Source organism: Lactuca sativa, chromosome 4 (assembly GCF_002870075.4).
Source record: "Lactuca sativa cultivar Salinas chromosome 4, Lsat_Salinas_v11, whole genome shotgun sequence".
NCBI lineage: Eukaryota > Viridiplantae > Streptophyta > Magnoliopsida > Asterales > Asteraceae > Lactuca > Lactuca sativa.
The window spans coordinates 24,798,364-24,942,542 of record NC_056626.2 but is presented as its reverse complement, the minus strand read 5'-3'; the positions used below and the strand labels follow the sequence as shown (position 1 = coordinate 24,942,542).

Below are 144,179 nucleotides of genomic sequence, written 5' to 3'. Positions count from 1 at the left end.
CCTAAGGTGATGTTTAAGGATTTTCACGCTATTAATTAGTTGGATTGGAGTCTGATACAAAAATTATTTGTATCTAGTTAAAATGTTAGCTAATAGATTGACAGTGTTGGTACGGAGGATTGTGAGTGTAGACGAGTCGGTATTTATAAAAGGGAGGGAAAATTATGATGACACTTTATTGATCAATGAAGTGGTTGATTGGTATAAAAAGGAAGATAAATCTTTCTGCATTGCAAAGTTGGTTTTGAAAAGGCTTATGATTATATTAGTTCCAAGTACTTTGATCATATTATATGTCTCTTGGGGTTTGGTCAAAATTGGAGGGGTGGATAAAAACTGAAGGGTTTTGAGCATTCTAATACTCCTATGGTGTACATGCAACCCTAGATGCTTTGGATCTATGTTTTATCTAATATACATGCAAACTTTGTTTTTCCAAAGCAGCGTCCTAACTAGCATACAATAGAGTATCTTTACTGCAAAATTCTAGTTAGATGACATACCTTTTGTTGTAGTTGGAAACCTTGGACCTTTAAGAACTTAGTGCCCGAAGTGTTGCACCTCAAATGGAATCACACAACACCAACAACAATGGAGGAACTTGAGAGGAGGTTGTCTTGCTTCACTAAATCGGCTAGCACTCTTCTAAGCTTACTTAAGTGTCGATTTCATGAGCTAGAGGGGTTCTTTTATAGTATGGCTTAATTAGGGTTACACCATGCAAACCCTAATGTGCATGACCTTCCATATTCCTCATGCTCCATGGGTTTAAACCTCCATGGATCATCCATGGGTTTAGCCCAACATAAAGAACTATGGATCATAAGCCCACATTATAAGAACGAATGATTTACATAATCAATCCCCATATATTTAATTAGTCTCTTTTGATCACAAAATTAATTCCAAAATTAATTCCAAATTAATTCTTGATCAATACTAATTAAATAATATGATTTCATATTAATATATTAGAACTTATAATATATTAATAAACCATAAATAACCTCTTCTTAATTATCCATCCTTCAGATTGTTCCGGTGCCATGTAACCCAAATGGACCATGCTATTCTCGGGTCAAGTATATACCAATTATAGTTATGGACTTAGACACTAATCCACAGTCTCCCACTTGGATAAATCTAATAACTATTATTGCAAGTACGACTACACAACCCGACTAGCAATCGTAGCTCTTAAAAGCCGCAGTCGAACTTTGACCTAGTCAATGACGCGTCCATTAGATAAGGGATCATATATTCCTTCATTCTAGATATCACATGGACTGTGAAAGACCCCAAACTTTCATATCATTGAGAGGGCCGCTTTCAATAAAGCTTAAAACTACATCATATTACTCCAAAACATGCTACACGTATATTTATAAACAATATTTACATTGATAGTTTGATTACAAAAGACTGGATACAAACCGACTAAGTTTTAGTAGATTACATAACTACTCAGGATATTATAGTTTTATACATAAACGAACACTAATTACAAAAGTAATAGTATTATCTATTCAAAATCTTTTAACCGTACATGTCTATAATGGATGCTTGTAACCTGCAATTATTAAACACTGAGAGGGGTAAGCGGTGAAGCTTAGTGAGTTCAATAATAGATATAATATAACGTTATGCCATATATATACTTCAATATGACAGAAGCAAAGGGAACAAGGAACAACAAAAGGCATATGTGAATCATGTGACAAGCTTTCCATATCATTCAATGATTTGATTCAAAGATATACAATCAATGAGACATAACAATTTCAATACTTGATATACATCAATAAGACTTCTGCCCAAGTGGCACACAAAATACAGGCTTTCAGCCCTACATAGCCCTATGCCAATACCAGAAGTTATACGAGTCATGCTCTACATGGCCAAAGGTACAAAGCCAATACCAGAAGTTATACGAGTCATGCTCTACATGGCCAAAGACATAAATCCGATACTAGAATAATACGAGACATGCTCTACATGGCCAAATGCTCAAAGCCAATACCAGAAGTTATACGAGTCATGCTCTACATAGCCAAAGGTATAAAACCAGAATAATAACACGGAAAAGCACATAGCACATATAACATATAACATACAATTGTTCCTATATATTGAACTCACCGTGAAATAACCGAATGAATAAATGATAATTTGGGCATCACTTCGGCTCTAAATATGACTTTCTATGACGAAACCGGGGATTTTAGTTGAAAATCAGGCCTTACTCCGGCAGAGTTTCGACTTCAAAATATGATTTTCTCGGGAATTTTGGAGCGTCGGGACTTGGTTCGTGTGTCGGGGATGATACCGGGATTTCCCGGGGGGGGGGGGGGTTAAAAGTAGGCTAAAAGAGAGAGGAATGAAAAGTATCAACCATTTCCAGAGGGCTTTGCTTTCTATTTATAGGCTGAATTTCGAGGTTCACGACGTCAATCATGCTTGTTCACGTCATGAGTTTGATCCCGGTCATCCCCTAGGATTGTTGTGTGTCTTCTAGGATTGATAGGTGTCATTCAAGTAGTTCACGTCGTGAATTTCTATGATTCACGTCGTGAATGCAGTCAAATCTCGAAGTTTGTGCTCCGAACTTCAAAAATCCATATTTTTCGCATACGAGCTTCAATTTTGATGTTATTTATATCCACGCGTAGGTGAAATTATGCTCTACAACTTTCGTTTAGACTCCGTCGGCTAATTTTGATATTATTTTTTATATTATATTTTTAACGTGCCGAGACAGGAAAAGTCCGTTAAAAATTCATAACTTCTTCATACGACGTCCGTTTTCGTCTGTCTTTTTACCGTTGTACTACTATTAACGAGACCTTCGATTCTCGTTTAGGTTGTGTCGCCTAAAAATCACTCGATCTTTATTTCGAGTTTTTAGTTGTCTACTGCTATACCGAAACTTAGAAAAATCATAACTTCCTCATACAAAGTCAAATTTTAACGTTCTTTTTATGAAAATTCTCGGTTTAAAGACTACTAAAATTTTCATTTAGATCATAAGGGCTAAAAAGTAGTTTATCGAAAATTCACTTTTTACGTCATACGACGTCGTGCCGGTTCTGTCGCGAAACTTCAGTAAACCATAACTTCCTCGTTATAACTTGGATTTCGATGAGGTTTTCACCTAAATGTTTATAACGAGATTCTTTACAACTTTAAATAATATAATTTTACTTATTTTCAATTTTATATTTTTGTTAATTTCAATAGTTAACTTTTGATTGGAATCTCATAAGACTTCCAATACATTATGAATGATTCTAAACATAGTTTTACTTCAATTCTAGTAAAAACTATCTGTTAGAACTCAACGCTCAAATTTATATAATATTTCATTATGTTATTCAGTTTTAAAATTTCATAACATGATAACCGAACGTGTATGTTACAGACTGAGACATGGATTATAATCATTCTCTCTGTCCATCTGCTGTTTCCAGATTTCCGATTTATGACGACCGACTAATTGAATAAATCAAATCAATCCAGGCTTGGCCAAGCACTTAGGGGTGTCATCACTAAATCATTGAAGGGCCCACATATATCGCTTTTATCCACATGGGGTAAAAGGAACGGATAAACTTCGATCCAAATGCTTGCTTGTACTTACTCATCAAATTACACACAATATGTTTTATAACATCCAAGTTACTGGTGCGTTTACATATGTCAATGTGCAACCGACTAGCAAATACAACTCACATGTCTCTGTTTCAAGAATATAAGATATTATCGTCTTAGAATCACCCGTGATAAAATCCATGAAGTGATTTAGATGAGTGTGGGTTGAATCCAATACTTGAATCTTATTCCATGAGTACTCATGAACATTGTAGCAAACTTGTGCTATGACTAAAACACCTATACAGACCCATTCATGACAGTCTTGCCTCAATACCTACTTCTAAAGTATGATCGACCGTGGATGGTTTGAATAACCCAGTTATTCGGGAAGTCAAAACATGCAAAGTGAAACACAAGAATAATACTAATCCTATATGACCCTAAAACTTTTGAATGCCATATTGATTACTCATTATTCATTGTATAATGTTTCGATTTATCAACTTAATACTTGAATAAAAATAATAGTTATGCCATGCTCCAAGCATGCACACTATGTTTGTCTATGGTCCTAACTTTGTGAAATAGATCAATTGAAAAACATTTCAATGGTGCTCATTTCATAATTCCAAATCTTTATTGAAAGTGTAAGAATTCCAAATTCTTGTCACTGCTAAACTATCATGTAATGCAGCATTTGTAATGTCATGGTACCAAAAGTCACAAAGACTTGACCAACTATATTACAAAACTTTCCACTAGAGATTGTTAACATAACAATTACAAGGAAGCGAAGTATCAAATTTAAAGTACATGCCTTTGAACATCCTTCTTGCATTAAGTTTCCTAATCTTACACATATTTAAAAAATAACTTCCACTTATGGAAACATTTCCATATTCCTATTTTGACTATCACTTCTGAACAAGAGCTGCCTCTTTTCAGAATATGTCAATATGGTCCATCCATTTTATACTTCCAACTATAAGCGAACAATCCTTGGCGAACCTTAGATTGTCCTTAATAGTTGTTAACCACTTTAGTCATATCCGGTTTTAGTCATTTTTCCCTTTAAATGCCCTAGGCATTTGGAAAATTTAGAACACGAGAATATTATAGCATATGCAATCGATCCTATACCCGAAGCATATGGTATGTGATTCATAATGTCTAACATAAAAACATGATACTTGATTAGCTTTTTGCTATAATATTTCTATTTACCATGTTCTCACAATTCAAATTATCAAGAGGGATGCCGTAATCATAATTGAATTTTGAGAACGCAATTAACCTTTCCATATATAGAATTTAACATTCATATATATTTGACTAAATTTGATTAAAAACTCAATCTAAGCTTTTAGATTTTGAAATGAAGTATAATTTCCCCTCCCTTAATTATAGCAAAACAACTCTTCAAACCCACAACTTTGCGAATTGAAACTTTTGTTTTCTATAATTAGCATTGCTAACTTGCAACACTTACCATAATAATTATGCTCCCACTAGCATAATAATTATTAACTTACTAGCATAACACTTATGCTCCCACTAGCTTTGACATGTACCTAGAAACAGTTGGACTTCTAGAAATCAATACTTATTGACTTTCATTACCAAAATTCAGATTTCTGATACGAGATGCTTCGATAAGACTTTATCTAGGCTTCTCAAACTCATACACCTTTCCTTAGATAGTTCACAATCACATGTGGGTCTAAACAATTTTAGAAATTACATCAATAAGTCTCAAATGTTTAGACCCTTTACCATTTCTCACAATTTCAAATTATGAAGAGTGATGTCGTAATCATAATTGAATTTGAGAATGCAAATATCATAATTCTATCTCCTTAAAATCTACTTAGTGAAAGCGTTTCCTCACAATTATTTTCATGAATTGGAGAGAAACCTTATGACACTTAGATTTTATGGTGTATGTGTTCCTATCCATGTGAGTTTGTCATAACCATAATCACAAGATAAGGTTAGTAACAGATCCAAACCATATGGATTGAACTTGTTTAATCTTAATTTCTTGCCTCCTGGCAGCAAAAGGGACTGGCATTGCTTCCGAGTTGTTATGAAAAGAACTGAGAACTCATAGAACTCACATGCATAGTCAACTTTAACTGGAATAGGCACATAAACAAGAATATGTCAACACGATAGGTTAAAAACCTCAAGTCGTGTGCTAACGATAAATAATAGGTTTTATTCTTGATTAGTTCTTGAAACTTGTCAAGATCCTTAAGACTCCCACTGACCTCTTGACATATAAGATTCTCTTGTCAAGAACCATTCCTTGACAAACAAATATTCAAGAGTAAGTGCGATTTCTTATCAACACAAACACTTCACATAATTGGTCTTAGTTTGTCTTTGTTTTATCCAAAACATCACAACTTACCGATTTCAAATGTACAAGAGTAAGAAACATTTTACTCCACATCTGATGAGTGTTATATACCTTTCTTAAGACCATGTCACTCAAGTTACAATCTTGGAGTATGACTCTAAGACCAGATTTTGGAACGAAGTATGATTTATCTTCTTGATTCAACCATTTCAACAATTCACGATTCCTCTTCTTAGCCATACAATTGCACTAAGATGTCCTTAGAGAAACATTTGTGATATGGTTTCATAATCACTAAGATAATCATAAAACCACGATACTCAAGTACTCTCCCACCTTTTCAGATTGGAGAAACTTCTATCTTTCTGCCTAATTTGATTCTTCTCATTCGTTCTGCCATACATTGAACTTTTCCAATGATTCAGAATTATACTTAAACTTATAAGCATAACCGTATTTACTATACTTTAGTAAATCATGACGAATAGTTTTATCGTTCTTTGTGGTGGACCTGACCAACGCACACCCAATGTACCCGATCCCCTAGTCCTTCACTTGACTCACATATACAGGTGAACAAGGAATTAGTCTTAATTTCCTAAAGATGAAGTTCTCATTCATCACACAATACAAGTTGCATGATTCCAAGTTTCTATCCAACTGAAACTTAGGTGATGAGAATCTTTCCTTATTTGGTAAATTTTGACACTGCCACAAATGAAAGAATCAAATTCATATTGCTAACATAGAAACATAGAAACATCAATTTTCACAAATGTCATTGCAAGGAGATATAACAAAATAAAACCAAATTTTATTTATTTATAAAATGCGAAAAAGTTTTCCTTACAATGCAATTATAAATGAAAACTATGTTACTACATATTTCTAAGCAATCTATCATAACTCTTTAAGAACCAGCTTAAAAATCCGATCATCGAACCATGCGATTGAAATCCATCTTCGCGACCACATTCAACATACTCTTTCTTTAAGCTTCCTTCCTTTTGCATGATCCTACAAAACATAAAAATACAATCTTGTCACATCATGTATTAATAATCAACAATTAGGAACTTAATAGAATCAGACAGTAGACTTACCTGAAGCAGAGTCAAACTTTTTGATTCTACCTTCTTTCAGATCATTCAGGTAGTCAGGGCAGCTTCGATTCCAATGTCCCTTCAAATGGCAGTAGAAACAAATGGATTCTTTTGCATTGTCACATGAGACAATCATAGACTTAGCCTTTATCTTTACCATTTGGTCAACCGGGTTGACTATGGCCGATCCCTTTCCATTGGGAAGAGAAATATTTTCTGGACTTCCAATGTCACCATTTTCAATGTCCATGGAAGTTTGAGAAGTAGATCTTCCTATCAAATTTTCTTTTCTAGTGCGCCAAATCATTGTTGATTCAGCAACAACAAGCAAATAGGTAAGATCAATAAGGGTCATGACGTGGTCTGTCACATAGTAGTCCTTAATGAACTCACTATATGACTAGGGAAGTGATTGAAGATCCAAGTCAACAACCAGTTTCCTCGAGACTTCGACACCCAATACTCTCAGCCTGTCAATATGTGACTTCATCCCCAAGACATGAGTACACACAGGTCTTCCATCTTGATGTTTCATTGCAAGTAGGGATTGAGTGACCTTGAACTTTTCAAGTCTTTGAACTTGTGGGTTAGGGAGAATAACTGGAAGAGGTGGAAGAAGTGAAGTACAATATTGTGGAACATCATCTTCAAGAGGAAAGCTTGTTCCAAGAGATTTGGGAAGACCATAGTTGTCTGAACTAGACATCTACAATGGGAGAAATTCAAGTTTAGTTGATTTTAGTCCTTACTATAACACCCAACATGAAATATTAAGGCTATGACCCAACACAATATTTTACAATTCAGAAGAGGGATGTCATAATCCAAATTGCAAAATATTTGAAGGTACGTAAATGACGATTTACCAATTTCCACCACGAAAAACGAAAAAGAATTTTAGGTTTTAAGTGAATTGAAAATCCTAGATTCTTTGAGAGTCATTGAACTTTTCAATGGCATGTTTAAATCTCGATTGTGCCCTTCAAGTTTGTGACTGGGATGCCAAGAATCACAAACAAGGTGTGAATAACCATGCAAATTAGCTTGGTACACTCAATGCTACAACCACCTAATCAATGTGTCGGTTAACCACACACGCTCTATTGATCTATAATTAACATCAAGCTACCCTTTGCCACGCACTGTTAGTCCCAAATTAATGTGTCGGTTAACCACACACGCTCCACTAACGACTTAACAAGGTGCAAAGTGCAATTTCATGGGTTAGCACCAAATTCACATTTTCCTAAGTAACTAAGATTGGGAATGTATAAGTGTTTAGTTACTTAGTATTTCATTATACTTTAAATGAGAATTTAAATGTCCTATCAAACCCATTTGGCTAACGACCCTCCACCAGTCAAGGAAGCGGTGGGTGAGAGTGGATACCCATTAAAGTGCCATTTTATAGGCAGTAACCTTATATCCCCCTTATAGACCGACTTCGTGAATGAGACCTACTAATTGTAAGACTGACTTTATTCTTATACATATATATATATATATATATATATATATATATATATATATTAAATCTATAATATTATAATAGTATAAAGGTTCAATTTTAAACTTTTAAAATTCTAGGGTTTGGAACTAAATGTTTCAAAGTAAGACTTTGCATTTACAAATTCCAAAACTTGAGGGCAAGTTTTGAACTATTCAAAAACTTTTGGAATCCATAACTTATGAGTTTAATATATGTTTTAACGAAAAGACTCTTCCATAACGTGAGGGCAAGTTATGGAGTTCATAAAACATTTATGAAAAGGACTCTTCATGTTCCATAACTTGAGGACAAGTTATGGATGACATAAAACCATTTAAGATGACATTTAAAAAATGAGACTCTTCACTTTCCATAACTTGAGGACAAGTTATGAAATTCATCAAAAAACATTTAGATCAACTATTGTAACTTACAAAATCAAACAATTTGTCTATGATCTAAATTAAACTCATAAGAACAAGACAATTCATATCAACCAAATTTCATGTAATTAGCCTAACCATATAAACTAATACAAAACATGAATCTTTGACAATTATCTTTTAAATTGGATAAGCATGATGATTACCACATCAAAAACAGGTTTATGGGTTCAAAAACATTTTAGGGTAATGATCCTAGTCCAATTCCAGTCTTAGAACTCGAAAATATGCATTCTGGAGCACCAACTCGTCGAGTGCATGAACTGACTCAGCGAGTTGGTCAGTTTTGTGAGGGGACTCGGCGAGTTCCCTAATGGACTCGGCGAGTCCACTGTCCAGAAAGCAGAAAATCGATTTTTTTAGCTTTTGAAAGCAAGTAACATCAAGTATATTGGAAAACAACCCTAAGCTCTGATATCACTGAAGGGTTTTGAGCATTCTAACTCTCCTATGGTGTACATGTTGGAGATGTTTAGAACCGTTGCAAATAAAAGAATTCACAAATAAAGTTTACCAGTCAACTCTCAGGAGTTGCACGTGCAATTATTTAGTCGTCAATTATTTCCTTAGCTTTAGCTTTTTTCCTATTTTCTTGCTTTTTAGTTGTTTCCCTTTCTGTATTTAATAGCCTCTTGGCTCATTGAATAAAGCATCTAATTCGTGAGCCATATACCACTATCTGAGCATTTTATTGTGGTATCAGAGTGAAAGATCCATTGTGTGAGTTTGAGAGCAAACACGAGAGTCAGTGAGGCTATCAAAGAGTAAGAGAAAACACGAGCGTGAGTGAAGTTTCTCAAAGTCTGAATCATGAATGACGAAAATATGGTTGTGCCAATCTTCGACGGTCACTACGAACATTGGAGTGAAATGATGGAGAATTTCTTGTAAGAAAAGCAGGTGTGGAACCTAATTGATCTTGGAATCAAAGAACCGACGATGGGAATCGCTTAGAGTGAAGCAGAAAAGAAACGATTGGAGGAGCTACGCATGAAAGATTTGCAGGTCAAACATTATCTCTATTAAACTATAGATAGAGTAACGTTTGATCAAATCATGGACAGACGAACATCCAAGGCTGTGTGGGACTCGATGAAGCAACGATTTGCTGGAAATGACAGGGTGAAACGATCCATGTTGCAGAAGATCAGGAGAGATTTCGAGGTACTGGTGATGAAATACAGTGAAACAATTCCTGAATACTTTGGAAGGGTTCTCACAATCTCGAATCAAATTAGAAGCAACGGTGAAAAGATGGAGGATGTCAAAATTATCAAGATGATCCTCAGAACTCTAACAGAGAAATTCACGTATGTGGTGGTGTCGATTGAGGAGTCAAAGAACGTTGATGAGATGTCAATTGAAGAGTTGCAAAGCACCTTGATTGTGCACGAATAGAAGTTCAAAAGGGTTGAAAAAGATGACGAATAAGCACTAAAGGTGGAGACAGGGTTCAGTCCATTTGGTAGAGGACGTGGAAAAGGTCGTTTCACTGGCAGAGGAAGGGGCCGGGTCCGTGGACAACTATCATTCAATAAAGAGACTATAGAATGTTACAACTGCCACAAGCTAGGGCACTATTCCTACGAATGCCCTCAGTCAAAGGAAGCGAACTATGTTGGCTTTGATGAAGACGAAGAATTCATGCTAATGGCTGAGGTAAACGAAGAAAAGCATGGGCTCCTGAAAGAATCAAGCATGGCGATGCTTTGGTTTTTGGATTCAGGCTGCTCCAACCATATGTGCGGAAATAGGGACAAGTTTCTCAATTTTGATTATGGTTTCTCAAATTCTGTTAAATTGGGAAACAATAATCATGTGATGGTTGATGGAAAAGGAAGTGTGAAGCTGCATTTAAACGGAGCAACATATGTACTCAATGATGTCTACTATGTCCCTGACCTAAAAAACAATCTCTTGAGCATAGGCCAGCTGCAACAAAAGGGAATTTCTTTTCTGTTTCAACTGGATGTTTGCAAGGTCTACCATCAAGAAAAGGGGTTGAATTTTCAGAGTATGATGAGTGCAAATTGCATGTTCCCAATTAGTGAAGATTCAGATGACATCATTGAACACAAGACTGAAGGTTGCATGTACACTAGTGAAGAAGACAATGCCAAGTTGTGGCGTGAAAGAATAGGACACTTAAGTGATACAGTCATGGAGCAACTTCAAACAAAGGACATGTTTCGTGATCTTCCTAAGTTCTCCACCAACAAAACGGTGTGTGGGGAATGCATGATAGGAAAACAAATAAAGAATCCAATTCCAAAGATGAGTACCTGGAGGGCAATTGAAATCCTGTAACTTATTCACTCAAATATTTGTGGACCAAGAACTCCTGCATCACACACTGGGAATAGGTACTTTCTAAGCTTCATTGATGATTACAGCCGCAAAGGCTGGGTGTACCTGTTGACTGAAAAATCCCAAGCACTTGAAAGTTTCAAGCAATTTAAGAGAAAAGTTGAGGTCGAAACTGGAAAGGTCATCAAAGCTCTTTACACAGATAGAGGAGGGGAGTACCTGTCTGATGCCTTCAAGACCTATTGCAGTGAGTAGGGAGTCAAAAGGCAACTCACAACTAGCTTCTCACCACATTAGAACAGAGTTGTTGAGCGAAAGAACAGAACAATCATAAACATGGTGGTGTCCATGTTAGCTGCTAAGAAGATGCCAAAGAAATTTTGGGGATAAGCCACTATATGGAGCTTTTATGTATTAAACAGGTGTACAACTAAAGCTCTCTCATATACAACATCTCAAGAGGCTTGGAGTGGATTTAAGCCAACATTTCAGCACTTTCGAGTTGGGGTTGTCTAGCACATGTCCACATCCCAAAACAGAAGTGAACTAAGCTAGATGATAATAGTGTGGTGTGCATCTTGACAGGTGTTAGTGAAGAATACAAGGCATACAGACTTGTCAATCCTCAGACATTAAAGGTAGTTATCAGCAAATATATTCTTTTTAAAGAGCATAAGTGCTGGACATGGGAACAATCAAATGAAATAGAAGAAGAAGTCTATGTGCAACAACCACAGGGGTATGTGGTGGAAAACAGTGAACATAAGGTGTACAAACTCCAAAAGGCCCTATATGGACTTAAGCAAGCCCCTAGAGCTTGGTTCAGCCGAATATAAACATGCTTTGTAAAAGAAGGTTTCAAAAGGAGTTATTCTGAACATACTCTGTTCATCAAAACAACACCAGAAGGCAAGTGCTTATTTGTTAATATATATATATATATATATATATATATATATATATATATATATATATATATATATATATATATATATGGATGATCTTCTATACACCGGGAATGATCTGAGAATGCTGAACTAGTTCAAGAACTCTATGATGGGAGAGTTTGAAATGTCAGACTTGGGTAAGATGAGATACTTCTTGGGAATAGAAGTATTTTAATCCAAGGCTAGAATTCACATATCCCAACAAAAATATGCAATAGAACTTCTTTATCTCTTCAACGTGGTGAATTGCAATGTTGTGATGAATCCAATTGTTCCAGGATACAAGTTAAAGATGGGAGAAGGTGAGCCTATAGATGAAACATTGTTCAAAAGCCTAGTTGGAAGCTTGATGTACATCACCATAACAAGGCCTGATATCCAGTTCATAGTAAGCTACATTAGCATATTTATGTCTAATCTGACTGATATTCACTTTGCTGCTACAAAAAGGGTTCTGAGGTATCTACAAGGAACTCTAGATCATGGTGTATGGTAGAAGACAGGAGGAAGTGGCAAGATAGAGTTTTTCACTAATAGTGGCTTTGTAGGAGACCAAAGTGATAGGAAGAGCACATTAGGAAATGTAGTTCTATGGGATGGAGCTGTAATCACCAGGTCTTCAAAGAAAAAAGCATGGTTGCCTTGTCATCCACAGAGGCTGGATATGTGGCGGCTGCTACATGTGTTTGTCAAGCTTTATGGATAAGAAGTGTTCTTAACGATTTGGGAATAAAAAAGGAAGGAAACAGTTTCATCAAGTGTGACAACACATCAACAATCAAGCTCACAAAGAATCCAGTATTCCATGGGAGATGCAAGCATATCGAAGTAAAATTTCATTTTCTTAGAGATTTAGTTGGAAAGGCAATCATAGATCTGCAACATATTGGAACGAAGGAGCATGTTGCAGACATCCTCACTAAGCCTGCATCGTGAGGCATATGTGAAGTTGAGAGAAAGGCTTGGAGTTTGCTCATTTAAGGACAAACAAGACAACGAAAATATTGTCTAGTTTAGGGGAAGATTTGTTGGAGATGTTTAGAACCGTTGCAAATAAAAGAATTCAAAAATAAAGTTGACCAGTCAAGTCTCAGGAGTTTCACATGCAATTACTTAGTCGTTAACTATTTCCTTAGCTTTAGCTATTTTCCTGTTTTCTTGCTTTTCAGTTGTTTCCTTTTCTGTATTTAAAAGCCTCTTGGATCATTGAATAAAGCATCTGATTCATGAGCAATATACCACTATCTGAGCATTTCAGTACATGCAAGCCTAGATGCTTTGGATCTATGTTTTCTCTAATATACATGCAAACTTTGTTTTTCCAAAGCATTATCCTAACTAGCATACAATGGAGTATCTTTACTACAAAATTCTAGTTCGATGACATACCTTTTGTTGTAGTTGGAAACCTTGGACCTTTAAGAACTTTGTACCCCAAGTGTTTCACCTCAAATGGAATCACACAACACCACCAACAATGGAGGAACTTGAGAGGAGGTTGTCTTGCTTCACTAAATCGGCTAACACTCTTATAAGCTTACTTAAGTGTCGATTTCATGAGTTAGAGGGGTTCTTATATTGTGTGGCTTAATTAGGGTTACACCATGCAAGCGCTAATGTGCATGACCTTCCATATTCCTCATGCTCCATGGGTTTAAACCTCCATGGATCATCCGCGGGTCACCACATGGGTTTAGCCCAACATAAAGAACTATGGATCATAAGCCCACATTATAAGAATGAATGATTTACATAATCAATCCCCATATATTTAATTAGTCTCTTTTAATCCCAAAATTAATTCCAAATTAATTCTTGATCAATACTAATTAAATAATATGATTTCATATTAATATATTAGAGTTTATAATGTATTAATAAACCATAAATAACCTCTTCTCAATTATCCATCCTTCAGATTGTTCCAGTGTCATGCAACCCAAATGGACCATGCTACTCTCGGGTCAAGTACATACCAATTATAGTTATGAACTTAGACACTAATCTAACAAAAACATGGTTATCTTCTTTACGGACCGTTGGCAAATTATCTGAGTTAGATATGGCAAGTTGGCATGTTATGGTCCAGATCATACATTACTTGGAGTATTGCCCAAGGATTCCTAGTATTTCCATGAGCAATAAGGAATGTGTTAAAAGGAAAGTTTTAGGTGTTTACAACTTTGTTTCCTAGTTAAATGCAAATGAGTCTAGATTAGATTGTGTCTCTCTCTCTCTATGTCTCTCTCTCTCTCTCTCTCTCTCTCTATATATATATATATATATATATATATATATAATGCAACATATTGTTCTCTATTTTCCTGTTAAATTTCATTGCTTAAAATTGGTATCAGAGCTTGTGATAGAAGAGAGAACTCGCGATAGAAGGAAAACTTATAACAGAAGCAAGAGTTCTCCTGTTCGAGATCAGAGAGAGTATTTGTGTGGAGAACCTGAACAAAAAACTAAATCAGAACAATGAACTTGTTCGTGTGGTGGGTTTCGTTGATCAATTAATAGCAGCAGGATAATTTGCCCTAAGCAAGGTTAAGGCCTTGTTGAGATTTCTCGATTAACAGAATCCAATTAGAGATGTCGAAAGGAGAATCATCGCAACCATCGGTGAAGGAATCAACTTCACCAACGTTTCAGTGCCCAACCCTTGCGACTACAAATTACACCATCTGGAGTATGTGCATGGAGGCGTTACCCAGGATTCATGGCATCCGGTATGTGATTGATCCTAGACTAGATGATGTGAAGAAAAACAACATAGTGAAATGATTGTTGTTTCAATCGATTCCGAAAGGAAGCCATGCTCCAAACGTTGACTACTGAGTTCGAGAACACGAAGATGAATGACACCGAATCAATAGACAATTTTGCTACAAAACTATCGGGAATTGCTTCAAAATCAGTATGTTGACGGATCCTTATGCACCTCAATAATGAAATTATTGAACGAAGAAATCAGACTCTACTTGAGATGAAACGGTGCCTAATGAAAGAAAAATATATTCTTATCCAATTTTGGGTGAAGTGACTCATCATGCAACTTACATTATAAATCGAACACCAACTCGAGCATTGATAGGTGTTACGCCATTTGCGATATTTTATGGTGAAAAACCAAACCTTGAAGATTTGAAAGTATTTGATTATGTTGCATATGAAAGAATAGTCTCAAAACATTTGAAGAAACTTGATGATAGGTCACATCTGTTGGTATACTTTGGAAAGGAATCCAATTCGAGAGGATTTCGGTTATACAATCCACGGGAAAATAAAATTATTGTAAGTGCCTATGCAATTTTTGATGAAAATAAGATATGGTGGTGGAGTAACGTACCCGAAAATCAAGCTGGAAATGGAACGGCTACATTCATGGTCTTGTGGAGTATTGATCGAACCAGTGCAGGAGCCCAATTTAATGGTGGTTCGAGCCCAACTTCAACAAAAACCGAACAACCCATCTATCAGGCCAAATCGACCAAACCGATGACACATATCACATTGAAAACAACCCATCACAACCTATTAATGATCGTAATATCGATGCAAGTTCTGTACCACTTCGACGGTCCACCCGAACTTCAATGTTGCCAAGAAGATTAAATGAGTACGAGCTAAATGTGAATCATTTAATGTTGACATTCGATGAAGAACCTAATAATTTTAATGAAGCCAAATTGAACAAGGATTGGATTAAATCTATGAAGGCCAAAATTGACTCCATTGAAAAGAACAACACTCAGAAATTAGTTCCTCCACCTAAAGATGCTAAGTCTATCGAGTTAAGATTGTTGTAAAAAATTAAAAGAAATATGAGTGGATCAATTACAAGGTACAAAGCACTTATGGTGCTAAAGGCTATGTACAAGAGCATGGTATTGATTTTGGTAAATTATTCGTCCTGGTAGCTCGTCTCGAGACAATAAGACTATTAACTGATCTTGCAGTCGGGAATGGATGGAAGATTCATCACTTGGACGTAAAAAAAGCATTCTTGTATGGTGAATTAAAGGATGAAATGTATGTTAGTGTTGTGATATGTGCTTCGAACTTAACGTTGTTTGGGGATAGCTTCGTCTGAGTTAAGCCTGAGAATCATAAAAAAAATAACCGGCGTCAGTCGTCGTCCAGGAGATAGTCTCGGAACGAAGCTCCGACGGTCTAGTCAGTAATTGGATGAGAAAATGAGAGAATTAGGGTTTACTTTAGGGTATAGAATGAGGCGATCCCTTCTTCTGGAGAAAAAAGGTTTCTTTTATACCTGTTGTTGTGGGAGCATGTCCTCGCCACTACCTTTTGTCTTTCTGGACCAACAAGATGTGGATGCGTCCCATTGGCGGATCATGCACCACTAACGGTTATCTTTTATTGGTGCAGAACTACCGAAGGGCAGTGCTCTAAGCGCTACACTTGCTGCTCTAGGGATTGGTTGGTACTATCTTGGCTCGTTATAGACCGAAGTATCTCATTCTGAGTTAGACCTTGCCGCTAAAGCGTCGGGGTCTAAGTGTGAGGCCGCAAGGGCGTGGGCTTGGGCTTAGCACTTATCTTGGGTAGCGACCGTTAGCTAGGTCGTCCTTTAGATAACCATCTCATTATCTTTAACGTATTCCTAGCGGTATACGTTAACAAGTCCCCTAGGCTAGTAAACATCAACGTTAGCTTGGGGTAGCCGAGTTGTTCTAGCTTAGACCAAGGAACGTGTTCATTGGGTAATAATTCATGATTTTGTTATTTCCATATCTATGTGGCAAATTAGGTTAGTGAGTGGCTCTCCTGGGTGGATTATGTGAAGGAAATGCGATATAAAGGTATTGTGTAGAAGTGGTGTGTTTCATTATGTTTATGTGATATTGAGATCCAAGAACTCAATGCTTTTTGATACTCAAAAGCAACATAAGGATTCTACTTTTAATAGGATTGTTAGTTTTTTTTTCATTAGATAGGTCATAGAAACTCTAAATTTTGAATAAATTTTTTTGTTCGTTTCTAACATCTGGACTTTCATAATATTATGTCGTTCAAAAAAATAGTACTTATTGCCATGTCATCATGTTGGTCATATAGATTTGCCAACTTAACATCAAAATTGAACACGAAGTGGTTACAAACGAACTACGATCAAACATTTTGGATGTTCACTTGAATTGGTACATGCTCGTTTGACAAGTTTACTTGAACACATTGAATTCACAACATGATCTGAGTCTTCACAAGGATGATGAAAATTTGGTTATGACTTGACAAACAAAAATTGACGTCACAAAACAAAGTAGGATTTCTAAACAACCATAAAGTTCACCAAGTAGTGAAAAAATTGGCATCAAGATGCTTCTTAAGTATCATCTACATGCACAAAGAAGTGAACCAACACAATAATATCTCATAAGATCCAACCGTGGGCATAACAAATCCCAACCATCTTGTAATATGAACCAAATCACCGTAGTTGTGGGGAAAGAAAAGAATAGATGACTGAGAGACTCCATTCCCACATCACAAATTGGGCACAATCAAGAATGTTATTCCCCCATGAGTAACCTTAATAACTCTCATCAAATTTTCATTAGGAGCAGTACGAAATTGTACTACCCATTTTCCAGAACAGATCAGTTGAAGACTCTCGAGGGACAAAGGTTATATTTTCTGGAAAAATATAGTGCCACGATGTGGTGAATGGTGCTCCACAACGTGGCATGTCAAATGCATGAAACGCGTTTTTGGATGGCCGCCATGACGTGACAGTTGTTGCAGCCCAAGCCTACACCCATGATTTTTGGGCTTCCTCCGTATTTCAGCCTCCACGTGTGGCAGTTGTTGCAACCCTATCCCCCATGCATGATTAAAGGCTTGATTTCTTGATTTAGAGCTTAATATTTGGATTTTGGTGAAGATTTAGGAAAGTAGAGGTTTATCTTGGTGCAAGGGAACACAAAGTAATCTTGGATCCAACATTCCCTTTAGATTTCTGAGTTGTTGGAGGCAAAAAGTCCATACCTTGGCACTTCTTCTAGATTTAATTTCAAGGACATGTTTGGGTGATTTTGGTCTCTTCCAGGGACACTCTTGGAGTTTGAGGAACTCCAGGGCTTGGTAGGACTCTTTTAATTATGGTCAGAATGTTCTGTAAAATGAGAAAAATGAGCCATGTTGGAGTCACCTTGTGTCCATGCACAAGTTTTTGCCCCATTAAGGACATAATGGACTTAGGGTTGTAGATCTAGCCTTAGAATGAATTCCTAATGGATAAAGTTGAAAACTTTACCCATTAAGTCATTGAAAAGAAGTAGATTTGAAGTTATGGCCTTTGATTTTGACATTCTGCCAGATACCACGACGTCGCCAAGGGTTTTCCATGACGTTGTGGTACTTAGATACTCTACTATTTTGTCTTAGTATTCCCATGACGTGGCCAAGAGGTCTCCACGTCATGGTGAACATTGACTTGGTTGACTGTTGACTTTTGTTGACCGGTGACCATTGATTTTTGACCGGTTTGACTTTGGGTCAAACTTGAAGGACTTGGTTATTTATTAAGGATCTATCTTTTTTTTGGTATTAGTCGGTTCGTGGGGGCGATTGGTGCAGGAAGTGAGGGCATTGCAGTGTTTCCTTGGGTCTTCGATTCAGGTGAGTTTCCTCATATACTACATGTTATATTATATATCCTTGTATGTAACGATATATGAGTAGTGGTATGATGGTTAGAGTACCAAGAGTCGGTGATTGTCTAGTTGAGTGTTCTAGGGGTTGTATGTAGTTACATAGGATAACGTGAGAACTCTTTATCTAGGCTTTCTTGCCTATACCTTGTTTGGTTGTGGCTGTAAAGTGGGATCACCTGTTCGAATGTCTATCTCACCTCTGATTGCATATAGCTATGCATTCATTAGTGATCTGCCAGTGGTGACATAGAGTAATGTATGATACCCTATATTCAATACATGGTTGTTATACAGATAGTCTAGTGTAGATAGTTGCATATGCTTATGTGTTTCTCTGATTGTTTGTTTAATCTATATGTCGGCATATTGTGTGGTGGGTTAAGGCGGTCCGGCTTTGTGTTGTAGGCCAAGATACCCAAGTGGGCCAACGGTGTGTTGTTGGCCACGTATGGATCAACTATATGCTGAGAAAGATCGGTCCAGGTGTATTGTAGGCCTTGCAAGGCGGTCCAGTCAGTTTGTACTACTGTAGGCTTAGGAGAGTGGTCCTAGCATGTTGTAAGCCTTGTGAGGCAGGGTAGACAGACTGAAGGCTCATCTGTGCATGCATTATATGTGTATTGTGGTGTGTGCTATTTTAGGGGAACTCACTAAGCTTTGGCTTACAGTTGTGGATTAAATATTTTTCAGATACCATTGGTGATCGTGGGAAGGCGAATGTGTGACTATACACTCATTAGTAGCAATGAAGTTTCCATATTATTTATATTACTGTGATTTTCAAACAACTGTATTTTGGAACAAATGTGTTTTCATAACTTAGGTTTTATGTAAATGGTGATTTTACATTATTTAAAAATGAAAAATTTGCTTTTGAAAATGGGGCGTTTCATAAACCGTCAAATCCATTTGAAAAGAAGAGCCCAGTTAATCGCAAAGAAGCTACCAACACCAAGACCACTTAATTGTTTTTGCGTCGTAGCTTTTTGACCAAGAAACTCACGTCATTTTACTGTCTTCCAATTAAATTCCTAAAAAGAATTTATGTAGAATAGATTTAAGATACTCGAAAACAGCTTATGGAGCCTTGAATAAAGACATAAAATATGTTGGAAGTGATACCAACCCAAATTTAAGCAACATCCAAACACAAAAACTGCTATTGAAACAATTTATGTTGACTTACAAGAATATTAGCTTTACAAGGCGACTGTAACACCTGTGCTCCAGATATCTTTCATTTTTGACTCTAAGTATAAAATCTTTGTAAAACCAGTCCTTACGCGGGGCGTACCTCCTGGTATGCCGAGTGTAGTTCATTAATGGGTGGCAGGATTTCTTTTGCATATGTTGGGCGTATATAAGAGTATGCAGGGCATACTCACAAAGATTCCAAACCCTAATTTTTGTAACATCCTGGAATATCAAGAGTAAAGTTGAAGGGCTAAAAGTGTATTTTGGGAAAGGGCAACTCGGCGAGTCCACGAGTGGACTCGGCGAGTAGGGTCGCGACTTTGGTCACGTGTTAAGTGGACAACTCGGCGAGTCGGCGGCTGGACTCGGCGAGTTGGTGCTGAGTGGAGAAAACCCTAATTTCGGGGGATGAGCCCTATATAAAGGACATTATACCCTCTCCCCAGCCTCCTTACCCTCCCTTGAAGTCCAGAAAACCCTAGAAACGCGATTGTGAAGGATTTGAGTGCATTTGAGCCTTGGAGAAGAGATTTTGGAGGAGATCTTGGAAAGTTAGGAGGCTTGGAGTAAGGGGCTTTGCTAAGATTCAGATTTCCTTGCTGTTGGGGCTTCCTTTTGAGGTATTATCTCGTTCTTGGGCTGCTATTCATCTAGATTCATCATTTTTGGGATGTGTAGGAGGTTTAGCTTGTGGTATTTTGAGTTTGAAGGATAGATCTGAGGTTGCTACCTCAGATCTGGAATGGAGAAGGTCTTGAGTGCATTAAAGTCCCTGTTTTTGAGTGTTTGGTGAAGCCATCTTGTCTCAAACCCTAGCCCTAGAGTGTAAAATGCCTAGATCTCTTTGGATTCGCGTAAAGTTTGCCACTTTACGTGATGGATGGGTTGTAGGAGGGTAGATCTACGTTTTGGATCAATTGCATGGCCTGGAAAGCTTCTGTATGGGATGAGATCTAGAGGCACTCGGCGAGTCACAAAGGTGTACTCGGCGAGTTGCTTGAAGATGGACTGGAACTCGGCGAGTTGGAAGAACAACTCGGCGAGTAGGTTGAAGATAACCTTAGACTCGGCAAGTCTGTTCTTGGACTCGGCGAGTCTGGTCGTGAGGTCCTAATCCTTCTTCAGGGTGAGTTGTGTATCAGTGAGTCAAGGGATGACTCGGTGAGTCGAGTGAGGAAGGACTCAGAGTTGTTGGACTCGGCGAGTCTCGGGGTGACTCAGCGAGTTGAGTCACGGATTGGGGGAAGATCTGATTATGGGGACTCGGCGAGTCATCGGGTTGACTCGGTGAGTAGAGTCAGTTAGGGGTTGACTTTGACTTGTCTTTGACCAAGGGTGGTCCGGTTATCTTCCAGGGGCATTTTGATAATTGTTGGATATTGTTTTGAGTTCAGTGTTTTGGCGATTGGCCAGTGGTGAGATCATATCAGTGGTCGGAGTAGCTCAGGTTTATCTGTTCAGTCAGCGGTTGCGAGGTGAGTTATCCTCACCATATCAACAGGGTCTAAGGCACCAAGGCCGGCCCTTTATCGGATTGAGATCCGGGTATTTGTTGTTATGTTATGGCTTTGTTATGCTTGCATCCTGGTAGCTAGGATGGTATATGTTAGAGACCTGCTTAAGGTCGGTATCCTGTTATGTAGGGTGATGCTATGCTAGTGACCGGTTAGGTTGATATCCTCGTTAGGATGATGATATGTTATGTGATCTGTTAGATCAACTTGTCGTCTGTGAATTGTTATATGATTGTATGTTTATGTGCATGGTTGTTGGACTGGGGTTGGGTTGAGGCGGGTCCTGCTTTGTGCTGTAGGCCAAGATACCCAGGGCGAACCGGTTGTCCCGAAGGCCCAGCGAGCGGTCCGGATAGGCTGTAGGCCCCAAGAGGGCGGACCAAACGCGCCGAGGCTCGGAGAGTGGACCAGGCCGACTGAAGGCCCGGTGCGGGCGGACCAGTCATACTGTAGACTCAGAGAGTGGACCAGGTGGATTGAAGGCCCGGTGCGGGCGGACCAATCACACTGTAGACTCGATGTATATGGCTAGACTCGGAGGGTGGACCAGGTGGACTGTTGGTCGGTGCGGCGGACCAGTCACACAGTAGACCCGAAGTGCATGGCTGTTCTGTGTTCTGATATGATATGGCATGTTATGCGAGTATGGTATATGTGGTTGGTATTTTGGGGGTATCTCACTACGCTTTCGGGCTTACAGTTGTGGTTTAATGTTTTTCAGGTTCTTCAGGAGACCGTGGCAAGGCAAAGGCGTGATCGTACCGCTCCTCATGATTATGTGTTATGATGTGATTCTGGGAAGACTCTGATAATAATTGTATTGAAAACCTTTTTGTAATAACATTAAGAAAATGGGTTGTTTTTGAAAAGTTAAAATTGGTTGAAATTTTATGGTCGTTACAATTTTTTTGTACCCTATTTAAATAACTTTATGACCTCAAACCTTTCTTACCTCCAGCCTCAATCCCTCTTAGCCCTCATCTAGAAACCCTAATTCTTGTGTGCAGGTTTTGAAGCTTTTTAGTGATATTTTGGTGTTCTTGGTGGTGAAGGAAAACCTTTGAAGTTTTGGTGTTTCTCTCAAGCTTTTGGATCCAGATTCTTCTCATCCTTGTGTATCTTCATGAGGTATAAAGTTTAAATCTTGATGCTTACCTTGCTAGATCTTTTTAGGTTGCAATTTATGACCTTTTGTTGCAAAAATCTTGGTCTCTTAAGTATTGTCTACTCCAGACCATTTAAGATGTTTTTTCAAGCATTTTAGAGTGTTTAGTGTCATAAAAATGCAAGTTTGGTCCTTCGTTTTCATCCATGCAAGAGTTATGGAGTTTTAAATGGTTATATGAGTTAGGGCTTTGCTTTTGGTCTCCTTGTAGCCATGTAAAGGCATAAAAATAGCAACTTGATGATTTTAGATGTTTATTAGGGTTAGATTTGAAGCTTGGACGTTAAGTCTTAAAGCATTAAGACATTAAAAGAGAGTTTGGACTTCAGGGGATTACGTGGGGCGTACTCCTGAGTACACTAAGCGTAATAGGTTGTGGCCCCGTAACCCTTTCGAGATCGAGCTGTACGATGGGTGTAGTAAGGAGCACATCATGCGTACTCTTAGAAACCCTTTTGGGCCATCTTTGGGCCTTAGGCCTTTATGGATTTTGGGCTTTATCTAGTTGGGTCATGTATGGGAAAGGAAAAATGGTCTTTTTCCCTTAGTAAGTTAAAGGATAAATTGGACCTTCATTTATGGGGTTAAAATCCCAATTATTAATTGTAACGCCCGCAGATTCAGACTAGTCAATTTAGAGACAATAAGCGTTAAAAATGACTTTTTAATAGGAGATTATTTGGAGTAAATAATCTTATGCAAAGTATAGTATATGTCACAAGGATTCCGTACGTATAAAGAACGCTGAAATCCGACTTATTAACGAAGAAGTTATGGCCCGTTGAAGTTTCACGATTAAACTTGCACGGCTCTGCATAACGTAAAAAGTGAATTTTTGACGGAATAATTTTTAGCCTTAGCAATCTAAACGAAAGTCATAATATATGTTAAACCGAGAGCGTGCAAATTTAGAACGTCCAAATATGACTTCGTTTGAAAAAGTTATGATTTTTCTAAGATTTCACATAACATTACACAGTCCGAAAATTGAATTTTAGATCAATCGATTATTAGCCGACACAACCTAAATGAGAATTGAAGATCTCGTTAATAGGAACTCAACTATATAAAGACAGACGAAAACGGACGTCAGTTGACAAAGTTACGAATTTTTAACAGACTTTAACTGTCTAAGCCTGTTAAAATATAACTTTAAAAATAATGTCAAAATTAGTCGACCGAGTCTAAACGAAAGTTGTAGATCACGTAGCTACCTATGCGTGGATATAAATAACATCACAAATGAAGCTCGTTTGCAAAAGATACGGGTTTTAGAAAATAATTAATTTTCCTATTAAGTTCCGGAGGTGACACGTGGCACCATCTTAACCACACCTTATTCCTTACGGCTTCGCATGCGATGCTGACACGTAGAGCTGGTACGCCCAGTGTAGGGCTTGGTATGCCCCACGTATCGAGTACGCCCAAGGTACAGGGTTATTACGCCCCGCGTACGCCCAAGCTCCAACCTATAAATAGAGGCGCAAATCACTTGTTTTTCTCAGATCTTTCTCACACTTCTCTCCCAAATACCCCCATACCCTCTTATCCTTTCCCTAGCACTTCTTAAGTGTTTTAAGAGAGTCTAGTAGCGCTAGAATGCCCCGAGAAGAAGAACTTTCGGCTCAGAAGTTCTGCTCGCGCAGAGCCCGGTTCCTCGCTAAACTCCCTTGTAAGTGAGTTATGCTTACCCTACTTTAAATATAACTTATGTTTAAGTTCATTATCGTTATTATGAACCTATAAAAAAGATTTATTAATAATTCCAAGTCATTATACTGATTGATCTACTTATGGGGATGATGTCTAGGTTGTGATTTAGTGAGGTGTTTAAAGTGAGATTTCCAAATAGAACACTTCGTATACCAAACGGACCCTACCTTCGACATGATCCTACCTGGTTGTTCCTTACTTGATAGATCTTGAATTAGACTTGGATTTAATGATAAATCTAGACTAATAATTAGTCACAATAAATATTAGACTAAAACTTAGTGATAATAATACTAGGTTTCATCAAAGGAAAGACAATTGTTAGAAGCAATGTGCTGCCCGAATTACAAGTCGTCACTTTAACAAGTAAGTGAATAGTTACTTTCATCTTACGCATATATATAAAGTATTTAATATTAATACATGCTATATGTGCTTATTATCTGTGTTCTTGATATCTATACTAGAAGAACGATTTATACATGTTTTATGTGATTTAAATTGTATATGTATTTTTATACTTATAAATATATTGGGTAAAGATGGGTAGATGAATGATGAGAGATGAAAGATGATATAGATGATGAGAGGTGAAAGATGATGAGAAGCCTTGACTTTAACGATGATCCAGTCATCTAGCGGAGTATAGATGACGACCACAGAATATTCTAGACAGTCCAGTGGAACGCTAGCAGGCTCGTAACCTCTAGGTGTTTGTGAACGTCGTGTTCACCAGATGTATTATAAAAACCCTGGAAGCTATGGACTTAGTGACTTATAAGTGAACGTTGACAGCTATGGATTTAGTGCCCTATAGATAAACATTGGCAGCTATGGACTTAGTGCCTAATAGATAACATTGACAACTATGGACTTAGTGTTTGTTGGATAATTAGGTGATTATGCTCATGTAATGTGTATTAGTAGTTATGCTCATATGTATGCCGAGCGGGGCCCGATGCCAGATGCAGTTTGATGCCGGGCAATGCCCGATGTAGCAGGGCGGGGCCCAATGTATGTTATATGTGTTTATGTGTATGGTATGTGGTAGTTTGGGGAGACTCACTAAGCTTCGTGCTTACAGTTTTCAGTTTTGGTTTCAGGTACTTCCGCTAGTAAGGGGAAGAGCTCGGGATGACTGCATTGCACACACCACAACTTTTAGCCTGGGAGGATTTACTCTGATATTTATACATGTGATTTTGATACAATATTCTAATATGATGTTTTGAGATACTACTACTTATGTTTTTATAAGATGTTTTGGTTTACCATGGTATTATTTATAAATTAAAAATGAAAATTTTGAACCGTATTTTTGGGATGTTTCTGTTGATATGGATATTTGATGGTTTTGATTGACTTAAAAATGAAAATTTTTTACTTACGAATTTTGGGACGTTATAATGACATACTATTACAATGTGCCGTCATCAAAAGAAAACATATTATGAGGTCATGAGGCTAATAGTTTTTATCTAGAAATGCTTATGTCTTTGTAATCTGTACAAACTCAAATTTAGTTATACATGTTTTTGAATCAAACCTGAAACTGGAAGTGGTTAACAATTTATCGACTAATCACTTTCTTTGCAAATAATCGATCGAGAATTTCTTTTCAAACCATTAACCTTAGCTAATTAAAGTATTTAAGGTTACTTTTGTATCCTATCAACGTCCGAGATAAAAAAAAACATTTGGTTTTGGATTTTCGTTTAATAAATTTCATCATCTTCTCGTTTAGATAAAAAAACGTTTGGTTGTGGTTTTGGATTTTTGTTTAAGGGTGTTGGTGATTTATATTATCAATGTTATTTAAACGTAATGGATTAATTTGTTGACCAAATACAATCTTGAAAAACATTGAACAAGTAAGGGTGGGGCGGAGTGTACACTTGTTTGAATTTGTTCAAGATTCAAAGTACACTGTCATTTAGGGGCGAAGCCCCTAAACCTATGGGGGATTGGGGGCAATGCCCCTGATAGCGGGGTCCAAGGGGTGGCAACCCCTGACGGGGTCCAAAGGGAAGATCCCCTGGGGTTGAAATTGAGGAAATTGACCCGATTTGACCCTTATCCTGAAACCTGTTTTTGTGACAGTTTAGTGTCGGTTAATTGATGGTTGTAAAACTATTTTGGGATGGTTTTATGACAGTTTTGAAGTCAGATTTTAGACAAGGTATTATGTCTGATTTTGGTTCTAATTCTGATACATTTCAAGAACATAACTTCACAATTCTCTTTGTTCGAAAACCATTGAATTTTATCCAATTGAACTTTTGATTTATACCATCGAAATACTTCAATTTGATAGTGTTTTACGACTTTTAGTGGATTCCAAGAAATTTGTTAACCTGGATTTCTAACAAAGGGTCATGTGAGACTTGTCTAACGTTATAATATGAGTCCCAACAATTACTTTTTATGACTATACGTATACATTAAAAAGTAATAATTTTCAAATGTCTCGAGTAAGTAAACAATTTTTATGATCATATATATACATATATATATATATATATATATATATATATATATATATATATATATATATATATATATATATATATATAGAGAGAGAGAGAGAGAGAGAGTTAGGTTCAAATGTTTTCACTATCTATTGTGTGCATGTATGACTGATTCTGGACCAATCATTTTAGTTATTTTAAGAAAGTAATTAATGCATATTAAATACTGAAGATGTAATTAATATTCATTATATCTTCAACATGTAATATGTATTAATTACTTTCTTAAAATAACTAAAATAATTGGTCCTGAATGAGTCATACATGCACACAATAGATAGTGAAAACAAAATAACCTAACCCTATATATATATATATATATATATATATATATAATAATAAAATAAGGCCGATTCATGCTTTCATCTTTCGTCCTTAAAAGATATTATAATGATAATTCATAAGAGTCATACTTATTGCACCAAAAAAGGGAGGTTTATTTTATCTTTTGGTTGCATTAAAGGCTCATAAACAAACCACACACAATTATATATATATATATATATATATATATATATATATATATATATATATATATATATATATATATATATATATATATATAGATCCTTCAATATGTTGACCAAAAGAAAACAAAAAATTTAATATCCTTCTATAATTTCTTTCTACGATGACATGTAGAAAGAAATATAAAATGATATTTAATTTATCAAAGAAAACATAGTAGAATGTGGCCGTATAATAATTACCTATTAGGAATAATAATTACAATAGGTGTGAAACTCGTGTATTACACGAATTTATTAAAAAAAATAAAAGTTTTATATCAAGGTGTATACATTAAATATTTTTAAAATCTATTTCATCTTAAAGTTTAACAAAATATATTTTATTATATCTCAATTTGACAATATTCTTTTATAATATTTCATTATTTTAATTTATGTAACAAAAAAAAACCATAATAAATGTTTTAGTGGTAGAACAAATAAACTATTTATTATTATATTCATTTTATGGAGAAAAATATATTATAGTGTTGATCTACACATTTAAATATAATAATAGAGGTGCTAATTAATATAATTGATTAATTTTTTATTAACAAAAAAGTAAAAATACCACATAATGACATGTGAAATTTAAGTAATTCAAAAATCTCACATAATGACATGTGACAAAAATCTTGAGAAAATGACAAGTGACAAAAACATTTTCATTTAGGGATGAGCATATGGACCGGGGAACCGGCCGGAATCGGTACAGAAACCGAAACTGGAACTCGATGGAACTGGTCGGGCCGGGATCTGGATCATATTTTTGTAGATTTTTGGAACTGGGAACCGACAAAAACTGGAACCGTTTGTTGCTATTTATCAATAATCGTTTCCAACATTAAAGACACGGTAAGAACCGGTGGAACCAAAACCGACGGTCCGGTTCGGTTCTTAATTTCAGCCGACTTCGGTTCCCGGTCCGGGTCAGTTCCTTTTGCTCATCCCTATTTTCATTTATTCATTTGTTCATCCCTATTTTCATTTATTATAATAGATATTTATTATGATAGATTTATTATAATAGATACTAAGTGTGAGACCCATGTATTACATGGTTTAATTAAAAAAAATTAAATATGAAATTTTAACAATTTGAAAATTTTGAATTTATAACAAAAATGAGAAAAAATTTGAATTATTATAATTAATGAGGCTTTAATGTATTGAATACACTACATATATAAATCTTTTCTAAAAAATACCTTACATATATATTATCTTACATATTAAATATGGAATTTTAATTTAATAAAATGAAAATACAATAAAATGACATGTGGAAAATAGAAAATTAAAAAATTCTAGAAAATGTCATGTGCCCAAATGAAAGAGAAGAGGACATGTGGCAAAAAAAACCTTGTAGATTTATTTAAAAACTAGTTTATAACCCGTGGGAACCACGGTTATAAAATTAATTAAACTTTTATAGTAAAAATTCAAAATTATTAATCAATTATTTAAAATAAATTATTAATTTAAGAGATATTTTTTTAGTTATGTGAAATTATAATCGTTGATTGAAATAAATATATAAAATTCATTTTTAATATATATTAAACATTTTTTATTTGTGAATTAATGAAAACATTAATATAAAATTTAAAATTTAAATTTTAAAATAGAGAATAAATACATTGACAAATAGCATCACATTAATGAGGATGTCTAAAAAATTTAAAATGGAGAACTAATATATTGACAAGTGACAACACATTAATTAAGAGGTCTAATATGATGACACATAGCAAAAGAACTACTCTTTTATTAGTATAGGGATTGTAGAAAATGTCATGTGTCCAAATAAAAGAGAAGAGAACATGTGGCAAAAAAACCTTGCAGATAGATACGAGGAAGAAGTAGTTAACATATGACAATTTTGTGCAGAAAACATTAAGAATATATATATTGTTTACTAATTTACATGATAAGTTTGCTTTTTGTTTTCAATGTTACGTGCATTCATTTATATATAGAAGTAATTAAGTAGCCAACGGAATATAACACTATTAATGTTTCAAAATTAAAAAAAATCCGACCTGCCGGATTCGAACCAGCGACCTAAGGATAGCTATGAACACACTACAGTCCTCCGCTCTACCAACTGAGCTAAGGTCGGGATATGGTTCTACTTGACCTCAATATTATATATATCTATAATACAATATTTGGAACGTACGTTTATAACATACAGAATCGTTTAATCAGTATATAGGTGCCGTAGCGTTAACGTTATATTACTGTTTTTACACGTTTTTTATAATTTGATGTTTTGACCACAAAATCTACAAAAATTTCATATTTGTAACTGTTTTACTATGAACACTTGAAATTATTTAAACATATTTTCTCCAACGTAAAAAATCCAATTATGGTATCGAACACATCACTGCTTCTATTAACGGCATCAGTAATTCACTGAACTTTTGGAGAATTCAATGGAGTGTCAAGTAGGATAGATAATCATTCAAGTCTTGTGTATTATATTCAATTTGATTCTATTGAATCCCCATTAAACCTTCATTGTGGATACCGTCATTGACAATGTAACCAAAGCTACCTTCATTCTCTATCATTGAATTTAGTTTTACAAAAGCTTGTCCAAACCACCCTTGCAACAAACGTAACCATAATGCATTGAAACAGCACAACACAACTTCTCCTCATGTTTCTTAAATAACCTACGAAGCATACACAAAATATGCCACATAACATGATAAAACAAAACTTGGAATCCATGAGTAACTTAGTTGAAAGAACTAGTAACGACTATGTGCCAAAAAAGCAACCATTACAAGTTACAACATCTTTTTTCTTCTTTACATCCATCTAGAAATTATTCTTATTCTAGGCTCTGCTACCACACGCTGGAGGTGCATGCTGATGTTGCTTTGATTTATTTATTTATTTATTTATTTATTTTTCCACCATGCATCCTCTAGATGGAACCACCTGTATAATTATCAATCAAAACCAAAGAAACAAAATAGTCCAATATACCCCAACCAAACCACAATCAAAAACCATCGAGGTCAAACAGATTAAGTTGGGTTGCACCTTGGTCAACTGTTGGCGTTTCAAGTATCTCAAAAGATTGCCCCGGTGACTGTGACTGTGACTCATCACTCTCCACCACCTCTAACCGCGGCTCCCTCTGCTCCTCCTCCTCATCAACCGCCACTGGTGGTGGTGGTGGCGGCGGTTCGAGGCGTTGGTATTTGGGTTTGTTTTTCTCTAGCAAAAGGTAAGTGGTGAAGTACCAAAACAACACTATTCGACTCTGAGCCATCATTGTCTCAGATATTGTCCTACCCCCAAAAGAAAGCTTCTCCAGTGCCTACACCAAACAACTCAATTTAGGCAATCTACTTTCATTTCTAAGCATGCAGATGTCATTTCATTCAAATTCACATTCACCTGTTCTCCAGTTTGTATATCAAATGATTTTTCATGATCAAACTCAAGCCCTCTAAACTCATTAATGCAAAGACCTTGAAACGCCCTGATGCAATCAAATAATCTTTTGAATAAAAAACAAATTCATTTTATAATAAAAAGTGATGTATAATATAAGAATGTAGTCAAACCATCTTATGAGAGAAACACGAGGAATCCATCGAAAAATGATAGGGGTATTATCGGCATTCACATAATAGCCACCAAATACAATGAACACTGTCATGAGAGACGGACCCAGAGCCAAAGCGGCTTCAGTGGTTGGAGCCATGGAACCCACGGTCAAACCCATGGCAGATGCAGCAAACGATTCCACAGTCACAATCCCACTAAACTTCCCAAATCTGAAAATTTTCAAACTCTTTTTTTACAAATTAATTTTATAAATTTTTTTTAAAAGTTTATTAATAAGGTTACCTAGATAGAGATGGATGAAGGCGGGCCATGGGGTAAAGAACAGTGCCAAATAATAACGGAAATGCAGCTCCAATAGGGACTTCAGCTATTAACTTGGATAATAAATAAGGGCCTAGGAGATAAGAACCTTTTGCACGCTCTCTATCTACTATTGCACGTTCTTTTGGGAAAACACCAACGGTTTTTGTAAGTGCAGCCATTGCAGTATTTATAGCAGCAACCTAAGTGAAAAAAATGTATATATTAACAACATAAAAAGATCCTGTTTTTTTTTTTTTATAAATTCAAGAAAGTGTATATACCTGAAGCAATCCCATTCTATCTTGTATTGATGTCTGAGACCTTCCCATTCTCCAAAAAACTGAACCAAAAATTAAAGCTGATGCAACTGACATTCTTGTGCGGACTATATTTGTGGGCCCATCACGTGAAGCCTGAATGTTTTTTCCACCAATGTAAGTTATTATGAATTAAGTAATATAATTTATATGGTTATGTTTTTTCTAGTATTATAATGAGTGTGAGGGACCTGCATCCATGCGCGTTTAAGGAGCAATGAAAATTGCCTCCACCAACCATTTATCCCTTTGGGTGTGGGTTTCCTTTTTAAGTTGGTTTTATCTTTGACAATTAGGGTTTTGGTGAGAGTTGCTGTGTAAAAGGTTGATGAAATCTGTTGAGAAAATGAGTCCACGAGACTATCGATTCTTTTTCGGGAAGAGTTAACACTGTCTGATGAACTGTAGTCGATTGATATTAAATCAGCTAGAAACTCAGCAGGGTTGACATGGTCTGGGCAAAGGTACCTGTTAAACAAACCAAGGATCAATTTTTGTAATCAAACACCAAATAAAGTAGAGGATTTGAGTTTAATTAAGATTTAAGAACCCGAATTTTGAGAAGTAAGTGAGTGGTTCATCGGCTGCAGGACCAGCATAAACAAGTTCACCCTCTGTCAACAACACAATGTCATCAAACTTTGCATACACTGAACCTCTTGGTTGGTGTATAGAGCATATTACAGTGTGTCCATCTTGTGCAAGTTGTCTAAGAGTTTCCATCACTTTCTCTGCTTGAAATGCATCAAGTCCTGAAAGCATAGCCAATTTATATGATGACCTCTTATAAACCACCTTAAAATAAAAATTTGTTAAAAAGACATGGAATATAATGCATTGCATACCAGTTGTTGGTTCATCAGCAAATATCACAGAAGGACTAGCAATGAGTTCACAAGCCATTGCTAACCGTTTCTTCTCGCCTCCACTTACTCCACGAACTTTTGCATCCCCAACTCGAGTATCAGCACAACTCACCAACCCTAGTTTGAACAACAGATTGTTTATATATTCATCTCTGTCTTCCTTTGAATATGTCCCCTTCAACTGGAGTTCAGCTGCAAGTGACAATGTTTCTCTAACTGTCAACTGTGAGAAGAAAAGGTCCTCTTGTCTCACATAAGCAAACCTGTGATGACAGTGAAATGAAATTGTAACCAGTTGCTATGCAACTTTCATCAAGTACAAGTCTCAATAAGAAGCTACAACTTTCAGAAACAAATGAGGAGCTTAACTTACCTGAAGGACTTGTTTGACATTGGTTGTCCATTAACCTCCAAGAGGCCTGATAAGTGTAATCGAGTTGATGCAACTGTTTGACCTGCAAGTACGTTGAGGAGGGTTGTCTTCCCCGATCCTGATGGACCCATTATTGCAAGCAGCCTTCCAGGTTTTGCCTCTCCACAGACATTCTTAAGCAAGAACCTCACCTGTAAAGTTAACATGGAGCTGAAGAGTGAAAAGGGCAGCACAACAAAATTGTCAATGGGGGAGATCAGAACTTGACCTCCCAAATTGCTGTTTTACATGGTAAAAGTAGGCAATCACAGATTACTCGAACCATATTCCTCATCAGAAAATAAATGATTGCTGTTAATAAAACACAATGACCTAATTTCCATTAGAGGCAACCATAAGCTGCACATCTTTCTCCACAATCGCAACTAATTAGCAAAATTTAACATAAAAAATCAAAGTTTCATGACATAAGCTTGCAGAGCAACCTCACGCCTCATCGGCTATTTTGCTAATTAAGTGTTGGGGGAAAGGCCTCATTCTGAAGCGATTTTCGCTAATCGCATGTCAATAAACATAGTTTACATCAGTTACAGGGATTCCTGAAAAACGCTTCCAACATGCAGTGAATAAAAATACTAACTGACCGATTTTGAAGCTTTATCGGAGAGAGAGCATGTGATGTTTGTCCACCGTATAGTCACAGGATAAACTTTATCGGATACCGAAGCTTCAGAATCGGAAATTATTCCCTCACCTCCCTCCTCTTCAATCTCATTCTCCAGCAACTGCACGGGGCCCGGGCCTGAGAATAGACGGAGCAATAAAGCCGCGGCAACGGCGGCGATTATCTGACCAACTCCACCGCCTGTGCCGGAGATTCTAAGCATTTTTCTTCAGTAATTAATTTCCCGCCACCAAAAAGATGTTATCTTCTTCTGCTTGTCTGGTTCTCTGCCGAGTAGAAGTCTCTTTTCTCCAAGACGATGACATGGTTCCACATGTAGGACAGCGAAACGCCGTCGTCTGATCAAGTACCTTCTTTTGAGGGTGCAATTCTTTTTATGGGTTTTTTTTTAAGAAAGGAACAAACCCAAAAAACAATAAAAACCGATAAAATTGAAACCGAAAAACTGAAATAAAACGTAAACCGTCAGTTTTAGGTTTAAAAATTTTAAAATTGGAAAATTCGATTTTGGGTTTGGTTTGCACATTCAAAACTGAACCGTAAGACTTTTGAAAAAAGTTCATCCGTTTATCTTAAAGAAAAATCTTGATTTGATATTGGAGTATAGAATCAAAATTTCCCGATCTTAAAACAACATAATGTAGTTTCGGGTTGCACAAAAAAGATGCTACTACGTTACAATTCAAACATGTCATATTAGATCGAACCGGTATCAATGAACATTTTGATCTATTTATTGCGAGATTGAGACCTATCATTAATATATCTTTAATAGGTTGTAAATGTATTATATGTTGTAATAAAATGTTAAGTACTAATTGAGAAACATTTAAAATCCATGTGAAATGCATGCATCTTATGGAGATGACAAACTTATTGTGTAACGTTGTATGACATTTTATATGAAATGTTGTCACTTAAGATCGTAACATCGAACTTTCTACATCTCAAAGATACATATTGTGTTGATACATGTACAATGCAAACGATACATATTGTTTGAGATGTGTACAAGGTCATTGTTGGTACACGAAAAAAAAAAAATAAAATAAAAAATAAAAAAATAAAAAAATAAAAAAAAACTTTCTCAACTATAACTACGAACAATGTGACAGTTTAGATATTGGTATGCCCTAAAGAGGAGTCATATAAATTCTAAGAGAAGTTATCCTCAAACAACTAAACTAATAGCATAACCATGTTTTATAATAAATGATACGACTTTACTTAACCGTTATGTCCCAACGGGATCATACATTTAAGGGAAAAAAATCACCCAAAACAAATGTCATAGGTATATTGTAAACATATAAACATATTTTAGCATTTCGTGCTACATGTACTTTTACATGCTCCCTTTATTTTAGGCAAGAAATTCAAAATCTATTTTCATACATTGTGTCACGTATTGGCTGAGACTCAACATGAACTATTTGCATTGATTGTCGTAACCTTAATTCAACATAAGTATGTATGCTCATAATCACAGAAACGCGAAAAAACGGTTGAGGGTACTTAAAAAGTTAAAGAACGAAGGAATGACCATAAAGAATTGAAAAAAACAAAACAAGCTATGCCTATATCTCAAAGATACTTGTTGTGTTGATACATGTACAATGCAAAAGATACATATTGTTTGAGATGTGTACAAGGTCATTGTTGTACACGAAAAAAAAAATATTTCTCAACTATAACTATGAACAATGTGACACTAGTTAAGGTTTAGATATGTGTATGCTCTAAAGAGATATAAAGAGGAATCATATAAATTCCAAAAGAAGTTATCCTTGAACAACTAAACTAATAGCATAACAATGTTCTATAACAAATGATACCACTTTACTTAACCCTTATGTCCCCACGGGGATCATACATTTAAAGAAAAAAAAAATCACCCAAAACAAATGTCATAGGTATATTGTAAACATATAAACCTATTTTAGCATTTCGTGCTACATGAACTTTTACATGCTCCCTTTATTTTAGACAAGAAATTCAAAATCTATTTTCATACATTGGGTCATGTATTCGCTGAGACTCGACATGAACTATTTGCATTGATTGTCGTAACCCTAATTCAACATAAGTCAATCAATGCAAAGCGGTTGAGAGCACTTAAAAAGTTAAAGAACGAAGGAATGACCATAAATAGGTGAAAAAACAAAACAAGCTATGCCTATAATCGACCCAAAAAGGTTAAAATTAGCAAGATTGGCTAGTTTTTATTTCCAACTCAAGAAGTAAATTCCTTAGGGACCTTTGATGTACTAATTATTTGCAATTGCCCTTTTTGGAATTTTAAAATCTTGAGGGGTGTTGATGATGCCCACATGAATATTTCAATACAGCTGAGACTTGAGAGTCAGAGTGAGTTGTGTAGAACAGTTTTTTACAAGATTTCCAACATAATCACATAGATCAGATCCATATTTCTTCACCATTTAATACCAAAATCCAATTCTTGTGTGTATTCACACCTACCCAAAAGCTTTTTCAATCTATTCAAACAAACCCTAACTTATCCTTGATCCTTTTCATACGCAAATTCAATTTCACAAGGAAATCCTTTGCTAAAATTAGTAAAACCCAACTACTTAGTGAATCCCAGTCGTCAATTTCATGATTTCTTAGTGAAATTGAAACCCTTGAATTACCCCCCTTCACTGCAATTTCAATCCATATGCTCCGAAGGGTACAAGATCAAAATCTGAACCAATTGATACACAGTAATGGGAGCTGAGAAGAAATGGCTTTTTACACTGTTCTTCGCCGCATTCATCTCCCTACTACTGTTTATCTCCTCGATCTGCGGTTATAGTTCTTCATACGCCTTCACTTCACACAAACCCTTCTCCACCGTCCACCGTGGGCGCGGCTACCCGCCGGCGTTCGCTTACTATATTTCAGGCACCCGCGGTGACGCCGATAGGATTTTCCGGCTGTTGCTTGCGGTGTACCATCCGAGGAACAGGTATCTGTTGCACATTGGAACGGAGGGTTCCGACGATGAGCGGAGGAAGTTGAGTGTGTTGGTGAAGTCGGTACCGGCAATTAGGGCTTTTGGGAACGTTGACGTGATCGGAAAGCCTGATCCAACAACATACATGGGTGCCAGTAACATTGCTGCCATTTTGCGTGCTGCTGCAATTTTTTTGAAGGTTGATCGTGATTGGGACTGGTTTATAACCCTCAGTGCACTGGATTATCCTTTGCTAACACAAGACGGTACTCCCTAATACCAATTCTGATATCAATTCTACAAGTATCTCTTTGCTTCGAGCATTTAGTATGTTGTTTTAGGGTTTTTTACAAATAATCATTTTTGAGGGAATTGGGTGAACGATATCATGATTCTGATTTCTGATCATTTAGGGTTGTTTTAGTAGCATATCGATCAATTTGATAACATGAGGCCTAGCTATCCTATGATTCTGATTCCTTAAGCCTCAATAATCACATTGAAAAATGAAAACACACATCCAAGCACACATAATGTTCGATGATTGTTCTGTTTGTACAAATTTGGTAAATTAAAGTTGCCCATTATGATTTTGACATATAAGTTTTTGAGAAAAGAATCTGAAGACAATAAGAACAAGCAAATTCTATTCTTTATGCATCTTCCTTACATGGGTTTCTATTCTTTATGGAATAAATTTAGATCTCTGACATTTTTGAACATACAGAGGTGTATATATATACATACACACATATTACATATATACACACAATTCACAAACGCCCATATCTATGAACACATACGTCCACATTAATATACTTATGGTGTTTCCTTGTTTGTATATTCTTGATCAGATTTGTCACATGCATTCTCCACCATCAACCGAGATGCCAATTTCATTGATCATACCAGTGAGCTTGGATGGAAAGAGTAAACATGTTTCTTTCAAATTCAAACCCCATTTTTCTATGCTTTTTTAATCCAAAAACTTAAATTTAATCTCAACTTTATATATTGATTTCAGGGATCAAAGAATCCGACCAATCGTAGTCGATCCAGGACTTTACTTAGCAAGAAGAACACAAATCTTTCGTGCCACTGAAAAACGACCATTACCTAATGCTTTCAAAGTTTTCACAGGCAAGTGTCCATTTTGAATTTCAAAAATGAAATTATATTATAATAAACAAATCAATGAAAGTATATTGTTATTTCAGGATCTCCATGGGTGATTTTGAGCCGTTCGTTTCTTGAATACTGTATATTTGCGTGGGATAATCTCCCTCGGACTCTCTTAATGTATGTTAACAATGTGGCTTTGGCTCAAGAGGTCTACTTTCATACGGTGGTCTGCAACTCACCTGATTACAAAAACACGACAATCAATGCGGATTTAAGGTACATGGTGTGGGACAATCCTCCTAAAATGGAGCCATTGTTTCTTAACAAGTCGCATTACAATGAAATGGTGGAAAGTGGTGCAGCTTTTGCAAGACAGTTTGGGAAAAACGATGCGGTTCTTGACATGGTTGATAGGAAGATCTTGAAACGTGGTGGTGGGAGGGCGGCACCCGGGGCGTGGTGCACCGCTAGGAAGAGCTGGTTTGTGGACCCATGTTCACAGTGGGATGATGTTAATGTTTTGAGACCAGGGAATCAAGTGAAGAAGTTTCAAGAGGAGTTGAAGAATCTGATGGAGGATTCAAGATTACAGTTAAATCAATGCATGTGATTATGAAGGAGGAGAAGATTTGGGGGATAGTTATTGTTGTTCTTGATCCTCTGTGCTCAAGATTCAAGCTTTGTTTGTTGTTTACAGAGGTTCTTTTGATTGGGGGTGGGTTGGGTACAAGTTTTGTTGTAAAATGGTGAGGATGATATGAAAGTGAACAATAAGATGAATCCTCCCAAATTGTAAACCTGTTTGCAATGTTGTAATCTTGCTCTTTTATCTCTTGTTTGTTTTTGGTGTCTATGGTTGTAATATTACAAACATAATTTTATTCATTTAGAGTTTAAAACATGTCCTCACTTTGTATTCACCGGTTGACATTTCTTGTGGGTTTCATTTACAAGTCAAATCAAGAAATAAAGATAAAAAAGTTCATGTAACGTAGAAAGTGCAGAAATCCATAGAGTCTTACAATGTTTGAATTTGAGGTCTCTTCTATGGAGTAATCTTTACTAGGTGACGCGCCGAGCCACTAAGGTGATGGTTTACTAATTTCGATCGAATTTGATGGAAAAGAAATGTAAATTACAGTAAAAATTACGCTTGATTGCCAGAAATTGGAATTATTTGAATTGCTATTCTTTAGCTAACAGTAAAGATTTTAGATTACATTCCTTATGGTTTTTTTAGAAAAAGAAAAACAAATCCTCTCACATTCTCTTTATTTCAATCGTGATTTATTAAATGAAAACAAATTATTATCATTTCTCCCACACCTTATCCCTGTTTAAACCATCCACACATACTCACTACCCCACACACACTCATCCCATCACACATACCTCACGCTTACACCAACACTCACACCACACCCACACGCCCAAGCCTACACATACATGTATATCCACCCCACACATCACCTACACCCATACGTCAACACTTATGCCCACACCCACCCTACTCTACCCCTACTATCCATCCCACACCCATATTTACACTCATACGTCCAACCCACCTCACCCCTGTATTTACCTATCCCACCCCCACCCTTACCCCACATCCCTACACCTAAACTTACACACATATGCCTACCCCCATCTACCTAATACCCATACACATACGCATCCCCACAAACACACCCATACATACACCTATATGCCTATACACATGTAAATACACACACTTGCATGTGCACACATGTTTTCATTTTTTTTCTTTAACTTTTTTAAATTTATAATATGTTGGCTCAAAAGCATGTTATATTAATTGATTTAATAAAGTGCAATAACAGATTTTCATTTTGTAAAGCTATCTTTTTAATGAATACGTTAAGTGCAAATTCAATAAAAAAAATATAGGTTTAAGTGGGTGAGAGTTTCATAAATGAGATTTTTAATCAAAAAAGTATTATCAAATTTATTAATAATAATAATAGGTTACACAAAATCAATAAAATTGTATTTTCGTCATATAACATAATTTACTTTTCAGTTCTTTTGACAAATCCACAAATTATAAAATAATTTTGAATTCACATCAACCAAATGCATAACATATTATAATTCATTCATATTCCAATTCCTTTAACATATTATAATTCATTCATATTCCAATTCCTTCGAAAAATTATGTGAACTAAACATCACCTGTTTTGGTTTTATTTCATTTGTGGAATTGGTAGTAGATACTTTTGCATGTTCCTAGTTTATGTGGCATTCATTGACCTACGATTCAGTTCTTTCGGTATTCAATAAGGCTACATCGTGGTCATTTTTGCTTAAAAACATGTTCCGAAATTCTATCCACAAATCATTGTAACAAGTGTTTGTTCAAGCCAAAAAAAAAAAAAATCAAACTCAATCCAAAACTTTATGGATCACCATCTCCACTTAGTTGCTTCAATTTATTTTTTTGATGGTGTGACTTTAGTCAAGATCATTATGTTGTGTAAGTGTTTGTAAGCATTTAAGTGAGCAATCCACCTCTTCTTGCAAAGAGACTTAGTGTTTATTTTTTGGCTAAAAGTTTTTTTTTTTTTTTTTTTGACCTCTTATGTTTGTGGGTGAAAAGACATTTGAGGAATAGAGTGGTTGTTTTTCAAAAGACAAAAGACAAAAAAAAATCTTTTTGACCTATTTCTCCAAAAGAGAAAAAAATAATTTTTGATTTTAATAGACGTTTTTTTAGTTCCAATCCTACATGATATTTCTTTTTCCACAACCATCACCGCCGCCGCCCCTCCACTGTTGCCTCTACCACCATAACCTCCGCCACCACTACCTATCCACCACCTTCACCACCAGCAATACCACCGGTCTTTTTTATAAAGACTTTAAAGAATAACATTTTTATGAAGACTAAAGACATGGAAAAAGACTTTTGGTCCATATTTTATTCCACATATATGTAAAAAAGATTGACGACATTTTGCCTCTTAAAAAACAAACACTGCGTAAGAAACTAGATAGTGAAAATCTTGTACAATGGTTTTTGATATTTCCTTAAAAGTCATTTGATTTTAGTGAATCAATCATCGGTGAGTGAAGCTAGATACAATATCTCCGCCGAAGTGGAGTAAGCTCTTTGTGTAGTATCAACCATTATAAATACTTGTGTTCTATCTTCTCCCTTAAACTTTTAGTATTTGCATTTGACATATTGGTGGTTGGAAGAAATATTGTATTATTGAACCACTTCATATTTTATTGTTATATAAATCTAATTTTTATGTTTCTTGTTACAAACTTTGTTTGGAGTTGTTCAATAACTCGTATAATCTCGTGCCCCCGGGTGAACTTCCAACCACCATTCTTGTTCATAACCGACAGCCACCTCAAGATGAAGGCAAAGGGACAATATTTGAATTCAAATGTGTGATCCCCCATTATGTAGAAATTTGAATATTTTAAGGAGGCCGGAGGCCTAAAGATAATTTTCGTTAAACCCGACAATTTGAGACACAAATTTGTGTGTGACACCACACGAATACATAATGAAAAGAGAGATAAATCTTATTTCTATTCGTGAACTCATGTCGTGTCAAATTCGTAGCTAACACGTGAAAATGACATGAATACACGAATTGACAAATCTAATTTTTGTTGCTTGTAACAGGTTCATTATACATTTTTAAGTACACATTTTCATGCTTGTTGTTTTATATTTTAACACAAACATTAAGGGACTATATTTAAAGGCTTAAACCAATTTTGAGGTTAGGAATGGCATTATGGTACATATTGAGTAGAGGCTTAGAGCACATGTCGTGTTGAATGTGACAACTCTTTGGAAAAGGGGGTTGATTCGTATACATCAACTTTTCTTCAAACACAACAATTTATGCTTTAAAATGTTGCACTATACAATTCTATAAATCATAAATTGTTATGTATGGTAAAAAAAATGTTGTGTATGAATCATTTCCCTTAGGAATAAGAATTGATATCCAAGTGTGGCCTCCACTAGCTATAACAACCTCTTGCCTCAAAAACAACGAAGGGTGTCAAAGAGGCCAACCATAATAAGTGTGGAAAGTATGGAAGAAGTAGCAACGTGAAGGAGGTTGTGTCAACCACATGAATGGCAGGAACACCACCCCATATGGTGTGGTACCCTTCCCATTCGGCGACCATTTCCTGAGCATCTCTCGCCCACTTGTGAATCCGTTTTCAAAGTGGACAAGTATATGATGTTGTTAGGTGAATCCAAATAAGTGAATATGTTTTGAAGGGATCTGGATCCGATATGCAAATCCATTGAAATGTTATTCAAATTTAGTGTTTTATATTTTTTTAAAACTAATTTATTAAAATTGGGTGTGGGGAGTGTGGGAAAGGAAAGATGATCATTTCCATGTGATTTGGGAAGGAAAGAGAAAAAACTAATAGAAAAAACTAAGCGTTGGAGCTAACATGAAATGTAAGAAAAGAATGCAAAAGGCAGCCACTAAGAAGAAAGATACAAAAATAATTAGTAAGGTTGGGAAGCAAGTAAAATGCCAATATATAACCTAAAACTTCAAATCTTACACTTAATATTGTCCCCTAAATTATCAAACAAACCTCTCAACTAACCACCAAAAGTGTTTTCAATTTCTCAAGCCTACGAGTCAACATCATAACAACATCCTCCTTCCCTTCATCAACAAGAGCTTTTTTCAATCTATTAAACATTAGTCCAGGAGGCCTTATCCCCATATCCATCATCTCTTCCAAATACTTACAACAACCCTGCAACTTTTTCTCGCGACACAAACTGTCAATCAAAGTAGAAAACATATGCATACCTGGTAAAACTCCTTCATCCTTCATCTCTTCCCAAACACCTATCGCCATATCAACCCTACCTTCATTACAAAACATCCTCACCATGATCTCATAAGTACTCACACTTGGCTCACATCCAAACTCATCTTTCATCCGTTTGAAAACACTATAAGCCTCTTTCGTTCTTCGATCTTTCACAAGATGATGAAGAATTATGTCAAAAGTGCGTGAATTTGGTCCAATACAATATCTCCTCATCTCTTCAATCACCATGAAAGCATCATCCATTTGCATTGACCAACAGTAAGACCCCACCATTGCATTGTAAGTTGGAGCTTCGGGTAAATGCCCACAAGACTTTGATAGCTCGAAGAACATTAAAGATTCGTTTAATCTCTTTTCGGAGCCTAACCCGTTGATTAAAGTGCAATATATATGTGGGGTTGGATTTATATTCTTTGATTTCATCTCATCAAACTTGTTGATTGCTTGATCATACTTTTTTGCTTTGCAATAAGCGTTTATGATGATTCCATAAGCAACAGCATCTGGTTCGAATCCATCGCCTTTCATTTCTCTGTAAACTTCATCTAGTTTCAGTAGATTCATTTCTTGACCCCAACCTTCTAAGAGAATGGTGTACGACTTTATATCTGGTTTGAACTTTGTCTTTTTCATTTTATCAAACACTTGCTGTGCACTCTCAACTTGTCTTGACTTGCATAGAGTATCGAGAAACCTGTTGTAATCATGGAGTTCAGGCTTCAATCCGAACTTCTCCATCCTCTCGAATGCCTCTATGGATTCTTTCACTTTCTTTGCTCTGGCGTACCTCCTCGAAATCAAAGCAAATGTTGATTTGCCCAGTACCCCTTTAATTTTCATGTCATTAACCAAGCTCCATATAACCTTGAACTGTTTGATCTTTCCTAGAGCTTCGATTAAGGCATCGTAGCTATCTGAAGTATGTTTGAATCCATTTTGTTTCTCTGCCCATCTGAAGAAAAAAAGTGCGAAAACTCCGGCATTACTCAGTTTTTTCAGAACCTCGACAACAAGAGCGGGAGAGAGTTCAGTTTGAGTGGAGTTCAGCAAAGACTCTAGTCGTGAAGTATCACGGTGAGTTGAGATGATTTTGCAGAGCTTCTCCGCGTCAGTGATGATTTGGTGGTTGAATGCATCTGGGTTTTCGATGGTTTTGTTGCAAAAACTTCTGAGATAAAGATGTAGTGATGAAGGGGGAAGTTTAGTCTGATTTGAAGTTAGAGATTCCTTGATTATTTCGATTGAGCTGATTGTAACACTGATTGATGGGGATGATGACGACGAATGAAGTGAAGAGCGGAATATCTCAGGTGTTGTTGCTGCTGAACGCTTGAGAATTTGCGAGAACGCCATTTTTGTTGGTCCCGTTAACACTACTACTGCATCTCTCATTACGTGAAATGTCAAAGAAAATAAGACATGATTTTTAGACTAGTTAATATTTAAATATTTATATCCTAAATAAACTTTAAAATATCATGTTCAAATCTTAATTTTATATAATTTAAAATAATTTTTTGTTATTTATAATAAATTCATTATTAAAAAAAAAATTCATTATTAGATTGGAGGGAGTGGGAGGGAAGCTTCCCTCACTTTTTATGGGTCATACCCTTCTTTCTCTCACATTTTTCCTCCAACCTAAAACCTAAGGAATTGGTGGGAAGCTCCCTCACTATTTTTTATTTTTTTAAAAAAATATATTTCATACATATATTATACTCATTTAGTAAGGAATTAAAAATCATAAATTTTGATATATTTTTTAATAGATATATAATTTTATAAATATTAAAAAGGATAAAAGAAAAGAAAAAGAATAAACGGACCAATCATGTGAGGAGTGAGAATGCGGGATCCCCACCCCCGCCCTCTTCCCGCGCTAGCCTTCCCGCACCCACAGTGCAGTGTTCCCACTGTGCGGGAAACGTCCCGCACCTCTCCCCGCTCACCACTCCATCCAGCCTTAAACTCTAACACCATTTCAATTTGCTAGAGGACTCAAATTCTCTCTCCTCCATTTCTCTTTCTACACCATCGCCAACCACCTTTTCTATCTCCTCATCACACTGAAGATTAAGAATAACACTCACAAATATCATGTTTGGTTTAACCAATGACGATATTCAGACACACAAGCTTTACGAGGTACTCTGGATATGTTATCGTCAATCCAAACGCTGACATTGCTCTTTTCTATTATTTTTTTGAGCCTCCTACCGATTCTTCAAATAAATCGTTGGTATATATAATATTTATATTTTAGGTATGACAAATATGATATTTTCTCATTTATTTAGGTCATATATGAAATTCTTTCGACTAAGAAAAAAAACACTTGCAGAGTCCTTATAGTATTTGTTCGGTTTGGTCCCTGTCAGACCTCAAATGACTATATTACCCTTATTTTATTTTTATTACCCCTATTTTATTTTTATCTTTTATTTTTCTGCTTTGTTCATTTTTATATAATTATTTATATACTAAAGTACTAAACCAACAATATCCTCACTAACAACCATCTGTCTCTCACCTCTCTCCATCTGAGAGGCTCACTGCCACCATCCATTTTCCGTTCATAAAAACCACCATGCCACCATCTTTTCTTATTTTGAATGTTTTCCCAAATTGAATAATTGTGTAAATTTTCTCACTTGTAAAACTTGAAACCCTTTTTTACTTCAGATTTTGGATATGTGATTTTTTCATCGACGTCTATACATTCTAGGATGAATAGTGTAACATCCTAAAATTTCAGTTTAGGATGTTGGCATATATTAATGTAATGAATGGTACGCATTTGTACTAATAGAAAGACCAAGGCCCTTACACCGTGTAAAAGTGGGATAGAATGTGAAGAATGTTGCCGGTATACATTAGGTGATGTATTATGGTGAAAACCATAATGAGGAATGTTATAATATAAATTATTAGTGAACGGGTGAAAAAAGATTATCACTTGAATATGAATTCAAAGAAATAGCAAAACAAATTGATATAATCGGCAAAAAAAAGACAAAGTAAGTTGATATACGGTGCAAAACAAGATAAAGTTGAAGTAAACTTTTAAATGGGTTATGTTATATGAATTACATCAGAAGACATTGTTTGTGTATGATTTGATACATATAAAGTGGTTGGGAGCACAAAACCAAAGCACCAATACTTGTATTTGATTTTTATAGCAATGTGCTTGAGTGTTACTTGTGAAAGACTGATTTCATTGCATGGAATCAAGGGTATATTCACCCATGTGTAAAGTCATGACAAAAAAAAGAAGAATTGGCAAAAGGAATCAACTTATTTGGAGTTGAGACGAAGAAATTAGGGTAATTCGAAAAGGGGAAGTGATTTGTAAACAACAATATTTCTCCATACACAACAATTTAAGGTTTATAAAGTTGTACAATACAAAATTTTAAAATACAAATTGTTGTGTTTGTGTATGAAAAAAACTATTGTGTACAAATAAACTCTCATTCGAAAATAGTATATCCTTTGGTTGTTGAGAAAGGAAGCTGTACCACCCTATATTCATGGAATATAAATTGAAACGTAAATGCTTTTAGCAAAAGTAATCTAAAGAAAAGTTGCAGTTGACTCTAATACGAATCCATGAATATAAAGGTCATTGAAAATGGAGTGAGTCTTTATGAGTGAGTTATAATACGAATCCATGAATATAAAGGTCATTGAAAATGGAGTGAGTCTTTATGAGTGAGTTATGATTGTTTGAACTCTCCACTAAAAATACACTGCCTAATGCAGAACACGGCCTTGTTTGGGTGACATGGGCTGTGTCTCACTGTCGAAGTCCCAAAAACGTCTGGGAATGAGTTTTAATAAAGCACATTGGCATTTAAGCACTTTTGGGTGGAACATGGGCCCTATCACCATGGAACACAGCCGTGTCCGAGAACAGTCCCTATAACATGTGCAATTTCGGGTCTTTAGCCTCTCATTTCACCCACACACTTCTTCACACCATCCAGGGGTGAGTTTGAGAGCTCAATCCAAGGATTTCCAAGATGATTAAGAATCAAGGCTTCTACATCTTGGATTGAAGGTAATTTCTTCTTCTTAGCAAAGCTTAGATAAGCTTTAATGGTTATAATGTGCAAAATTATAGGGGTGTGATGTGTCTGTACATAGTAATAATCTGTTAGTTGGCAGTTATACCTGTTGACAGTTTGATGGCAGTTATGTTAAGTATTAACCGACTCCCGTGAAGGGTTATATCAGTTAGTTGTCTATATATATGTATAAACTCTGTATGTAAACATGTGGTGATTATTATAGTACAAGATTTGTTAGTTATTTTCTGTGTAAAACTCTCATCTATTCCAACATATTGGTATCAGAGCCAATTTCTCTTTATGTCGATTGCCATCACAAACTCAAATTGCCCAAACTAAATGGATGAAATTACTTCCATTGGAGTATTCAGATTCAAGTCTTGGAATCACAAGACTCATGGGAAATCATAAAAGAAGGAATTAAAGAAGCAACAAACAAATGAATTAAAGGAATCAAAGAAACAAGATAAGAAAGCCATGTTCCTGATTTATCAGGCCGTTGATGAAAATATATTTGAAAGAATTTCTTCATCCAAAATATGAACAAATTAAATAAAGAGGATTCTCAAGATGATTCAGACAAGGAAGATGGCCATAAATATTTTTATTGCCATAAATTTGGGCACAAGATGCAGAAGAAAAACAAGCATCTGGTTTTATTCAAAAGGATATAATTTGTGTCTTAAGAATGGTTAAAGATGCGACCAATGCTCTCTAATGGGGAGGGTAAAGATGACTGATGACCTCAAACAAGATGTTTCCCAACAGCAACAATATTTATTCTTTCAGCATGAGATCCAAAGATGCTTTGGGCATGTTTACATGCACAACATTCCTTCCCTCATGATCAAAGCTTGGAGAAGTAACTAGTACACACAGATGAGAAGGTGGAGACTAGATGATCACAAGTCTAAACAACAATTTTCATTGAAGATGATAATACAAACCACTCCATCTATGAGCAAGCTAGGGGAATCCAGTTCATCTGTGGTCAATAATACCCCTCCTCACTCCAACAATGTCAATGCTGAACATTCTCTTGATACCACAGCTACAATACTTCAGATGACTCAAAGATTGGACTTTGATGATATAGCTGACTTTGCAGATGCTGATCCTATACACTATGTCTCAACAAAAAAATGGAGACAGTGAAATGCATTGGAGCTATACACAAGAATAAGACAACTGGGAGTTAGTAGAATTACCTATAATCCATTCACGGCCGGGTTTACAAAACAAAAATCAATCAAGTCTAAATTTAATCCTTGGAAATATTCTGGTTTCATATGAAACAATCGACTTCTAGCTTGTATTCAACATCCAATATCAACTGGTTAATTTCTCACTTGAAATAAGATTATAGGACTATTATCTTTGAGGTTGTATCTTCCAAAATGTTGAACAAGGTATATCTAGGAATCAAAAGTTTCAATAACAGAAGTCAAAAAAAAAAAAATAATAAGATTCAATAATTCCAAAGATGGTATAACTCTGACTTTTTCACAAAAATTTGCATGAATTCAATGGGGTCAAACATCTTCATGTTGGCCAATAATTAGCAGCCCTGAAAAGTTAATGATACGTACACTGTGTTAAACTTTTAATTCTGAGCATTAACAACTTGAAACAATTGTATAAGTTGCATAAATATCAACATGCACCGACTGACCCCACCCACTACTAAAAGCCATAAACAACAATATATACAAGGCAGCCACACATGGAAATTATAATGAAAATTAATACCATTCTGATAAAATTTCTTCGGGTCATTTCATGATTAAAGTGGCACTTGGAGACTTCTCAATCAAGAAGTTTCTAGCTTCAATAGACATTTTTACTTTGTATGGATCCACACGCATGCTGGAGTCTATAGTCAAGCAAATCAAGTTGGTAAAAGGTGAAGAATTGTGCAATAATAAATCCGGAAATGATGAAATACACTGCATGCACAAAAACAAAAAGAAATATATACATTAAAGATGCAATGCATATATATAGATTGTATAATATCACAATACCTCAACAATGTAAGCATCAAGTGTAACATATCTGGCACTATAGAGCTTCTGAAGCATGTGAATAGTTTTGAGAGCATCTTCCTCCTTATATGGCATTTTTAACCAACATATAGTCACTTCATTTAGAGAATGGAAACAATCTTTGAACAATTGTGGATGCGGAAAACCCGTGTAACACAAAGATGAAAGAATTGATGGAGCATTCAAGAGCTTGATGATGCAATGATATATTGTGAGATTCTCAAGTTGAGGTGCAATCAGATTGATGATGACTCTTGAACATTTCCCACCAATAAGAATGAGATCAGAAAGTCGAGGGGTAATGATGTCAAATTCCTCCACATCCACATTAATAACAAAAGATTCTAAAGTGAGGTGCTTTAAGTTTACACACTTGGAGAAAAGATCACCACTCAATACAATGCCACTGAGATGCAAAGTTGTTAAAGCTGGAAAATCCCAAGGTGTTTTGGGTGTAATATTGCAAGCTCCAATCACAATGCTAGTCAGTGTGAAATGTTTGAGTGAATTAGAGGTAAACAGGAAAGGAGGGTTATTTGGAAGGTGGTGTGTGAGCCAGATAGTTAGTTGTTGGACATTGTGAGAGCACACATAATCTGCAATCTTTCTCACAAAAAAGTCATTAGCTGCTCCTTGGAAATATAGCTTTAACAAAGACACTTCTCTTTGATGATCACGATGAAACAAAACATGAGTCATGAATTCAGCAAACCTAAGTAAAGACCCAAAATTACAGCTTGAGAAGTTAAGAAAGGGCATTGATGTCCACAGAAGCTTCCATCTTGAGGACAACAAACATGTTTCAACAACAAATTTCATGTCAAAACAAGACATGATCTTATGAAGAAGCTCATCTGGCAATCTGCTTAATCTATCTTGTTCTACAACCCACCTAACATTATTTTGATCAAACTCCATTCTCTGTTATTCACAGAATCCTGTCAATCCCTTATACACACAATCCTAGTTTTCTTTTGATTCTGATCATCTTCACTGATAGCCAGATAACCATCCTTCCTTCTCTTTTGAGTCCACAAATCACATTCCCATAGCAAATGATAATCTGCACTTCATAATGTAAAAGTTAAATCAATTATATTTACTTGGGTAACAGATAAGAATACCAACTAAATATATGGAACACAGATTAAGACATAACATCAATACTGCATCAGATAGTGCTGCTTATAAGTTATAAAGATGGTCTTATGCCACTTTTGTAAATGTATCAAGGCAATTTGAAAATGTCACAACTCTTTTAGCTAGCTGATAAGTGTATGATTCTTATTCTAACAAAGACATGCTTTATTCCTATTCTGCTAGTGAAATTAAGAATCCAAAGAGGTCATGATATAATTCTACATCCTACACTGAGAACCCAATTTTTCACTCATAATACAAGTGTATAAATGGCTAAAGCCTAGTTCCCGAGTGTAAGTAAAGGAAAGAAAAGAAAGGGAAGGAAATATGGAGAGAAAAGAAAGGAAGGGGAAGGAAATAAATAACTTTAAAATTTTACCCTTATTTTTTAAGCAATCATATTAAATACATAGTTATAATTGGAAAAAAGAATGTTGTTCTACATCCTAACAGGAGCATCCCATATCCAAAAGAAGCAAAATTATAGATGAAAGAAGCAGAACAAACTGCAAAATGAGCAGCAACTAATAATCAAAAGTTGTTACATACTTGATACAATGTTTACTTTCACACTTTTTCTTTTTGCTAATTAAAGGCTTTATATGAATTTACTTATTTACTACATTACATAAAAATTCTTTATGATTGTTGTTCAAAATAAGGCCACTATGAGCATGAATACGATATAAGCATCAGGAAACCACCATAAATGCTGATACAATCTACTGATGTCAAAAAAAGTGTAAATCAAATAACCAATAACTTAATTTCTTTAACACAACATTTGTTGGCTAGAAGTTTATTAATGACAGTTACCAAACGTAATCACAAATATGAAGGAATATGTTTCCTTGCAACAACAAACAAGAGGTAGAGCCAAGGGCAAAAACGCTATGAAACTGTGAGATGGCTTGCAATACGTAAAGCAACAACACCACCACCACTCAATGAACCAAAACAGTTGACCATTTATTGAATCAACAGTCAAACAACACTCAAATACATTATTTGATAGGGCATTTATAATAATGATTTCGAAGTTGAAGTTTAATAATCGAAAATGCAGCAACAATTCATGGTTGAGGAAGAAGCAAATAATAGCAGTGAATTAAAACTAAAAAGAAGGCAGAAACATTTATTTACTAGTTGCAGGGATGAAGAATGAAGACGCGGTTGAACAGCTTGAGGGTTACGCAGAATCTTGAATACGTGATGTGTTTTCTGGTTTATATGGTTCGTTTATATAATAATATGAGGATAATTATGTAAAATTCAAAAAAAAAAAAAGATGAGGATACGATCGACTTCTCTCCAAATCTCTCCAATTTGGGAGGAAGATTAGGAGGGAAGATCTTCCATTATCTTCTCTTCTTTTCTTTCCAAATCATCCCCAAAAAAAAAATCGGGAACAAGATTTTATCAGCCTTTCCTTCCGATTTCTTCCACTTACCTCCCCTTAATGAGACTCGGGAACAAGGCGTTAAAGAAGTTACTAAAAGACCACAATTAAGAACATGTATAAAAATTAATGTATGTTCATATGAGAAAACTAAATATAAACATATGAATAATGAAATGGGATAAACCAAAAGCCCCAATTCCATCTGATTTGGTTAAGAGTGGGATCATCAATTAACAGGTCGTATATATAGACTAACATTAAAAAAAATAATAATCATGCCAAATACGTCATTTAAAAAACTTGATAAGAATTAGTATTTTGATTACTGAAAAGCAACATTAAGTACCTATCACCGATCACCATGGAAAAGAAGAGAAAAAAACTATAAATCTCAAACATCCACGTCAATCTTTTGTTAGTACTGCAGTATCGCTATAGATATTAACTAATCCACAAATCAGTAGTTTTACGATATTCTCGCTGATTCATCAGGCGAAAAGCTCTATAACCTATCAACTAAGAGACGAGAACGATTAAAAGAACGTAAAATGATCACGTCGATGAAACTAGAACAGGAGGAAGTTGATAATTAAGGCATGGATCATGGATGCCGACGAAAAATTAGGGATTGACAGAGACGTACCTCTGAAATTATACCGCCATCGAAGGCAATTATCGTTGATTGTATGTTATCCGCAATCACCTTATGAACCCCTACACTTTAACCAGAGAATAGAGATCATACACCGTTGATAGTATCGTTGGGGATGTTTTAGCTTTGCTTAAAAACCCTTTTATTGCGTTCTTTCCATAAACAACATATCCGCATGCCAAACTCCTTTCAAATCTACGACTCCCTATTAGGCTATCAAAGCTTCTTTTCCCGCCCAATATTTATAATTGAACTTCCGAAAATGCCCATGCATACTATATACTAGTATATACCCTTGGCCTTTAAGTTCCTGATGTGCATCCCTTGAAATCTTCCTGATTTTTTGCATTTGACCTGTACAAACATTTAAAGATACTCCCTTTAAATTAGGTAAATATAATGCTATTAATTACTCATATGTATCTATACTAAAATTAGTACACAATCTTACTCATATTTACTTGTCATTGATGGGAGTTATTCTTCCACCGGGCATTTTAATAAATCCACTTAAATCATAAATATATGACAACTATGCCCTCATTTAAATTTGTATTGTTTTTATTTTGGTATCTAATTATTCGTCGATCAATTCCACCAAAAAAACATTTAATGGATAGTTTATCCTTCATCGGTTAAATCCCATTAATTTAGGGATATTTGATTCAATTCTTTTCAAAGGTACATACATTTTTTGGTTTTAATCTTAATAGCAATTTACTTAGATCTATTTACCCCTAAATAGCAATATACTTTATTGATTATTTCCGAATCCCATTGTGTCGTGATTTTTACTCCCATGAATAAATTTACGTGATTTTCAGTCCACGGATAATTTTACACACTTTCCTTTTTAATATATTTTTTTTAAAATAAACATAGCATTGTACCTTTAAAATGGTTACATTAGGGCATCCTACTATGAATTATCTATAAAAATATGTTGCGATTTCCCTAAATGATTAAAATGTACATTGCTAACTTCTGATACACAGACCATTTTCTGAAAAAACATTAAAAAAAGAACTAAGAGGGAAATATGAAAATAATATCTTTTACATCGTATTTCTTTAAATCCATTGTAGATGCTATAATTAAGAAATCATTGAAAGTAATTTGCCATTTCTTGCATTTATATTTAATAAAAACATTTTTCTAATAAACAAAATAAAACAAAATTAATGGACAAAAGAGAAATATGTAAAAAGAATTATTATTATTATTGTTCATAAATTAGCAAAACCTTCATAATTATGGGAAAAACTCTTCTGCCCCACGTATTGAAGCAGCAAAGGTTTGCACCTTCCATGGACTTCAACCAGCTTCTAAACTATCATAAGTTTTTTTAACGCTTCTTGAGTCTTCACTGCAAACATTTTCTGTAAATATAAAATGTGTTGATGTCCTACAAAAAGGTAAAGGTATTTCTTATTCAACAACACGTGGCAAAATGTTCATACAAACTTCCTCATGAATATATCATTTTATTTTATCCATTCATCAGTTACTAATGGAAAGTTTGTGCAAATTTTCTTGGAAAAAACATTCAATGTAGGCCGATAAACTCTGAAAATAACTACTAACATCAATGTAAAATTACCAATTTACCCCTAGCTCTAAGAAAATGGTTAAGTGACTATCTGATTTTGATTTTTCAATACACACACATCTGCACTTCACTTTTTTAAGTGACTATCTGATTATGGGCGTGTTTGGCACGGAGCTTTTGAAAGTGTTTGGGAGCTTCTAGCTTTTAGCTTTTGACAAAACACTCTAGTTTAATCAAAAAACTTCGTTTGGCAGTACGGGTGTGTAGCTTTTAGTTTAAACAAAACGCTCCCAAATCTAAAAGCTACTTCATGTACGTTTAACAAAATACTATTGAGCTTTTGAAATCAATTTCCATAATTACCCTTAAAAATATATTTATATATTTATTTATTTTTAATCAACTGTCCTTTTATGTAATTTTATATATTTTAAAAGCTACTAGCTACTTTTGTCAAACACTCATATAACAAATAAAAGCTACCGCTACCCGCTTTCGGTTAACAACTATTTTTGTCAAACACGCCCTATGAAGAGAATGGTATTCGTGGCATTTTCTCAATCTACTCAAGATAGTCAATGACAACTATCTGTATGCTAAATATGATATTCAGCCATTTTTTTAACTTTGAACGCCATTTTAATATTTTGTTTTGCATTATTTTTTTAACTAATATAAAATATCCTTCGGAATTGAAATTTGCTTAGTCCTTTGGTATTTTCTTAATGCAAAAACATGTTTGCAAGCTATAAATAATAAGTTAGAAATATCACTATACAATCAAATTGTTAAATTGTTGAGAAATCCATTTCATCAGCTTTTTTTTTTTTAATTCAAAACATGCTACTTTGTCGCATTAATATAAATCAATTTTATTACCTTTTCAATTAAATCAATTTTAAAATATTAAATCCATCAATATAAGCTAATTTATATTTTCTTAAACTAGATACAATAATAATTAATTTACATTAAATGTATAAACATACAATATAATAATTATTTTCCCGTAAGAAAATTATTCGCTAAAAAAACTATTTATCGCCGCTACTTTGCGGGGCACACATCTAATATATATATATATATATATATATATATATATATATATATATATATATATATATATATATATATATATATATATATATATATATATATATACCTTATGTTTAAAATTATTCATCTAAGATAATATCTAAATAACTAAACTTACTCTTTACTTTCATAAAAACTTTCTTGCTGCATTTCTTTGGATTGAGTTTTAATTTTCAAAAATATTCATTTATCTTATAAATAAGTTACATCATATATCCTTTTCATTTCGACTTTTTCTTATCGTATTAAACGATAAAAAAAACAATTTAATTTAGTCATTTAACAGTATGTGTTTCTTTTCCATTTTAATATTCACATTAAAATGCGCCATACATTTTTGTCTGTAATAAATCATTGTTATTTTAAGAAATATGACATACATTTTATGACAGACTCTTATGCTCGTCATGAAATTGTTGTTCGTCATCACTCGTCTTTAAAGAAAAGCATTTTTTTTCTAGTAGTGACAGTAAAATGCATTCTATACAAAAGAGTAAGGTGTTGTTTGTTTTTTGTTTGTAGATCTTCTTGGCCTCTTCTATCTGCGCGACGCAGACCACGCTCAGATATTAGGCTTTGCAGACTATTTGTTTTTTTGAAGATGACATACCTAAAAAGGTCAGCACGTTCTCTTCTTCGCACAAATGTGGACTAGAGTCTTCAAACCTTTTCAGACATCTTCTAGTCTAAAAAAACACATATATTTTTGTTTTTTAACTTAGATTTATTCCAAGTTTATCTATTATAAACAATTTTTTATAAAAAAAATTACAATACTAAAAGAAAAAAATTCGACGACACAATCATGACATTTTTGACAAATTTATAAATAAAAATTTAATTACAATAAGGTTATTGGAGTTATTTATATAGACATGAAAAAAAATATTAATATTGTCTTATACTTTTTTTGTATCAAATTTTATAAAACATTATTTAATACAGTATTATTCATTTCTTAGGAAAAATATTAATGCCTAATTTTTAATTGATTTAATTGAAAAGGTAAAATAAAAATTTTGAAAATTTTCATTTAAAATCAAAGTTTATTTCCATCAAAATGTTTATTTATAATTTTACGACCAAAGTTTGCTGATTTTTATCAAATATGTACATTAATATGTATCATTTTATTTTCACTTTTTATACAATAATACATAAAAGTTGATATACATGTGTTAATTATCTATAATAAAGTAATTAAATTATTGAAAAACTCGTTTAAGTTTTTTTAATAAGTTTGATTAGATTTTAATTTATTCTAACAGTCTACAAATATTAAAAAACAAACAGTCTTTTTCTTTCAGACTGCATACGTTTGGTTCACCTCTTCTACTATAGAGGGTTTGTTGACATTTTACCTAAAAAAACAGCACCTAAGATCTGGGAGTCAGTAAAATTACCTATAGGACAAAAATCCATTAGAGTGAAATGGATTTACAAAACAAAAATCAGTGAAAAATGTGAGGTGGACAAGCACAAGTAAAAGGTTACAAACAACAATATTGGTGTAAATTATCAAGACGTCTTTGCTCCTGTAACCAACATGAAACCATTCAACTTGTTTACATTGATCAAAACAACTGGGATGTCCATCAAATAGATGTGAAATCAGCCTTCCTGAATGGGTAATTGGAAGAAGATGTGTACATTGATCAACCAAGTGGATATGTGAAGCAAGGAGAGGAACACAAAGTCCGCCACTTAAAGAAGGCTCTCTACGGGATCAAACAAGCCCCATGGGCTTGGTATAGTAGAATCGAAGGGTGTTTTATAAACCATGGATTTAAAAAATGAACTTATGAACACACACCTTTTATAAAAGAAAGTAGTGATAAACTGTTGGAAGTGTGTTTTGTTAACCAATATAATTCCTTATGAATTCCATTAAGTATCAATAGAAATAAATACAAGAGTCCTATCGTTATTTATGGATATTATCTCAACGATAAATGTATATTATATATTTTATAATAAAACATATCTATTTTTAACAAACCTTCCTCAATATGAGGAAGGTAATCTTCGACTAATACACCCCCGTAGTCGAATCGAGAGGATGGCGAACGTTGAGACATTTCTTGAAATCTTTAAAGAGCATGAAAGGTAAGCATTTTGTGAAGATGTATACAACTTGACAATGCGAGGGAATATGGAATACACGTACTTGATCACGAGCTATGTGACAACCTGAAATTTCTATCTTATACAGTCAGTCAATCCAATCAAAGTCAGACTTGTTTCTGCTATCATTTAACACTGTTTAGGGTTTGTTTGAGTGTTCTAAGCCTAGTATATTCAAGAAAAGGTTGTTAGGAAGTATCTTCTAGGGTTAATGTGCAACAATCAAACCTTAAACCCTATTAAAAAGGTGTTTACGGCCAAACTTCATGAGTTTGGGCCGTAAACTCAACCTTGGCCATGAACTCATGCTATAAGCATGAGTTTACATCCTTTTTGATCATTTCCTTCATTTCAAGTCAAAGAAACCCCATTTATCTCTCAAGTATCATAAGATCTTCATCCCGATCTTCGAAAAATGTAAGCATTTCTTCTCTTGATTTGTTGTTACATCTCCTTATCTAGTGGTTATACATGATTTCATCCATGATTTTAACCAGTATAATTCCTTGTGTATTCCATTGAGTATCAATCAAAATATATACAAAAGTCCTAACGTTATTTAGAGATATTATCTCAACAATAAATGTATAGTATATCTTCTATAATAGAGCATATTTGTTTTAGCAAACCTTTCTCAATATGAGGAATATTCGGCTAATATGTTTATATGTTGATGAGCTGGTATTTACGAGAAACTCTTCTCAACTTATTGATGAATTTAAGAAGTCAATGAAGCTGGAATTTGAAATGACAGATCTAGGTCTTCTTTGTGAGTGTAAACCTGACTTGGGTACAAACCTGTCATGGGTAGTTGCACCACCATCTATGTTGACAATAAGAACTACAAATGGAAACTTATTCATTTCAGATGGTGAACACAATAAATAACTACAGTACTTTAGTGGCTGGTTTAGGTATAAATAAAGGTTGTAACTTCCGTTGTAGAGCACCATAAAACAGAGAGTGATAGAGAGTAATACTTAGTCTGAGTATTATTCTAAAGGGTTGTTTTCTTTTCTTGTAATATTGAGCGTGAAAGCTCCTCCTTTTGTTCCAGTTTTGCATAAAAGTGTGTTTCAACCCCAACAAGTAGCATCATAACTTGATTTAAGCTCCAATGGCGCATTCTCTGTTTTTTGGTCAAAGTGCTTTTATCTTGGAAACAATTACTTTGTACACCGTTGGAAACTTCTTGTTCCGAAGATTCCATATATATATATATATATATATATATATATATATATATATATATATATATATATAGAGAGAGAGAGAGAGAGAGAGAATTTTTCGACCATCGGAAGGCCTCCAAATTGTCAGTTAAAGTTGGTCAAAGTCTCGCCGGAAAGTCGCTTTCCGGCCTAAAAAACCAGTGTGTCAGAGAACTCATCGGAGAAGAAGGCTGACATAAGCAGTGACGTCAACAGCTAACCAAACTTCTATCAATTGCAATTTGGCCCATGCTCTTCAAAAAATTGTTGTTTGGCCCTGTGTCTCAGAAAAATTGCATTTTTGGTCCTATTTTTTTGAAAAATTTCAATTTATCTCCTTTTACTTCTATAAGAGTTCTATTTGTCCTCCTGAACTTCTAATAAGTTAATATTGGTTCCCGTTCTTTTAGAAAAAAAAAAGTTATGAGGTTGTGTATGCCCAAGTGTATTCCAAGAATGACCACACATAGCTCGTCGTCTTCTCAACCCGAAGCTAAAAGTGTTCAAAGGACACGGAAAGATGGTAGTGTTACGTTACACTATCCAATGCTCATGAAGATGAACTATGCGATGTGGGCTATAACAATGTGAGTGAATTTACAAGCACAAGGAGTATGGGATGTAATTCAAAATGCATAAATGAAAGAACATAAAGATCGGATGGTTCTTGCGGCTATTTATGAAGCAATTCCATAGGATGTACTTCGGATGTTAGATGAGAAGCACATAGCTAAAGAAGCATGTGAAACGATTAATACAACGTACATGGGAACCAATCAGATCAAGGAGACCAAAGCTCAAACCTTGAGAAGTGACTTCGAGGTGATCCAGATGAAAGATAGTGAATCGGTGGATGATTTTTCCATGAGATTGAATATTACTGTGACTGGTATTTGATCGCTAGGTGAAAAGATTGAGGAAATTATGATCATGAAGAAGTTCCATCAAGCCATACCGATACGATTTATGCAAATCGTAACATTTATCGAGCAATTTGGAGATTTGAAGAATATAACTGTTAGAAGAGGTTGTGGATCGTCTTAAGACCCATGAAGAGAGACTTCGAAGTTGTGGAGAAAAAAAGGAAGACCTTCTCTATTGCTTACACATGTCGAGTGGGCATCTCGTTCCAAGCAAACTGGTGAGAGAAACTCGTCAAACACTTCAAAGGGACAAGGAGGACATGGTAACTGAGGCCAAGGTCGTGGGTGTGGCCGAGGAGGTAGTCTTGATTCCAACATAAACTAGAATAACCACAATCCTCCTCGAAAGGATAAAAGTAAAATCAAATGTTTTACTTGTGAACAGTTTGGTCATTATGCGTTAGAGTGCCCGGACAAGAATCGTGGTGAGGATGTGAACCTCACTTAAGCCAATGAAGTAGAGCCTATTCTAATGATGGAAGTCTCACAAGAATATGCACAAAAAAAGGTTCCTCTAAGAGAGAAGATTTTTGTTAATCTTCTTGCATCGGGAGAAAGTTGTGTCAAATCCGAGGTATGGTATCTCAAAAACAGTGCTAGAAATCATATGATCAGAGACCGCTCAAAGTTCCGCGATCTGGATGAGCACGTTACTGGTCATGTGAGATTTGCGGATGGTTCGACCATTGCTATTTTGGGAAAGGTTTGATTTTATTCAATAGCAAAAATGGCGACCAAAGACTCCTTAATGGGGTATATTTCATTCCAAGTCTAATAAACAATATTATTAGTCTTGGAGAAATGACACAGAAAGGGATTCGAACATAATGGATGGCTTGAATCTGGCATTGTTTGACAGAAACAAAACTTTACTTTTGAGAGTTAAACGATCCCCAAACCAGTTATATATAACTATTTTAAGGATCGGTAGACCGACTTGTCTTTTAGAAACAAAAGATGAACCAACTTGGATATGACATTCTAGACTTGGTCATGTTAACTCTCTTGCCTTAAAGAAGTTGTCCGAAAAGAATATTGCAACCGGGGTCCCAAAGATTGAGCACCCAAACCAAGTATGTGAAGGGTGTGTTCTTTCCAAACAAACCTGAATTACTTTCCCAGAACACATGACCTTTCGGGATCAAAAACCTGGTCCGATCACACCTACGTCTATTGGAAATAGTAAATATTTTCTCTTTTTAGTAGATGATTTTAGTTGTGGATGTGGTGTAACATCCGAGTCACCAGGTATTTCCCTTGATTTAATTAACTGTTTAAATATTGAATCTTTGTGAAAGGCAGTACATTGGGCATACATAGTGTACGCGCGGCGTACATGATGAAGACGCTAAGCGGGGGGAGCCTTGCGTACACTAGGCGTACCCAAGCGTACGATGGTCGTAACCTGTCTAGTTGCAAACCCTAAATTTTAGGGTTTACATCATATATAAATACATTAACTCCATCCCAAACCTCATTCCCTCAACCTCCATTGTCCCTAAAGAGTAGAAATCGAACCCTAAACCTCTTGCATGCTTTGTGAGCTAATTTGGTGCATTTTGGGTGATTTTTGGTGGTTTTGAAGAAGAAGTTAGAAGAAGGAGCAAGAACCTGGGAGGAGCTTGTAGATCCAGGAGTTTAGCATCTTTTCTGACTCATTTGAGGTATCAAGCTTCAAACTTGACCATTGCATGCTTAGTTGTAGTTTTGGGGTGTTTTATGTGACATTTTGAATCCATAGTTACGATTTCTTATGTTCTGGTAGTTCCAGCCCATAAGAGTTGTCCTTTTGAGCTCTTGGAAGCATTTAGAGTCATAAAAATCGTGCCTTGATGGCTAAGCCACAACCATGCAAGTGTTAGATGGTCACGAAGTGTGTTTAAGGACTTAAATCATGTCTTAACCCCCATCCATGCATGCAAATACATAAACTTTGTAACTTTATGGTTTAGGACGTCTTAAAGGACCTGTATCTATGTTTTGGTCGTTATGACTTAATAGATTAAGTCACAAAAGGAGTTCTAAGGAAATTGGTCGGTATGTTGGGCGTACCCCTGGTACGCTACGCGTACTGGGTCAACCTCCCCGAAGTAGTCAAGACCAACATGCGTTGGGCGTCCGTGCCATGTACGTCATACGTACACATGCAGAATGGATAAATGGGTATTTGGGCCTTAGGATGTTGGGCCTAAAAATAGTTGGGCCTCATGACCCACTGTGGAGTAAGGCTTATGGGCCTAGACCTAGGATATATGGTATTGGTCCTTAATGGGACTTATTGGGACTTGAGACTTAAATGAATGGACTTGGGACTTAATTTAATTGTGAGTTGGGCCTTGAGAGAAAGAGACCCAATAGGCCAAGGATTAGGAAACCTTGTCTCGGGACATGAATTAGAAGTTGGGCCATAAGGGAGTTCTATTTGGACCCAATGACTGACTAAGGAATTTATTATGATTTAGGGAGAGCAGTTATGAGCCAGCCAAGGAGTACAATTTCAGCATACGCAGTGAGGTGAGTCTCCCTTCGTAGAAACCGTGGGTCGAAGGCACCAATGTCGGCCCACTAGTACTGATATGACTTAGTAATTGTCTTTGTGATAATGATGCTTATGTGTGATATACATGATTTATGTGGTAGGGGTAGGGGTGAAATAGACCCCGTAATTGGTTGGAATAAAACCGATGGGTAGGTCGGGCATCCAGGTATGCCTGATAGGGGTAGGCCGGACACCTCGATATGTCTGACATGGGTAGGTTGAGCACCCAGGTATGCTTGGCAGGGTAGGTCGGGCACCCATATATGCCTGAAAGTATGTTTATGATTTTTATGTGGTATGGCGGGGGAAACTCACTAAGCTTCGTGCTTATGGTTTTCAATTTTAGTTTCAGGTACTTCCAGCTCGAAGGGGAAAGGTCCGGCTTGATCGCATCGCATCACACCATGATTTTTTGCATTAGTGATTTTGGGATTATGACTCTGATGATGATTTTATATGTATTGTTGGAGTGCATAACTAAACTATTTTATGTTTATATGGTTTTGGGAAAAACAATATGGTTTATTTTATGGTTGATCAACTTAAAAATGAAATTTCCAGGTTGTATTTTTAAGGGTGTTACATGTGGATTTACATGTTATCAAGAAAGTTTGAAGCCTTGAGCGCTATTAAACGGTTCAAGTTAACGGTTGAAAAGAATTCGGAATATCAAATGAAGACACTTCGAACGTATCGAGGGAGAGAGCTCACTTCAAAAGAATTCTCATTATTTTTTGAAGAAAACGGTGTTCAAAGATATCTTACGACGCCATATTTTCCTCAACAAAATGGATTTGTAGAAAGGCAAAACTGAACCGCTATGGACAAGGAAAAAGTATGCTCAAATGAATAAATGTCCCTGGAGAGTTTTGGAGAAAGGAAATTAGACATGCAGTTTATCTTCTCAACCGTCTACCAATATAAGCACTCCCCGATATGATGCCTTATGAAACTTGGTTTGACAAAAAGCCCAACCTTGAACATCTAAAAGTTTTTGGTTGTGTTGTTTTTACTAAACTTGTAGATGGTCACTTGAAGAAGCTTGATGATCGATGTAAAAAGATGGTGTATTTAGGTGTGGAAGATGGAACTAAAGGCAATTGTTATTTGATCCGTAAGACCAAAAGTTGAGAGTTAGTCGCGATGTTGTTTTTGACAAAAAAAATTGGAATTGGTACAAAAACAAAGAAGAAGAGATGGTGACTCCCAAGACCTTTATCATAATCGAACCACAAACCCAAATACACCTTGAAACACCCCAAAACGGCCATGAAACCAACCCGAAACAACCAGAAAACCTTGAAATTGATGTTATCCAAATTGGACAACCATATGGTGAATTTTACCAACCCGAATTAGCCCCAAACACTCATGTTCCAGCCCCCTTTTCTTCAGCCTCAACCCATATGGAAAGCCCTTCTAGTGAGATTGGGCCTAGGGGGTTTTGTTCGCTAACCGATATTTATTCGGAAGCCAAAAATATGTTCCTTGAACCTAGAGAATTGTTGATTATTGCAAAAGATCAACCCTTGAATTTTAAGGAGGTGGTAATCTCTAGAGCATGGCAAGAGGTTGTGCAAACAAAATTGAATGCAATCAATAATAACAAGACATGGCAACTTACCTATTTGCCACCCAGACACAAAGCAATCGGTTTGAAATGGGTGTTTAAAGTAAAGAAAGACAACTTGGGTAAATTGGTGAAGCATAAAGCTCGACCGGTAGCAAAAGGATTTGTAAAAAAGGAATGAGTCAACGTTGATGAGGTTTTTGCACCTGTAGCATGACTTGACATCGTAAGTCTCATCCTTGCCTTCACAACTCAACATTGGTGGGTTGTCCACCATCTTTATGTCAAGTCGGATTTTTCTCAATGGAGATCTCAAGGAAGAGTTCTATGTCACCCAACCGGAAGAATATGTTGATAAAGCACACAGTCACAAGGTGTTCAAGCTCTACAAATCTCTTTATGGTCTACGACAAGCTCCTCGGGCTTACAAAAGGAACTTGAAAGACAAAATTCTTATTGTTGGTTTTACTAAAAGTTCACAAGACCCAACTGTTTACAAAAGCAACTCGAAAGACAAAATTCTTATTGCTGGTGTCTATGTTGATGACTTGATCATTACCGGGTCGAACACCACCGACATTGTCGAATTCAAGGAACAAATGAAGAAAGAATATGAAATAAGTGACTTGGGATTACTTTCTTACTACCTTGGAATCGAAGTTTTGCAAAAGAAGTGGGGAATATCTTTGCGACAAACGGCTTACGCAAAGAAGATTTTAGAGCAATTTGGTTACTAGATTGCAATCTGACAACGTCACCAATGGAACCTAAGTTGAAGGTTAAGAAGGATGAAGATGGTGAAAAAAATGACCCAACTGAATATAGGAAAGTGGTAGGTTGTTTGAGGTACTTGACTCACACTCGACCGAACTTGTCATTTTCGGTTGGAACTGCAAGTCATTTCATAGAGGAACCGACCACTTTGCATTTCCAATTTGTGAAACACATCTTACCATACATGAAAGGAACCATTGATTATGGACTCAACTATGGAAGATTTCGTGCAATTAAAGTCTTGGTTGGTTTTACCGATAGTGATCTTGGAGGTGACCCTGTTGATAGCAAGAGCACAAGTGGGATGATTTTCTATCAAGGAAGGAATGTGATCACTTGGAAATTCCAAAAGCGAAAGGTTGTTACTCTGTCCACATCCACATGTGAAGTCGAGTTCATGGCAGCTACAACAACGGCATGTCAAGCCATTTGGCTTGCTAATCTCGTTAAGGAGCTCACGGGACATCATATCACGCCTATCACCTTGTATGTCAACATTCATATTGATGAGAAATCCCGTGTTTCATGGTCGAAGCAAACACACTGAAATTCGTTATCACTTCATACGAGAATGTGTTGAACGTGGGCAAATAATAGTAGGATATGTCAATTTGAAGGATCAACGGGCGGACATCTTTACAAAAGCTTTAGCATACATGAAACATGGTGAAATGAGAAACATGGTCGGCATGACGAATCTCGATCCAAGTTTGGTTTAAGGGGGAGAATGTGAGTGTAAACCTGACATGGATAGTTGCACCACCATCTATGTTGACAATAAGAACTACAAATGGCATCTTCTTCATTTCATACGGTGAACACAATAAATAACTACAGTAACTTTAGTGGCTGGTTTAGGTATAAATAAAGGCTATAACTTCTGTTGTAGAGCACCACAAAACTGAGAGTGATAGAGAGTAATACTTAGATTGAGTATTAGTCTAGAGGGTTGTTTTCTTTTCTTGTAATATTGAGCATGAAAGCTCCTCTTTTTGTTCCATTTTTGAATAAAAGTGTGTTTCAACCCAACATTCTTCACTATTTCTTAGGGATTGAGGTGAAGTAACACTACTAGAAACAGGGGTTTTAGAGACGGAAAAATCCCTCGCTAAAGTACGTTTGTGACGGATAAGCGATAAACATACTCTCTAGCCAATTAACGTGTGGCTAATAACCTAGCGACAGATTTAGCAACGGAATACTTTTTCCTTGCGACGACCTTAGCGACGGATCATCCATTGGAAATTCATCACTTAATAAAATTATTTAGGACATCGGCGACAAAACTCAGCACCATTAATCAGTCTCTAATCCCTCGCAAAACTCTATTCTATGTTTTTTTTATAATCTGTCGCTGATCTCTCTCAAATTTAATATATGATTTTTTTTTTCTTTTCTATTGCTGATCCCTCGCAAATGAGTAATATCATTTTTTTTTGTGTATTACAAATCTAAAACAAAAAATAATTATACAATCCCAAATCAAACATTATCATTTAAATACCAAAAACATCAAATAAATATAGAATCCAAAACCAAACATTAACAATGAAATACAAAAGTTAAACACTCATTGCAATTTGATTTCAAAGTATAATATAACCATATTTCTGCATTTCCTCTCATATTTTGCATTTCTGAATATATCTTTTCTATTGTTTCATATCTTGCATCCAAAAGAAGGATTGGAATGGAATTGGATTCCAATTCCTGTTAAATCTCATTGAATTAGGCGAACCAAGTGTCATTTACTTATTCCTGCAATGGAAGGAGACTTTGTTAGAAGCATTTGAAACCAAGTGTTGGACCGGAATGGAATTCAATTCCCATTCCGACCAAAAAGTAAATGGTAATATATGTTAATGAAAGAAAATATCGTGTTTGCATAGTGGTCTTCGGAAATTGTCTTTTCTCCAGGCATTTGATTCTTTGAACATTTGTGTTGACTATTTCAGAGCATCTACAAGATTTTTAATTAGGAAGAAAATTATAGAACTACCCTTCTTTATCAGCACAATTTCACATATTATCTAAAGTTTATATTCATGTAAATAGAGTCCAACCCAACAATCTTTTACAAAACAAAAAAAAAACAAACAGAGTTCTCTTTTATATCAAAAAAATGAGAAAGAACTTACATAAACTTTGGGAGTAGACTTTGGATCAAAGAAAGATCATTTCATCACCCCTCTCCATGATAGTTGTAAACAAGCCACAGATAATTACATTAAAAATAATAAGGACCAAATTTGTAAATTACCTTAAAAATCATATCAATAACAAATCATAGACCAAGGCTTTCTAATAAAAATATGCATAATTAAACAATAATCTTTCATTCCATAACAGTTGAGGTGGACATGAGGGCAAACTTCTAGTGTATCAATTGTTTTCAAGTTTGGAGAAGTAAACAGACAAATAAAACTGACCATTGAGTGTCAAAAATCTGACTTGCTGTTAGAAACACATCCAGCCTACTCAACTGGCATACACAAATTTACCCCAAAAGTATACAATCAAAATACTAGTTTTCTGATCCTATTTGATGAAATACCCTTCCACAATGAGAGAGAAACATGAGGACAAAAAGCAATAACAGCGAAGCAAAACCATTAACCATTTTATAGTATGTTTTCTTTAATCATTAGTTATTTAAAAAAAAAGAAAAAGGAAATAAAGTTATAAACAATATAAAACTTTCCCATTTTGACCAATATAAAGCTTTACCATTTTGAATATTTTTACGAGATTGAAGATTATGCTAATTCAAATGATCTTAATACACCAATATATATATATATATATATATATATATATATATATATATATATATATATATATATATATATACACACACACACATATAATAAACAAGTTTCCATGATTATGTACAATTCTGAAGAAAAGATTATCCGTTGTTAATCAAAGCATAAATAACAGGGAGCATAACGGTTAATCGTCTTACTCTCTCTTTCAATTTGTTTCACATGTGAAAAATACATACCTTACAAGCAGTCAATTGTTGAAATAGTCAAAAACATGATCATGATTGAGTTTGTGATAGAATGCTTTTGAGAAAGGACCTCAAGATACACCTTGGATTCACTTAGAATCATGTAACACTGAAAATTGTGCTTCGCCTGTAAAAAAGAGCTTAAATGGTTTATCAGCACTCTACCATTACAGGAAAAAAAACAAGGTAACAGGCTATCATGAACTCTTCTAAATAACTACAGAGGTAAATGCAGGTTGCCTTCTTTAGTTTTTTTTACTACCCAGATTCAGATTCTCTCCTGTTCAGTTAAACAAACCAAAATAATATGCTTTAAATATCATCCTTATGCTGTTTTTCTTTAGCCGGGTTTCTCTTTTGTGCATAGGCTATGTGTGTATGAGCTTATGGTGATCCTGCAACATGAATCAGGAAAAAAAAAGCATTAGTTAGTAGGACCAAACAAGCTGTATATGGCTATTTCTGATGATGAAGAGGAGGAGAAAGACATTTATATCTTTGTATTTTAAGAAAAAAGCAAGAAGTTTCAAATAGACCGACACCCAACAAAGCATATGGAAGGTTTATAGGAAGAATAAGAAAAAAGGTGGTGCACCTTGAAATTAGTGGCATACTTTACTTCTTTTCTTATACCATATGTCTCATCTAATCATTATGTCCTGAAGACTCTAGCTGCAATTAAACAATAAATTAAAATCCATTATTTCTGACTAAAAAAAAACTAAATATAATACAATACATACCCAATACATATCAGTAAGTGAGGTGAGATCCTTTGGGACAGGAATATGATTTTCATCAAACTCACATTCTTTCGGCTCTGCTGGTTCACGTAATTTCTATCAACAAACAAAAAGATAAAATTATATTATATAAAAAGAAATGGTGATTGGTGAAAAGAAAATGATAAGTTTTAGTTTACCTGGTTGAGAGATGATGATGGAATCATCAGTAGTTTCTCAGTATTCTTAGAGAAGGAAAAGGCATCACATGTTTCCTCTGCATCATAAATTGAAGACTGAATGTTAGTGGAATGGAATCCATTATTTTTGGCATGATGATTTTTGTTAATGTAGGCAGCAATTGCAACATCAAAAGAATCACAGTTGTATGAAATTTGTTGATGACATGGTGTTGGACCCACTATATTATGAGATACCTCAGAGAGCATATCACATACGATGATGTTAGTAAGACTATCAACCCATTCCAATGTAGACAATCCCATTCCCACACTTACACCAATACCAATACCATTGTTAATGTTGTTACGTTCTTCACCCTTACCAAACCAACCATACCTTAAAAAACACAAAAACCATGATCAATGATTTTTCTTAGAATGCTGTAGAAATTGTTGTTAAAAAGAAATGATAAATTAAAGAGAGAGAAACCTTAAATGGAAAATCAGAGGGCTCCAAATTAAGGCGGAATCCTGATTCCATTTCTGAGAATTGGAAAGATTTGATGTTTGAGCATCATAGGGCACACGTTTTAATTCTCCAGATGCTGCTACAGTAGAGCTACCCCATTTACATGTCATATGTTCCAAAACCGATGATATTTTATTTCTGTGTACTTAAAGTCAGCTCCAAATGCGAGTTGTCATTGACCTAAGAAAAAAATATTATTAATTATTATACAGATAAAGATAAAGTACAAAATTTATTATTGTTTCTTACCATTCCAAGGCTCTACGTGTAGTTTCATCAACAGGGAAGAGTTGAACTTTATGTTTCATTGAAGACAAGATATTTTGATGAAAATTTGGCACAGGTGTGTTACCGTGACTTTAAGAGCAGGAAAGTTGTTTTCTCCTGTCTATAAGTATGTGTAATAAGATTCGGTCTTCAGTAGTAGTCAGGTGGCTACAGGATTTTCCATAACAAATAAAAAAAGAATCTAGAACTACCGCATATTGAAGCAGCCTTACAGTTAATTCACAGGAAAAACAATTTTATGCAATAAGGACAGATCAGGGACAAGAGCTGGTGGTGGTGAATCTGTAGGAGTGGCGTTTAAGGTTAAAAGAATAGCAGGGGAGGTGTGAAGATAGTTCTCATACTGCCTCAACAATTAGAAATGTCTTTCCAACCCTGTAACCAAACAAAAAACACTAAAAATGGCTTAATTGACCTCAGTTCAACGATTCAGTTATGAATTATCAAAAATGTGAACCCTAGATTGATCAAATCCAAGCACTCGCCACTTGTAAAGGAAAATCAAGAACACGGACAGAAAGAAGAAGAGTAAGAGAATGAGAAAACCTATTTGATGTTTATGGTAGGAATCACTGATAATTTCAATTGTTGCATGAGCTTTGGGCAACATGTGGTACACCTGTAACAACTTGAAGAAATCAAATGAACTTGAAAATCGAACTTAAAAAATCAAAATTCCACAACCATTAGAAATATAGGCAGTTGAGTATAGTATGTTAGTAGCCTTTGACTAATTCTGAAATGGAATTAACGATTGAAACAAAACAAGCACGAAGAATTAATAACATGAAACAAGTTTTAATTACATGATGCAATCGATTCAGGAATCACAAATAGAGGTTTTAATTACATGATGCAATTGATTCAATGTGAACGTACATATGATGTTGAAGTATAAGAAGGATGATGATTGAAACAGAAAAAGGGGGAAATTAAACCCTAACACACTATATTGTGCAACTTAACTAAACCTAACCTTATATATGACTAAATAAAAGAAAATCAAGATATTTACTTGAATCGAAGGTTAATGAAAACTACTTTTAGATTTTATGGAGGTTGCCGGAATCAGAAGCATCAATGATGAGTTGTGTTGTCATTTGTTTGAAAGGAGATGGTGATATTAGGTTAACATGGCATAAGGAACTAACTCCAAAGTGATAAATCGGATTTGGGAGGGAAGGAAACTTACAGCAATTTTGTAAAACTGGAATTGGGTTGCGCCAATTTCAGCGAGAGATCGGCGATTGAAAAACAAAAACGTGCGTACCCCAAAAATAATTTATGTCGGCGTTCTCTCGCTAAACGCATACCAGATGGCAAAAATCGACAATTTCTCTATCTGTCGCCAAACCCTCGCTGAAATGCCTTCATTTTCTACCGATGGGCGAGGGATTGAGGTGCGCCAATAAACACTTGCGAAATCCATAGTTGATCCTTCGATAAACCCTCGCTCATATAGGGATGAGAATTTTGCCCGAAAACCCGAACCGAACCGAAAACCGAACCGAACCGAACCAAATTAGACCCGAATAAGCAATTCGATTCGGTTTTCGGGTATCTATATAAGGCTTATTCGGTTTTCGGGTTATTCGGTCTGGGTTACCCGAATAAGGGCTTATTCGGTCCAAAAGGACCGAACCGAATATGAAAATTCACATTTTTTTCCCTTGCACGATTGCTTATTCGGTCTTGTGTTCTATCGATTGTTACCCAAAATACCCACATAATACACCATAAAAAATCAATGAAATTGATATTCGATCATCCGGTAGCGTATTACACCAAATCAACAGTAGCATATTACACCAAATGGACGACATTACTCTTTGATCGATTGAGGTTTTTCTCATCCTTGCGAGTTGCATCTGCTGCCCTTGCGAGTTGCGATAACCTGGAATCTTTGATCAATCATCACTATTTCAAAGTTCAAAGTCCATTAACGATAAGAAAAAAAAAATCAGCCCTTGCGTTTGGAAAAAAAATCGTCTCCTCATCCTCGTTTTCTAGTTTCTATTGTGATTAAACTCCATTCAAGTCATGGAAAATTGGGTTCCAAATCAAAAAACTCAAGTAAGTATTTGTATCTTAATCTACTACTCAATCTTTCAATGTGTTATTTGTAAATGTAATTTGGATTATTTGGGTTATTCGGGTTATTTGGCTCCTTAATCATCTTGTACATGTTATTTGAGTTATTCGGGTCGGAACCGAACCGAACCGAATAATACCCGAACCGAACCGAACCCGTATTGCTTATTTGGTTCGGTTTTCGGTTCATACAATTACCCTTATTCGGTTTTCGGTTTATTCGGGTTCGGGTCGGTTCGGTTCGGTTCCGACCCGAATAACATCCCTACGCTCATATGAATATGTGGAATAAATAAAGTAAATGTCTAAAACATCGCACATCTGTCGTAAATCCCTAGCAAAAAGCTTTAAACTTTGCTACAGAATTTATCCGTCGCCGAAACTCAAGTTTCTAGTAGTGTAAGAAAACAAAAAGATCTTTATCTCTCACAAAAGGTATGCCAGTGATTTACTTTGTCGTTTTAATATGAGTCATTGTCTTCCTGCATCAACCCTCATGGAATTTAGTTTGAAACTCACTTAGAATAACTTAGAAGAGAATGTTGATCCTAGTTTCTTTCAAAGTCTGGTTGGTTGTCTTATGTATTTAACTGCAACAAGACCCGACATCATGTTCTCTGTAATTCTAGTAAGCAGATTCATGGAAGCCCCTAAGAAGATCATTGGGAGGCTGAGAAACGCATACTTCTCTTTGTTAAAGGAACATTATCTCATGGAATCATGTATACTCAAGTTAAAGACTCGAGTGAAAGGATTCAGTGACAGTGACTATGGGGGAAGTTTGGATGATAGTCAAAGGACCACAGGTTATATCTATAATCTCTTGGCAGTCAAGAAAGCAAAAAAGTTGTTGCCTTGTCTTCTGCAGAGGCAGAATACATGGCCCTTTCTTCTGCTTGATGTCAGACTCTTTAGCGCAGGGGAATCTTGGAAGGACTTGATGTACATCAAAGCAAACCAACTGAGGTGTTTGTGACAATAAATTTGCAATTGCCTTAACCAGAAATCTGGTGTTTCATGATAAGAGTAAACATATACGCATCAAGTTTCACTTCAGTAGAGAGCTGGTTCAGAATCAAGAAGTTGAGATTGGGATTTGTGGATCAAGAGATCATGTTGCTGACATTCTTACTAAAGCATTGCAAAGTGGAAGCTTTGGTCACTTGAAGAGGGAACTTGGAGTTATTCAAAGCCTAACTTATGGGTAGATATTAGATTATAAGTTATCCTGTACATAGTAATAGTCCGTTTGTTGGTAGTTATACCTGTTGACAGTTAGATGGCAGTTATGTTAAGTATGAACCGACTCTCATGAAGGGATGTATCAGTTATTGTCTATAAATATGTATAAACTCTGTATGTAAACGTGTAGTGATTACACTACAAGATTTCTTAGTTATTTTCTGTGTAAAACTCTCAACATGTCCAACATATCGAGCAAAGGTGCCTCGGAGTAGTCTCGACATTCTCAACATTATAGCTAGAGATGCCATTTACTTTGTAATTAAGACTCATAACTATATATGTGAGATAAATATGATCATTTTGTATCATTCATAAGTAAGCCTATGGCCTTGTATGAAGTCTTTTGTATCATTCATAAGTAAGCCTATGGCCTTGTATGAAGTCTTTTGTATCATTCATAAGTAAGCCTATGGCCTTGTATGAAGTCTAAATTTAATCCTTGGATTATGTATATTACTAAGTATTATGAAATAAATGGAATATCGACTCTTACGTTGCATGATATCTGAGTGAAAGGTCTATAATTTGGATTCATATGAAATGACTTCTAGCTTGTATTCAACATCCTATATCAACTGGTTTTTCACTTGAAATAAGAAATAGGACTATCTTTGAGGTCGTATCTTCCAAATGTTGAAGATATTACTTGCTAAGATATATAGTAATCAAAAGTTTCAATAAGAGAACTCAAAAAAACGTAAGATTCAAGAACATTCAACAAAATTCAATTCCCACGATGGTAACTCTGACTTTTTCACGAAAATTTGCACAAAGCCAATGGCGTCAAACATCTTCATGTTGGCCAATAATCAGGCAGCCCTGAAAAGTTCATGATATGTTGTGTTAAAGTTTTAATTCTGAGAACGGATAGAACATTAAGAACTTAAAACAAATGTAGTTGCAAAAATATCAACATTTTCTGACTGACCCCACAACTAAAAACCATAAACAACAATATATAAAAGCGATACATGGAAATTATTATGAAAATTAATACCTTTCTGATAAAAGTTCCTCGGGTCATTTCATGATTAAAGTGGCACTTGGAGAGTTCTCAATCAAGAAGTTTCTAGCTTCAATAGACATTTTTACATCCATACGCATGCTGGAGTCTATAGTCAGGCAAATCAAATTGGTAAAAGGTGAAGAATGGTGCAATAATAAATCCGGAAATGATGAAATACACTGCATGCACAAAAACAAAAAGAAATATATACATTAAAGATGCATATGCATATATATATATATATATATATATATATATATATATATATATATATATATATATATATATATATATATATATATATATATATATATATATATATATATATATATATATATATATAGATTGTATAATATCACAATACCTCAACAATGTAAGCATCAAGTGTAACATATCTGGCACTATGGAGCTTCTGAAGCATGTGAATAGTTTTGAGAGCATCTTCCTTCTTATATGGCATTTTTAACCAACATATAGTCACTTCATTTAGAGAATGGAAACAATCTTTGAACAATTGTGGATGCGGAAAACCCGTGTAACACAAAGATGAAAGAATTGATGGAGCATTCAAGAGCTTGATGATGCAATGATATATTGTGAGATTCTCAAGCTGAGGTGCAATCAGATTGATGACTTTTGAAGCACATTTCCCACCGATAAGCATGAGATTAGAAAGTCGAGGGGTAATGATGTCAAATTCCTCCACATCCACAATGCTGAATGATTCCAAAGTGAGGTTCTTTACGTTTACACACTTGGAGAAAAGATCACCACTCAATACGATGCCACTGAGATGCAAAGTTGTTAAAGCTGGAAAATCCCAAGGTGTTTTGGGTGTAATATTGCAAGCTCCAATCACAACGCTAGTCAATGTGAAATGTTTAAGTGAATTAGAGCTAAATAGTAAAGGTGGGTTATTTGGAAGGTTGTGTCCGAGCCAGATAGTTAATTCTTGGACATTGTGAGAGAACACATAATTTGCAATCTTTCTCACAAAAAAGTCATTAGCTTCTCCTTGGAAATGTAGCTTTAATAAAGACACTTCTGTTTGATGATTGCGATGAGACAAAACATGAGTCATGAATTCAGCAAACCTAAGTAAAGAGCCAAACTGACAGCTTGAGAAGTTGAGAAAGGGCATTGATGTCCAGAGAAGCTTCCATCTTGATGACAACAAACACGTTTCAACAACAAATTTCATGTCAAAACCAGACATGATCTTATGAATAAGCTCATCTGGTAATCTGCTCAATCTATCTTGTTCTACAACTCGCCTAACATTATCGTGATCAAACTGCATTCTCTGTTATATCTTGTAATAGATAAGAAAAATTGTTAATTGATGATCCCACTATAATCTGCGCTTCATAATGTAAAAGTTAAATCAATTACTTGGTTAACAGATAAGAATACTTCCTATATGTTGAGTCCTAATGCAAACAAAGCCACATCTATACCATGAAAGATCAAAGCAAAAAAGAAAACGTAAAGTACTCCAATAAGAGAAGGAAGAAGATACAGAACAAGTGTGGTGTGGACTTACAAGTAAGGCTGTAGAGGTGAATAGGAGGCTGAGATCCCGAGCGATGACAGAAGTTCAGCAACCCAAGAAGATGCTAACACCGGAGAAGAACTCTTTTATGAAGTTCAGCATCACGAGGGATTACAAAAGTGGTATATATATATATATATATATATATATATATATATATATATATATATATATATATATATATATATATATATATATATAGGGTAAAGTGAATATACCTAACAACCTTATATAAGCTTAGGTACCTAACCACATTATACTACATTGTTTTGCATTATATTTCCATTGCAATCGTCTAAGGTTCTTAAACTTCAACCCTTAACTTGATTTACTTCCAAGATTTTCAGATATTCACCATTATATTCTTCTTACACCATTTGATTTGTGACGGTAGTATATGAAGCCCACCAGGGGGTCTCCGATAGAAAGACGTCATTTGAAAGAAGATAATGGTGAAAGTCCAAAGATTTTGTAAGCAATCAAGTTATGAGGTTGAATTTTAAAAACTTTGGGTGATTACAATGCAAATATGATACAAAATTATGTAGTATGACGTGGTTAGGTACCTAAGCTTATATAAGGTTGTTAGGTATATTCACTTTACTCATATATATATATATATATATATATATATATATATATATATATATATATATATATATATATATATATATATATATATATATATATATAATGGAACTCGTAAAACTATAGAATGACAATTCTAACCCTTGGATTATTATATGCATTAATTAGATTAATAAAAGAGTCCACAATAAAAATGAGACACCCTATTCCATACAATCACATACATAAAAGGGTATAATGGAGATTAAAATTTTTAAAAACCTATCGGTTTCATTCATTGTCTCTTATTTTTCTTCTTATTGCTACTAAAATTAAGGTAATAAAAAAATGATATTTAAAGGAAAGACAATAATAAATTAAATTTATGCCATCGGGAGAGACACAGAGAAAGGAAAAACATAAAAAAAAACGGCTACATGAAGATGACGTCTATATGGTTTGCGCTTTCAAATCGTCAAAAGTAATTCCAAATCTTCAAAACTTAATTGCATATATTGATCAGATCTTTGTTAGAAAAAATAGAGGCCTTTTATTTTATGTGAATGGTGGTGTTAGTTTCCGATTCCAAGGAATGTTATAAATATTTCATTTAATAATGATCCACAAAAAAGTAATCAGTGGTAAAATGATTTTTTTTTTTTTTTTTGTTTCTTCTAGATCAATGCCTAAACAAAGCTTTCAGGTTAATTGATTCATATTTTCTAAAGGGGAATTTATGGATGATTTATCTAATAATTTTTTTTGAAAAAGCATACATAAATTTATATAATCTAAGATTCATGTTTCCTAAAAATAGGCTATAATGGATCTTGATTTCATATTATATTTATATATTTATTTCATAAAAAATCTCATAAGAAATGTTTCAATCATACTGAAAATATTATTAGATAATCATAAAGCAAACCAAATTGTTTGCCGAATAAAAGTTGTTGATTCTTGGTAACTAATAAACGATGTCTTTTTTTTTTTTAATGTAGGTTAACTGAATCATAGATAAATTGACATTTTTTGTTTGAGGTTAATTGATTCATAGTGAACGTTTTTTTACCTCTTTTAGGTGTTTGATGTTAGTTGATTCATAGATTACCACTTTTAGGTGTGGATGCTTCATTGGTTGAAGATGTGGTGGACTACATTTTATGAACATTCATATATGTGTGGTACTAAATATATATTAGTATTAATAATTTATGGGTTTTTGTATAAATATTCATTTATGAACATGGGTACATAGGATTTTTTTTTGAATGTTCGGTTATGAATATGTATGAGCATATGTTGCGTGCATATTTATAGATTTTGATATATATGTTCATTCATGAACATAGAATTTTTTTAATATTTATATAAATGTTAAGTTTTGAAAATATACAAACATGTCACATATTTATGAGTTTTTGCATAAATGTTCATTCATAAACGTTTACGTTATTTGAGTTTTTGTATAAATATTTAGTTATGAACATGTATTAACATGATTAACATATTTATGAGTTTTTGTATAAATGTCCACTCTTGAACATAAGCTATTTGGGTTTTTGTATAACATGTATTAACATGAATAATTTTTTGGACTTTTGAATACATGTTCATTTATTATGGTTATATATGTTTAGTTATGAATGTTTATTCATATTCATAACATTCACACATGTTTAATTATGAAGATTATGAATATTTATAACTTTCTCATTGTTCATCTAAAAAAGTAATCAACAATGTTCATCTATAAACATTAATCGTAGTCCAAATTTTTTGACGTTTGATTCTTGAATTTTCTATTCATATATATTGGGATGGACTTTGAATAAATGTTATAATATAGAAACATCATTTAATAAACTATTAATTCCTTTTTAAAATAAAATACTTAATTTATCATCATACCCTTTTGGTTCTAAATTGATCTAATGATCAAAACAGGGAGAGGATTTACTTACGAAATTGATGTTTTTTCCAACTGGTCGTTAAATAGTCACCAATGAAGCCATTGAGAATCCATCATAACTACATTTACATATACCAAACTTCGCTTTTTGTTTTTCTTTCAAGTAAACTTTTAAAAAAAAATGTTATATATTTCATCGATGCATTATTTTTTTTTTTTCATATTTGTTTCACAAAAACATGATTAAACTTTTGAAGCTCTAATTAACATAAATAAATAAAATCACAAATGACAAAATTGGTAAAAAAAAAAATCAAAATAAGGATAAAATGCCCATAGCTGGTAGCGGAAAAAAAGGACCAACTGTAATGGATCTAAAACAATGAGGAGTATTTGTATCATTTTTTCAAAAATAAAATTAAACCTTTAGAAAGATGTGAAAAACATAGAGCAAAACTTTAATTTACTTGATAAGTATCTATTTAGAGTATTTCTCTTTTAGAAAAAATTGGGTTGTATCCGGTGTACAAAACATTGTATACTTAAGTTTTTTCTCTAGTCCATCAATATACTATTTTTTTTATATCATGTCAAACAATTATCAAAAAGTTTCATATCAGGTTTCACGCAAAGAGATGGACTGTGATGAGGTTGGAGCCACATTTATCAAACATTTTTTAAAAAATAAGTTTAAAAAAAATAAAACAAATAAAGTATTAATTAATAAGGATAAGTTAGTCAATTTTAAATGAGTTGTTCATGGAACAAAATCGAAACAAAAACCAAACCATAACTTTTGTGATCATTCCTAGAAACCATATTTATATGCATTAAAATCATCATAAGCAACCAAGTAACAGTCAAGACTTTTATCAGACTCGAGAAAGTCATGATCGATAAGTGTAGAAAAAATTATATATATATATATATATATATATATATATATATATATATATATATATATATATATATATATATATATCCTCTTTGAGATTGAACCCAAGACCTCCTAGTTAATTATTAAGTAGGTGTGAGACCTATATATTACATTAATTGATTTAAAAAAAAAATAAACATTAAAGTGTAAACAGAATATATTTTTAAATGTACAACTTTAAAAGAAGACAGAAAGAAACGTATTTATTGCAATTTAATATCATATATATAATATTTAATATTTTACATATATAAGTATATGACTTTAATTTTAAAAATTAAAACAAACCAAAAATTGATAAGTGGATAATATTTATTTCAAAAATACCACAAAATGACAAGTGTCAAAACTCATGAGAGATTGACATGTAGTAAAAAAAACCTTCATTTATTAAGGAAGATTTAGAACGACCAAATGGGCTAGTTCCAACTTGTTTTACAATCTAAAATCTACAGCAATCCATCCCCTAATAATAATAATAATAATAATAATAAATAATTAAAATAATATAATTTCATCATAATTCATAATTCATACAACCTGTTTATATTCTGAAGTATTGGTGATAACTCTCAACACCTACTCATGACATGTACCTAAAAAACCTATTACACACATCTATACTAACAAATAAAACTCATTTTTCTGCCACATGTCATCTCCTCATTGTTTTGGACACATAGCATTTTAATAGAATTTTAGAATTTATTTATTTCCACATGTAATTTTCTGATTTGTTCACATATCACAGATCGGTTACAATATTGATAAAAATAAATGCTTCGTTGAAATACAATTGATATATTTTTAATGTAATAAATGACATAATTAATGATAGCTCTAAAATTGATTTTTTTTCTATACCCTCATTTTACCTCTCCTCCTCTACGCCTCCATCTCCAATTCTCCATCGAATCCCTCTTCCCCAATGAAACTCCCATCTCTACAACGCCGCTTCCTCCTCTGCCATTTTACCGCCGGCTATAATTATTCTCTCAATCGATCATCACGCTTTCCATCTTCGATCAGCAATCGACCCCAAAACTCCGACATCGATCTTCTAATTTCTCGATCTGCCAACATCGAGCTTTAGGATCTCCATCGATCTTCAGGCTCTAACCCTTGCAATTATCGATCTTCCATGTTCTCAGTTTAATTGTTGGCGTTATTACAGGTACGATTCTATTTTCCTTGCACACCAACTGTTTGATTATATGCTCATAAGAGTTTTTGGTCTGGATTTCTCGATAATTGGTCAAATGAATATTATGTGTTTGATTATATAACTACTTGCTATGTAACCTCCTTGATGGTTAATGGCTTAGTTTAGTTGAAATAACCCACTTTGTGTAATTTGCAAGTTTATGAGAATCTTAATACACCACTTCAATTAAGGAACAATTCACTAATTAACTATCACTCTATAATTTGACAACTTAACAATTTGCAATGACAAGTGTGTTGGAATTAGAGGCAACAAGTTTGAAATTCTTAATGGACTCACCTGTGATAAGTGTACTTTGTTGTTACTCTAAATTTGACAAATTAACAATTTGCAATGACAAGTGTGTTGGGAACACTACCACCACCTATCTGTAAGAAGAAGGTTTGACTTAAAAAATAAATAGGAAATATTCACATTTTGCATCCCAAAATGGCAAGAAAGCAGACAATCTTTGATAACAAATTCAGACAAGAGAAGATAAAAGGAAATTCTTTCTATTTGAGGTGAAGAACATCATAGGAAATTCATAAATACTAACAACTCACAAAAGTAACAAAAACAACTCTGAAAAAAAAACCTCTTATTTGTTATTAGCACATCACATTCTGTTAAAAAAATTAAAAAAAAAAAATCATAAATGTGACTGTTTTTGTTTCAATTTGGTGTACATTCGGTTTTGGCAAATATTATAAATTTTTTAATTTTGCCACAATATATTTGATTATGTATCTTTTTTGTTCATGATAACATAATAGTTATATTGTGTTGGAATGAGTAAAAATGTTTCAAATTGTTTATTGTTGTTTGTTTGTTAAAATTGATAACCCCCAAAGTTACTCGTGTGTATAAGGGTAGTATCGTCTTTTTAATTAAGTATTTGTTTGTTATCTCTACATGTGGTACAATTGTTTTGGGAGACGGCTTTCTCTATCAAATTGTTGTCTGTCATTGTGGTACATCCTTGAGAGTATAAGTAGGTAGGTGGTACTTGAGGTATTATTAAATTGTTATAGGTTCTATATGTGTTGCACAAAACTTGATTTGTATATCCTTTTCGGTCTTATTTTGCATCCACACTCCATACAGTTCTATATAATGATTTCCTTATTTTGTGTATTTGTTGCAAATTGACTTTTTTCCCTACTCAACTAACTATTTTTTGACAGGTCGTTTTAATTTATAATATATGAGTATACTACCACATTTCTACCACTTTAAACACCAAATTGAAAGTACTATGTTTTACTGTTTGTGTATGTGAACATTTATTTTTCAAAAATGCAACATCCTGCATACATTTTACTGTCATTATGTATACTAATTTGCTTAAATAAAGTGTATATTTGTTACCTTGCAGCTTCTACACAAGGTTGGAATATGCTTCTACACAGCGTTGAACTCAATTATTTTTTTAACCATGTTATCACTGTGTGTTTGTGTGTAATTCTGTATGTCATTTGTATTTGTGTGTTTTTTATTCTGTATTATGTGTATGAATGTGCTGTAGCCGGAACAACATCCATTGTTGATGTGGTTTTTTTTGCTTCTTGAGTATGTTGTGGTTATATTCAATGATCATATGGACATAAACATCATCATTACAAGCAAAAATATATTCAATTGTCTTAAGAGTAACAACTTAATTAAAAAAAATTAACACTTTTCGTTACACTATTTATTACAGGAATTTAAAAGTTTAACGGTTTCAAACAAGATATGGATTCTACGGACCCTAAAGAAAGACGAAAACATAGAAAATTACATCTGGATAAAAGAAATTCCAATGTTACGTCTAGCATGCAAATTGGTAATCGTTTGTATACAATTGAATTTTTTATATTGTAATTTGAGAGGTTAATATCAATTAATTTATACAAAAATATTGTATTATATCCAATCGAATCTTTATGAAATATAACTAATATATTTTCTTATTTATTTTTGTTACTTTTATATATCAGATGTGGGTTATCGGCAACAACATATAATTTATTCAGATAATTCTATATATGTTACCCGTTTTGATGAAAATGTTAACCCAAATATATCATATAGATATAGCACACAAGTTTCCAATCTTCTTCCATTGTTAATAGCAAAGGTCCATTATATAACGATCCCAAGGTCAAAAGAAAACAGAGAAAAGTGTATTTGGATAAGAGAAAATGTAATGATATGACCACCACGCCAATAGGTATTCCATATAGTATATAAAATATATTCGTTTATCAGAATATGTTTGTTTCTTTTGAACTAATTGATATGTATTTTTATTTACTAATGTTTTTATTTTATAGCTAATCGTGGTCGTGCTCAACAAAATTTTGAATCTACTTCCAATTTTAATTTAAGAACTCCGTTATCTAATATTTTCAATGGTACGAATACATTCCGTTTAATATTTTTTATTTGATATGTTACTTATGTCGAGTGCATTGATAACCCCCAAAGTCACTCTATTTTTTGTTTTTCTTTGTGTGGGTTTGTTTTGCTTTGATGGTTGGAACAATTTGATATTATTTTATTGTGTTTGAATTACCTTTTGAGTTAATAGAATTATTTTGGTGAAAATTGTATTGTGTTTTTTCTATTCGGTTTTTCAAGTTTTTTTTTCATATATTTGTCACTTATATAACTACTACGTTATTCAGAAATACAAAAATGTTACCATTATAATAATTTACTTTTCTTATTCTTTTGTAGAATGCTCATGTTAATTAAACCAACAAATATTTGTTTTATAGATACGTTAAAGGGTTAATTTCTTTTTTCAAATTTTTTCATCTTTACTTAAAAAACAAATAAAATCAAATAAAAAACCAACTTTATAATATATATTCTCTTTATAGCACATATTAGCTTTCTATTTATTCCAATATAATAGAATTTTATGATTTTATTGTATTTTATATATGTGTTTTAACAAAATACACAAATTGCATCTCATAAAAACTACTTTATACTATGTCATAATACTACATTGTATCGTTTTTTTAATTATGTTTTTTGTTTTTACACTATAATAGCATCATACTTGTGTTTGATAATGTTTTTACACCATAATGTATTATGTGATACAAATGAAACTATGATGCTATTAAGGGATAAAAATGCAAATATTCATTTCTTGTAATATCCCCGTGTAGTACACAGGTTTCACACCTAGTTCACAAAATCAATCAATGGGATGCATTGTGTAATCATGAAATAGATAATAGATGATGCTTACGTGCATTAAATGCAGAATATCAAAGAAAACTTTTTAGAAATATCAGTGTGTGTTTCACAAGCTGATATTCAAGACTGATTGTATACAATACACATTGTAAGCGTCGTCATCATCTTCATCTTCCTGCATCAAAAGTAATAAATCAAATCAAACATGCTAATAGCAATTACAAGCTCAACACTCCCATCATCCATCCCTATTTTTTTTCATTTTAATTGTTATTAAAATTCAATTCCAACAAGATTTACTTTTCTTTTCCTCCTCCCTTTTATCTTTAACAGAATCCATTCAATATTAATCTTCACTTTCAAACAACTAACCAAGGCCATGAACCACAAATTTCAAGCTTATAAAAAGACCCTCCAATTATGTACAAATAATATTATTCTTGGTTTCATGTAATAATTATCTACATTACTCATCAAGTCTTTGCAACATATTTCCATAAACCCTTGTATATACTTACCATGCTCCATTTCGTTGAGTATTTTTTGGATTCAGTACATAGGAACAAAAGGAAAAAAGGGTTGAGATCTTACTGAATGATCTGAAGCAGCCTCTGTTTCTGCCAAATTCCCAAATCTTTCTGCAGAATCATCGTCCCCATTAACACTCGAACTCGAAGGTGCCTCGACGATTTCTGCAGCTGTAGCAGTAGAGTGTTCTTGTATGGAAACCGAAGCAATTCCTTCTTCAACACCACTCAAACCTCGGAGTGGTCATCAATCTGACCAAGTGTAGGGTTAGGGTTTTGAGATCCAGAGGCTTCCTTCGACTTTGAGGTTGAAGGTTTGTGATGCTTCATTCTTCCCAATTTTTTGTTTGCATACCACGGTATAGTTATAGTATTTTTAAACCAAATATTTTCAACAAATAACAACTTTTGTTTAACAAAATCAACCAAAAACTCAACTGAATAAGAACTTAACAAACAATCAAACAAAATCTTACGAGAACAGCAACTAGACAAGAAACTTACGCTTTTAACCAAGAGATACTTCTAACGCACTTTTATCAAGGCTACAAGAACTCAGATTATACAACCAGAAAGACTCATCTAAATGCAAGAACAGCGAAAAGAGGGAAATCAAAGAGAAAACCCTATAATGTGAGAGTTTGAATATCTTCCACTTTTATAGCGTATTTTGCTTCTCGTATACAATAATAAACTTTATTTTGAAAGAAAGAGTTTGAGACGGAATAAAGCATATTTCTTCAAAATACTGCTCCACTCGACAATGTTAGTCCTCAAACTCTTTCCTGATTCACTTTTAACCCAACATCTTTTACACTTCTCACTTTATACCCTAAAAAAAACAAAAAAAAATCAAAATCTTATGTTGTATATGATTTCAGAAAATTGTTTTCAGTTTTCTTGGGAAAAAAAAAGTTTTAAAAATAATAGAATTTTCATTTTCAGATTTCATTAGAAAATTTAGAATAGATGTTTGTTTAAAACTTTTGAGTTTTCATTTTCCATTTTATAAAATTTGAAAACATATTTGGTTTTGTATTTTCTATCGGTTTTTGTTTTTCAATTTTGTTTTTTTAAATATGGTTAATATTGTTTTTGAGAAAAAAAAAACATACCCCCACCCAACCAGGGGCGAATCTAGCAGGTGTCCCGATGTGGACACCGACAACACCTACTTTTTTTGTCCGCAGTGAAAAAAATTTCAATTTACATACAAACATGCATACCTATGTACATTTTATTTCTTTAACTCTTTAAATTTGTACCCAACTCCTAACTATATGCCTCTAGACCCAGCCTCAAAGCAAGATATTTATTAATTGCTTTTATAAGTACAACTACAATTATATATTTTCATTTTGTAAGATTATCTTTTTATTTTATATATTATGTGCAAACTTAAGAAAAAAACATAAGTTTGAGCTCTTACAAGTTTAATAAATGAAAATATTAATTGAATGGAAGTATCATCACTTTGTTAAAAATAATATTAAGTTACAAAAATTAATAAAAATAATATTTTGGTCGTATTACATAAGTTACTTTCCAAATCTTTGGCAAATAGAAAACAATTCCAAATTCTTTTGAAAAAATGTGCAAACCCAAACCAAATAGAAAAGAGATTCCATTTCATATCAGCCAAACAAATAACTAATTGCAATTTATTCAGATTTGCTAAAAAAGGTTATTATTGTTAATAACAGAGGCACCAGTGATGCAAACCACAAGTAGCAAAACTCTTAACATACTCGATATAATCAGGATCTGGCCAAAAACATTCATTTGAATTCCCCATTAGAGAATCACCAAAATGAAGAGAAAAGTATTAAAGTAAGAAACCTAAACCATAGCATAGCATAGCAGCTTCAGAAATATGCACAAAATGGTAGAGAATATACAAAGAAAAGATTTTGTGAGCTTCAAATAACAGATCATATTCATATACACAAATTGATTTTTGAACATAATCTTCAAGTCATTTAGAAGAGGCGAGCCAGCATGTCATTAGTGGGAAACTTGATTAACAAAGTTGTTTTGTTTTCTTCTTTCCATTCCATCTTCTCTCTCTCCAAATACTCAATAACCTACAATCATATTCAATATTCATCCCACACCACATAATAATTAATTAAAATAATATCCTTTAAAATTAATTCATACATAACAATAACATACCGTCCTCTTAATGTTTGAACTCCTCTCAGATCCAGTCACAACTTTCAATTCCCCCACAACTGTACAACATTATAATAAATCCATTGATTAAAATATATATAATTATGTTTATGTTCATGTATGGATGATGAAATAGATATTATTATTATTATTACCTCCACCAAATGCAGCTACTGACACGAGAGGTTTCAGAAGCTCCATTGCATGATCCACATGCAGTCCACGTAGACTGATTCTCATCACCTCAAACTTTTGGTCACTGCACAAACAAACAAAATACTCATAATCCAAATACATATAAACGGGCCGTGGGTCATATCATATGGGTCGGGTTTAGTTTTCACGGAAACCTACCCATTAATTTTAATCCGCAAGATTGTTTTGTCATTCTCTTCTCTCCATGCAATGTTTTCTGTCTCTAAGTACTCAACAATCTATAACAATCCATCCCCCACATAATAGTAATTAAAATAAATAAGTATAATTTCATAATTCATACATACCGCCTTTTTAGATTTTGAAGATCCGGTGATAACCCTCAACACATGCTCTTGACCTGCTTCACCTAAAATACCTATTTCACACACATTCACAAAATCCATGAATGGATGCATTGAATGATGAAATAGATATTAGATGATGATGCTTACGTGCACCAAGTGCAGAATGTAAAAGGTTAGTTTTTAGAAGTATCAGTACGTTTTTCACAAGCTGATATTCTAGACTGACTGTCATCACGTTGTGAATACCATCATCAACATCATCATGTCCCTGCATCAAAAGTAATAAATCAAGTTGTTGAGTATTAAACAACTAAACATGCTAATAGAAATTACAAGCTCAACAGTGCCATCATCCATCTCTATTTCCATTTCAATTGTTGTTAAAACAAATTCAACTCCCAAGAGTCCACTAAGATTTAATTTTCTTTTCTTCCTCCCTTTTATGTTTAGCGGAGCCCATTGAGTATTTATTTAACCTGATTTGTACTATTATAGTTTCGCTTTCAAACAATTAAGCAGCCATGAATCAAAATTTTCAAGCTTATGATTAGACCAATTAATGTACAAATGATATTATTCTTGGTTTCATGTAATGATTATCTACATTCCAACTGATCAATTCTTAGCAACATATTTCCTTAAAACGTTGTATATGCTGGTTTCCATTACTCTTAGCTTTAAAGCTTCAGATCTGAAAGTATTCGGTACTACTACACAACATGGAAACAAAAACCTGGGGGAACGAAAGCAACAAAAAGGGTTGAGATCTTACTGAAAGATTTGTAGCACCCTCTGTTTCGTCAACGATTTCTGCACCAACAACGTGTACATGTATGGAACGCGAAGTAGTTCCTTCTGCAACACCATTCAAAACCTTGGATTGTTCATCAATCTGACCACGTGTAGGGTTAGGGTTTTGAGATCCATCCGCTTCCTTCGACTTCGAGATTGTGGGTCTCTGCCTCATATTCATTCGATGTTGCATTCCTCCCAGTTTACTGTTGCATACGACAAAATCAACCAAAAACTCGACTGGTTAAGAACTTAACAAACAATCAAACTCAAACTCCTACAAGAACAATCACTTTGACAAGAAACTTACGCCTTTAACCAAAAGCTACGTCCAATGCTAAACGGATAGGTGCGGCAAAGAGCTCGGTAACTCCTTCGTGGAGCTCGGAATGCCATGGATACACCGACAAGAACACCGATTACACTACCAGAATGCAAGAACAACGAAAGGGGGAAATCAGCGAGAAAACCCTAAAATGTGAGAGCAGTTATGTGAAATGAGCGCGAATATCTTCCAGTTCAATAGCGTATTGTCCTATTCCACGTACAGTAGCACGTATTTCTTCTAAATACGGCTCCACTTGACAGCTTCAGTCCTTAAACTCTTTCCTGATTCACTTCTAATCCCTCGTCTTTTAGACGTACCACTTTATACATTAAAAAAAAAAAAAAAAAAAAAAAAAAAAAAAAAAAAAAAAATGTTTTCCAAAAGCAAATTGAGAAAGGATTAACGTAAAAAACCCTTCACAGAAAACATTATGTTGACTTAAACTCAATGATTTGATGAAAATGTCCGTTTTTTGCTTTAACAGACTCATTTTTACAACGAATCAACTTTTAAAAGGTGTAAACTCTAGTGTTTTGTTACTTAGTAATATCACTAAGTGTGAACAACTTGTTGGGAAATTATTTTATTTTAACTATAACTCATCAAAACATTTATTTTTCCGTTTTAGGGTCCTATTATTTAGACCCCAGATTTCTTTATAGGACCTTGTAGTTATGATTTTTTAGTCAAACTGTTTTTTTTTTTCAATACCTGAGAAATTAAAGTGTTTGACTTTGAAAATTTAATATTTTCAGCTTTTTTATGTTTTGAAAATTTAATATTTTCAGCTTTTTTCTGTAAAAAAATAAAGTCATTGAACACTGTAATTTGTTAATATCAAAGTTTGTTTTAAATAATCTAACAATCTTATTTAATTTTTTTTAATTGAACTTCATTAATATCACAACATATATTATATATATTATAACAAATTCAAACTAGATATTTACAAATTCAATTTTGATCTTCACAAATTTAATTTTGATCTTCACAATTTACACCATTGATATCTACAAATTTCAAACATTAAAAATGTATACTCTTAATAGCTAATTAATTGTCAGCTAATCCAATTATAACACATCTAATATAAAATCAAAACATTTTTACTGTAAATAAACAACTAACAGCTTCTAATTTTAACAAAAGGTAAAATGAAAATTCTTGTAAATATTTTTTTTATCCACTGAGACTTCACAGTGGCGTTCCAGTCATATGGTCGGGCGAAGATGAAAGTGAGAGAGAGAATAGAAAATGAAAGTGAGAGAGAGAGGGAGAGAAATCGTTTGGTGGTGGTCCAAATTTCACAGTCTTCGAAGAGAAAGACACGAGGGAGCGACAGATACCGGTGGAGGCAACAACTGGAGCTTTTGCCATGCTTCCACTGACGTCTTCACAGTGACCTCCCACATTCGTCATTCCCTCTCCGCCCACTGCCATGGTTAAAACACCCCACCGTCACTTCTTTCGACCACCACAGCTTCCACTCCTCACGATTTCACCACCATTTGTGTAACGCCCCGTTCTATAAGTACTTATTTATGAATTTCCGGGATCTAGAGTAAGGGCGTTTCAGTCTTTTGTGGGCAATAGGTTTCATTCGAGAAGGTTTCGAACCAGGGTGTGTCGTTAGAAGCATAGGGCTTCTCGCCACCTTTTCGTGGATATAAAGTTCGTCGGAACCGAACTTAGGATGAAGGAGTTATGACATTTTAAAGAAAGTGACATTTATGGCCCTTAACGGAAAAAGTTTTCGAAGTAGGCCATGCATGCAATTGGGACACGCGTGGGTACGCCCAGCGTAGGCTGGGTTACGCCCAGCGTAGGCTGGGTTACGCCCAGCGTTGTAGAGCAAATGGTCACGGGTGCAAGGACGCGTACGCTCAGAGTCCTTAAACCCTAATTTGAGGGTGAGCCACTATATAAAGAACATAATGGCTCAAACCCTAGCCTCATTATCATCCTCCCCAGCCTCAGAGAAACCCTAGAATGCCTCATCCTTCCATTTTGTGAGATCTTGACATTGGGAAGCTCATTTTGGTGGTTTAAGCTTAGAAGAGGAAAAAAGGAAGTTGTCAAAGAAGGACTTGGGAAGTTGGAGCTTATAGATCTGGAATAACATCATCTTCTGGAGCCCTTTTGAGGTATAAAGTCTCTTGTTTGACATTTATTTTGTGTAGATCTTGGTGTTATGAGGTCTTGACACCATTTCTTGTCCCAAAAACCCCAAAGTGATGCATGATGCGAGTTGGTTGAGATTAGTTGTCCTTTCAGACCTTAGGAGAGGTCTTGAGTGAGAAAAATGAGGTCCCAAAGGCTTGATTGTCTCATGTGTGATGTAGGTGGGTCTTTATGGATTAAGACCTTGAGTTAAGAGCTTTATGGACGTCCCAAGTAATAAAGTTTGAGACTTTATGAATCTTAGGCATGTTTGGTCGATGAATCTGAAGTTTGGGCTTAAGAGCTTAAGCCATTAAGAACTTATGTGGAATTTTGGTTCAGCGAGTTTACGCCCAGCGTACTCCCTCTGTTGGTTTTTTGATTTTAGGCCTTAAGTGATTGGGTTGTTTATGGGCTAGTGGGGCTTGGGCCGTGACTGAACATTATGGATGGAGTAATTTAGGCCCAATAATTATTATGGACCTTGGATATAGGCCCGTTTGGAAAGGTGGGCCCAATTTAGTAAATTGGGCCAATAATGGGTTTTGCATGAGGATTTGGTTTTGGGTCTTGGCCTAATAAGAGGATGATGGACTTAATGAGTGTTGTGGGCCCTTGGTCTAGAAAGTCATGATTGGACTCTAACTTGGTGATTATCATGTGATAGTTGGGAGTCCCGATGAGTCAGCGGTCGGAGATTTGTAGGATTTCGGCAGTTGCAAGGTGAGTTATCCTCATTATATCGACAAGGTCTACGGCACCAAGGTCGACCCTTTATCGGATGGAAATCCGGGTATTGTTTGTTACGTTATTGTTTTGCTAGATATGCATCCTGGTATTTAGGATGGTGTTATGTTAGTGACCTGGTTAAGGTCAGTACCCGGGATATATGGTAATGTTATGCTAGTGACCGGTTGAGTCGGAATCCTGGTTAGGATGTTGATATGCTATGTGATTTGTGATGGGTTTTGAGCATTCTAACACTTCCTAAGTGTACATGCAACCCTAATAAACCTTGGATTTATGTTTGTCTAAGATACATGCAAATAATTATTTTTCCAAGGCTTATATCCTAACTAGCATGGCATGGGGAACTTGAATCAAATAAAGCTAGTAGAAACACTTACCTTGTAGTTGTAGTTGATTCCTTGGAGTTTTAGAGCCTAGCACCAATAATATGGATGCCTCAAATGTAAGTCACAAATCACCACAAACTTGGAACTTTGAGAGAATAGTCACACTTCTCTTGAAATCGGCCCTCACCTCAACATGTGTCAACTAGTGTGATTTCAAGAGCCAAAGCCTCCTTTATATAGTGTGGTGGATTAGGGTTACATCCATGTAAACCCTAATACCCATGTCTCTTCATTTCCATGAGATCCATGGGTTAAAGCTCCATGGAGTATCCATGGACTTCTCCATCCAAGCCTAGCCCATTCCAAATAAGCATAAGCCCACACTATATAAATATAGAAGCCCATATTTAATTAGTAATATCTTTGATCACTAAATTAATCCTAGATTAATTATAGATCACTACTAATTAAATAATATGATCTTATATTAATATATTAGAACTTATAATATATTAATAAATCATAACTTGTACTATTCTCAAATATTATCCATAAATTGTTCGGGTGAAGTGCAACCCAAATGGACCATGCCGGGTCGGGTCAAGTACATACCAAATATAGTTATGGACTTAGACACTATATCCAACAGTCTCCCACTTGGATAAGTCTAGTAACTATATTTGCAAGTATAACTTCAGGAACTGATCAGCAATCGTAGCTCTTTAAACTCTGTTGAACTAGAACGCGCCATTTAGATAAGTGATCATATAATCCTCTGTTCTAGATATCAGCCGGACAAATACATGGAACATTGTCTTGCTTATTGTCCAGCATTTGTTTCCCGATTTCCGATTTGTTTGACATAGAACTCAACTGAACACATCAATTTAGTTCTGACCGGGCCCGGTACATAGGTCAAAACAAAATCATCGAGGGGCCCAGATATCAGCTTCTAATCCAAGAAGGAACAGATAAACTTCGACTCATATGTTTGTTCTACCACTCATTAAATTACACACAAAAGCACGTTTTATAACATCGAGTTACCAATGCGTTTACGTACAATCAATGCATAACCAACTCGTAAGTAACAAATCATATCTCTAGGTTTGAAGACTTATATGATATTACCGTCTCACGATCACTCGAGATAAAATTCCATGAAGTGATTCCAGTGAGCGTGGGTTGAGTCCAATGCTCAGAACTTATGAGCACTCATGATTGTTGTAGCCATGTCCAACACCTTAGACCTCTGCAACCAATCATGACAGTCTTGATTCATACCTACTTCCGACATATGACCGGCTGTGGAGGTTTGAATAATATGATATACCAAACATAATTATTCTAGAAGTCAAAACATGCAAAAGAAATATAGTAAAAGATCGACAAGAGATAGCAACACTTTACTCATAAATAAAACACCTTTTATTCATCATCAAATGTCAATTACACTTTACAAATTTCTGGGTTATCTAACTACTAAAACTTATATCATCCTTCAGCCCTATGCTCCGAGCATGCTGGAGATGCTTAACCCTACTCAGGCCCTTCGTGAGGGGATCTGTCGGGTTCTCATCCGATGATACCCTCTTCGCCATGAGGAGTCCTTCTTCAATTCGATGTCTGATAAAATGGTATTTTCTGTCGATGTGTCTGGATCTCCCGTGATCCCTTGGTTCCTTGGCTAAGGCAACCGCACTATTGCTGTCACAGAAAATCTCCATTGGCTCTTTTATAGCTAGTACAACTCCAAGGTCTTCGATGAATTTCTTTAGCCATATCGCCTCCTTTGCTGCCTCGCTTGCTGCTATATACTCTGATTCACAAGTGGAATCAGCCACTGTCTCCTGCTTGGAACTTTTCCAAGAAATTGCTCCTCCGTTTAGGGTAAAGACCCAGCCTGACTGAGAGCGGAAATTATCCCTATCAGTCTGGAAGCTAGCATCACTATACCCTACAACTCTCAAGTCATCACTCCCACCGAAAGTAAGGACCCAGTCCTTAGTCCTTCGCAGGTACTTGAGGATATTCTTTACCGCAGTCCAGTGTTCCTTGCCAGGGTTCGCCTGATACCTGCTAACCATGCTCAAAGCAAAAGCTACATCAGGTCGAGTACACGTCATGGCATACATGATCGATCCTACAGCTGAAGCATAAGGAAATCGACTCATTTCTCCTATCTCAGCCTCAGTACTAGGGCTTTGTGTCTTACTCAATCTGGCGTTACACTGAATGGGTAACTCACCTTTCTTGGAGTTATGCATGTTGAATCTTTTCAACACTTTGTCCAAGTAGGTGCTTTGGCTAAGTCCAATTAGCCTTTTACTCCTGATTCTCAAAATCTTTATCCCTAGGATATAGGCAGCTTCACCAAGGTCCTTAATAGCGAAACACTTCCCAAGCCAGGACTTTACTTCCTGCAGGGTTGGGATGTCATTTCCTATGAGTAGTATGTCATCCACATACAGTACCAAAAAACTGACTATGCTCCCACTAGCCTTGATATAGACGCAAGATTCATCTTCACTCCTCGAAAAGCCAAATTCCTTGACTTTCTCATCAAAGCAAAGATTCCACCTGCGAGGTGCCTGTTTCAATCCATAAATGGATTTCTCGAGCTTACACACTCTATTAGGGTACTCGTTGCTGACAAAACGCTCTGGCTGACTCATGTAAACATCTTCAGCCAGCTTTCCATTAAGGAAAACAGTTTTGACATCCATTTGCCATATTTCATAGTCATGAAATGCAGCTATGGCTAACAGAACCCGAATAGACTTAATCTTGGCTACTGGAGAAAAGGTCTCATCATAGTCCACTCCAGGAATTTGAGAGAAGCCCTTTGCAACTAGTCTAGCCTTATAAGTGTGTACTTTACCATCCATGTCGGTCTTCTTCTTGAAGACCCATTTGCACCCTACAGTCTTACGACCTGGTACATTCTCAACCAAGTTCCAAACTTGATTGTCATACATGGATTGTATCTCGCTATCCATGGCCTCTTTCCATTTAGCAGCCTCAGGGCCTGCCATGGCTTCCGTGTAGCTGTTAGGTTCATCCAGACCTACTAGTGTCTCATCACTAATAAGTGTCTCACCTTCCGCAGTAATATGGAAACCATAGTAATGCTCAGGTGCATTCCTAACTCTCGTGGAACGCCTCAGAGGTACAGGCTCATCAACTGGCTCAACAGGAGTTTCCTCCTCAAGTTGAGGGCTAGTGTTTGAAGTTCCTTCACCGCTTGATTCTTGAATTTCTTCAAGATCAATTTGCCTCCCACTGTCTCCTTGGCTTATAAATTCTCTCTCTAGAAAGACTCCTCTTCTTGCTACAAAGACCACATTGTCACTAGGTCTGTAGAAGAGGTAACCAAAGGATTGTTGTGGGTAGCCGATGAAAATACACCTCTCGCTTCGAGGTTCGAGCTTATCATGAGTCTCGCGTCTCACGAAAGCCTCACAACCCCAAATCTTGATGTGGTCTAGCTTAGGTACTTTTCCAGTCCACATCTCGTGAGGAGTTTTGGCAACTTTCTTTGTAGGGACAAGATTAAGAATATGGGCGGCAGTCTCTAAGGCATACCCCCAGAATGAGATTGGTAGCGTAGCTCGACTCATCATGGAACGAACCATATCCAACAAGGTTCGATTACGCCTCTCAGCCACACCATTCAACTGTGGTGTCCTGGGAGGTGTCAATTGTGAGACAATCCCACATTCCCTAAGATAGTCGAGGAACTCTGAACTAAGATACTCACCTCCTCGATCGGATCGAAGCATCTTAATGTTCCTGCCCAATTGATTCTCGACTTCCTGTTTAAATTCTTTAAACCTCTCGAAAGTCTCTGACTTATGCTTGATTAAGTAGACATATCCATATCTACTGTAATCATCAGTAAAAGTCAAATAATAACGATTAGCATCCCTTGTGGCATGTTTGAATGGTCCACACACATCCGTGTGTATAAGGTCCAACAAACCTTCACCCCTCTCACACGAGCCTGTGAAGGGTGACTTTGTCATTTTTCCAAGTAAGCATGATTCGCAACTATCATCTGACTTTAGGTCAAACGACTCCAAGACTCCATCCTTTTGGAGTTGGCCTATGCGTTTCTTGCTTATATGTCCAAGACGACAATGCCATAATGATGCTTTATCCAAGTTATTATTAGTAGTAGAATCAATACACAAAACATTATTTCCTAAGTTATCTACAACAGATACAGCTTCATACACACCATCACAAGGTAATGCTTTAAAATAAAAAACATTATTATAGAAAACATCTATAGAACCAACTTCATTATTAAATGAAAAGGTAAACCCTTGTTTGTACAAAGCATGAAAGGAAATAATATTTCTTGCCATTCTTGGCGAATAACAAAATTTATTCAAATCTAAATTAAACCCACTACTTAGCGATAAAGTATAAACTCCAATCTTGGTAACAGGTAAAGCTTTCCTATTCCCCATGATCAAGTTTATTCTTCCTTGCTCCACATTCTCACTTCTTCTTAGTCCCTGCAAGTCGCAACAAATATGAATACCACAACCGGTATCAAGGACCCAAGATTTAGAATGGGGTGAGTTATTAGAAATGATAGTGTAAGTACCTGCATGGTTGGGTTTGACTTTCCCATCCTTCACATCCTGCTGGTACTTTAGGCAGTTCCGCTTCCAATGAGACTTTTCATGGCAATAGAAGCATTCAGCCTCTTTTGGGTCAGAAGAAGGAGTGACGAAACCTTTCTTGGTTCCACTTGAAGAAGAGTCATCAAGGGTCCGAGCCTTGGTACCCTTCGAGGACCTCTTTCTCTTCCTCCATTGACTTTTCCTAATTGCCAAAACCGGAGTTGAGTTTGGAGTAGGAGTGATAGCAACCGACTTCCCCTTAAGACCTGATTCTGCGGTCTTGAGAAGTCCCTGAAGTTTGCTGAGTGTGACCTCTTCCTTATTCATGTGATATGTCATGCAAAATTGATCATAGCACGATGGTAAGGAGTGCAAAATGATATCTATTGCAAGATCCTCAGGGAAGTTCACATTAAGCTTCAGCAAACGATCGACATACCTTTGCATTTTCTGCATGTGGCTCGTGACGGATTCCCCGTCCTTCATCATGGTTGTTATCATGGAGCAAATGATTTCATACCTCTCTTGTCTTGCACTTTGATGGTATCTTTCCATCAAATCTTGGTGCATTTCATAAGGGTAGAAATCCTCATAAGACTTTTGGAGTTCCGCTGTCATCGTGGCCATCATGATGCAAGCCACTTTCGTAGCATCCCTTTCATGTGCCCGAAATTCAGCGATCTCCTGAGGAGTTGCAGTGGTCTCATCAATCTCCTTAAGCTCCTTGTCAAGGACATATTCTTTGTCCTCGTAGCGGGTAATCATCCTGATGTTTCTGATCCACTCATTGAAGTTGGATCCATCAAAGGTGACTTTCCCACACAAGTTCATAAGGGTAAAGGAGCCGTTAGGATTAGAGCCAGAAGCAGCATTGTTTGAAGACATCTAAAAAGAAGAGAACAAGATTAGTTTAGATATAAGAGAGTCCTTAATAAAACACCCAAATGTAATATTAAGGCTAGGATCCAATCACAATATAATATAACTTAGAAGAGGTATGTCGTAATCTAAGCTATACCATATTTGAAAGGTGGGTGAATGACGATTCACCAATTTCCACCACGAAAACCGAAATATTTAAGTATTAGGTTTTTGATTGGTTCTTAGAAATTCCTAGATTCTTTGAGATTCAATGAACTTTTCAAAGGCATGTTTCAATCTCGAGTGTGCCCTCCAAGTTTTGTGACTGGGATGCCGAGGATCACAAAACAAGGTGTGAAGTAACCATGCAAATCACTTGGTACCCTTTAAAGTTTATCACTCAATCGATGTGTCGGTAAACCACACACGCTCCATCGATACTATAATAAACCTTTAAGTCACCCTTTACCTACCTTGTTAAGTCCAAGTTAGTGTGCCGGTTAACCACACACGCTCCACCAACGACTTAAACAAAGTGTAAAGTGTAATTTCATGGATTAGCACCTTATTCACATTTTTCCTAAAGTAACTAAGATTGGGAATTTAATAAAACATTTAGTTACTTTATAATATTCATCATACTTTGAATGAGAATTTATAAGTCCTTGTCTTACCCGTTCGGCTAACGACTCTCCAACAGTCAAGCAAGCGGTGGGTGAGAGTGGACACCCATTAAGTCACCATTTTATAGGCAACAACCTTATACCCACCTTATAGACCGGCTTCGTGAATGAGGCGTACTAGCGGTAAGACGACTTTGTTCTTATACATACATATATATATATATATATATATATATATATATATATATATATAATTATTAAATCATAATAATATAAGTATAAGGGTTGAATTTTAACTTTTAAAATTCTAAGGGTTGGAACTAAAGTTTTAACTTGACTTTACTTGTTCCAAAACTTGAGGGCAAGTTTTGTAAACTTTCAAAACTTTTCATATTTTGTAACTTATGAGTTTAATAGAGTAATAAAATGAAGACTCTTCACTTTTCTAACTCTTGTGTTCTTTTAATGGTTTTCAATCCAAGAGACTTTTGGTTTTCCATAACTTGAGGACAAGTTATGGATTCCATTAAATAACATTATGATCAAGAATTAATCTACCACATAGGTTACAAATAATTCCTATGATCATCTAAACATCATAAGAACAAGATCATGAACATGAACACTTTCATATATCAAAATCACACTTTAATCTTTGTAATTTTGATAACTAGTTGTTGTAAATGAGTTAGAAAAGACATTACACCTTCTAAAACAAGTTTTCAAGTACCAAAACAGTTTAGGGTAATGTTTCTAATCCATTTCCAGCAACTAAAGTCGAAAAACTGCACTCTGTCGACCCTACTCGTCGAGTGCATGAACCTACTCGGCGAGTAGGTTGAAGATACAAGTGGACTCGGCGAGTCCCCCCATGGACTCGGCGAGTCCATCAGTCAGACAGCAAGATTTCGACTTTTTCAAGCATATCGCAACAAGTATCAAACAAACAAGCCTAGGCTCTGATACCACTGATGGGTTTTGAGCATTCTAACACTTCCTAAGTTTACATGCAACCCTAATAAACCTTGGATCTATGTCTGTCTAAGATACATGCAAATAATTATTTTTCCAAGGCTTATATCCTAACTAGCATGGCATGGGGAACTTGAATCAAATAAAGCTAGTAGAAACACTTACCTTGTAGTTGTAGTTGATTCCTTGGAGTTTTAGAGCCTAGCACCAATAATGTGGATGCCTCAAGTGTAAGTCACAAATCACCACAAACTTGGAACTTTGAGAGAATAGTCACACTTCTCTTGAAATCGGCCCTCGCCTCAACATGTGTCAACTAGTGTGATTTCAAGAGCCAAAGCCTCCTTTATATAGTGTGGTGGATTAGGGTTACATCCATGTAAACCCTAATACCCATGTCTCTTCATTTCCATGAGATCCATGGGTTAAAGCTCCATGGAGTATCCATGGACTTCTCCATCCAAGCCTAGACCATTCCAAATAAGCATAAGCCCACACTATATAAATATAGAAGCCCATATTTAATTAGTAATATCTTTGATCACTAAATTAATCCTAGATTAATTATAGATCACTACTAATTAAATAATATGATCTTATATTAATATATTAGAACTTATAATATATTAATAAATCATAACTTGTACTATTCTCAAATATTATCCATAAATTGTTCGGGTGAAGTGCAACCCAAATGGACCATGCCGGGTCGGGTCAAGTACATACCAAATATAGTTATGGACTTAGACACTATATCCAACAATTTGTTAGACTGCTTGTCTGGTTAGAGATTTGTTATGTGATTGATTGTTTTATGTGCTCATGGTTGTTTGACGGGGGTTGGGTTGAGGCGGGTCTTGCCTAGTGTTGTAGGTCAACATACCCAGGGCGGATCGGGTATTCCAAAGGCCCAGCGAGCGGTCCAGATAGGCTGAAGGCCCCAAGAGGGCGGACCAGACGTGCCGAGGCTCGGAGAGTCGACCAGGCCGACTGAAGGCCCGGTGCGAGCGGACCAGTCATACTGTAGACTCAGAGAGTGGACCAGGTGGATTGAAGGCCCAGTGCGGGTGGACCAATCACATTGTAGACTCGATGTACATGCTAGACTCGGAGGGTGGACCAGGTGGACTGAAGGCCCGGTGCAGGCGGACCAGTCACACAGCAGACCCGATGTGAACGGTTGTTCTATTTGTGATATGATATGAGTATGTTATGTGTGGTTGGTATTTTGGGGGTAACTCACTAAGCTTTTAGGCTTACAGTTATAGTGTTGTGTTTCAGGTACTTCAGGTGATCATGGAAAGGCGAAGGTGTGATCGTACCGCTCCTCATGCTTTATGATTTAAGTGATATGGTTCTGGGGATGCTCTGATGTTTAAACTATTTTGAAAAAGAAATGTATGAACTTAACAGTTTTTGAATGAAAGAAGATGATTTAAATTTGGTTGAAATTTTTGGTCGTTACAAGTTGGTATCAGAGCCTTGGTTTGAGTGAATTGGAGGAACATTCGTGTGAATCCATTCTCAAATCAAGGAGGGATTTTCAAAATGGTTTTCAAAAGGTTTTCGAAATAAGTAAAGGAGGATGTAGAGGGTACGATCAGCCAGAGCCAGTAAGTTGACCCCAAAATACCATGCAAGTTATTTGATTATGTGATATGTTAGAACAGCATGCTAGCACTAGGCTATGGATCTTCAGGAATTGCATGATAGAGTTGCCTGATTATGTGATGCCCACTAGCCTAGGGTTTTCCTTATATGAGATATTCAACTTTTCCCTCTAGGAGTGAGGATTGAGCATGTGTGTATATATGGTTAGAGTGTTGTGGTGATACTTGAGACAAATATGGGTAGGTGTGGAAGGTAGTATGGGCCCGTACTACTGAAAGCACAGGACCCATACGTCTATCAAGGAAGTCACAACTCTCTAGCGTATCAGTTATGAGATAGTTCCCCAGGCGGGTATGGGATGTGTCTAAGGGTCTTGTTGGTGTATTGCAGTATGGCGATTACGAGACGTTTCGGGGCAGGATCCGTTTCGGGACCAGGTCGGGAGAGAGCCGTCAGGGTGGGTCAGTGTAACGCCCCGGTTATTTAAATAAAATAACAAACGAAAGTCTCGGACTAAATTGTGAAGAATTTTAAAAGTCAGGGGTTTAAAGTGAAAATTCGGGACTTAAATTGAAAAGAAGTGAAGGATTAAGGATTTATTGGCAAATTAAAGATTTAAACTGAAAAGATTTTATAGAGTCAAGGGCTAAAAGTGTAAGTGTTGGATTCAAATTGAGAATTAATTATGGAGGAGGGGTTGTTTAGTAATTTTGGGCCTTATTATGAAAAGAATTTTAGAAGCTGAGGTCAAAAGAGTAATTATTGGATTAGATTTGAAAAGATTCTATGGGGAGGGACTAGAACTATAAATATGGGAAAGATGTATGTGGAGCCGGGTATAAAGCATGACATCCGGCCAAACCCTAACCCTACGGACCATTTATGCAGCCGCCATCATCGGAACTCCTCCGGCAGCCGCTCTCACCCCACCTCCCTTCAAGCCACCGCAATCCTTTCCCCCAGCTGCCACTACCCTTCGAGGCTCCTTCATTCGTCGTTGCTTCGCTGGGGATTGCCGTTGTTCCAGCTCCACTACCGGAACCGATGTGTACAGTCGAGATGGCCGCCAAGATCGACGACCGAGCTAAAAATGTTGCTGCGAGATTCGTGAGCGACCGGAAACGCTAGAAAGCATATCTGCCACCTCTACCTCTCTTCTCCTTCGTTGTTCTCAGTGAATCGACGTTGTGTACGTCGAATGGTGTCGCTAGCAGCCCTGTGGTTGCCGTTTTGGGCCGCCGTCGCTGTTGGCCGTCGTCACAATTGTCGCCTGCCACCCGTAGTGGCTGAGTTGGAGATGTCTCGGTCTTCATATCATTTTTTCGAGTGTGCACATACATCTACTCGATTGGGAGTCAAGAGGAACCGTTGTTGTCATCGCGAACCACCACCATTGCCACCTCTCCGGAGTTCTGCCATCGCCAAGCACCACCAGGTGGTGGTTGTGTTACTTTTCCAAGCATAAGGGTGGGTGTGTGTGTGTGTGTGTTATTTTAGTGATGTATGATTAAGATTGGTTGATCGGAAAGCCGGGAATAGCCACCGCCACCACCGTGAGGTGGTGGTTGCCGCCAAGCGCCACCACCGGCCACCATGGTGTGGCTGTGTGCGTGTATGTTTAGATTAGTTTAGTGTGTGTGTGTGTGTGGGTATTGAGATTTAGCATTGTAAAATGTAATTTGAATTTGGAATAATGAAAATGAAGTAAACCACCACCGTAAGGTGGTGGCCGCCGCCTCGAACCGCCATTGACCACCACTACCCGAAGTGGTAGTAGGTGGTGCCCCGCTAGCAAACCCTAATGGGCTTAGAGATTGGTTTTGGGCCTATTGGGCCATGTTTGGGTGGAAAACCCTAATTATGAGTATTGGGCCTTAGACTTATTGGACCCACTTTTGGGCCATTGAGATGGGATTATGTATTAAGCCCAATCACTCCATCTCATTTATCTAGTAGAGTAAAGAACTTAATGGACTAAGTCCTTAATGAGCTAATTGAGAAAATACTAATATTTGAGAGATTATCAGCACACACATGAGAATTATTTAATAAGTGAATACTAAATAATAATCATTGGCAGGAATTAATGTAAGCAATAATGGACTTAATGGATTAAGTCCTTAATGGATTAAGTCCCTAGTGTGTTAAGTCCTTAGTGGGTTAAGTAAGAAACACTTAACCCTAGTTATCATTTGATATGAAACCCTAATTTCACTTGGGATTTGTGTTGGGCCATCCGAGAATAATCAAATGGGCTAGAGTAATTAGTTGGGCTTTAGGGTAAGGACCATATGAAGGATTGGGCCCAATTTGGAAAATTGGGCCATAGATGGGCCATAGTTGGGGCCTAGATGGTTGTAAGATATTGGGCCCTAGAATGATACATGTTGGACTGGACTGATCAATTGGGCCTTAAGGGATGTACATGTAGAGGTTTGGGCCCAATTTGGAAAATTGGGCCATATGTTGGGCTTTGAACCCTAGTTGACTTTGGGCCTATGGATTGGGCCTTGGGATTGGGTAAGCCAAGCTAGGGGTAATGTAGTAATTATCCAAAGCATGTATTTTTAGTTTTGTGTTAGAACCCAATTATTAATTGGGTGTTATTTGGTGTTGACAGTTCGAGAATCTGTCAGCCAGCAGCTGGGGTGGAGTCTGCAGGACTTCAGTAGTGTGGGATTGTGTCTACGGGACTTCAGCAGTGTGAGGTGAGTTTCCTTCCAGTAGGAACGGGTCTACGGCCACAATGTCGGCCCGTTTAGTTAGCAGTAGTTCCGGACTTCAGTCCGATGCAGTAGTTAGAGTGCTTGATGTCTTTGTGATTCAAGCATGTTTGTGTTATGTGTTCCGGACTTCAGTCCGATGCAGTATATGTGTTATGTTAGCAAATACGTGTTTATGTTATGTTATGTTCAAACAGTTCCGGACTTCGGTCCGATGCAGTTAGTTCCGGACTTCGTTCCGATGCAGTTAGTTCCGGACTCCGGTTCGATGTAGGGGACAAGGTCCCAGTCAGTTCCGGACTTCGGTCCGATGCAGTCAGTTCCGGACTTCGGTCCGATGCAGTGGGCAAGGCCCAATATGTGCTTTATATGTTGTATGGTATGTGGTAGTTTGGGGGAGCTCACTAAGCTTCGTGCTTACGGTTTTCAGTTTTGGTTTCAGGTACTCAGTTTTCAAAAGAGGAGCTCGGGAAGATTGCAGTGCACACACCATTTGTTCAGCCTGGGATGTTTATACTCTGATATATTTGACAGCTGTTAAGATATTTTGATATACATTCTTTATGATTCTTATATGACATTTGATGGATATGGTTATATTACTAATTTAAAACAAAATTTTCAGACTGTATTTTTGGGATGTTACAAGTTGGTATCAGAGCCTTGGTTTGAGGGATTCGGACGCACTCCCAAGTGTGTATGAACTCAAACTAAGGAAAAAGTTTTTAAAAGGAAAAGAGTTTTAGAAAAGCAAAAAGAATTTTTAGAAAGAAAAGAACTTTGAAAAGAGAAATAGGGTGTGGTGCATGCAATCAGCCGAGCTCAAGTAAGTACTCCCAAATTACCCATACAAGTTTATGATCATTAGTTTCAGTTTCAGTTTTAGTATCAGCTTCAGTTTCAGTAGAACAACATGCTAGAATAGGACTAAGGATCTAAAATGATGCCCTATGTGCCTGCTTTATGTGTTCAGCTTGATAAGAATTTCATGCTAGTAATGAGTAGACAGTAGTAGGATATCATGTGTAGGTTATGCTTGATAGTATGAGCTTAGCATTGTATGCTAGTACAGTTTCTTGTTATGAGAATAGTTTTGCCTGAGTATGTTTCCTTTATCCGGATGCTTCTTGCTTTGTGCTTTGTGGGACTCTGAGTGATGGGAGTTAGCCATTAGGTGAATACGTCACATCACATGTGATCAGGGTTGAATAATCTCAGAGTGTTGGATTTGGCCCTATTGCGCAACTCTTGTTTGAGTCCAACCGTTGTATGGACGAGACTTTTACACGAAGGATTATCCAAGCCTCATTGCATGTGATGGTATTCAGGTGGTGGCTAATTGGCATTACAAGGAGGCCTTCAGCAGCTGAGGACTGTTTGGGTAGAGTCAGAGGTTCCCTAGGGCAAGCCTAGGATGAGAGTAGCAGAGATCAGTAGTAGAGAAAAGGGGACTTGGTGGAGTTGAGGTAACTCTTGAGGAAAGTACGGATAGATGTGGAAGGTAGTATGGGTCCGTACTACTGAAAGCAGAGGATCCGTACTCGATTCAAGAGGGGCCAAGGCAAAACCAGGGAACTAGTAGAGGGTGTGAGAGATCCCTCAGCAGTGGTGTGTGAGATCCCTCGAGTTTGGATGAGTATTGTGATGTTAGTGATGGCAAGTTGCCGAGTATAGTGACGCTACGTGGTAGACCAGATGGTAGTTCTGGTGTCGACAGGGGATCAGGCTCGGACTCTGGAGCCGGGCAGATTGATGATCAGATGAGAGAGTTCGTTTCATTTGAGAATTTTGCACAGTATCACTGACCAGACTCCTGTGATCCTCAGTGTGATCAAGGAGGGCATTATGGAGATTTGTAATGAGAGGCCGAGTGCATTCTGCACGGAGATAGCAGTCATGATAGAGACCCGTACGTTGATGTTTCGGGAATTCACAGTTTGTGAGGCTTCAGATTGTCATGGGGGTTAAGGACCCCATTGTTAGCGGCAGATGGTTGGCAGATGTTGCCAACACTTTTCGTACCAGACGTTGTCTCGAAAGGAGACAAGATCTGACTTACTACCTGTCTCCTGAGGGATAGAGCGCGAGATTGATAGGAAGAGGTTGGTAGTGAGTTGGAGGATGATGTGGTTAATGCTATGTCATGGGATGACTTCCAGACCAGATTCTGGGCAGAGTGTGCCCAGGCGATTGAGGCGCAACAGTTGGCGCCAGAGTTGTTAGATCCTCACCAGACGAATGAGACTGTGGCAGAGATCACTTCCAAGCCTCGGGAAAGAGCTTATATCGTACCACAGTATGCAGTAGATGAGGAAATGAAGAAGGAAAGTTATCAGGACATACTATAGAATGATAGCAGGGAGATCATGAGTATCTCGGGGTGCAAGACCCTGAATGATATGACTTCTAGAGCTCGAGAGCGGGATATTGACTTGGAACACATTGTTAAGAAGGAACCAGATCAGTTGCTTATAGTGAGGGGTCTCGGGAGGAGACCGTAGATTTCAGATTAGCTTTCAAGAGACCAGCAGGACCAAATTTGGTGCAACATTTGCGGGATTGGGAAGTACAATGTCATCTTGGTTTATTCCAAGACTGAGGAGCAGCACAAGAAGCACCTGAGGGAGGTGCTAGAGATTTTGAGGAGGGAGAGAATTTTTGCAAGGTTCTCTAATTGTGAGTTCTGGTTGCGCGGGGTGCAATTTCTTTGGCACCTTGTCAATCAGAAGGATATTCTAGTCGATCCGGCCAAGGTAGAGGCCGTGATGCAGAGGAGAATTCCGAGGTCTCAAACTGAGATTCGGAGCTTCCTGGGTTTAGCATGTTATTACTGGAGATTTATTCGGATTTTTAGAAGTTGTGTGATCTTTTGGATTAGCTAGTGTTGAAACACTGGCAATGGTAAGTGTGGTTTCTAGCAGATTGGTCATGGGTGGCGAGAAGGATTGGGAATTCTTCCAGTTTTGTGTGTTGTAGGGCATTAGCTGAATCAAAGTGGGGGAGAATCACCCAAGGATTCAGAAGCAGGAGCAGTTTTGAGACTAGGATAAGTTTTGCATCCTTATTGGGAAGGAAGATAACCCAAGCGGTTGTATGGTTTGAGGATAGTGTTAGATGGAAGTTCGGAAAAGCTTGCCAGTAAGGAGATGGTGTTCCCGTGATGTTACTAGCAAGCCGTAGGGAATCAGGTTTGGGATTCCAGTTAGGACACAAGTTCAGCTGATTGCGGGGCAAGCCCGTGTTCGATCCAGTATTAGAGTGTTGTAAGCCTGCGGGTGTAGCCGTAGCATTCACTAGCAGTCAGATAGCATCAGAGTGTTGTAAGTCTGCGGGTGTAGCCGTAGCATTCACTAGCAGTCAGATAGTATTAGAGTGTTGTAAGTCTGCGTGTGTAGCCGTAGCATTCACAAGATTAGCAGATAGTACTAGAGTGATGTGAGTCTGTGGGTGTAGCCGCAACCTTCACTAGGTTGGTATATAGCGTGAGTGCGTTGTTAGGATGTAGAAAGAACAGTAGTACCCACCAGTTCGGGTGTAGCAGTGAGGAAATGGAAATCCACGGATTGGATTTCAGAATTTCCCAGACGGATGAGACCTGGTTAAGCTAGTGATAAGATTGTAGAAGTGCCACTATAGAGATGAGAGCAAGGAAGCAGTGGACTGCTTAAGGTCATTTATGACATAAGGCTACAATTGGTGCTGTAGCAATCGCGTTTAGCTTTGGGCTCGGTGACATCAGGATCCGACGCATGGAACCAATCAGTTAGAGCAGAAGGCCGTTAGGGCCACAGTGTCAGGATAACTAGTAGCAGCTAGATCCATAGAAGGATTTCGTCCAGAAGTCGTGCGAGGCGGCTAAGTAGGGAGTCCTTTGACTCCGCGGTTGGGCTGGAACCCGATATTTTAGATGATTGGTGGAAAATTGAGACCAGGTAGGTCTCGGTAGATGACAGGAAGCAGCCACGTGGCAGCATACAGTTTCAGGCAATTCAGTGTTCCGAGCAGTTCAGTGTTTAGATAGTTCAGTGCTTCGAGCAGTTCAGTGTTCAGACAATTCAGTGTTTCGGTCAGTTCAGTGTTCAGGTAGTTCAGTGTTCAGAAAGTTCAGTGTTTCAGGCAATTACAGCTTTAGGGCAATGTTAGTAATTGTGCCCTAAGTTGCAAGTATAGACAGGATAGTTGGTTTAATGGGAAGTGACAAGTCACCCTCAGCGAGATTATCAGAGCATTGGCCAAGTATAAGTGAATCACATGGATAAGTGGATTTGTGATTCTGTTTTCTAGTGTGAGCTTTGAGTTACCAGAAGTTGAGTAGGCAGCTGAGTAACAAGTGGATTGGATATAGCAATCATGAATCAATAGAGTGGTCTGTCAGGGATTTGGACCATCTCAAGACATCAAAATTTAGATGAAGTAAATGTGATCTTGTTGCGAGGAAGTAGTTCGCCAACAAATGTTTGGGCTTTGTGATGATTGGTCACAGCTACCCTGAGAAGGTTAGGCTGTACTCAGGATTATGGCCATGTTACTTGAGAAGTGAGCGGACAGGGAATAGTAAGGAATGATTTCGAGGACGAAATCTAATTTAAGTGGGGGAGAGTTGTAACGCCCCGGTTATTTAAATAAAATAACAAACGAAAGTCTCGGACTAAATTGTGAAGAATTTTAAAAGTCAGGGGTTTAAAGTGAAAATTTGTGACAATAGTCAAAATCGGGTCAAGTCTAAGCCGGTCAAGGTCAACGAGTCAAACCAGTCAACTCGATTAAAACCTTGTATGATAGGGTTTATATTATGTAATTACTGTATAACTCACTATTCTAATGAGAAAACACCACTTGGAAAGTCATGTGTTTAAATTTCCTTAGCATTAGTGCTAAACAATGAACAAAAACAATAATACAATGTTGCATACTCATAGGGAGTGCGTAAGATCCTAAATCATGGCACAACGGGGTCTAAAGACCTTGCATTGCGAAGCCGAACACTATCATTCATCACACCCGAAGACACTCTTAATCGTTTTCACTCTAACTCTTAGTATGTCGAATCTCTCCCACATATCTCTAAGTATGTGAAACCTCTCCCATATATCTCTAATTATGTGAAATCTCTCCCAAATCTCTCTAAGTATGTGAAATCTCTCCCACATATCTCTCTGTATGTGAAATCTCTCCAAGAATGTCAAATCTCTCCCAAATCTCTCTAAGTATGTGAAATCTCTCCCACATATCTCTAAGTATGTGAAACCTCTCCCACATATCTTTAAGTATGTGAAACCTCTCCCATATATCTCTAATTATGTGAAATCTCTCCCAAATCTCTCTAAGTATGTGAAATCTCTCCCACATATCTCTCTGTATGTGAAATCTCTCCAAGAATGTCAAATCTCTCCCAAATCTCTCTAAGTATGTGAAATCTCTCCCACATATCTCTCTGTATGTGAAATCTCTCCAAGAATGTCAAATCTCTCCCAAATCTCTCTAAGTATGAGAAATCTCTCCCACATATCTCTCTGTATGTGAAATCTCTCCAAGAATGTCAAATCTCTCCCAAATCTCTCTAAGTATGAGAAATCTCTCCCACATATCTCTCTGTATGTGAAATCTCTCCAAGAATGTCAAATCTCTCCCAAATCTCTCTAAGAATGTGAAATCTCTTCCAGGTATCTCTTTGTATGTAAAATCTCCCCAAGTATGTCAAATCTCTCCCAAATCTCTCTGAGTATGTGGAATCTCTCTCAAATCTCTCTCGAAATCTCTCCCAACTTTCTATAATCACTCGGGGCATCCCGACCCTCGAATTTGGCGAAAACGACCCAAAAACGGAAGTCTACGCGAAAAAACGGACCTTAGGAACCGAAACCCCTCTTAGGAACCGAAACCCCTCTTAAGGAACCGAAAGTACTATTCATGAAGGTCCGAACCGAGAGTACTGTTCATCCGAGCCGAACCGCGCATAGAAGGAAGGTCCGAACCGATCATCGCATAAGAGGAAGAACCGAACCCGAAGGTACTGTTCATTACTGTTCACAACAGTTCCTTCGGTTCTAGCCACCTTTCGGACCAAACTCCACCTTCGCGTCGGATAGCTGCTCGGACCGAACCCGCTTCTCGCTTTCGCTTCGGACTGTGCCGCTTCCGAGCCGAGCCACCTTCGCGCCTTCGCTTCCGGATTCAACCCTAGCGCCCGAACCTTCGCCCAGAGGACCGAGCCTCGGCCGAGATCCGAAGGGTCTCGCTGAGCAGCTCGGATTTCGCCTATTTTTACCCATTTTTGCGTTTTAAACCCATTTTTAATTATTTTGACATGGGATTTTCACCCAAAACTTTATTTTTAATTATAGGACCCCTAAATTAATAATTTAATCACATTTTAAGGGTAAAATTTTATTTAAAAAGGAGTTGGTAAAGTACAAAAAGAAGAAGTGTTGACCTTACCCTAGTTATGACGCAAGCAACCCCCATGTCCACTCCATGACAACCCACACTCCTCCCCACCATACCTTGTACTTTTTACCTCCCTCACAAGCCACCTCCCATGCTTTGAGAGCTGGATATTCACCCTCTCTCCCCATTTTTCTCTCATTTGCTCTCACTTTCACAAGTAGATCAAACTCCTTCTCTCTCACTCTCTCTCTAGAAATCCAAGATTCAAGGGCTGATCTTGAGAGTTTCCTCCACCTTTGGTAAGCATAATCCATTTCCTTTATGATTATCTTTGTTATTTCCACTCAAATCATGGATATCTTACACAAACTCCATTATATTTATGTTAGAGCTTCGAATCTTCAAGCGATCCTTCTAGTGTTCTTGGATTGAACACTTCTTTTCTTCAACACTTATCTACTGAAATCACATAAGGTGAGTTCATACCCCTACATTTTCATGTTTTCTTAAGTTTTTAGGGGGGGAATACAAGTTAAAACACCAAGAACATAACAAAAACTTTCTAACAGCTTTCATCAGAAAAGTTGGACTCCATTCACGGACTGTTTTGGACACCTTAAACATTTTAGTTTCAAAACTGTTTTAGGTGCATGTAGTTCCACTTCTTAGCTTTAAAATGACTACTTGCACATCTCCATACGATTTTTCTACAATTTATGGTGATTTTTACAAAACTGCCTATCATTTCAAACACCAAACCGGACCAGTCTGCGATTATGGACTTTTTCACCTAAGTTGCAGGTCATTGAAAATCATGGTAAAAATTATGAGTAAACTAGACACATTTTGGGAACTCCCAGAATTTACGGATTTAGTTTTCGATTTCGTATGATTTTTCTATAAAGTTTCAAAAACAGTGTAGAAAGGCTGAAAATTTGTTAACAGCTTGTAATTTTTACTACACTTTGTATTGTGTTGAGCAAGGTGTATATTGTCAAGTTCTAAGTATTGAATGTGATATGTTGTAAACTTTATCATCTTAAACTGAAAATAAGTCACTCATGATAAGATTATTCATTCATTTAGAACACGTATACATACACATAAACTATAATACGCATAGTTTATTGGATCTTATAATCCTAACACCTTTTCATAAAAGAATTTTTATATATTGCAAACGTTTTGGATAAAACAATAATAAGTATAGTTTTCAATACATCACCTAACACGCACGTACGAGAAGGGTACATTCATACAGAAAGGTTTTACACTCCCGCATACAACTAGTAAACTTGTTAACCTAAATTGTGAGACACTCTCTTTCCGTACGTCCGAGTGCGGAAATATAAAATCCTGTATGTTATAATCAGAGTCTCCCGGAGGGAGAACGTGATAGTTATATATAGATCTATATTGGGTTTGACACCCCACACCTTGCTGCTAGCTACAGTTGGACCTGCAGGTCTACGGGTGATAATTGTCATTTCAGTTAATCGACGCCTGAGAAACGTCGTGGCAGGTTCATTAGTCTTAAGTATGATTATAGCGGCTCACATAAGGATATAACAATACATAAAGTTTACGGGATTTTTATAAAACTTAAACGAGCTTTATGACGATTTTGAAGTCACTTTTATCTCAATAAGTACGGGCATTACTGCACGTTTTCGGTTTCGGTATTTACGACTACACATCACGTGATACCACGTTTGAAATTTTAAGTATGGACAATACTTGTTACTTTCTTGGTCCTAAGATTTAGGACTACACTCACAGAAAATATTAACAAATTTAAGAAATTTCGAGAGTTTCACTAATATCATATGCGTTTAAATTGAAATAAACATGCATTATTTTCTGTAAATAAGGAAGATTACTCATACATTACAGTTTTCGGATACAAAACTACATTATTCACTTTAAGAAAAATATCGGATTTTTCTGGAACAACTAGGCCATTATTTGATGAGCTTTTTCATAAAGATATCCAAATACTTATGAACTCACCAACCATTGTGTTGACACTTTTCAAACTGCTTGTATTCTCAGGAAACCGCTAAGCAGGTAACAAAATACTTTTGAGGATGGGACGTTAAGGCGTCAAACTTATCTTATTTTGTCAACATATTGTAATTGAATTTGAAACATGTAATACATACAATGATGTAACTTTTTCAATTATATATATGTTGGTTGTGTTTACTTTCATCACTATTACCATTGTTGTTATGATACTACACATGAAGTCCTCCATCCCTGGACGTTTCCGCCATCCTTGGTTCAGGGGTGTGACAAAATTTGGGACTTAAATTGAAAAGAATTGAAGGCTTAAGGATTTATTGGCAAATTAAAGATTTAAACTGAAAAGATTTTATAGAGTCAAGGGCTAAAAGTGTAAGTGTTGGATTCAAATTGAGAATTAATTATGGAGGAGGGGTTGTTTAGTAATTTTGGGCCTTATTATGAAAAGAATTTTAGAAGCTGAGGTCAAAAGAGTAATTATTGGATTAGATTTGAAAAGATTCTATGGGGAGGGACTAGAACTGTAAATATGGGAAAGATATATGTGGAGCCAGGTATAAAGCGTGACATCCGGCCAAACCCTAACCCTACGGACCATTAATGCAGCCGCCATCATCGGAACTCCTCCGGCAGCCACTCTCACCCCACCTCCCTTCAATCCACCGCAATCCTTTCCCCCAGCCGCCACTACCCTTCGAGGCTCCTTCATCCGTCGCTGCTTCGCTGGGGATTGCAGTTGTTCCAGCTCCACTACCGGAACCGATGTGTATAGTCGAGATGGCCGCCAAGATCGACGACCGAGCTAAAAATGTTGCTGCGAGATTCGTGAGCGACCGGAAACGCTAGAAATCCTATCTGCCACCTCTACCTCTCTCCTCCTTCGTTGTTCTCAGTGAATCGACGTTGTGTATGTCGAATGGTGTCGCTAGCAGCCCTGTGGTTGCCGTTTTGGGCCGCCGTCGCTGTTGGCCGCCGTCACATTTGTCGCCTGCCACCTGTAGTGGCTGAGTTGGAGATGTCTCGGTCTTCAGATCATGTTTTCGAGTGTGCACATACATCTACTTGATTGGGAGCCAAGAGGAACCGCCGTTGTCATCGCGAACCACCACCATTGCCGCCTCTCCGGAGTTCTGCCATCGCCAAGCACCACCAGGTGGTGGTTGTGTTACTTTTCCAAGCATAAGGGTGTGTGTGTGTGTGTGTGTGTGTTATTTTAGTGATGTATGATTAAGATTGGTTGATCGGAAAGCCGGGAATAGCCACCGCCACCACCGTGAGGTGGTGGTTGCCGCCAAGCGCCACCACCGGCCACCATGGTGTGGCTGTGTGCGTGTATGTTTAGATTAGTTTAATGTGTGTGTGTGTGGGTATTGAGATTTAGCATTGTAAAATGTAATTTGAATTTGGAATAATGAAAATGAAGTAAACCACCACCGTAAGGTGGTGGCCGCCGCCTCGAACCGCCATTGACCACCACTACCCGAAGTGGTAGTGGGTGGTGCCCCGCTAGCAAACCCTAATGGGCTTAGAGATTGGTTTTGGGCCTATTGGGCCATGTTTGGGTGGAAAACCCTAATTATGAATATTGGGCCTTAGACTTATTGGACCCACTTTTGGGCCATTGAGATGGGATTATGTATTAAGCCCAATCACTCCATCTCATTTATCTAGTAGAGTAAAGAACTTAATGGACTAAGTCCTTAATGAGCTAATTGAGAAAATACTAATATTTGAGAGATTGTCAGCACACACACGAGAATTATTTAATAAGTGAATACTAAATAATAATCATTGGCAGGAATTAATGTAAGCAATAATGGACTTAATGGATTAAGTCCCTAGTGTGTTAAGTCCTTAGTGGGTTAAGTAAGAAACACTTAACCCTAGTTATCATTTGATGTGAAACCCTAATTTCACTTGGGATTTGTGTTGGGCCATCAGAGAATAATCAAATGGGCTAGAGTAATTAGTTGGGCTTTAGGGTAAGGCCCATATGAAGGATTGGGCCCAATTTGGAAAATTGGGCCATAGATGGGCCATAGTTGGGGCCTAGATGGTTGTAAGATATTGGGCCCTAGAATAATACATGTTGGACTGGAATAATCAATTGGGCCTTAAGGGATGTACATGTAGAGGTTTGGGCCCAATTTGGAAAATTGGGCCATATGTTGGGATTTGAACCCTAGTTGACTTTGGGCCTATGGATTAGGCCTTGGGCTTGGGTAAGCCAAGATAGGGGTAATGTAGTAATTATCCAAAGCATGTATTTTTAGTTTTGTGTTAGAACCCAATTATTAATTGGGTGTTATTTGGTGTTGACAGTTCGAGAATCTGTCAGCCAGGAGCTAGGGTGGAGTCTGCAGGACTTCAGCAGTGTGGGATTGTGTCTACGGGACTTCAGCAGTGTGAGGTGAGTTTCCTTCCAGTAGGAACGGGTCTACGGCCACAATGCCGGCCCGTTTAGTTAGCAGTAGTTTCGGACTTCAGTCCGATGCAGTAGTTAGAGTGCTTGATGTCTTTGTGATTCAAGCATGTTTGTGTTATGTGTTCCGGACTTCAGTCCGATGCAGTATATGTGTTATGTTAGCAAATACGTGTTTATGTTATGTTATGTTCAAACAGTTCCGGACTTCGGTCCGATGCAGTTAGTTCCGGACTTCGTTCCGATGCAGTTAGTTCCGGACTCCGGTTCGATGTAGGGGACAAGGTCCCAGTCAGTTCCGGACTTCGGTCCGATGCAGTCAGTTCCGGACTTCGGTCCGATGCAGTGGGCAAGGCCCAGTATGTGCTTTATATGTTGTATGGTATGTGGTAGTTTGGGGGAGCTCACTAAGCTTCGTGCTTACGGTTTTCAGTTTTGGTTTCAGGTACTCAGTTTTCAAAAGAGGAGCTCGGGAAGATTGCAGTGCACACACCATTTGTTCAGTCTGGGTTGTTTATACTCTGATATATTTGACAGCTGTTAAGATATTTTGAGATACATTCTTTATGATTCTTATATGACATTTGATGGATATGGTTTTATTACTAATTTAAAACGAAATTTTCAGACTGTATTTTTGGGATGTTACAGTCAGTACCACTCGAGGTCATTGGTCAGATGAGTACGGACGAGTTGGATGCCAGGATTCGTGAGATCCTGCATGATGAGGTTTCTGCTATGTTCCGGGCTGAGTTGTCGGAGATGTTGAGGTCGATCAAGACCGCCATGGTTGAGTACTTTGATGAGCGCTATGCAGCTCTTGCGGAGACGGTTGCCACGGCAGCTACAACGGCTGTAGCAGCGACAGGGGGCCGAACCGGTCGAAGTTTTCAGTATCGGGACTTCGATAATACGAAACCCCAACTTTCGACGGTGTTCAGGATCCGATCGTTGCTATGAGATGGTTGTCAAACGTGGAGGGTTGTTTTTTCACGCGTTCATGCCCTGCGGATCAAAGGGTGAGGTGTGCTTTGAACCTTTTGAGGCTCGGGCGAAGGATTGGTGGAGGTTGACTACGGGATCTTATTCTGATGCGAAGTGGGCTGCGGCTACTTGGGATCAGTTATGGGAGATGTTCAGTACTCGTTATCTTCCACAGGTTGAGAGAGAGAGAGAGAGAGAGAGAGGTTGGATCAGGAGTTCCTGGAGCTGAAGCAGGATTCAGGGTCGGTGACAGAGATCACCAGGATGTTCACTGAGAGGGCCATGTTTTGCCCGGAGTTCACATCGGAGAAGGCTCAGATGTCCCGGTATCTGAGTATGCTCAATAGGGATATTAGACAGTTTGTGTCCACGTAGAGATGTGATACCTTATTAGAGTTGTAGGAGGCCGCCAGGCGGCATGAGTTGGAGATTTAGTTGCAGCTGCGAAAGCAGAGGCAAGCCCCGGTGCAGTCGCAGCCGGCGCCGAAACGGTTCAAAACCGTTGACTCCAGGATTGGGGGTCAGAGTAGCCACACTTGTGAGAATTGTGGGAAGGGTCATACCGGAGTTTGTAGGTCCGGTGGTGCGTGCCGCAAGTGCAGGAAAGAGGGGCATTATGCGACGGATTGCCGTCAGTCAGCCCCGGTGCAGGATATGAGGATTTGTTATCACTGCCATTAGGTTGGACACTTGAGGGCCAACTGTCTACAGTTTGCTACAGGATCAATGTAGGCTCCAGCACCGGCCACTTTGAGGATTACTGGCAGGGGTCAAGGAGGAGCGGAGCCTCTGAGGGCTCAGGGACGCGCATTCCAGCTTACCGCAGAGGAGGTCAGGGCAGAGTCGGATGCAGCTGCGGGTATGTTTCCATTTTGATATCTTGTTATCTTGTTGATTATATGGTATTGTAAATCTGTTCGCCTTTTTCGCATGAATCATGGTATGATTGAGGACCTTAGTAGCTAGGAGTTGTAGTTGGTTAGCATCCAGGAAGATTCTTGGTCAAAAGATAAGGTTTATGATCTCGTTGCTAGGAATAGCGACTGCGATGCAAGAAGTGTTTAGTCGGGGTTCGAACTCCCTTGGAGTTCGGGTATGCGATGGCGGAAGGGTTATTCGGTGGAGGTTGCTCACTCCTGAGGGAGTCAGTTCATGGATAAGAGGGAATATATGGAGTAAGGGCGATTGAGCTATGCTGGTTTTGGGCATCGGTGGTTTGTAGTCAGTGCACTAAGTGGGGAGAATTGGAAAATTCTCCGGTAAAACAGCAAGTAATTACGGTTGGTTATCTGTTTAGCTCTATCAGCATTGTTATCCGAGAGTGTGGCAAGATTAGAGCAAGTGATAGACATGTGGGGCAGGGAACAGACCATGGTTTCAGTTAAGGTAGTTGGTCGATGTGAGGTCTGGGTTTAGGCCATGGAAAGGATTCCGGGAATGGAACTGGAGTCCGGAACCCCAAGAGGGCTAGAACAGACTGCATGGGAGAGGTTCCCAGGAAGAATGGATCAGGGTGATGTGCGACAGTCTTTGAGCGGTCCGGATAGACTGAAGGCAGGTGGGCGTACCAGTCAGGCCGAAGGCTCGGGAACGGTCCAGATAGGCTGAAGGCCCAGGAGGGCGGTCCAGACATGCTGAAGGTTCTGAGAGTGATCCAGGTAGGCTGAAGGCCTGGAAAGGCGGTCCATTCATGCTGAAGACTCTGTATGTGATAGTGGATCGATATGAGGATAATGAATAAATATGTTGTCGTGCAATATTAATCGATATGGTCTTGCCCCAAGTATCGATCATGATGATGGAGATGGCTGGAGGCCGTGCGTGGGCCTTGTTAGTTATGTGATCAGATTCATAGTATATGGGAGTTAGAGAATAACGGTTACTCTGCATGGATAGTGTAAAGTGGAGTTTAGCTCTGTGGCACTTATAGGTGCGGTAAGGGTTGTTGAGTAGACTTCCTAGAAAGAAAGGGTATGTAGCTCCGGAAGGAGTGTGGGTCCTCTGAGAGGAAGGAAGCAGAGTAAAAGGATGATTGAAGATGCTTCGGTTATTGGTAGTAAGCACTAGGATTATACCAAGATATGTGGAAGCACATACGGGTTGGATCCCGTTGAGGTTGTGGCAATGTCGGAGGATGCGCATGCATGTTTTCGGTCTCCTTGGAATAGGAGAAGAAAAGGGATTCCTGATTGGAGATTAGGACAGAGGAAGGTGAGACATCAGGTTAAGAGACCCGAGAGTAGTCTGGACCGGTGCTGAGGGATGTAGTATCTAGTCAGAACGTAAGGGATAGAACCCGAGGATGGAACAAAATTGTGACATCCCCAAAATCTCGTCCAGAAAAGACCGGTTTCATTTATGCTTTTAAACATTTTCAGAGTAAATCCTTTTGATTATTAAAAGAGATGCGGAATTTGTTCCCCAAAACAAAACATGATAAAATAGATTTTTTTATCAAAACATTTCATAAAGAAATATGATTTCATTTCATAATCAAAAATCGGGATGTCATGTTCCGATACAGATCATAAAGCATAAACGATAACATTACAAGTCATTCAACAAATATATACATATACAAACTTGTAAACAAAACAACTTGATGATTCATCCATCTTATGCCCTTGCGCCACTTCCTGTAATACAAATAAACTGAGTGGGTCAGGCTTGGGAGCCTGGTGAGCACGCAGGGTTTTCAACCCACAGTAAATAATTATATTTAATTCAACAATCAACGATAACCGGATTACCCATTCCCGTTATCCTCACTTTACGTCCATAAAACAACATCTATTATAAGGGACCTTATCTAGGATTTTCATCGGGACGGACATTACTGCAAAGGGGATTCCTTAGCAATATATATCCTGAAGGCAACCATGAGGGGGATAGAGTACACCGGTGAACACGTCGTTCACAACACCTACAAGTTATGAGTCTGCTAGTGTTCCACAGGACTGTCTAGAATAGTTTATGGTCGTCATCCATACTCTGCTGAATGACTATAATAACACCAACAACATCGAGACCTCTCATCTGTTTATTACACACCAACTATCTACCCATGTTCTACCCAACATATTAGTAGATAAAAATATACATTTTTATACATAGTTTAAAACCTGTATAGCATGCTCGATCAATACATTTTTCCACATAACAGATGAGGCACACACACATAACACGTATTTCATAGAGAATAAATCAGATTTATGAGATAGAAGAAAGTGAATATACATTCACGCATATTAATCAACAAAGTATACACGTAACACGTATTTCGTATAAAATACTTCATAATAATGTGTTAGAAGAAAATGACTACACACTCACTTGATCAGAAGATGATTGGGCAGCACTACGGCCTGCAGAAGTAGTGTTTCTCCGTAGATCTGGAAGATCTTCACAAAAACCGGGCTCCTCGCGGGCAGGGCTTCGGCTCGGAAATCTCACTTCTCAGGATCCTCGGGACTTCGGATCTTGCTTCGGGCTCGGGAATGATACCGGGGCTTTGGGGTATGATTGGCACGCAAATCGAGGCAAAAACTAGAGAGAAGAAAGAGTTTGAATAAGAGAAAATGGCTTATCTCGGTTTCTATTTATAGGCTGCTGGGTCTGGGATTAAGCTGTGCGTAATTTCAATTTACAATGGGCGTACTCAGTACGCTGGGCATAATCTCCAAGTACGCTGGGCGTAATTTGGTTACGCTGGGCGTACTTCGACGTCACTGCATGCGTCATTTGGTGGCACTCGAGTATTGGTCAGACAAGTTGCACCCCTCTGAGTACGTTGGGCGTACTCAAATTACGTTCGGCGTAATTTGACTCGTCAAACTTCTAAATTGCGTAACTTTCGCATACGAGCTCCGTTTTCGACGTTCTTTATATCCACGCGTAGGTCAGACCATACTCTACAACTTTCATTTAGACTCCGTCGGTTAATTTTGACTTTTATTTTTATTGTTTATTTTTAGAAGGCCGGGACAGAAAAACTTCGTTATAAATTCATAAATTCTTCGTCTGACGTCCGTTATCGCCTAACTTTTCATCGTTTCGCTACTAACAACGAGATCTTCGATTCTCGTTTAGATTGTTTTGGCTAAAACTCGCTCGATCTCAATTCGAACTTTTGGGTTGCCTACTGCCAAGTCGAAACTTCAGAAAATCATAACTTCCTCATACGAAATCAGATTTGGGCGTTCTATATATATTCAGAAACCTCGTTTCGGCCACTACAACTTTATGCAAAGATATCGAGTTTACTTTACACTTAAATTTTGACGCTCATTTTATTCTTAATTCATTAAATTATAATAATTAAGAAAATACACACATAATTCACATAATTCACAAATAATACATTTTTATTATTTCAAATTGGGTTACAAAGGTTAACCTAGACTATTACAATGCTAAAAATGGCAAGCCCAGAAACACGGGCGTTACAATTCTCTCCACCTTAGAATGATTCCGTCCCCGGAATCACACATCGACAAACAAATGCGGATAGCGACCCATCATGTCACTCTCCGTCTCCCAGGTGAGATTCGGCCCATTCGTGTGTTTCCATCGGACAAGCACTAACTCAACCATCTTTCGTCACAACTTTTTAGTCTTTCGGTCAACGTTTGCCTCTGGTTCTTCAATCAACTGTTTGTTCTCATAGATTCTCAACTCCGAAAGTGGAATCATGTCGGGAACTTCTCCCGTGAACTTGCTTAAGTAACACACATGAAAAGTGTTATGAATTCCATTCAGTTCTTCGGGTAGTTCGAGCTTGTAAGCTTGGTTACCAATTCTCTGAAGAACTTTAAACGGTCCAATAAACCTTGGACTTAACTTTCCCCTTTTACCAAATCTTATAAGTCCCTTCCACGGCGAGACTTTAAGCAAAACCGAATCTCCAACTTCAAAAGTCATCGGTCTTCGCTTTTTGTCAGCATAGCTCTTTTGACGATCCTGAGCTGCTAACATTCTCTCCCTAATTATTTTCAACTTTTCAGCAGTTTGATGGACTATCTCTGGTCCCATAAACTGCTTTTCCTCAGCTTCAAGCCAACAAGACGGCGTACGACACTTCTGTCCGTACAAAGTTTGATAAGGTGCCATCTTAATGCTCAAGTGGAAACTATTATTATAGGAAAATTCTACCAAAGGTAAATGTTCGTCCTAGTTACCTTGGAATTCTAAGGTACATGCTCTTAGCATATCTTCAAGTGTTTGTATCGTCCATTCGCTCTGACCATCAGTCTGCGGATGGTAAGTTGTACTTAAACACAACTTGGTACCCAATTCGTCTTGTAGGTTTTCCCAAAATCGTGAGGTGAAACGACTATCACAATCCGACACTATCGTTAACGGAACACCGTGAAGCCTCACAATTTCCTTCACGTAAGAATTCACAAGCTTTTCCATAGATCATTTCTCATTGGCTGCTATGAAATGCGCACTCTTAGTGAATCGATCAACGACCACCCAAATCATGTCGTGACCACTTTTTGTTCTGGGCAGTTTAGTGACAAAATCCATAGCAATGTCTTCCCACTTACCCATAGGTACAGGTAAAGGTTCTAAACTCCCGTACGGTTTCTGATGTTGTGTCTTGACTCTCACACAAGTCACACACTCCGTCACATACTTCGCAATGTCGAGCTTCATCGTCGGCCACCAGTAATAGGGTTTCAGGTCCCTATACATCTTTGTGCTACCGGGATGAATAGAATACATGGTTTTGTGAGCTTCTTCCATCAGAAGATCTCTTATTCCTCCTGACTTAGGTATCCAAATCCGTTTTCAACGTTCTTTATATCCACGCGTAGGTCAGACCATACTCTACAACTTTCATTTAGACTCCGTCGGCTAATTTTGACTTTTATTTTTATTATTTATTTTTAGAAGGCCGAGACAGAAAAACTTCGTTATAAATTCATAACTTCTTCGTCTGACGTCCGTTATCGCCTAACTTTTCATCGTTTCGCTACTAACAACGAGATCTTCGATTCTCGTTTAGATTGTTTTGGCTAAAACTCGCTCGATGTCAATTCGAACTTTTGGGCTGCCTACTGCCAAGTCGAAACTTCAGAAAATTATAACTTCCTCATACGAAGTCAGATTTGGGCGTTCTATATATATTCGGAAACCTCGTTTCGGCCACTACAACTTTATGCAAAGATTTGGACGCTCATTTTATTCTTAATTCATTAAATTATAATAATTAAGAAAATACACACATAATTCACATAATTCACAAATAATACATTTTTATTATTTCAAATTGGGTTACAAAGGTTAACCTAGACTATTACATTGCTAAAAATGGCAAGCCCAAAAACACGGGCGTTACAATGATTCATTCTAGGTTGCAAGTTATCAGGGCTATCACCAATTTTGAGTGAAGGAAGATGGATTAGTGCTTTGGCAAGAGCTCAGTGGGTGTTGTTGATGGGTTTTGGTCATAAGACATCCTATGTGCTCATACAAACCCTAAAGCTTGGATCTAGGTTTCTCTATTGTACATACTTTGAATCCAAGACTTTGAACCCTAATTCTAGCATATGGAAATCAGAATTCACATGTAATTAGGTTTAAGAACATACCTTGATTGTTATATAGCAATAACAATCCAATTCCTCCTTGAATTGACCTTGGAAAGCTGAGAGTCACAAGTGTCACTCCTCTAATGGCTTACAAACACCATAAGCAAGTGGAGAAGGTATAAAGAGAGAGGAGGGAGGTTAGAATTCGTCCTTAGGACCTCTTGGGAAGGGTTAGACGAATTCCTAAGCCCTAGGGGGTTTATATAGGTGTAAAGATTAAGGTTTTAGTCCTTATCCTTATCTAGTTGCTTGTCCACCAAGCAACCATAAGATAAGTCCTAGAAACCCTTATCCTATTCGAATTCTAAGGGATTTACAACTCAAATTCGTTCACCATATATATAAGATAATCCTTATCTTATTTTGTAACTATCACATAATTACAATTCAGCCCCTCTAGTTTAATTAATTACACTTGATCACAAAATTAATTCTTAATTAATTATTGACCAATATTAATTAAACAAATATGATTTCTCCTTTAATATATTATTCTTATAACATATTAATAAATCATAATAACCTCTCTCTCTTTATTTATTTCTCCAATCAAATTGCTTTGGTGAAGGCAACCCAAAAAGACCATGCACCATCGGGTCAAGTACATACCAAAATAGTTATGGACTTAGACACTAATCCAACAGTCTCCCACTTGGATAAGTCTAATAACTATTCTGCGTATGACTTCGGATCCCGATCTGCAATCGTAGCTTTCCAAAGCCACTGTCAACTCTGATCATATCAAGTACGCGTGTCCTTAGATAAGGGATCATATATTCCTCCATTCTAGATATCATATGAGATATGATTTCAAATCATTCTCTTTGTACTATATCTCGATTCCCGATTTATGACGACTGACTAATTGAACAAATCAAATTAGCCCTAGCCCGGCCGAGCATTTACGTTTGTCATCACTAAATCATCGAGGGGCCCAAAGATATCGCTTTTATCCTACTTTGAATAAAAGGAACGGATAAACTTTGATACAATGCTCGCTTGCACTCACGCACCGAATCACACACAACAATATGTTTTATAACACCAAGTTACTAGTGCGTTTACATATTATCAACGTGCAACCGATTCGCAAGATACAACTCACACATCTCGGTTTCAAGAATATAATATGTTATCGTCTCACCAATCACTCGTGATACAATTCATGGAGTGATCCAAGTGAGCGTGGGTTTAATCCAATGCTCAAATCATATTCGTAAGCACTCATGAACGTTGCAGCAAACATTTGCTTATGTCTAATACTTTTCTAGACAATCCACACACCAATTCACGACAGTCTTCATTCATATCTACTTCCAACATATGAACGACTGTGGCCCGTTTGCATAATTCGATTATTCTTAATAAACTCAATTATTCTGGAAGTCAAAACATGCAAATGTGAAACACAAGAATAATACTAATCCCATATGGTCTCAACCCTTTGAGCATAAATAAAACACCTTTTATTTATCACCATATTGATTACTCATTATTTGTAGTTCCGGGAATTCAACTTCTTACTTGAATTACAACACTTGTCCCATGCTCTTAGCATGCACACAATGTTTACCTATGGTTCTTACTTTGTGAAATAGATCATATTGAACACATTTCCAATCATTCTCATTTCTCAACTCCAAATCCTTTTTCCATAAGTTAAAGAATATAAAATTCTTGCTACTTATAGAATATGCTAGATTCTAACATTCTATGCAACTTATCCTTTCGTAATGTCACTGCACCAAAGTCACAAAGACTATTGCCAATGATATTACAAAGTCCTCTATCGGAGATTGTTACAAGACAATTCCATAGACGTGATGTCTCTCACTCAAAGTACATTCTTTGAACATCCTTTTGCATAGAAGTTTCTAATCTAATCATAGATTTCTCAATATTGAATTCCCAATATGGACACACTTCCATATGTTCCATATGACAACTCATTCTTAATAGAATCTTATCTATTCGTAATGATGTCGATATGGTCCATCCAATATGGAAACATTTCCATATTTTCCAATACTATACTTCCAACTACTCACAAGCGACCAATCCTCGTCAAACTTGGATTGTCCTTTGATAGTTGTTTAATTATTTTAGTCAAAACCAATTCTAGTTCCTTTTCCCTCTAAATGCGCTCGACATTTGGAAAATTTTAGAATGGTCAAACATTAAAGCATTTGCAATCGATCCTATACCCGAAGCGTATGGGACACGACGCATAATGTTTTATTTGCTATGTTCTCAAAATTCGAATTGTGAAGAGGGATTCCGTAATCATAATCGAAATTTTAAGAACACACTTTGTACCTTTGACTAAATTTTATTAACATTTCTCAACCTAAACCTTTAGATTTGAAATGAAGCATAATATTCTCTCCCTTAATTATAGCAAAACAACTCTTCAACTATTGCGACTTTGCAAAGTATGACTCATGTTTTCTATAATTAATATTGCTAACCTTGCAATACTTTCCTTAATAATCATACAATCATAACATTTATGCTCCCACTATCATGATGATTATTATAAAACATAACACTTATGCTCCCACTAGCTACGACATGTATTCATAAACATCTTAACTTTCAGAAAACAATACTTATTGAATTTCTTAAGTTCATGTTTTTAATACTTAGTGCTTTGATAATCTTTTATCAAGGTTTCTTGAACTTATACACATTTGCCTTCGATAGTTCATATGTGTGTCTAAACAATTAAGACTAATTGCCAAACCTCACAATTTAAATTATGGAAAGGGATACCGTAACCATAATCGAATTCGAGAATGCAATTTTACAATCACTATCTTCTTAAATCTTTCTTAGTGAAAGCATTTCCTCACAATCATTTTCATGAAGGATGAAATCTTATGACACTTAGATTTGAGTGGTGTATGTGTTCCTATCCATGTGAATTTTTCAAAACCAAAGTTTACGACAAATTCAAACTCTTATGGATCGAACTTTCTTGATCTCGATTTCTTGCCTTTATGGTAGCACAACTGCCCACCATGTCTTCCAAGTAGTTAAGCAGCTCACCCTTTCCTATCAATGTACCTTTCATTGATTAAGGTGCTTTGCCTTTTATACTTTCAAAATGAGAACTCATAGAACTCACATGCATAATTAACTCGATTGGATTGGCACAGAATCAAAATAACGTCAACACGATAGGTTGTAAACCTCAACTCGTGTGCTAGTGATGATCGATAAGGTTTATTTGATTTGTTCTTGAAACGTTTCAAGACCATTAAGACTCCCACTGACTCCTTGACATATAAGATTCTCTTGTCAATAAACATTTCTTGACAAACAAATATTCAAGAGTTAGTGTAGTTTTTATCAAAACACTTCATAAATTGGTCCTAGTTGGTCTTTGTCTTATCCAAGACATCACAACTTTCCACATTTAATGAAAGTTACAAACCTTCTTAATACCTTTCATTCAATGTCACAATCTTAACTTTAAGATTTGTTATTGGAACGAAGTATGATTGACTTATTGATTTAACCATTTCTTCAATTCTTGATTCCTCTTCTTGGACATACAATTGTACCAAGACTCACTTAGAGGATCAATTGAGATATGGTTCTTAATCATTAAGACCTATCATAAAAGCATAAAAGGTACTCTCCCTTCTTCTTAGAATGGAGAACCTTTTATCTCTCTGCCTTCTTGATTCTTCTTATTCGTTCTGCTATTGATTTAAACTTTTTCAATCAACTAAGAATTACACTTAATCTTATAAGTATAATCATATTTACTAAACCTTTAGTAAATCATGACGAATGACTTGTTAATATTATGGTGGACTTGATCAACACACAACTTTGTGTACTCGATCTCCTAGTCCTTCACTTGACACTTTGAATTAGTCTAATTTCCAAATACTAAATTTCTCATTCATCGTGCATCCATGTTGCATGATTCCAAGTTTCTGTCCAATTGAAACTTGGGTGATGAGAAACTCTCCCTATTCGGTAAATTCTCGACTTTCCATAATAAGAATCAAATCCATTTGTTGTAGAAAAATGCAAACACCAATTTTCATAACGATTTCATTGCAAGGAAATAAACAAACAAATAAATAAATCAAACGAAAATTTATTTTATTTATAAAGCAGCGGAAAACATTTGTCCTTGCAAAATCCATTGAAAACTATGTATTTCAAAAGGAAAATTTCTAACAACTCTATCATAACTATCTAAGCTCAAAATCTAATCTTCAAGTCCATGCGATCAAGATCCATTCCTTGTGATTAGATTCATCTTGCTCTTTTCACCAAGCTTCCTTTCTTTTCACCGATCCTGCAAAACATTCAAATGCAATCTTATCACATTATGTATTAAGAATCAATGAATAGGAACTTAATTGAGTTAGATAGTGGATTTTACCTGAAGCGCAGCCATACTCTTTGACTCTCCCATCTTTTGGACTCTTCAGGCTCTTTTGGCAGACTTGTATCCAACGCCCTTTCTTTTGGCAGCAAACGCAGGTCGGTTCTCCTAGAACGTCCTCGGAAGTATGGTCGGTTGACTCTCCCAACAAATACGCTCCATTGCTTCGCCAAATCATTTCTGATTCAGCAGCAATGAGCATGTAAGTTAGGTCAATGAGGTTGTCGTCATGATCCATCATATAATACTTTCTTTTGAACTCATTATATGATTCTGGAAGTGACTGCAAAACCCAATTCACAGCCAACTCATTCAGGAATGACACACCCAACATTATCAACCTATCAATGTGTGATTTCATTCCTAGAACGTGGGCACACACGGGTTTACCATCTTCATGTTTCATTTCCAATAGGGCTTTAGTGATATTGAACCTTTCAATTCTTCGATCTTGTGGGTTGGGGAGAACAATAGGAGGAGGAGGAGGAAGTGAAGCATGATTTCTCGTTCCTCGATTGAATCGTGGAATACCATCTTCATGTGGAATGCTTGTTCCACGGGATTTGGGAAGACCATAGTTGTCGAACTTTGACATCTACAAAACGGGAGAAAAAACAAATTCAAGTTAGTTGATTGATTGAGTCCTTAGTAAATCACCCAAATGAAATACTAAGGCTAGGACCCAACACAATATTCTACAACTCGGGAGAGGGATGCCGTAACCCAAATTGCAGAACATTTGAAGGTAAGTGAATGACGATTCACTAATTTCCACAATGAAAAACGAAAAGAAATTTAAGTTTTAAATCTATGAAAACTCCTAGATCCTTTGAGATTCATTGAACTTTCAATGGCATGTTTAAATCTCGATATGCCCCTCTAGTTTGTGACTGGGATGCCGAGGATCACAAAGCGGGTGTGAATAACCATGCAAACTTACATGGTGCCCTCACATGTTACAGTCACCTATTCGATGTGCCGGTAAACCACACACGCTCCACCGAACTATGACAAACATTGAGTCACCCTTTGCTACCATTGCTTAGAACCATTTAGTGTGTCGGTAAACCACACACGCTCCACTAACGTCTTTGCAAGGGCACAAAGTGTAATTTCATGGAATTGCATCAATTCACTTTTGCCTAAGTAACTAAGATTGGGAATTTTATGAAACATTTAGTTACTTTAATAATTCATTATACTTATAATGGAAGGTTTCGTCCTATCCCACTCGTTCGGCTAACGACCCTCCACTAGTCAAGAGTGCGGTGGGTAAGAGTGGATACCCATTCAATCGCCATTTTATAGGCAATTTCCTTAAACACCCCTTATAGACCAGCTTCGAGAATGAGGCCTACTAACGGTAAGACTGACTTTTACTCATACATATATATATATATATATATATATATATATATATATATATATATATATATATATATATATATAATGTTAGACTTTTAATGTTATATATAGTATAGGGTGTATTTTATACTTTCAAAATACTAGGTGGTCTAATTTAACAATTATACTTTTAATTCAATTAAATTGTAAACCTAAACTTTTATGGATTTACTAAACCTCTTTTAATTATACACCTTAATTAATTAATAAAACCATAAGGGTGTGATGTGAACTTTTTCAAAACAATACTAGAGTTTTAGAATTTAACATTCCTAATTAAACTTTTAATCAACTTTTAAATTCCAAAACTTGAGGGCAAGTTTTGAAACATTTCAACACATTAGGGTTTAGAATTTAAATATGCATCAAAATTTAAATTCCAAAACTTGAGGGCAAGTTTTGAAACATTTTTTCAAAACATTAGGGTTTCAACTATTTAAATTTCAAAACAACAAAACTTTTGGGGTTCAAATTTAAACTATAAAACCTAAAGGGCCAAATATGAAACTTTTCACAACAACAAGGATCAAATAACAAATAATTCAAATTAACATTTAATCACATAATTATCCATATTTGATGATTTCTTGCAAAATAATTTATCAATTTACTTAAAATAATCAATCAATTATCTTATAAGGAAACAATTATCTTATTAATTGATAAATATCTTCAATTAGATTAAAAATATAGTCAAATATATCATATAATCGGATTAATATTAATCTAACATGATAAGGTAATTATCCCAATGCAAAAACAGCAAGAAATCCCAAGATAAGCACTATCTGACGCACCGACTCGCCGAGTCACCCTCTGGAACTCGCTGAGTAGGGCTGACTCGCCGAGTCCAAGAGTGACTCGCCGAGTCAGGTCGAACAGTGAGGCCAAAACACGATTTTCAGTTACATCAAGCATCAATACAATAGAAACCAATCATGGCTCTGATACCACTGATGGGTTTTGGTCATAAGACATCCTATGTGCTCATACAAACCCTAAAGCTTGGATCTAGGTTTCTCTATTGTACATACTTTGAATCCAAGACTTTGAACCCTAATTCTAGAATATGGAAATCAGAATTCACATGTAATTAGGTTTAAGAACATACCTTGATTGTTATATAGCAATAACAATCCAATTCCTCCTTGAATTGACCTTGGAAAGCTGAGAGTCATAAGTGTCACTCCTCTAATGGCTTACAAACACCATAAGCAAGTGGAGAAGGTATAAAGAGAGAGGAGGGAGGTTAGAATTCGTCCTTAGGACCTCTTGGGAAGGGTTAGACGAATTCCTAAGCCCTAGGGGGTTTATATAGGTGTAAAGATTAAGGTTTTAGTCCTTATCCTTATCTAGTTGCTTGTCCACCAAGCAACCATAAGATAAGTCCTAGAAACCCTTATCCTATTCGAATTCTAAGGGATTTACAACTCAAATTCGTTCACCATATATATAAGATAATCCTTATCTTATTTTGTAACTATCACATAATTACAATTCAGCCCCTCTAGTTTAATTAATTACACTTGATCACAAAATTAATTCTTAATTAATTATTGACCAATATTAATTAAACAAATATGATTTCTCCTTTAATATATTATTCTTATAACATATTAATAAATCATAATAACCTCTCTCTCTTTATTTATTTCTCCAATCAAGTTGCTTTGGTGAAGGCAACCCAAAAGGACCATGCACCATCGGGTCAAGTACATACCAAAATAGTTATGGACTTAGACACTAATCCAACAGTTGTGGTATCCAGTTTTCGCAAGTTGTGAATGAATGCGTGGGACGGAAGTAAGGTAGTGCCCTCAGGTGGCACTCAGTTAATGAGCGTTGTCATCAGAGAAAAGAAGCCGGTGGCTGGCTTGAAGCAGTTGATAGGGACCCTGCAAGGGAAGATATGGATTTTAGAGATTCGATACCTATGTTTGAGGGAATTTGAGCCGGTTTGAGATCAGAGGCACTAGGAGTATCATTTGGAAGTTTGTGTTGCCGCAGACTTCGAGGACGAAGCCTAATTTAAATGGGGGAGAATTGTAACGCCCCGTTCTAAAAGTACTTATTTATGAATTTCCGAGATCTAGAGTAAGGCGTTTCGGTCTTTTGTGGGCAATGGGTTTCATTCGAGAAGGTTTCGTACTAGGGTGTGTCGTTAGAAGCATAGGGCTTCTCGCCACCTTTTCGTGGATATAAAGTTCGTTGGAACCGGACTTAGGATGAAGGAGTTATGACATTTTAAAGAAATGACATTTATGGCCCTTAATGGAAAAAGTTGTCGAAGTAGGCCATGCATGCAATTGGGACACATGTGGGTACGCCCAACATAGGCTGGGTTACGCCCAGCATTATAGAGCAAATGGTAGCGGGTGCAAGGACACGTACGCCCAGCGTACTAGAGGTATGTCCAACGTACGCTCAGAGTCCTTAAACCCTAATTTAAGGGTGAGCCACTATATAAAGAACATAATGGCTCAAACCCCAGCCTCATTATTAGCCTCCCCAACCTCAGAGAAATCCTAGAACGCCTCATCCTTCCATTTTGTGAGATCTTGACCTTGGGAAGCTCATTTTGCTGGTTTAAGCTTGGAAGAGGAAAAAAGGAAGTTGTCAAAGAAGGACTTGGGAAGTTGGAGCTTATAGATCTGGAATAACATCATCTTCTGGAGCCCTTTTGAGGTACAAAGTCTCTTGCTTAACATTTATTTTGTGTAGATCTTGGTGTTATGAGGTCTTGACACCATTTCTTGTTCCAAAAACCCCAAAGTGGTGCATGATGCGAGTTGGTTGAGATTAGTTGTCCTTTCAGACCTTAGGAGAGGTCTTGAGTGAGAAAAATGAGGTCCCAAAGGCTTTGATTGTCTCATGTGTGATGTAGGTGGGTCTTCATGGATTAAGACCTTGAGTTAAGAGCTTTATGGACGTCCCAAGTAATAAAGTTTGAGACTTTATGAATCCTAGGAGTGTTTGGTCAATGGATCTGAAGTTTGGGCTTAAGAGCTTAAGCCATTAAGAACTTATGTGGAATTTTGGTTCAGTGAGTTTACGCCCAGCGTACTCCCTTTGTTGGGTTTTTGATTTTGGGCCTTAAGTGATTGGGTTGTTTATGGGCTAGTGGGGCTTGGGCCGTGAATGAACATTATGGATGGAGTAAGGTCGGTACCCGGGATATATCGACAGGGTCTACGGCACCAAGGTCGCCCTTTATCGGTCGGAGATTTGCAGGATTTCGGCAGTTGCAAGGTGAGTTATCCTCACTATATCGACAGGGTCTACGACACCAAGGTCGGCCCTTTATCGGATGGAAATCCGGGTATTGTTCGTTACGTTATTGTTTTGCTAGATCTGCATCCTGGTATTTGGGATGGTGTTATGTTAGTGACTTGGTTAAGGTCGGTACCCGGTATATATGGTAATGTTATGCTAGTGACCGGTTAGGTCGGAATCCTGGTTAGGATGTTGATATGCTATGTGATTTGTTAGACTGCTTGTCTGGTTAGAGATTTGTTATGTGATTGATTGTTTTATGTGCTCATAGTTGTTTGACGGGGGTTGGGTTGAGGCGGGTCCTGCCTAGTGTTGTAGGCCAACAGACCCAGGGAGGACCGGATATTCCGAAGGCCCAACGAGCGGTCCGGATAGGCTGAAGGCCCCAAGAGGGCGGACCAGACGTGCCGAGGCTCGGAGAGTGGACCAGGCCGACTGAAGGCCCGGTACGGGCGGACCAGTCATACTGTAGACTCAGAGAGTGGACCAGGTGGATTGAAGGCCCGGTGCGGGAGGACCAATCATACTGTAGACTCGATGTACATGGCTAGACTCGGAGGGTGGACCAGGTGGACTGAAGGCCCGGTGCGGGTGGACCAGTCACACAACAGACCCGTTGTGAACGGCTGTTCTATTTGTGATATGATGAGTATGTTATGTGTGGTTGGTATTTTGGGGGTAACTCACTAAGCTTTCGGGCTTACAGTTGTAGTGTTGTGTTTCAGGTACTTCAGGAGATCGTGGCAAGGCGAAGGCGTGATCGTACCGCTCCTCATGTTTTATGATTTAAGTGGTATGGTTCTAGGGATATTATGATGTTTAAACTATTTTGAAAACGAAATGTATGAACTTAATGGTTTTTGAATGAAAGAAAATGTTTTAAATTTGGTTGAAAATTTTAGTCGTTATAATTTGACTTACTCCAATCATTGTTATTTTTGACCTGATGATGCCAAAGACGAGGACCGAAGTCCCTTTCTCATCCCCCCTTGCGATGGATTGACATGTCCCGAAAATCCCCCTTCTGGCCTCGCATCTCACCGTTGCACCCACTGGAAACGACCACCAACGATGCTCCCTATTCCTAAGATGAGGGGAGATGTTGGTGGCTTTTGTCCGGCCGAAAGAGGGTGTTGTTGCCGGCGGTGGATATGGTCGGTCAAAGATGGAGCTGGTCGATCTTGAGGGTCGATCGTGAGGGTCGTGAGATGAGAGAATTTTGGCGGCTGATAAAAAGTTTAGTATTTTAGGGTTTAGTTTTTAATTTATAGGTAGTTGGTTTAGGGTTTTAAAAGTATTGGGTTGGGCTATAAAAGATTGGGCTTTTTTAAAAACGAAAATTGGATTTTTTTTTTCTTAAAAAAATAAGTCTTTTTATATAAAATTTATTTTAATAAACTTTTTTAGTATTAAAATTTTATAAAATATTTATTTTTATGTACTTTTTATTTTTATATTTTTTCAATATTCTAATTATTTATATGTTGTGGTTTTTTTTTTAGAGATGTTTAAGTTTTTAGGAATCAACTTGTCGGCTAGAGATAAAGATTTTTCTACAAAAACTTCGGCATTTTCCACCAATCAGGTTATATAATTATATCAATTTATAATGCTTTCAGATACAACATATATACTAACTCACTTGAAATTTGATTGCAGAAGTTCAAGTCTCATGAAGAATTATTGGAGTGGACACAAAACACCACACGTTCTTTAGGATATGTCATTGTTACTGGAAGATCAAAGGCATATGGGAACGGCTCCGTGCATACAGTCATACTTATATGTGATCGTGGTAGAGAGTATAAACCTAAAGTGTATACAAGTAGAGCATCTGGAAGCAAAAGGACTAATCGTCAATTTCAATTGGAAGGAAAGTATTCAAAAGAACATGATAAATGGACGCTAAGGGTAATATGTGATGAACATAATCATCCACCCGCACACCATATGGAGGGTCATCCATTTGCAAGACGGTTATTTATCGATGAGACTCGTTTGGTGGCTAATTAAACAAGAAAGAACGTGGCGTCACGTGACATCCTGTCAACATTGAAGGTTCAAAACGAAAACAATGTGTCGACATTTAAAACAATATACAATGCACAATAAAAGATTCGGATGCACGAGCAAGCAGGAAGAACTCCAATGCAAGTTCTTATGTCCCTTTTACACACCAATGAATATGTCTATGAGTTTACTACAGGTGATTCAAAAAAGTTAGAAAATTTATTCTTCGTTCATCCAATGTCTTGGAAGATATGGAATGCATTTCCACATGTGTTGATAATAGATGTCACGTACAAAACCAACTAATATAATAAGTCGTTGGTTCAAATTGTTGGTGTGACATCAACTCAAAAGACATTCTCTATAGGCTTTGCCTTTATACATAGAGAAAAGGAGGCCAACTATAATTGGGTGTTAAATTGTCTAAATTCGATGCTTGATACGTGTATGCACCCACGTGTAATAATCACAGACAGAGAGTTGGCAATCATCAAGGCATGTGAAACAGTTTTTCCGGATGCTGCCCGATTACTTTGTAGATGGCATATTGAACAAAACATTTTGAAGCATTGCAACAAAATGATCACGTTGGAAGATGATCGACGCTCTTTTAGATCATTATGGAACTTACTAATTTAGTCTCCAACATTGATGGATTACACGAAAAACTACATGCGACTTCAATAAATGTTGATAAAATATCCACGTAAGCTTGTTTTTTTAGCTATATTTCTAAATCATAACCTTCATATTATTATTTATTTACGTATTTGTTAACTATATTTCTAAATCACCACCTTCAGGTGTTTTGAAATAAATAGAAGATACTTGGTTGAACAAGTACAAAGAAATGTTTGTATCTGTTTGGATTGATCAACATCTTAATTTTGGAAACAACACAACCAATAGAGTCGAAAGTGCACATGCCAGTTTAAAGAGATTTTTGGACTCTGTAAGTTCTAATCTCGATAGATTTGTGTAGCGAATTAATGAAATTATGTAGTCATAGCTCACTTCGATCAATGAAAGCTTTGAAAAAAGCTTAATTTTCCGATATAATCATCACAATTTGTACTACTTCGGGTTACTAAGAGGTTCTGTTTCGAACGAAGCTCTTGATATAATAGTAGGAGAGCTCCAAAGGTTAAATGCGTCAAAGTTTGACTCCTCAAATTGTGGTTGCAAACTCCATACCAGTTGTGGGTTACCATGTGTTTGCATGCTTTCTGTTTACTTAAACTCAGGTTACTATGTTCAATTATAGCATATATAAATTTTCAAATATTACAAAAATATTTATTTTGTATTTTAATACAGGTGAAGAAATACCTTTGGATTAATAGATATCTTTTGGAGAAAGCTTAGTATTTTTGATACGAAGCCTTAAAAAAGGTGATATTCGTTGTGACAATGAAGTTGAAAAGTATAAAGAAAATTTCAACAAGCAGTTATAAGCAGGAAAAAAAATTTTATTTGAAAAAACTTAAAGAGATATACGATCCGTGCACAATTAATGTTGGAGAACCCACAGTTCAAAATAAGACCCGTGGACGGCCGAGTATGAAGAAACAACATAAAAAGAATGTCAACCCTCCAAATCAAGGTCCTCCTAGATGCAACGACTCTACCACATTAGAGTTCATTGGGTTTGATTTAAATAAAGAACCTGAAAGGCATAATTATTCGTACGATATTGACTTAAATGAAGAACCATGGATGCATGATCCATTCCCAATGAAGAGTATTCCTGATGTATTTCATGATTACATCGACAAGATACAAGATGTACTCGGTGATGGAAACTGTGGGTTTCGAGCGGTAGCTGTTAATCCAGGGCACAATGAAGACCAATGGTTATACATTCGCCAACAATTGCTTGAAGAGTTACAAAGTCAATTTTATGCATACCAACAAGCTTTTACTGATGGGTTCAATGAGGTATACAAGTCTTTGTGTTGGTTCGAATCACCTACATATTTGCGACATTGGATATTTATGCCTTTGACTGGTTACTTGATTGCCAACGAGTTTGGTGTGATTGTTCATTGTCTAAGCCATGAACAATCTACAACTTGCTTCCCTCTTTGGAGAGGTCTTGAAGAGTTTCAATCTCACCGAAACATTACAGTGTAACTTGTAGGCAGACATTATATTTTGGTGTCTTTAAAAGGAAATTACTCAATGCCTCCCACCACAACATATTGGAATGCTCATAAAAGCTCGTCTGCATCTTTATGGCAAACTGTGTATTGGTCGCGTTTCGAATTATACAATTAACATAGGCCTCGTAGTTCTGAAATACCTTGGATACATATCAAGGATTAAGTATGAATGTAATTGAACTCTTTTGATATGTACTGCTTTCAAAATTTTGTTTTATTACTAGTACGTCATATTTGTAGTCTTTTGTTATAATATTTTTAAATAAAATGATTTTAATAAATTACATACGAATAACCTAAAAAATATATATAAAAAATTATATTTAGCCTATTTTATTTTTCAAGTTTAATAACCTAAAAAATATATAAAAAAAATTATATTTTACCTATTTTAATTTGCAAGATTAAAAAAAATATTAAAAAAAAATTATATTTAACCTGTTTTATTTTGCAAGTTTAAAAAAGATTATTAAAATACTTTTACACAAAAAGGTATTATGATTGGTAAAAAATTCATCATTATTTATTAAGTACTTAATAATTACAAATAAAAAACATAAAAATATTATGTAATGATAGTTATTAAAAGATAATTATTCATATAATGAATTGTTTATTTGAGGAAAAAAAGTAAGGTGATGATGAGGGGGTCCTTTAAGACTATTAAATAGTCTAATTAGATGGACCCATTTTTTAAACCACATAAACCAACCAGGTATTATGATTGTACCTATTTTGATAAACTACATATACTAATCACATAATTTTATCTAATTTTTTTAAAACACAAAATCATAGGTAAAATCAAAAGAAATCTTAAAGGAAATCACATACGACTCTATACCATATGATAATTTAGCTTTTTAGACCGGATGGTGTGGGAGGGAAGTTTTCCTTATTTTTGGTGGGCCATACCCTTATTTCTCTCACTTTCCTTTTCTTCACCTAAAAACAAGAAATGGTTGGGAAGCCCTTCCCTCACTTTTTTTTATATTAAATAAAATATATTTTTTTTATAAATTTTAAATTAATATCAAACATAAAATTTAATTAAAAATAAAAAACATTTCATTAATTAAAACAAAAATTACATTAACCCTAATATTTAAATAAGTAGAAAAATAAAAAAAGAACCCCACAAAAAAAAATCAAACAACCTACAACATAGAAAACATAATTAATATCTTAATTTTATTTAAACCAAAATACGTCACTCGGAATCATCGTCTTCGTCATCACCTTGATCGCCTGCATCATTCTCCCCAACGTCACTCTCGTCGTCGGAATCTTCACTCTCGACGAACATATCAAAATTCTCGTCTGATTCGTCAAACAAATCATCGTGAGATAATTCGTAAGGTGGCTGAATATGAGCCCTATAAATGTGCTCCACCAAATCAGCACGAAAGGCCTGATGAATGTCGCGATTGTGTACTTCTCTTCTATTAACCCTATACTCTTGTGTACCAATGGCTACTCCTTCGATATTTGGCAAAACTTCATTTTCGTTGTATCGGCATATCGCTCTTCCTTCGTCTTCAATAATCATATTATGCAATATGATACATACATACATTACGTGTTGTAACCTTTTCACCTCATATGACCTTGCCTCGACCGTTAGTACTTGCCAACATCTCTTAAGTACACCAAATGCTCGCTCCACATCCTTCCTAGCTGACTCTTGCGCCTCTTTAAACTTTTTCCTTTTCGGGTTGTTAGGACATGTAAACGATTTCACAAAAACAGACAAGGGAGGATATATACCGTCAGTAAGATAATATCCATGTTTATATGCTACCCCATTTGCTTGAAAAGGTACATCGTGTGACTTTCCAAGGTAGATATTAATGAATACCGACGACTGGTCTAGCACATTGATGTCATTGTTTGCACCAGCTGAACCAAAGAATGCATGCCATATCCAAAGACCATGTGATGCGATAGCCTCTAGAATGATCGTCGGCTATTTGTGGTCGCCTCTCATGTACTGACCACGTCATGCGTTGGGGAATAATGACCAACTCCAATGCATGCAATCAATACTACCTAGCATTCCGGGGAATCCATGTTTGCCTTCATGCACCGTATACAATTGATGGATATCGTTGATAGTTGGTTTGCGCAAATATTGTTGCCATAAACCAAAAAGATCGCTTTGCAGAATTTGTACACACACTCCTGCACGGTACGCTCTGACATCCTAAAATACTCGTCCCATTTGTTTGCGTCCATGCCGTATGCTAGCTGACGAATTGAAGTCGTGCATTTTTGAATGGGAGAGAAACATTTTTTCTCTTGCATCCATTTTCCATTGGAAATATGAAAAGCGGCCTTCCAAATCGCCAACAATACGTAAGAATAGTTCCTTCCTCATCTGGAACCGACATCGAAACTTTACAGCGTAGATGACGTCATCTGCAAAATAATCTTATATAAGGCGACCGTGTCCAGTTTCATGATTTCTACGTAACGGAGGCTTTCTTAGGTTAGGCCGTGCACGTGATGTTTCGCCTAGTCGGTTTTGATAGTATACAACCGTTTTCGCCATGACGGAACCGATAAACTTAGTCTCCTCTACAGCCGTCGAATCGGATGATAAAGATGATGACATTTTGAATAATATTTTTTAGAGAGAAATATAGGTTATGGGTTAAAAAAATGATAGAATGTTTGAAAGAATTAGCAAAACCATCGAAAGAATCAGCTAAATTTGTAATTTTTCTCCATTTTTTATGTCATGAGATTTAGGAATCCATTACATTTTGATCATCCACAATTTTCTAATTGTACTTTTGGACCCCTCATCTTTCCTTTCCTTTTGTCTTCTCATAGGCAACTACGTCAATTTGGAAGCCGAAAGAGACCAAGAGTTTCGACTTGAGGACCACCACCTCTACTCTCCTACTTCATGGCGTCTCTCTTTCAGAAATTTCAACAGGTACTCAATATCTAGATTTCATTATGCATACGCTGACGAACAATTTCACATTCGATTATCAATCCCTCAACCACGTTGCTGTACCCGTCAGTTCTGGGCATTTAGGTTTTCTCAGTTAGAATCGTCAATTTGACGCTATATTTTCGGATTTCTTCCTTAAAAACTGTTGCTATGTGGTACTTGTAAGCTTACACTATACTGTATTCATGAAATTCCGCTTATATTTGCTACACCTTCCGCTTTGCGATTTTGGTAAATTGGGGTTCTGGTTGGATTGCGATCCGAGTAGTTTGTTTGCAAAATATTGAAAATGTGCTATATTAACTACGCCATCGATACTGAGAAAATACCTAAACCTCGATGATGATGGTTACTTTGGACCTCAAACTATTGTATGAATTCTGAACCTGTAGAGAAAAGGTAAATGAACTCATATCAATATGGTGCAAACATAGTTGTTTGACTAGGAATATTACATTTGAAGGAAGTAATAACTAATAAGAATCAGAATAGCATATGCTACATGCCTTACAGACTTCAGTTTATGCTCTCTTCTATTTCTAGTTTGTGGCAACACTGGCGAAAAGTCCAACATTTGCAAAAGATCCAAGACGCCTTCAATTTGAAGCAGACATAAATCGCCTCTTCCTCTGTACCAGGTACACTAACACTAACCTTCAACCATGGCTTTACTTATATATGATACATGATTACTGACTTATCATTACAGCTACAATCGTGTGGGGAAAGATGCTGAAGATGCAGATATAGAGGAGATAATCAACATGGCAAGTAAAGCTGAGCTAGCAGATCAAGAAAGACAAGTCCAAGAAAACATCCATTCTCAAATCACAAACTTCTGTACATCAATGGACGAGATCCTCCTTCCTGACTTCAACTCTCATGATCCATCACTTAAATCATCATCCCAACAAAACCCTACTACCCCTCGCCCTAGTGGCCTTAGTCTTGCCATTGGTAGAAATACTCCAACAAACATCAATCTTCTTGGTTAGTTTTTATTATTCAAGTCTTTAACTTTAAAACCACATAATATATAATTCCTTTCTTTAGTCGAATCTTATTAACGATGAAATTTTCAGCACAGATGTACCCGAGACAAAACAGTTGACATTCACAGAGGTATCCCAAAAGTTAAAAGATGTTACAGGATACACCCTTGAGCTAAAACCATCTCAAATCCCTCATGAACAAGCTGGAAGAGGTTTATTCATAGATGGTGAAGCAGATGTTGGCTCTGTAATAGCACTCTACCCAGGTGTGATCTACTCTCCGGCTTTTTACCGTTATATCCCTGGATACCCAAGAATCAATGCACAAAACCCTTATCTCATCACTAGATACGATGGGACAATCATCAATGGTCAACCATGGGGTCAAGGTGGTGAAACCCGAGAACCATGGGGTCAATCTAGGGTTTATCAGTCAAACCCTAGTTCAGATTCAGGGTCAATGTCAGGGTCAGGGTCAGACCGGGTGTGGAAGATGTTGAGTAAACCTTTAGAAGGGTCAAAGTTAGGGTTTAATGGTGATGAGGTGTTAGAGAGAAGGAATCCATTAGCTTTAGGTCATTTTGCAAACCATCCAGCAAAGGGTGTGGAGCCTAATGTGATGGTTTGTCCTTATGATTTTCCTTTGAGTGAAAAGGGTATGAGAGTTTATATACCGAATGTAGTTTTTGGGGGTAAAGAGGGAGAGGGAGTGAAGATGAAAAGGTTTGGGAGTTTTTGGTTTAAGTCCGGGGGGGTTTCTGACAATAATGGTGAAGTGGAAGGGCCGATTATGAAAAGTCTTGCACTTGTTGCCATGCGGCCACTTTGTAATGAAGAGATTTATTTGAATTATAGATTGAGTAATTCCAAGAGGCGGCCTTCGTGGTATGCCCCTGTGGATGAAGAAGAGGACCGAAGAAGATGGAGCTAAGCTTAGTTGACTCACTATTTGCAATTCTTTAATAATTTTGGGGTTTTAATTTAGAATCCAAAAGCAAATGCTTGCACTGATAGTTCTTATCAGCAGTAAGGAGATGAAAATTCATAAGTGAGAGTGTCAGGTTTAGAAATACGTGAAGGAAAGTGTTTTTTATTTTGAAATACAAACATTAGTTTCCTTTTTTTTTTTTATCAAAATATTTACTGAAGTGGTTGAAACTTGTTTTACAATGTTGAAGATGATACTTTGAAAATGTTGTGGTAGGTATAATGAAAGTTGGATGTTATAATAAACAAAAAAAATGTTTTTTTGTTGTGTTTAATCCTAATAAATATGACTGAAGTAGTTGGAAATCTCTTGTTTAAATCTCATATTGTTATTTTGTGTTGAATATCAATTTATTCACATTGTTTCACGATATAATCTGAAAATGGTTAGTTTGAATTTCTGCACCTTTATATTATAATAGCTGGTTGTAGGGGTGTCAAAAAAACCTGAACCCGATTAACCCGACCCGACCCTAACCCGATTAAGGCATTTAGGGTCGGGTTTTATAGGGTCAAAATTCTTAATCGGGTATTCGGGTTAACCCGACAAACCCGAACTATAGTTAGGGTCGGGTTTAGGGTTGATTTTTTTTTTTTATAAAAGTCGGGTTTCGGGTTAATCCGATTAACCCGAATAAAAATATATTACAATATTTATGTATTTTATTCCACCTTACATCTTCTATTTTTGTACATTACGTGGTCTAAAAAAGAGGAAAATAAGATGCAACACAATTGTAGAACAAAATATTGATTTGTACAAATGGAAATTAATATGTAGCATAGTAAAATAATATGCAATGATAGTTTATCGTGGCCTAAAATAAAAAATACAGTCACAAATCCAATGAATAATGCTTTTTACTTGTATAGTATAAACAAGAAAAAAAAACCATATGCACTCAAAGTCATTTGGATTTAACACATCTTAATTTAACCTTCTAAAAATAAATATTATTATAGATATGACACAATATTTTTGTCTTATATTGTAACCCGATTAACCCGACACTATAAACCCGAAACCCGAATAACCTGAACCCGGATAACCCGTATCTTAATAGTGTCGGGTTCCGGGTGCAATTATTTTTATAAAAAACCCGACTAACTCGACCCGTTTAACCCGAAACCCGATCGGGTTGACCCGATTAACAGCCCTAGCTGGTTGTGTTACTATTTATAGAGGTACATACTGTCACTTTAATTTCTATCATAGGTTTGACGACCATAGCTAACTTAATCTGGTATATTTTTGTTTATGAAAAAATTCTCAATGGTATCACAGGTTACTCGATAAATACTTAGGGACTTTATCTTAGGGATAGAAATAGTATAACTTTGGTACTAAAATGATTTTCCTTGCAAATTTTGTTATTATTTAAGGTTTTTATAATGTTTTTGTCCATTTTCGAAAATAAAATAACTTATTTTTAGTTGCAAAACTGAGAAACCAAAAATAGCTATTTTATTTGGAACATGGATGAAATTATGAAAACTGAAAAGCTACAAAAAAACTTGAATAAAGACCAAGATTACAGAAAAAGAAAGAATTGTTTTTCACCAAGATTATAAAAACAACAGTTATACTTTAAGGGCGTGTTCAACACGGAGCTTTTTGGAACGTTTGAGAGCTTCTAGCGTTTGACAAAACGCTCCATTTAAAACAGAAAGTTTCGTTTGGCACTACAAGCTTCTAGCGTTTAGTTTAATCTAAACGCTCCAAATCTAAATGCTACTTCATGTAGCGTTTAACAAAACGCTACAAAGTATAAGCTACCCGCTACCAGCTAGTTTTTGCCGAATACGCCCTAAGACAGTAGATATGATTTACTTCCGACTTGGTTCATTTTAATTATATATCTTTTTACAAACACTTATAAAGTTCGAAATTAAAGATTATCATGTTTGTCAATGGTAAACTGTAAAACGCTAATCCCTTTCTCGAAAGTCAATAATCTCGTCAAAAAATTGTTGTGCTATTTTAACGTGGGGAAAATGACTTGCAGGGTAATTACTTTTTGTCATGTTCACGTTTAGGAAATTTCATTTTTTTTATATACATTTGACCATTTAACAAGTTAAATGATCAAATATGTAAAAAAAAAAAGTTGTGTAAGTATAAAAAATATTTTTACAAATTTCTTAAGATTTTTTATAATTTCTTACAATGTTTTTATGATATTTTTTCCTATAGGCTTTTATAATACAATATTTTAAACTTTGTTTATAATTTTTTTTTAACTATTTTTATATTTTCATATAATTTTAATACAAGTGCTTTGAAACCAAATATTTTATAAACGTTTAAAATTTTTTTTACAAGTTTTTAACTTTTTTTTTTTACAATTTCATGCAATTTTTTATAACTTTCATATAATTATTTCTAAACTTTCTTTTACAATATTTTTAAAGTGTTTCACAGATTTTGTATGGCAATTTAATATTTTTTATAACATTTTAAAATACTTTCATTAAATACTAGTTTAAAACGTTGTATTAAAAAAAACTAAAAGTTTATTAACTTCTAATTAAAAAGTATTAAAAGGTTGTAATAATTTTAAAACATTTACATTATATAGATTTTTTTTTTGTTTTTTTATTTGCTAAGTAATATTTTCTTTTTTATTTTTTTAAAAGACCCTCCATACTTATTGTTACATATTTTATTTATTTAATTTCATTGTTAGATACTATTTATTTTAAATTTTTTGTATATGTTTAAAAACAAAAGAAAAAAAATTATAAGACTCTATATAAATATTTCACAAAACAAAAGCATATTTGTTAATTAAAAGATAAAGTTTAGAATTGATCAATAATTAATTAATATTTAGGGTATTATTGATATTTTAAAAATAATGTTTAAAAAAAATAATACAAACAAATATGAAAAATAAAATCGTTATTAATAGTGGGGTAAATGACTTATCAGGGTAATTAAACTTTCGTTTTGTTCACATTTAAACAATTTTTTTTGTACACATTTAACCATTTAACTTGTTAATATGCTCACATATTATCATTGTCAGCTGCTATAACCGGTGATAATGGTAATATGTGAACACATATAACAAGTTAAATGGTCAAATGTGTACAAAAATAAAGAAGTTACTTAAATATAAACAAAGCAACATAGATGATTACCCTGGTAAGTCATTTTCCCCTTTAATGTTTCATAAAAGTTATAATATTTTAGATTTTAGATTTTTCCTAAGAATATAATTTTTTTAGTAAATTTATTCATTTGTTCATTAACAAATACTATATAACTATTACCTAAATTCCTTTTTTTATAACCTTTGTAATTGGTCATTGGTTGATTGTGATATCTTGGACAACTAGAATTTAAAAGTTCATTAATATGTTGGAAAAGTAAGAAGTAAAATAGTGTATCTAGATCTCTATGGAGGAATGTTTTGTAACCATTGAATGATTTAACGTTGAATCGTTAAGAGACTAAATATTTAAGTAAGGTTGTTGGATAAATATGTCGAATGAGAAAAAATATCATCTTCTATTATAGAGAAACTGCATATAATATAACACTAGATTATAACCCGCGTTAAACACGGGGGAACGCATAAATAAAATACAAATTTATATAGATATTGCAGAATAATTATAAAAAAATCAGGGTTATTGGTATTATTGAAATGTGTAGAAAATACATGGAAATCGGTAAATATATATATAGTCGTTAAAGGACCTCTTTGTAGCCAACATTTTTTGTTTTATTAGTTAAATGACCTTCCTCGTCACATATGAGTATCTTTAAAGATTTTTTTATTTGTGACACGGGAAATAGCTACATATAGCTGATAATGTGTGAAAACGGGTTTACACAAATATAATCCAACATCTGACAATGTACTTTCAAACTACATTGTTATTTTATGGTTATATTACGAAATAGAATTGTTTATTTCAAAAAATAACAACTTATTTTCCTTCTAAATAAACCACATAACCCCCCCCCCCCCCCCCCCACACACACACAAACACACACAATATTAAATATAAAGAAACTCTAACCAATAAATATAAAAATAATTATATTTGCTCGATTTAGATATTGCCCGTGACTTGTTGAAAATGTCAAAAGACAGAATTGGCATACAACTTACTTGTTATTGTGAGACAGATTAAACAATTTAAACACATATTCTAACCTTGTGTGTCAATGGTCAAGTGATAAATGGCATTGTATTATGAATAAATATTGTATTTTGTTTGTTTTTGTTATATATATCAGAATGATCAATTTTACTTTCTCCTACTTTCATTTTTCCCATTATAGCATTGTATTTTACTTTCTTGTATAACATCGTACTTTCAATACGAGGACAAAATACTCAAAATAATATCTACATTAAATTACATATTTAAAAGACAATTCAATGTGTTGTATGTTAACACGATACGTTTCTAATTTCAATTTTGGTTCTTCAATATCCAACACAAATAAGAAAGTTTAAATTACAGTTCTGATTCCCAATTCCAATTCCAAGGCTAATCAGAATTCTATAACCATCTTGAATACACTTCAAATCTGTTTGGAATCCTGACACAGAAATAGAAAATAATATAAAATTCCATCGACTATTATTATGTAAAAATCTTTGTTTCATACGTTAGAAAGTCATATGAAAATATTACCCTGTTCGTTTTATATTGAAATTTCTGACGCCATAGCTGTATTTGTTTTATATATCAGAATACAACAACGATAAAATTAATATGTATGAAATTATTACAAATTAAACAAAAATGTACCTTTTGGAAGTTGCTACAAAAATCTTGCTTTGCAATGTCAATATGTATCATAGCAACCCCCTTGACAATATGGGGGCCAACAGCACATAAATTAGCTACACATAAGAACTTGATTGCATTGAATTTGGTTAAAGAAAATTATCTTCTTCATCAAGGGAGTCTTTATTAAAGACCTTTAGGACTTCACCGGTATCAAGGGAACACTTCACTTATATCAAGGGTAAGAATGTCCTTTGATTTGATAAACAGACCTCCAAGAAGGCATGGATCCAATTTGCTGTTTACTTTTCAAATTGACCCACGAGTTTGTTTCTTACATAGTGTAGTCTGAAAAAGGAATGAACCAACCTCATGCCCCTAATCAACCATTTAAAAATAATTCATTAATAACAACAATTTAAAGTTGTCAAGAATTTTATAAAAAAATATATTTTCGAGCATCTAGTGTTTCCTCATTGAGATCATTGCTAGCATTTATTCAAGTTTTTTCAAAACTCCCAAAACCAGGAAGCTCAAATTCCTTTTTAGTGGTGTGATTGTGAAAAAGCCTTTCTTGTTTCACATGACAGGTAAGCAAGGTCACCGGTGTCTAATCTAATTCCATTTGCTCTAACTAAATCTACATACATTTAAAAAAAAACTAACAAAATCAAATTTTGATAAAACAAAAAATATGGATAAAAAATGATTAAAAAAAAAAACATACATCATATCGTTTAGTGCTAGAGCTACAACACAAAAATTAGGGACTCCACTCCTCATCACCTAAATATATGGAGTTTAATATTGAATTTTAAATATTAAATGAGGAAAAAAAAGTTATTGAATATTTTTGTTTGACTTACATCATATGTGTCGACAAGAGCAAGAAAGTTGTTGGGAAATGCAAGGGCATATGAAACGAAAGGGTATTTTTGGTCTTATGGCAATGATAAAAATCCTAACAGAACATCTGTGTTTACATGAGACCAATTTGACTTTTCAAAAATTTCAACTGAACTTGTTACTTTGAAAAGACTTGATAAATCATGGAGACAACTATTATAAAAATTGGTATGCTAGTTTAGCAAAAGATAATCAGAAAGAATCAAACTCATAATGTAGCCACTTCAAGAATCTCGGTCAATGAACCACCTCGCAAGCCACATTAAAAAAAGTCCCCGCTTCTGTGTTTGGCAAACAAATGTCATGAATGACTTTAAAAAGACTATTTTAACCTTGATGACTTATAGATCTAGAGACATGATGAAATTTAGTTATGAAATCCAAGAGTTAGGTTTACAATCACCAAAAAATATAGCAACAAAGACATCAAGTTCATCGCTTACTATGAATCACATACCATATCAGGGACTGTAGAGAATGGGGGAATTATGACAGAAAGTTATGGACAGATGTCCTTTGCCATTGGCTAAGAAATGACCACCCTGTAACTTATTCACCATGTAATTGAGACCTTAACTGTCACCAACTGTAAAAAGTGAATTATTAAAAATTAGAAACAGGATTATTTGAAGAGCACATGTTGAAGACATTTTACAAGGTTTTAATTATAATACTAATAAAATCAAACTTGCGTAGTCTATAATTGATTATATTTAGTTTTTAGCTTTTAATATGCATATTTATCATAGAT

At 36.1% G+C, this 144,179-nt stretch overlaps 9 protein-coding genes, 1 long non-coding RNA gene and 1 other non-coding gene across 15 annotated transcripts; 3 read left to right on the top strand and 8 right to left on the bottom strand.

Moving 5' to 3' along the window:
• Positions 1-29,584: 29,584 nt before the first annotated feature.
• On the bottom strand, positions 29,585-29,670 carry TRNAY-GUA (transfer RNA tyrosine (anticodon GUA)). Its single transcript is given in 2 exon segments — positions 29,585-29,620; positions 29,634-29,670. It is a non-coding gene; the product is annotated as a tRNA-Tyr (tRNA).
• Positions 29,671-30,163: 493 nt separating this feature from the next.
• On the bottom strand, positions 30,164-34,037 carry LOC111882038 (ABC transporter G family member 7). Of its 2 annotated transcripts, XM_023878408.3 has the most exons (11): positions 33,646-34,037; positions 33,002-33,192; positions 32,608-32,891; positions 32,313-32,514; positions 31,954-32,230; positions 31,727-31,858; positions 31,425-31,645; positions 31,139-31,351; positions 30,969-31,053; positions 30,609-30,888; positions 30,164-30,503 (listed from the first exon to the last, which is right to left on the bottom strand). In XM_023878408.3, exons 1-11 carry the CDS (start codon positions 33,886-33,888, stop codon positions 30,490-30,492), a joined length of 2,142 nt encoding a protein of 713 aa, XP_023734176.1. In that variant the 5' UTR covers positions 33,889-34,037; the 3' UTR covers positions 30,164-30,489. The 2 variants fall into 2 exon arrangements, with proteins under 2 accessions (XP_023734176.1, XP_023734175.1); XM_023878407.2 differs by having other exon boundaries at positions 30,164-30,888.
• Positions 34,038-36,022: 1,985 nt separating this feature from the next.
• On the top strand, positions 36,023-38,668 carry LOC111882028 (beta-glucuronosyltransferase GlcAT14A). The gene is made up of 4 exons (XM_023878396.3): positions 36,023-36,911; positions 37,500-37,575; positions 37,670-37,785; positions 37,863-38,668. The coding sequence occupies exons 1-4, from the start codon at positions 36,416-36,418 to the stop codon at positions 38,375-38,377; spliced, it is 1,203 nt and encodes a 400-aa protein (XP_023734164.1). The 5' UTR covers positions 36,023-36,415; the 3' UTR covers positions 38,378-38,668.
• Positions 38,669-42,236: 3,568 nt separating this feature from the next.
• LOC111882027 (pentatricopeptide repeat-containing protein At1g71060, mitochondrial) lies at positions 42,237-44,026 on the bottom strand. Its single transcript, XM_023878395.2, has one exon. It carries the CDS (start codon positions 44,017-44,019, stop codon positions 42,382-42,384), a length of 1,638 nt encoding a protein of 545 aa, XP_023734163.2. The 5' UTR covers positions 44,020-44,026; the 3' UTR covers positions 42,237-42,381.
• A 4,449-nt stretch (positions 44,027-48,475) lies between these two features.
• Positions 48,476-50,069, bottom strand: LOC122197594 (F-box/FBD/LRR-repeat protein At3g51530). The gene is made up of 2 exons (XM_042901812.1): positions 48,728-50,069; positions 48,476-48,649 (listed from the first exon to the last, which is right to left on the bottom strand). Exons 1-2 carry the CDS (start codon positions 49,664-49,666, stop codon positions 48,476-48,478), a joined length of 1,113 nt encoding a protein of 370 aa, XP_042757746.1. The 5' UTR covers positions 49,667-50,069.
• Positions 50,070-63,713: 13,644 nt separating this feature from the next.
• On the top strand, positions 63,714-64,274 carry LOC111882031 (uncharacterized mitochondrial protein AtMg00810-like). The gene has a single exon (XM_023878399.1). The coding sequence runs from the start codon at positions 63,714-63,716 to the stop codon at positions 64,272-64,274; it is 561 nt and encodes a 186-aa protein (XP_023734167.1).
• A 935-nt stretch (positions 64,275-65,209) lies between these two features.
• LOC111882036 (TSL-kinase interacting protein 1) lies at positions 65,210-69,869 on the bottom strand. Of its 3 annotated transcripts, none has more exons than XR_002847026.3 (8): positions 69,654-69,869; positions 68,423-69,080; positions 68,135-68,353; positions 67,900-68,041; positions 67,663-67,739; positions 67,484-67,579; positions 67,336-67,412; positions 65,210-67,135 (listed from the first exon to the last, which is right to left on the bottom strand). XR_002847026.3 is itself a non-coding variant. In XM_052771322.1 (8 exons), exons 3-6 carry the CDS (start codon positions 68,281-68,283, stop codon positions 67,386-67,388), a joined length of 651 nt encoding a protein of 216 aa, XP_052627282.1. In that variant the 5' UTR covers positions 68,284-68,353; positions 68,423-69,080; positions 69,654-69,869; the 3' UTR covers positions 65,210-65,687; positions 65,866-67,135; positions 67,336-67,385. The 3 variants fall into 3 exon arrangements, 2 of the variants coding, with proteins under 2 accessions (XP_052627282.1, XP_023734172.1); XM_052771322.1 differs by having other exon boundaries at positions 65,210-65,687; positions 65,866-67,135; positions 67,663-68,041; XM_023878404.3 differs by having other exon boundaries at positions 67,663-68,041; positions 68,423-68,836; positions 69,008-69,080.
• Positions 69,870-72,799: 2,930 nt separating this feature from the next.
• LOC111882030 (uncharacterized) lies at positions 72,800-73,498 on the bottom strand. The gene is made up of 2 exons (XM_023878398.3): positions 73,168-73,498; positions 72,800-72,982 (listed from the first exon to the last, which is right to left on the bottom strand). The coding sequence occupies exons 1-2, from the start codon at positions 73,465-73,467 to the stop codon at positions 72,818-72,820; spliced, it is 465 nt and encodes a 154-aa protein (XP_023734166.2). The 5' UTR covers positions 73,468-73,498; the 3' UTR covers positions 72,800-72,817.
• Positions 73,499-82,188: 8,690 nt separating this feature from the next.
• On the bottom strand, positions 82,189-83,366 carry LOC122197593 (uncharacterized). The gene is made up of 2 exons (XR_006191202.1): positions 82,765-83,366; positions 82,189-82,348 (listed from the first exon to the last, which is right to left on the bottom strand). It is a non-coding gene; the product is annotated as an uncharacterized LOC122197593 (long non-coding RNA).
• Positions 83,367-84,525: 1,159 nt separating this feature from the next.
• LOC111882045 (uncharacterized) lies at positions 84,526-86,821 on the bottom strand. The gene is made up of 8 exons (XM_023878415.2): positions 86,481-86,821; positions 86,151-86,376; positions 85,526-85,646; positions 85,379-85,449; positions 85,230-85,309; positions 85,031-85,134; positions 84,876-84,934; positions 84,526-84,784 (listed from the first exon to the last, which is right to left on the bottom strand). The coding sequence occupies exons 1-8, from the start codon at positions 86,564-86,566 to the stop codon at positions 84,680-84,682; spliced, it is 852 nt and encodes a 283-aa protein (XP_023734183.2). The 5' UTR covers positions 86,567-86,821; the 3' UTR covers positions 84,526-84,679.
• A 48,791-nt stretch (positions 86,822-135,612) lies between these two features.
• Positions 135,613-138,038, top strand: LOC111882035 (uncharacterized). Of its 2 annotated transcripts, none has more exons than XM_023878402.3 (4): positions 135,613-135,770; positions 136,335-136,429; positions 136,501-136,781; positions 136,879-138,038. In XM_023878402.3, exons 1-4 carry the CDS (start codon positions 135,741-135,743, stop codon positions 137,712-137,714), a joined length of 1,242 nt encoding a protein of 413 aa, XP_023734170.1. In that variant the 5' UTR covers positions 135,613-135,740; the 3' UTR covers positions 137,715-138,038. The 2 variants fall into 2 exon arrangements, with proteins under 2 accessions (XP_023734170.1, XP_023734171.1); XM_023878403.3 differs by lacking the exon at positions 135,613-135,770 and adding an exon at positions 135,780-136,190.
• The last annotated feature ends 6,141 nt before the right edge of the window (positions 138,039-144,179 follow it).

What these genes read in the sequence shown, in the direction of transcription:
- LOC111882038 (XM_023878407.2), bottom strand. Translation starts at nt 33,888, where the DNA reads ATGCTTAGAATCTCCGGCACAGGCGGTGGAGTTGGTCAGATAATCGCC. An exon ending in ACTTACTTCTCAAAATTCGG is followed by an intron (nt 32,231 to 32,312) that starts GTTCTTAAATCT and finishes TTTGTTTAACAG; the next exon opens with GTACCTTTGCCCAGACCATG. An exon ending in ATAGAATGGGATTGCTTCAG is followed by an intron (nt 31,646 to 31,726) that starts GTATATACACTT and finishes TTTTTCACTTAG; the next exon opens with GTTGCTGCTATAAATACTGC.
- LOC111882028 (XM_023878396.3), top strand. Translation starts at nt 36,416, where the DNA reads ATGGGAGCTGAGAAGAAATGGCTTTTTACACTGTTCTTCGCCGCATTC. An exon ending in TCCTTTGCTAACACAAGACG is followed by an intron (nt 36,912 to 37,499) that starts GTACTCCCTAAT and finishes ATTCTTGATCAG; the next exon opens with ATTTGTCACATGCATTCTCC. An exon ending in AGTGAGCTTGGATGGAAAGA is followed by an intron (nt 37,576 to 37,669) that starts GTAAACATGTTT and finishes TATTGATTTCAG; the next exon opens with GGATCAAAGAATCCGACCAA.
- LOC111882027 (XM_023878395.2), bottom strand. Translation starts at nt 44,019, where the DNA reads ATGAGAGATGCAGTAGTAGTGTTAACGGGACCAACAAAAATGGCGTTC.
- LOC122197594 (XM_042901812.1), bottom strand. Translation starts at nt 49,666, where the DNA reads ATGGAGTTTGATCAAAATAATGTTAGGTGGGTTGTAGAACAAGATAGA. An exon ending in TTGATGCTTACATTGTTGAG is followed by an intron (nt 48,650 to 48,727) that starts GTATTGTGATAT and finishes TTGTGCATGCAG; the next exon opens with TGTATTTCATCATTTCCGGA.
- LOC111882031 (XM_023878399.1), top strand. Translation starts at nt 63,714, where the DNA reads ATGGAACCTAAGTTGAAGGTTAAGAAGGATGAAGATGGTGAAAAAAAT.
- LOC111882036 (XM_052771322.1), bottom strand. Translation starts at nt 68,283, where the DNA reads ATGACATGTAAATGGGGTAGCTCTACTGTAGCAGCATCTGGAGAATTA. An exon ending in CCTCTGATTTTCCATTTAAG is followed by an intron (nt 68,042 to 68,134) that starts GTTTCTCTCTCT and finishes GTGTTTTTTAAG; the next exon opens with GTATGGTTGGTTTGGTAAGG. An exon ending in CACTTACTGATATGTATTGG is followed by an intron (nt 67,413 to 67,483) that starts GTATGTATTGTA and finishes GTTTAATTGCAG; the next exon opens with CTAGAGTCTTCAGGACATAA.
- LOC111882030 (XM_023878398.3), bottom strand. Translation starts at nt 73,467, where the DNA reads ATGCTTATCGGTGGGAAATGTGCTTCAAAAGTCATCAATCTGATTGCA. An exon ending in TTGATGCTTACATTGTTGAG is followed by an intron (nt 72,983 to 73,167) that starts GTATTGTGATAT and finishes TTGTGCATGCAG; the next exon opens with TGTATTTCATCATTTCCGGA.
- LOC111882045 (XM_023878415.2), bottom strand. Translation starts at nt 86,566, where the DNA reads ATGGCATTCCGAGCTCCACGAAGGAGTTACCGAGCTCTTTGCCGCACC. An exon ending in CTTCAAAATCTAAAAAGGCG is followed by an intron (nt 85,310 to 85,378) that starts GTATGTATGAAT and finishes GGATTGTTATAG; the next exon opens with ATTGTTGAGTACTTAGAGAC. An exon ending in TTGCGGATTAAAATTAATGG is followed by an intron (nt 85,135 to 85,229) that starts GTAGGTTTCCGT and finishes TTGTTTGTGCAG; the next exon opens with TGACCAAAAGTTTGAGGTGA.
- LOC111882035 (XM_023878402.3), top strand. Translation starts at nt 135,741, where the DNA reads ATGGCGTCTCTCTTTCAGAAATTTCAACAG. An exon ending in TCTTTCAGAAATTTCAACAG is followed by an intron (nt 135,771 to 136,334) that starts GTACTCAATATC and finishes TTCTATTTCTAG; the next exon opens with TTTGTGGCAACACTGGCGAA. An exon ending in AACAAACATCAATCTTCTTG is followed by an intron (nt 136,782 to 136,878) that starts GTTAGTTTTTAT and finishes TTTTCAGCACAG; the next exon opens with ATGTACCCGAGACAAAACAG.